General features: G+C 34.2%; 18 protein-coding genes, 2 non-coding genes and 1 pseudogene across 21 annotated transcripts; 13 read left to right on the top strand and 8 right to left on the bottom strand.

Annotated features, from left to right (window-relative positions):
* The first annotated feature begins 770 nt into the window (after nt 1-770).
* On the top strand, nt 771-8170 carry LOC106444821 (1-aminocyclopropane-1-carboxylate synthase 5-like). Its single transcript, XM_013886250.3, has 3 exons — nt 771-3658; nt 3746-3906; nt 4009-8170. The coding sequence occupies exons 1-3, from the start codon at nt 3380-3382 to the stop codon at nt 4979-4981; spliced, it is 1413 nt and encodes a 470-aa protein (XP_013741704.1). The 5' UTR covers nt 771-3379; the 3' UTR covers nt 4982-8170.
* Nucleotides 8171-12791: 4621 nt separating this feature from the next.
* LOC106444822 (transcription factor RAX3-like) lies at nt 12792-14819 on the bottom strand. Its single transcript, XM_013886251.3, has 3 exons — nt 14160-14819; nt 13833-13962; nt 12792-13743 (listed from the first exon to the last, which is right to left on the bottom strand). Exons 1-3 carry the CDS (start codon nt 14293-14295, stop codon nt 12921-12923), a joined length of 1089 nt encoding a protein of 362 aa, XP_013741705.1. The 5' UTR covers nt 14296-14819; the 3' UTR covers nt 12792-12920.
* A 7220-nt stretch (nt 14820-22039) lies between these two features.
* LOC106445935 (protein CROWDED NUCLEI 4) lies at nt 22040-26496 on the bottom strand. The gene is made up of 9 exons (XM_048739514.1): nt 26111-26496; nt 25550-25759; nt 25205-25458; nt 24857-25127; nt 24682-24765; nt 22904-24588; nt 22607-22835; nt 22345-22507; nt 22040-22257 (listed from the first exon to the last, which is right to left on the bottom strand). The coding sequence occupies exons 1-8, from the start codon at nt 26315-26317 to the stop codon at nt 22409-22411; spliced, it is 3039 nt and encodes a 1012-aa protein (XP_048595471.1). The 5' UTR covers nt 26318-26496; the 3' UTR covers nt 22040-22257; nt 22345-22408.
* A 691-nt stretch (nt 26497-27187) lies between these two features.
* Nucleotides 27188-28945, bottom strand: LOC106441242 (cysteine desulfurase, mitochondrial). Its single transcript, XM_048739516.1, has one exon. It carries the CDS (start codon nt 28826-28828, stop codon nt 27455-27457), a length of 1374 nt encoding a protein of 457 aa, XP_048595473.1. The 5' UTR covers nt 28829-28945; the 3' UTR covers nt 27188-27454.
* A 739-nt stretch (nt 28946-29684) lies between these two features.
* LOC106441244 (LRR receptor-like serine/threonine-protein kinase HSL2) lies at nt 29685-33244 on the bottom strand. Its single transcript, XM_013883074.3, has 2 exons — nt 30402-33244; nt 29685-30310 (listed from the first exon to the last, which is right to left on the bottom strand). Exons 1-2 carry the CDS (start codon nt 32989-32991, stop codon nt 29931-29933), a joined length of 2970 nt encoding a protein of 989 aa, XP_013738528.2. The 5' UTR covers nt 32992-33244; the 3' UTR covers nt 29685-29930.
* Nucleotides 33245-39486: 6242 nt separating this feature from the next.
* LOC106441245 (auxin-responsive protein IAA9) lies at nt 39487-41511 on the bottom strand. Its single transcript, XM_013883075.3, has 6 exons — nt 41277-41511; nt 40456-40947; nt 40155-40381; nt 39925-40066; nt 39800-39861; nt 39487-39703 (listed from the first exon to the last, which is right to left on the bottom strand). Exons 2-6 carry the CDS (start codon nt 40917-40919, stop codon nt 39660-39662), a joined length of 939 nt encoding a protein of 312 aa, XP_013738529.2. The 5' UTR covers nt 40920-40947; nt 41277-41511; the 3' UTR covers nt 39487-39659.
* A 9866-nt stretch (nt 41512-51377) lies between these two features.
* On the top strand, nt 51378-52523 carry BNAANNG38150D (uncharacterized protein At5g65660). Its single transcript, XM_013886252.3, has 2 exons — nt 51378-51792; nt 52245-52523. Exons 1-2 carry the CDS (start codon nt 51550-51552, stop codon nt 52425-52427), a joined length of 426 nt encoding a protein of 141 aa, XP_013741706.1. The 5' UTR covers nt 51378-51549; the 3' UTR covers nt 52428-52523.
* A 14946-nt stretch (nt 52524-67469) lies between these two features.
* LOC106444825 (dof zinc finger protein DOF5.7-like) lies at nt 67470-68732 on the top strand. The gene has a single exon (XM_013886253.3). The coding sequence runs from the start codon at nt 67745-67747 to the stop codon at nt 68597-68599; it is 855 nt and encodes a 284-aa protein (XP_013741707.1). The 5' UTR covers nt 67470-67744; the 3' UTR covers nt 68600-68732.
* Nucleotides 68733-78044: 9312 nt separating this feature from the next.
* Nucleotides 78045-86666, top strand: LOC106441246 (UDP-glycosyltransferase 91B1-like). The gene is made up of 2 exons (XM_048739513.1): nt 78045-80717; nt 86513-86666. The coding sequence occupies exon 1, from the start codon at nt 79258-79260 to the stop codon at nt 80704-80706; it is 1449 nt and encodes a 482-aa protein (XP_048595470.1). The 5' UTR covers nt 78045-79257; the 3' UTR covers nt 80707-80717; nt 86513-86666.
* Nucleotides 86515-87784, top strand: BNAA09G52440D. Its single transcript, XM_013883078.3, has one exon. It carries the CDS (start codon nt 86935-86937, stop codon nt 87526-87528), a length of 594 nt encoding a protein of 197 aa, XP_013738532.2. The 5' UTR covers nt 86515-86934; the 3' UTR covers nt 87529-87784.
* On the bottom strand, nt 86762-86834 carry TRNAR-CCU. The gene has a single exon. It is a non-coding gene; the product is annotated as a tRNA-Arg (tRNA).
* Nucleotides 87785-88029: 245 nt separating the features above from the next.
* Nucleotides 88030-91459, top strand: LOC106441248 (putative U-box domain-containing protein 50). The gene is made up of 6 exons (XM_048739512.1): nt 88030-88491; nt 88570-88682; nt 88784-89290; nt 89479-89619; nt 89694-90929; nt 91035-91459. Exons 1-6 carry the CDS (start codon nt 88293-88295, stop codon nt 91233-91235), a joined length of 2397 nt encoding a protein of 798 aa, XP_048595469.1. The 5' UTR covers nt 88030-88292; the 3' UTR covers nt 91236-91459.
* Nucleotides 91356-93063, bottom strand: LOC106441249 (annotated as a pseudogene).
* A 1870-nt stretch (nt 93064-94933) lies between these two features.
* Nucleotides 94934-95015, top strand: TRNAS-GCU. Its single transcript has one exon. It is a non-coding gene; the product is annotated as a tRNA-Ser (tRNA).
* Nucleotides 95016-95356: 341 nt separating this feature from the next.
* LOC106441250 (14-3-3-like protein GF14 kappa) lies at nt 95357-97090 on the top strand. 2 transcript variants are annotated; one of them, XM_013883080.3, is made up of 4 exons: nt 95357-95907; nt 95991-96113; nt 96528-96644; nt 96749-97090. In XM_013883080.3, exons 1-4 carry the CDS (start codon nt 95419-95421, stop codon nt 96761-96763), a joined length of 744 nt encoding a protein of 247 aa, XP_013738534.1. In that variant the 5' UTR covers nt 95357-95418; the 3' UTR covers nt 96764-97090. The 2 variants fall into 2 exon arrangements, with proteins under 2 accessions (XP_013738534.1, XP_013738533.1); XM_013883079.3 differs by having other exon boundaries at nt 96743-97090.
* Nucleotides 97091-101693: 4603 nt separating this feature from the next.
* LOC106444828 (cyclin-D4-1-like) lies at nt 101694-107813 on the top strand. Its single transcript, XM_013886255.3, has 6 exons — nt 101694-103137; nt 103372-103458; nt 103534-103635; nt 103716-103920; nt 104005-104123; nt 104640-107813. Exons 1-6 carry the CDS (start codon nt 102886-102888, stop codon nt 104790-104792), a joined length of 918 nt encoding a protein of 305 aa, XP_013741709.1. The 5' UTR covers nt 101694-102885; the 3' UTR covers nt 104793-107813.
* A 210-nt stretch (nt 107814-108023) lies between these two features.
* LOC106441251 (zinc-finger homeodomain protein 1-like) lies at nt 108024-109132 on the bottom strand. Its single transcript, XM_013883081.3, has one exon. It carries the CDS (start codon nt 109056-109058, stop codon nt 108291-108293), a length of 768 nt encoding a protein of 255 aa, XP_013738535.2. The 5' UTR covers nt 109059-109132; the 3' UTR covers nt 108024-108290.
* Nucleotides 109133-116006: 6874 nt separating this feature from the next.
* LOC106442930 lies at nt 116007-116474 on the top strand. The gene has a single exon (XM_013884552.1). The coding sequence runs from the start codon at nt 116007-116009 to the stop codon at nt 116472-116474; it is 468 nt and encodes a 155-aa protein (XP_013740006.1).
* A 1957-nt stretch (nt 116475-118431) lies between these two features.
* On the top strand, nt 118432-122289 carry LOC106441252 (protein DETOXIFICATION 27-like). The gene is made up of 9 exons (XM_013883082.3): nt 118432-118890; nt 118962-119249; nt 119781-120034; nt 120120-120206; nt 120469-120525; nt 121290-121528; nt 121603-121721; nt 121797-121886; nt 121994-122289. The coding sequence occupies exons 1-9, from the start codon at nt 118624-118626 to the stop codon at nt 122042-122044; spliced, it is 1452 nt and encodes a 483-aa protein (XP_013738536.2). The 5' UTR covers nt 118432-118623; the 3' UTR covers nt 122045-122289.
* A 984-nt stretch (nt 122290-123273) lies between these two features.
* Nucleotides 123274-123956, top strand: LOC106441254 (histone H3.2). The gene has a single exon (XM_013883083.3). The coding sequence runs from the start codon at nt 123444-123446 to the stop codon at nt 123852-123854; it is 411 nt and encodes a 136-aa protein (XP_013738537.1). The 5' UTR covers nt 123274-123443; the 3' UTR covers nt 123855-123956.
* A 13362-nt stretch (nt 123957-137318) lies between these two features.
* Nucleotides 137319-138383, top strand: LOC125577762 (protein MIZU-KUSSEI 1-like). Its single transcript, XM_048739510.1, has one exon. It carries the CDS (start codon nt 137361-137363, stop codon nt 138105-138107), a length of 747 nt encoding a protein of 248 aa, XP_048595467.1. The 5' UTR covers nt 137319-137360; the 3' UTR covers nt 138108-138383.
* Nucleotides 138384-140478: the final 2095 nt, after the last annotated feature.

Raw genomic sequence — 140478 nt, 5'->3', positions numbered from 1 at the left:
GACGACTGAAATATACGTCGTCCGGGTAAATTATTTAACAGACGACTGAAATATAAGTCGTCCACACCCTAAACATAACCCCTAAACTTAATTATCTAATTAAACACTTCATAAAACCAAATCAAACTTGAAAAGTGTTTACTATACACAGAAATAAACACATATAGGTGAAAACTAATTTTTGAAAAAAACATTTTAGTTTTCCAAAATCTAACCCTAACAATACATACAATACTACAACATATGTTTGCCAAACTCCTAAACCAAAGTATTTCATGATTCACTACTTCCACTCATATATCTTCAAAACAAATCAATTTTATCATATCTTAATTTATACCAGTTAAAACTGTTTATAATTACTTGATTTTTATTTTTTACGCATCTAAATATTTTTTTACAAGATTTATAAATTATTTTTAAAATAAACTGGTACCAGACGACTTACACTTCAGTCGTCCAGACGACTTACACTTCAGTCGTCCAGACGACTTACACTTCAGTCGTCCAGACGACTTACACTTCAGTCGTCCAGACGACTTCCAACATCTCAGACGACTCAGACGATTTACTGGGGCTATATTCGTAAAAATGGCTTCTGTTTTTTTGTTTGGTCACAAGGGGCTGAGCTGTAATTTCACTAGGCTTTTAGGTTAGTTTTGCATTTGATTCAAGTTTGGGTATAGGTTTGGAATTAAAATCAAGTTGTGGGTTAGTTTTGGCAAAAACCCCTATAAAGTAATGGTACCAAACTACAGTTGCTATTTGGATCCTTTTTATATTCATCTATTTCCTTTCTTCTAATAACGCATAAGATAGGGGATATAACAACTCTACTTTTTATGATAAAAAAAATACAAATGTGGTGTTCTATCTTGATCCTTCAAAATACAGAATCTAAAATTGTTAACTGTGGTATTAATTATGTGATTGCATTTATGAATTGATATGATATCTTTTGGTTGTTTCAGAAAAGGCAATCAAGATGATGAATGCCGAAATATATGGCTTCATCATCATCAGTATGATGATTTCACATGCTAATGAGTATTTTCAATGAGTCGTTTTGCATTTTATGTTTTATCATTATTAAGGGCTGTTATTTGAGGACCCATTTTGGACACCAATTAAATCAATTTGAGCTTTATAAAATCTTGAAAAATAATCTGAGAAAATCACAATGTCTAATTAATTATTTTAAAAATCAAAATGGGGTCCTCAAGAGGTCCTGAGTTTCAATTAATGCTTCTATACCTCTATACCAAGAGGTCTGAGTTTCAATTCTCGGAGAAAGCAGAATTATACAAATTAAAAGAGAAAATACAAAGAGTACCGTCAAGCATGAGTTCCATAGGGCGATTGAGGTGAAGCAGTCATACGTCAATTCTCATACGTCAGGTAGAACTGTCGGCTGTAGAATCGTCTGTAATATTTCGCTTAGTTGTAATATCATAATTATCCAGCATTAAAAAAAATGAGGTAAAAAATGAGGTGTGAAATAATATCATTTTTCTGACGTCAACTTTTGTTATTTTAGAGAAAAAGTTATACTACTAGACTATTATTACCTACCAAATAATATTCCAGTTAAGTTGGTTGGTAGTTGGAGGTCAAACTTAAATCGGAAAACGTCGCCTAAAAATCTGGGGGCATAAGCAACAACTTATAAACCAACGGCTACCACCACTGGCTTTGATTTTGTCCACTTGATTTTGCTGATTAATATAACTCAACTGGATTGATTAAATATTAAGTAAGTATACTAATCATTAATCTATGTCCGGATAAATAGATAACTCTTTTATTATCCCATGTTTAAAAAAATCATTCAAAATATACGATAAAAAAGTTTCCATCTATTTTTGTTCTTCATATTTTAAAATTTTATATATTCAGAATGAAAATAGTTTCAAAAAATCCACATAATAAATATTATATACATCTATATTCATCATTCAAGTTAGTAGAACTTTTATTCTGTAATAGTCGTCTACTCGTCTTATTTTCCCATGATTATCATCTGGAATCATCAAATTCATTGATTATCAAAGTATGAGAATATAACTGGCTCAACATGTACATAAAGCTCCAGGAATTTACTCCAACTGGGAATCATATTTATGATAAAACGTCATCATTTTTTTTTTGACAACATAAAACGTCATGATTTATTCTGTACCTCTATTGAAATTGAGATCGATGTACATTATAATTTATTACATATATCGATTATTGTTAGTCTCTTGGCGATATTACAAAACTGAAACCACATGGTAAGTAAAAACTTAAATTTGCATGAAAATGTTCCCATTGAATGAATATGTTGTCGTAAATGAGTGGAGAAAGAGACGAAAGAAAAATTAATGGCGGACCAACACATGGGACTACTAGAGTTTAGGGAGCATATACCACCTTTCGTATAAATAAAAGTATAAATGTATACATACGTATACAAGATCAATTTAGTGAGCCAATACAATTTCTTAAGCGATTTGATGTCGGTATGACATTACATTGGATCCCCACTTGTCTCTCTTCGTTTTTCTTTGTTCTTGAATTTCATTTTGCTTGTTTTCCAGTTTTACGTTTACCATTCTAATCTTATTTTATTAAATATTATTTAAGTCAAAGTTACAGGTTCTGATAAGATAATTTTGTATAATGTCACAGCTTTTGTATAAATAATGATTTCTAATTGCCATGTTTAGTCTCTAAACGGGATATGGTCATAACAAGGGACGGTCCGGCGGTGACGGAAACGCGTAAAGGCTAATCATTTAACGACACTAAAATACCATTATTTAATAAGTCCACAACGATATTTTTCCTTTCTTATCCCGATTAATTTATAAAATTGTTATTTAATATACTCAAATCCTAGGAAACGAACAAATAAGCTCAAAATTTGGTCAATTTGTATGTATACAGAATTGGAAGCTTTTGAAAGCATACAATACTAGATTAAACTTTTTCTTTAAAAAAAAATACTAAGATTTATTGATGTATGTGTGAATGCAATAATAAATGGAAGTTCAATGATGGATAACACAACACATAGTATAAAGCGCTATTTGCAATGTATTCAATAATTATTCTCATCAAATAATAGCTGACTGATTATTAGAGACGTATTAAAATACAATTAAAAAAAGTTGCTTCACATGTCTTAACGAACATTTACTAAAACTACGTAAAAAGTCTCACAGTTTCTGATTCTGTTGTCATCTATATATATCTCTTAACATACCCATTGCTTCTCAAAACATATCTCACTCTTAACCATCTTAAACCCTAAGTTCAAAATCTCTTTTTTCTCTCTACATTCTCTTCTGACATTATTCTCTCTTCGACCAAAATCTTGTGACCTAAAATCAGAAAAATGAAACAGCTTTCGACAAAAGTTACAAGCAATGGTCATGGACAAGACTCATCCTACTTCTTGGGATGGGAAGAGTACGAGAAGAATCCTTACGATGAGATGAAGAACCCTAATGGGATGATCCAGATGGGTCTTGCTGAAAACCAGCTATGTTTTGATCTCATCGAGTCATGGCTAGCTAAGAACCAGGACGCAGCTAGTCTCAAGAGGAACGGTCAGTCCATTTTCAGAGAGCTTGCTCTCTTTCAAGACTATTACGGCATGCCTGAATTCAAAAAAGTAAGCAAAAAAAATATTAACGTAATACTTGTATCACAAGTAACGAATAATTTTCTCAGTTCTCATGAACATATTCGTATTTTATAGGCTATGGCTGAGTTCATGGAAGAGATAAGAGGAAACAGAGTCACATTCGATCCCAAAAAGATTGTGTTAGCCGCTGGTTCGACCTCTGCGAACGAGACTCTCATGTTCTGTCTCGCTGAGCCTGGCGATGCTTTCCTTTTGCCTACTCCTTACTATCCTGGGTAAGTTACAATTATAATAACCCTAGTTTCACTTTACTTGGATCCCAAGCAAACTCATTAAAACTCTTTGCTTACGTTTTGGCTTTTTAATGAATATTACAGATTTGATAGAGATCTTAAATGGAGAACCGGAGCTGAGATTGTACCAATCCACTGCTCAAGCTCCAACGGCTTTCAGATCACTGAATCAGCTCTACAACAAGCTTACCAACAAGCCCTTAAACTTGATCTTAAAGTCAAAGGAGTTCTTGTCACAAACCCATCTAACCCACTTGGCACTGCGTTGACCAGACGTGAGCTTAATCTTCTCGTTGACTTCATCACTTCCAAGAACATTCATCTCATCAGCGACGAGATCTACTCAGGCACTATGTTCGGGTTTGAACAGTTCATAAGCGTAATGGATGTCTTGCAAGACAAGAAACTCGAAAACACCGAGGTTTCTAAAAGAGTCCACATCGTTTACAGCCTTTCCAAAGATCTAGGGCTTCCTGGTTTCCGCGTGGGAGCGATCTACTCCAACGACGAGATGATCGTCTCCGCAGCGACAAAAATGTCGAGTTTCGGTCTTGTCTCTTCTCAGACTCAGTACCTTCTCTCTGCATTGCTCTCGGACAAGAAGTTCACAAGCCAGTACCTCGAGGAGAACCAGAAACGGCTCAGGTCAAGACAGAAACGCCTAGTGTCTGGTCTTGAGTCCTCGGGGATTACTTCCCTGAGAAGCAACGCGGGTTTGTTCTGTTGGGTCGACATGAGACACCTCTTGGACACGAACACGTTCGAAGCAGAGCTCGACCTATGGAAAAAGATTGTTTACAACGTGAAACTAAACATCTCTCCCGGTTCGTCTTGCCACTGCACTGAACCGGGTTGGTTTAGGGTTTGTTTCGCTAATATGAGCGAGGAGACACTCGATTTGGCCTTGAAGAGGCTCAAAACGTTCGTGGAGTCTACAGACTGTGGACGGATGATATCAAGAAAAAGCCATGAGAGGCTCAAGAGCTTGAGGAAGAAGACAGTCTCTAACTGGGTTTTCCGGGTTTCATGGTCAGACCGTGTACCTGATGAGCGATGAAACTATTCATCTCCCTGAGTATGAGACTACAAATTAAACGAAAATAACTTCAAGGTTTTTTCTTCTTCTTTATTTCCTTCATTTTTTTTTTAATATTTTGGAAGTATTTTTATTTCCAAGGTATCTATAATATCATTATATATGTGTAATTTTCATAAATGTTTGGGTGAGTTTTAATGCATTTTTTCGGGTGTAACCTTGTTGCTCTAAGTGTTGTTTTTTTTTTTGAAACTTTACTATAAGTGTTGTTATACGTGTCTAAAATGCACTCAGTCCGAATGTGGACTTGCAGTGGCTATATATATTATTTCCCGTTGTAATTTTAATAAAATGTTTGCGTGTATTGTGTAATTCACTCTACTTAATATATATTATATTTGAATTTGTAAATATGTGTTTCTCCATCGTGAAGAGAAAAATGTGTTTCCTTAATTTGGGTTAATTTCTGAATCGGTTGACATGCAATCACCTTTGGCTATAAGTCATATGATGATCGTTAACGTTAGTTAAGGACGTTAGTAGACATATATCAAGGAGGCATATAATTTACAACGTTAGTTAACTGATTAATACAGCTTAATATTGCAATGGAGGGAATTGGTAAACTGAGGAAGCAAATTAGGAAAGTCAAAGGAGACGTCTTTTATGTAAATCGAGGAAGAGAGCATGATCTCTTTGTTCAAAATGTTCCATGAAGCCAAATTGATAAATGAATTAAACAAATTGACAAATAAATCTTCAATGATATAGCTATATATCAAAAAGATAGATGAACAATCGATTTTTACTGCATTTAAAACATATATTTGGATCGTTTTACAACTGTATAAAATGACGACTCTTACTAAAGGCTAAAGCGATGCTAACAAATACCATGGTCCAGTGATTACAAATTTACAATGATTAGAGATTTGAACATTACAAGTTTACAACACAGTTCCAATCATAGCTACTGAAATCAATAATTTCGCAAACTAAGAAAAGGCTCCAATCATTTAAAGAGAAAAAGCATTATAACCATTTTATTTATTTTCTGTAAATTATTTCGGAGGGATAAAGTCGGATAAAGTGTCATATAATAGCCTAATCATTATATAAGATACCGGTCAAAGGTTATATGATGCGAAAAGCCTATTATAGATAGAAATAGAATATATACATATCAAACAACTAATTTTTTTTTTTTTTTGAAAATGCCATGAGCCTTGTTGGTACTACGAACACTAGGAACTATATAAAATACAACTTTGCTAACCGAAACTTATTTAACTTGAGCATAATATGCGGCCACACAGGCCATAACGGCAAATGATCCTTACATGTGATGAGCATTAATCTGGTGGTTGAGTCCCCAAAGACCTGTCTGAAATAATTAATAATTCGATTAAAAATTGTACTAATAAAGATATGTATGTATTTTGAGAAATAAGAGATTGAGAATTTGGTTGGATTTGATAATCCGTGATTGAGTATTGTACTTGAAAGTCTTAATTGCATATGACCGACCATAACTATACAAACTGAGATTTGTGTAGTCGTTGTACCAGAAAATTTTCGTCGTTTATCATGGTCGTTAGTATTACTTCCAAATATATTAAACGACATATGGAATGATACTTATGATATTATAAGAAAAAAAAATCGGTACGTCAACTTAGTTATATACTAATCATATAGAATTTGTTTAATGGTATATATCCTTATGATATTAAATTTTGTGATTTATTTAAGTTGTGTGAATGTCAGTTCCAAGCTTAGTGTAAACCTAATGGAATTCCAAGTTACATTGCTAAGTACGTATATAAGCCATATGTCATGAAACTTAATTAGTAATTATGTAATTTAATTAGTAAAGAATCATAGTCAATATGTATTTTTATACAGAGTGAGTTTCTATGTATCAACGTATTGTAAAGTATGTTTAAAAAATGTACTGTAAAGTAGAAGAGAATAAAACTACATTGAAACCCCATTAACAAAAAAAGAAGAAGAAGTAGAAGACTATATAACATGTCAAGTTTGAACCAAGCTTTGAGTCACGTGGGCTTCACGAGTATGCCATATCACATGCCATAAGACATAAACATATAACATCTTCTCCATATACATATACAATGATCAGATTCATATACATAACAAACATGAATTGTGAAATTTGGTTTATCTCCATCACTGACTCCAACCAATAGGACAAATCACTTGGATAATTACATAAACTAAACGCATGGCCCGTTTGATGTCCTTCATATATGCATGAGGGGCCATCTACGCATGGCTTTGTTACTTACATGACACACCCTGTGCATCAGTACACAGTTTTTTAGAGGACAAACATGACGCCTAGTATAAAATACCGGAATCAAAATGCTAATATGACATGAGGGCCACGTTAGCTTTTTCTCGTACTTGATGCATAGCTTATGAGTCGGGAAGTCACTTAACCTTTTCTTATAGACGGGCATATTTCCACTTTTTATTATATTTAATTACCGTAGAACTTTAATCAATGTTGTGCTTTGTGTATACATCCACTTAATATGTGTGCAATTACGAAGATTCATCGCACATCTGTTACTTAGAAAACAAGAATCAAATCACTCAGAGATTTGTTTCTTTGGCTTAGATGCACCGGCGTGAATTATAATATAGAGTCGTCGGATTAATGCTCATGGAGTCTATCAATGTTCATCCTCTTCTTCCCACCTTTTTAAACATTGTTTACTCTCAAATTAATCTCTTTGTTTAATTGACTTTTTTGTTGATTTTTTCTCCAAAGAAGAAAGTTAGTGGCTCTTCCTCCCTTCAAACCTAAGTAATTTAGTGACATATGATGCTTAATCCTCAAATTTAAACCCACCACTTGAGTATTTGCTTTAACTTCTGCTCTTCTGGTCAAGTAACTAATGGGCTTTTATGAGCCTTAACGAAACATATTGATCATATCTAATAATGTACCATATGTTTTTCATTTATACGGGCTTTCATGGGCTTTACTAGCGTTTTAAAACGAAAAAAAAAGAGTTTGATTCGAAGGTCATTTGCGGGATGTTTTGATCTGGATTTTACTTAAAGTAGCTGAAATTTAAAGTAGTGGAAAGTAATATAAATAAATAATAGTAAATATATTATGAAAATAATTAGTGGAAAATATTTTATCAGTTTATTTAAAGTAGCTGAAATTTCCCCGTATCCCTTTCCTCCATAAGTAGATAACAAGAAATAGCCAAATCTCGTCTGCGTGATGGAAACAATATATTAACTAGATTTCCACCCGCACAACCGTGCGGGTATATATTTTCACATTTATATATGTAGACATTTATTTTACATAATTATTATATATTTTTAATGTTACTCACATATTTAAATGTTTGTATAATTATGCCAAATATAATAATTTTATAGTTTTCATGTTGTAAATTAAACTCATCACATATATATATATATATATATATGTTGCTTATTATATATTTGTCTTATTGAATTTGCGTTTGATTATTAAACTAAATTTTTTAATGCATGAAAAAACATATATGAAAACAATTTTGTATTTAATTTATTTATAATCATGATCCGTAATTAAAATCGCTAGATTTTTTTTAGTAATTTCTAATGTTTATTAACTTTATATAATAAATTACTGTATATTAAAAAGTTTAAGATAAGTTAAATTTTTATACATGTATTATATAGTTTACTAATATTAACCCGTTCTTCCAACATATTATATTTTTAGCATAAATATTTTATATTTATAAAAATAAAATATGTTAACTTATCAATTTAAAATAATTTTATCATATTTTGTTCAGTATAACATTTTCATTTTAAAATGATAGATATTATTATAAAATTGATAAAATAGGATATAATTTTATTCTTTTAGTAACATTTCATTACTAATTACAAAATTAGTTGAAAATATTTATATTCAATTTATGACAATTAAGATCTTATTATAATCTTTTTCATGAGATTTGTTAGAATTTTAATTTTTTTTTAAAAAAATAAAAGATATTATGATTAAAGTAGTTAAAAATATTATGTATATTAGCATTAGTGATATACATTTATTATAAAATTTAAATGATGGTCCAAATAAAAATATCACTCATCAAAAAATCATGATTTTTATTTTATTAGAAAACAAATTTGAAAAAATTAAAATAAATATAAATATTTATTTCTAACAAAATCTTTAAAAATTATTAGTAAATGTATTTGTGAAATTAATTAATTTTTTTTTATTTAAATTTTCGTTTATAAACCAAAACTATATTCAATTTTAATTTATAATTATATTTTATGATAATTTAAATTAAAACTAACTAATTTTTGAAAGTAAATTTAAGAAAGATTCTAAGAAGATTTTAAAAAGATTTTGTTAGAACATTTTAAATATATTCATTTGTATTTCAAATAAAAAGATAAATATATTAAAAGATATAATAATGAACTTATGTAAAATATGATATTTTCTAGAAATGGTCTAAATTTAAAAAATCACACATGAAAAGAAGTAATATATAAGATTAATTAAAAGTTAAAAGTACGTAGAAAACAATCAGAGGAGGCGACATCACTCCCATTAGCCATAACCATTTCCACAAAAAACGTTACACTATTTTATGTAAATAAAAACAAAATTCCTAACTTTTATATGGACAGAAAACAGAAACACAAAGTTGAAAAGATGATTATTATTATAAAAAGGCAAAAAAAATTAGTGAGTGTCAGCATCAGCTGCATTATATAAATTTATAAATTGTCAAGTACGTTGGTTACTTTTTGACAATGGTCCAACTTTAGTGGCTAAACAAAGAAAATAAAATTATAAAAATATACAACAGGTCGTCGTGGGGCGAATTGTCGCAAGGCTAATCAAGGTTTCATATGGTGTTGTTTTACTTATCGTCTAGAGGTTTGACAGAATGTACCATTAATCAATTAATTAAATTAATCATAAGTGAGTCCGTATATTCATGCATCTATGGTGTCTCTAGTTTTTTTTTTTTTTTGAACAGCAGTGTCTCTAGTTCTTATAACGTTTTGCTCCTTGAACTATTCTCAAAGATAATTATTCCATTTTCCTTCTTTTCGTGTATTGCTTTATCTAGACCCAAGAAGTGTATAATAAATATATTATTAATGTTTATATGATTATATCCAAATATAATTATTTATATGCATAGTTTAAATAAAATCCATTTGTCGGTTCAGTTATTCTTTAAAAAAGAAGAAGAGAATAGTTGGAGTATTTAGTTAAATGTATATAATCAAAAGAGAATAACACTAAAAATGTTATATGGCTAAGCTAAGTATAGCATACAGGTACATGGCCATGACACGTCTTGCCATCCACTAATGCAAGTGCTTACATACATAATCTTCATCACTATCTCTAGAGTTCCTGCCTAGGGTACGATTATTTAATTTAATTACTTTTTCGTAGTTGTGTATCATAATTTGGGATTTAATTTATGTATTAATTAGAGGCGGATAATTCCATATGATTTGTCGTTTTTCTGTTTGTAGAGAATGTTTGGAACATACCAAATGACTTGTCTTTCAGAGACTAGCTAGTTTTTCAACTATTCTTTGGGAGCATATATACTTCTGTTGTCCTTAAGTGTATGTATGTACAAAACTGAAATCAACAAAAAATTCCACTCTCTTAATTATTAAATATTGACGTATAGTTTATCAGTCAAGCACGGCGCAATAAACCATAAAAATGTCATTTTCTATAGCTAGAGAGGTTTTAAGTGTAGATGCTTGTTAGATATTGTTAGGTTAACTGGTCGTCATATCATTAGTTTCACTCAAAAAATGATTTTTTTTAGGTTTGAATGGGCAAAGATATGTGCAAAACTCAAACAGAGAGAGGTAATTTTGAGTGACATCATTTGATTCTGTGATCTTTGAGACCAAACTGTCTAGAGATGGTTTCAAAGCTGTGCGTACACTTTCGTTGAATTGGTAAGAGTAAGAATTTTTAGGATGGAATTTTTAGTGAAATATAAGAAATTATCTTTTAACTTTTAACTAAAAAAAAATTGGTTTTTAAATAAGATATTTAAGATCCGGTTCTTAGTTTTTTTTAGTTAAAAATTAATAGACGGTTTCTTGTATTCCGCTAAAAATCCTATCCTAAGAACTTTCCATTAATCATGCTCGAAAATAACTCTTCTTCATTTTGCTAAGCATTTGTTTATTTATCTATTTATTTATTCATTCATTTATTAACAGTCTATAAAAGTAAAAGAAGAACCATTCATTCGTTTTTGTGTTAGTCTTCGGAGAAAATGTAGGTTCTATCCGCGTTCGAAGTTTTAAGGGCGGCCTTGAGTGGTGATGCTCGTGGCAACGACGATGAGGACTCAAGATCTTAGGATCTGTGGCAACAAGACAAATGTCCGAGTTTTGAGTTTGGAATTGGTGTTTCTACATGTTGGATCTTCTAGGTTGCTTAGATTGTTCTTGTTGATTGTGAGCATCTTTTGGGTTCTATTGTTTCTTAGCCTTAGTTTTAGTTTAGATTTTAATTACTCTGATTTCTTGTTTCCTCTGTAATTGCTGTCAAAAAAATTTAAAATTGATATAAAATTTAATATTTTATCAAAAAAAAAAATTATAGTTTAACACATTAACGTTTTTTTTTAAGCAAAGATATTAATGATTGCTACTTGCAGGTACATTTTACATTACAAAACGGGGAGATCTGAGTAGCACAAGTCGCATTACACTAGAGGAAAGGATATTTTATATTAATTTATTAGACAATTAAAATACTAACTATGAAAGCAAAATAATTAAATAAATGACAGCTAACACATATAGTTGTGCATACACACACTTATGTATTAGAGTGTTTGTCGGAGTATCTCTGATCAGACAAAGCCATATAGATTCAACCATGCATGGTACGCTACCAACTATTTGTATAAATACGCACGCATTTATATGTGCACTACCACAAAAAGTTACACAAATTACTGAATAACATAGGTTACTTAATTTCTGACCAGATCATAGCATGAGGTAGCTGTAATTAGCCAAATGATAAAACATGCACCTAGTGGTGAATTTCTGAGGAATGAGTTATACAATATAGATTTTCTTTATTTCTTTTATGTAAATTTTTATGATTCGTAGCTCCTTCACAATATTCTAAATTTATCTTAGTAGTATTATTGAAAGCATCCAACGTCATTCGTGACTTAACTTATATACAAATAAAAAAGTGGTTGGTTATACATGACCTTATTGGGGAACCTTATTTGGTAAAATTTGACTGTCCAAAATGTATTCACTGTTATAAATGACATGTATTAAAATTTATGCATATACGTATACGTTATATATATACAGGCTCTTGTGGAGTTGAATAGAAAACATGGCAGAAAATCATCCTTGGATTCTCCATCACCATAGGCACCTAACATTACACTGTTTAGTATATAAAAGAACTATATAAATAGCACTGAAGTACATTAAAATATACATATGAACTTTAATTTTATTAAGATATTGAAGAACTATGTAGTCCTATAATGTGTAATTAGTGATCGATGATGGTGCGTCTAAAAGACAGTCCTCTTTTAGGCTCTCAGATTCATAGCTGTTTCCTTCTTTTATGTGTCAGAGGTAGTGTTATTTGCAAAGATTATAAAATATCTAAGCACAATTAGGGGAAAAGAAGAAGCTAAAAGGTAGAATCTCTTTCAAAATTATAAGATCACTAACCATAAAGAAAAACTCAAAATATCAATATATAATGTTCGTGAGTAAAGCTAAGTTGAAACTAAAATAAACAAATCTCTGCATGAACATTAATCTTAGTCCATATAATTAATCGGACGACCGCTAATGATACATATTTATACAAAATGAAACCTCTTTATATAAAAGTTAAATATTTATTAAAAAAAACACATAATTAATTTGGCCCATTGAAGTAACTTGCATCTTCGGAATTAACAAGAGAGGATATGTCCTCCCAACTTATTGTGCTTTGATCTGCCGATGTACTCCTCGTTCCTCCGGCCAAAGCCGCTCCAGCCCCGGCTAATGATGAGTAGAATCTTGTGTCCTCGTTGGTCTCAAGATTCCCTATGTTGTTTAAGAACATATCACTGCTTGCTTCTGTCTGAAGATTACTACTCCCAAACCATTGAAGAATCTCTTGCTGCTGATGTTCATTTTGATCACCACTTGTGTTTGGTAATGGAGAATTTGTGCTGCTACTCATGATAGCAAAATCCCCTTCTGTTCCTCCTCCTGATCCTAAGTAGTAATTAGGATCTAACAAGAGCTGGGAGAAGGAGACATCAAAAGGGTTTGTGATAGAATTTTGATGCTGAGGATGATCAGGGTTTGTTCTCTCCGGTTCTTCTTCAATCTTGACCATGTTCTTGAAAGTGATCAGTGGCTTTTGTTCTAGGTTACAAGAGGGTGACGTTTGGTAGTAGTTACAACTTGTTGGTTCCATCATCACAAGAGGTACTTGATGATGAGGAAGCTGTTGTAGTAATGGCCATGGTGATGATCCAAACATATTTTTCAGATAAAGATCCGTACTACCATTGATGTGGTCATGTCCTTCTTGTTGTCTCTTCATCATCACCATCTCTTGCTTCATCCGAGCTTCTTGAAACTCTTTCCTTTGTTTGTTTAGAAGCTTCTTCTTTAGCCTCGTGTTCCAATAGTTCTTGATATCGTTGTCCGTTCTTCCCGGCAGTTGTGCAGCAATTATAGACCATCTTAACGAAATTCATTAAACACATATTCAAGACCAGAGTCGTAATTTGATAATACTCACCATTTGATATACAATGTAAGTATAAAGTACCTGCTACCAATAGTAACATAGAGGTTACAAATGATGTTGTCTTCTTCCTCAGAGAAGCCACCATGTTTGATGTTTGGTCTCAAATAGTTGAGCCACCTTAGTCTGCAACTCTTCCCACATCTCCTTAGACCTAAACCATGTACATACATAGACATTTATATATCAATAAGCACATATATACAGAAAATATATGTGTTATTGTCTCAAATTATTTGAAAACTTAATGTTAATATTTGAATCAATAGTTACAATAAGACTATACAAAACGTCTCAAGTAATTTGAAAATTTAGTGCGAATTTTAAATAAAAATAGTTTTAAGTATATACCAATCTTTTGAGGCAAAGCGATCCAGTTGCCTCCTGTACCACTATTCTCGATGTAATCTTTGAGTTTGGCATCTTCCTCAGGAGACCAAGGCCCTTTCTTCACGTTGGCTTTGTCACAACACGGTGCCCTTCCCATCGTATTGATTCTTGACTCTTGATCTTATTCTTATTGTATCTCTTTCTCTCTTTCTCAATTATGTTGATGTTGAAGAGGAGGAGGATGATGGTGTGTGATGGTGCGTGTGTGAGGTTATATATACATCAATTGAAGTGTGTGTAATGGAGAAAAGTATATGTGAATGTAGAAAATGAAAAGGAGATCGAGTATATAATAGCTGGAGCCTGGAGGAGATTGTCCTTCATGTGATTGAAGATGTCAAAAAGTAAGGGATTAAAATAACAATGAATCAAAAAGTGACTTTATGGATTGAAATTTTCATGATATATATTGTGAGGTGATATTGTTAGAATTTATAGGTGGCACAGAAGGGGGAGACTAATGTTTTTCTCCTTTGTCTTTGCTCATATATCAGAATCTAGAGATTCAATATCTTACTAATTTAAAAAGAAAATGTTTTTTTTTTTGCTATAATGTTTTTAATCACAACCCCCATAAACCGATATTGTTTTCTTAGCTGCCCGGCGCCCGTTACCCTTTGACTCTTTTTATTGTCCTTCCTATTCTCGATTTTTATTAGGATGCGCCCATTTCACGTCAAACATGTTTCTCAATTCCATTATGGATGATCATTTAAAACAAAAATCAATTTAATAAACGTGAACAAATTCTAAGTTGAAAACAAGATGGACATGTATAAAATATTTTGTAATATGATTGCATGAGCTGCATCTAATTCTAAGTTTATATTTACTTTTGACTTTTGAAAACAATAAACATATATATATATATATATATATATATATATATATATATATATATATATATATAGACTCGGAATTCGGAAATGTATACTGTATAGGCTAGAGTCTAATGTTGAAAAGTAATCGCTATGTTATCATTTTTTATTTGCAGTCAATTATCTTTTTAATTTCCGTCATTCTATGTCTAGTAAATGTATACGTCTCTATGTATGATATTACACCGTTATAGGTTTCATCAGAGGTGTGCATATATTTTATTAAAAAAAAGCATTCGTCTTAAGTCTATAATTAATATTACTTTTTTAAGATTTCAAAATTTAAAATACTTTCTAATTTAGTGGTTTAGATTTATTAAAAAAAAAATATTTCTACCAGAGTCGACTAACTCACCTTCTAAATCTATGTAATAAACTTATTATTTTACGGTATTAAACTTGTGTATTTTGTAAAACTAATATATTGTATTAAAAATTATTTTTATTACAGTTGTAAATAAATTTATTTTTAAAATTTGTCTTACGCCCCTAAAACTTTTAGCACGGCATTGGATTTCATCATGATTCATGTTCTATATTGCAAGTAGAGAATTACTTTTTATATCATTTAGTTTTTGATCATATCTGATACGCCGTTAGGGTCGTGTGATTAACTAACACAGTATGTTTACCACACAAAACACTAACACAGTATAACATAAATAGTAAATGGCATGCAAAGATTGGAAATACGTCAAATTCATCTATATATTGTGGAACGAAATACGAATTAACTAATAATATGCATAACAGTCGGAAGTGTATATATATAGTTATTACGTAAGATTTTACTAAAGCTTGAAGCCCCACTTGCGTGGCAGCTTACGAAAAAGAAAGAAAGACCGATTACTTGTACTTTCATTGCATGTGATAGACTTGGTCATCAACAATAGCCAATAAGTGACTGGATTAGACATGTATGTATTACGTACACATGTACATATAGTACAAAGGAGTGTATTATATGTTGTAGAATGTAGACAGGTACTTCGAATGTTTGGTGATAGGAATGTGTTATACAAATAGAAAATTTATTGTTCATTTTATATACACAATCTCATATTGAGCAATATCTCACTGATCAATATATTAGTATGAGAACAACCGATGTTTTGTGTACTATCTAATCGAAGTCTTATTTAATGTACCATCATACGTCTTTGTCGTATCAATTTAAAAGAAAAAGTCTTTTCACATACATTTTCTTAACAAAAGAGTAGTATCGTATTCGAATACGTAACGTATTTCTTAGTCACTAATTGAACTAAATATTCCTGGATAATAAAAAGGAAAAATTACTGCGGAACAAAAATTCAGCATGGTTGTTTCTTTATTATAAAAAAAATTTGTCCACTTTTTTTTTAATCTTTTCCAATTCTAAAAATTAATAAAATAAATAGATTTATGAATTAATTTTTTTAAAAAAAAATAGAAACAATCGATAAAACACCCATATACACAAATTGATTTTTTTTGTTGAAAAACTTGATAAATTAAATTTTAAAATTCCGTTCTATTAAAAGTAAAATTCATCTTCTACAGAAAATGAGTTAGTAGAGAGTGATTAAACAAGTTCATCTATTTTTTTTAGAACGAACAATCTACTTTTACTTAAAATTCTAAATAGGGGGAATGTGAATTCTACTAATTGTAAAGATAACTACTTTTCTGTCGAATGCAGCTTCTACTTTTATTACGTAACTTTACAACTTCCGGAATATGAAATCTAGACATTACTCTGATGGCAACGTGAAGTAAAATCTGCTTCTGAAAAAAAATTTCTTCGTTATACGCAGTGTTGAAAGTGCCTTTCTACGGATAAGAAAATCTAATTTTTGCAAATATTTAAGAAATTTCAGTTAAGAAAATATTCTAAAAATATTTAAAATATTCTAACTTCCTAAAACATGTATATTTGGTCACAAAATATTCTAAAAATATTTGTAATCTCTGTGCGTGCCTAAAACTTTACAAACATATATTTTTGTTTTTTTGATATGTTTACCAATATATATATTCAATGTTTTTTATATATTTACAAACATATATCGACTAAAAATTAAATATGTATATTTGTTTTTATTAATATATTTATTTATAGAATTATTCGAAATTCAGTTGTGTATATCACGGGAATATATAAATGTTATTGCTCATTCTATGCATGAGAATATTTATTTTTAATTAACATTATATATTAAAATTAATAATTGAATTAATTAAGTATATAAGTATCGTAACAATATTAGTATATAAGTGTAACTTATTATAATTGTTTAAAGTATAAAATTATTTATCAAATATGATTAAACATTTAAAATATTTAATAAAAGTTTAAGATATTTAAATAATTTATAAATAGTTAACATACACTAAAAATTGTTGAATATCGACTAAAAACTTTTAGTCGATATTTTGAAAATATCTGTTTGTAAATTTAAATGTACAATTTATAATAAAAATAATATTAAAAACCTTTAGTGTGCTCTTTATGTTAAATGTTTATTAATATATTCATTTCTTTTTATTAATGTACTTATTTATATACTTATTTTGAATTTAATTGTTTATATCAAATTTTGTATATTAATATAAAAACGTTAAATATATTATTTTTATTAATTTTTATTAATATATTATAAAATGTTGACTTACAATTATATATAAATATATTTTTATTCAAAGTTTTATTTTTAAGTTGTTTTTTTAATATTTATATACTTTTAAAATGTATTTATTTGATTAATTTGATTAACCAAAGGTTAGTTTTGGGATTATGAGAAAAAAATACTAAAGAAACAACTTACTGATGAAAAGACAATTACGTTGAATTTTTGTTCGGTTTTGGCAAAATCAAAATTGTCAATAGTATATCAAAATATTCAAGATAATTTTTCAAATACGTCAATTAAGTTGTCCAGAAAATATCACCGATCATAGGATCACATTGGGTGGATGATGAATCACTTGTTATTTTATATGTATTATCTTCCTGAAAAGGATAGGAGTTAGTGATATGTACCAAAAGAGATGAAATGAAAGGTAGAGATTCCGTTATGGTTGGTGAACAAAATTTTACCAACCTTGGAATTTTTTTACCACTAACACTTGTATGGATATTCTGGTTCATACATGATAATCTATCGATCCCCTAACACAAAATATTTTTTCTGTAATATAAAAGGGAATCTAAGATGACAAGTTTTCAAACTCACGGTGAGATTTAATAATGACTTGATAGATGGGTCTGTTTCATTCATTTAAAATGCAGCCACTTAATAATCATGCAGTATTAAAATTTAACCTAACGACGCCTGTCCCGTGGACTCGAAATGAAATTTAATCAAAGATTAGATAGGGATGTAAATATGTAATCTAACAATTTTTGTTTTGTTTTGAAAAACTTGTAAACTAACAATTATAACTTGATAGTTGATAGAAAATTATTGATTACACTGGTTTTCCACGGCAGCTGAGATTAAGGAACAAGAAACCCCACTACCTTATAAAGTGGCGTCACAATCTATGGACCTTCTTGTATAAACGTATATGGTTAAAGATTTTTTTTTCTCTTTATCTTAGTTTCTTATGTTAAATAAATATTGGTCAATTTGGGTGTATTGTTTTATTATAATTTAATGTTTTTTTCAAAAACAAGTGAAATGCGATTGAATATATTATATACTTGCTTAACATCGTGATTAGCCTGTAAATAATACTATTCAACTAATCATTGGACTTGTAAATTTTTATTGGTTCATTTGCAAGTTTAAATGAGGCTTCTAGAGGAAACAAAAAGGTTGACTTGACTTGTCGATGGTTAAAGGGTTAAAAGTCAAAACACTTTGAAAAATGTAAGTCCTCAAATTATTGAGGTATTATTCACTGTGTTTATCATATGCTTTTGTGAATAAAATATATATCGTGAATGGTTAAAGTTATCATTATTCTAAAGATTTAAAAAGTGTGTTCTACTTCTATGATCCAACTTTCTTTTGTTACACAATATAAAAATAAGTCGATAGTACTACATAAAACATGTTACTTTCGTAATCATGAGATAATCATGACATCCCTTTTGCATGAGTTCGACGTCTCCTCTTGTCGCTAGAAGCTTAATGAGTTTTTTTTTTTTTGAAAAAGCTTAATGAGTTTATATAAGATCTTCCTCAAGAATATAGCACTTAAAAATTATACTCCAACTAAATTTCAGAAAGAAAAATACCACAACTGGATTATTTGGATTGACTTAAGGCATTAGGGATTTGAACCAGGATAAGAGGGAAATGTGTCTGTCAACGGACAAAAACAGTGGGGTTTAGATTATTTTTGGGTTAGCTAAATAGTGATTAATATATAATTAAATAAACAGACGTCAAGTTGGAAACAAATAATTAAGCTGTCACTCATTAAACTTAAAACCCCACAAATCAATGCCGATTTTTTCACCCATTTCACACGCAATTTGTTTCCAAATCTCCACCATAGCTTTCTGATGTTAGCACTTCCCATAGCCACATTATTGTTCATACATTTTATAGACAAAACCATCCAAAAAAACAAGAAAAGAGATCTAGTTTATTATTGCACTATATAGTCTAACAAGATTCAAGTTAAAAAAGACTAAACCTAATACTTATAGTTTCAAGAATCAAAGTTCTTGAATCCTTAGAAGCATGAAATTTGAACATCTTCTGCATTTACACAAAAACATCTTCTTTGTTTGGGTTTAGCTCAATTGAATGTTCGGACTTGGAAGTATTTTTTTTTGTCAACCGGACTTGGAAGTATCACTTACAGAACCCAAAGGTAAACTTTTTATAAAATACTAGGTCCTTGTCCGCGCTACGCGCGGATAATATTTTATTTTATTTTTCCATATTTTTGTACTATTATGTCAATTGTTTAGTTTTATAAAATATTATGTTTTTACTGTAAATTTGGAATTAAAAATCTAATTTTTTCTTACTGTAAAGTAAGTTAATTTTGTTTGAATCTTACCACAATACATTATACATGAAGAGAATATAGTTGGTCTTTATATTCTTATTTGGTGTAATATTGAAAATTTTGATGGTTTGTTTAAATGATTTTTTTTAATTATATATTTTAGGATTGATTTTCGTGACTATATTCTATAATTATCTCAAAACAATTGTTTGTCCCATATAGACATCCACATAAATATGGACTTATGATAAATTTGTTCATTGGAATATTTAGTTTCACTTTCAGCTTTATTTTCTTTTTTGGCACCCTCATGCTAGCTTGTGGGGTAGCCAACTTGGTGCAAAAGGATTTACAAAAGCTGATCGAGATGCGCGTGATCGGACACCTTTTGCTAGGCTATTCGTACGGAATTTTAAAGATCTAGGAATATAAGCAATAGAAAATTCAGAAAATTCTTTGGATACAGCCTGTATTTCGTCGAGCTCCGAGTCCAACGCAGGCCAATCTTCCTCCTTTTGAATGAGTATAACCAGTTGTTCACAGTCGATTGAAAGACCATCTCTCTGTGTCCAAACTTCAGTATCACTTGCATTGCCCATAGCAAACCTTCAGCTTCCGCTTGCAGTGGTGATTTGGTGCGTGTATATCGGCCCTTGCTCCAAACAGCATTGGAAAGTCACCATCCATTAACACAAAGCCAAGTCCAGAAATGTCTCTTTCATTTATCCAGGATGTCTAGCAGGAGCGTTTCTTTGCGGAGGAACAGTTGTGTCCGTTACCTCAACTCCCATATCAATTTCCATAATCTCGTCTACACGTTGAGCTATCCTCCAAAACTCTGCTTCAATTTTATTCGCTAATAGGAAAGACATAATTCCTACGATACTATTAATGATTTTTTTTTGAAACACCGATACGACAAACTTATGTTTTATTTAACAAAACTCTTATTTCAATTTTGTATTAAAGAATCAATCATATTTTATATTATCCATAATTTTAGTAAATTTGCTTGTTTGTCATGTTTTTATTAGGTTTTAGCTAAATTAATGATTTATTATTTATTTTTAGCTAAGTGGTTAATTTATTAATTTAAAAAGACCCTTAATGAATATTATATATATATTAAAAATGAATTTTATTTTAGTAATATTAAATTTCTATTTTATATTAAAACTTAGTTAGTTTTTCTTATTTTTCATATTTTATTAGGTTTTAGACTTTTAGATAGGTTATTGATTTATTATTAATTTCTAACTGATTCTCTAATGTGTTAATTAAAAAAATACCCTTAATGAATTTTATATATAATTAAAAATGAATTTTATTTTAATCATATAAAATTGATATGTTATATTAATATTAAATAATTGATTCTAAAATAATATAATAAAATTATCAAAAAAATTTAAAATAAAATAATTCTTATATATATTTTGTTGTTATCTGAAGACAATATTTTTATTATAAAAGTTAAAAAGAAACAAAAAATTATAATTAAATATTATTCAAGAAAAAATATTTATATAAAGATATTTTCTAAGATATGAGTGTTTAAAAAAATTTAACACGGGATGTTTAGAATACAGAATTATGCTTATGAGAGAGTGGCTCGGGAATGAGCTTCAAGATGGGTCGAATGGGCTCTGAAAATAGCTTTTTATTTTGACTCAAGCCCAGTCCGGATGACATGGCATCTTGGTTGGTTCATAATATTTTGTCCATGTGGCATGGCTTAGAAAGAAGGGATTTAGTCCAAAGAAGGGATTTAGTCCCTTTTATATAGTAGGATATTTCTCTTTTCGCCATTTAATTAAAGCTAATAACAATTAACTGCTAATTTATTTGTTGGGTATGTGTATGCCCATAAAATTCTGGGCTACGATAGAAAGAAACCCTATAATTTGGGCCGGGCCAGCCCACTTTCGTAGCTGGATATAGCGAATGTGACAGGCAGAGTAGAGACGTGCTGTGATGAGCTAAAAAGACATCATAAACACAAGACCAGACAAATAAAACCGAATTCAACTGGTCTTGAAACCGACAAGTGATGTTCTCAGACACACAATGCAGCACACGAAAAACCAACAAATCATACTCTCTTCTTCCTACCTACTTAACATACCACAACACTCTACTCGCTTGGAATCTCAGAGTTTTAAAAACCAATCAAATCCATTTACATACTCAAATCTTTATCTAAAGCAAACCCAAAAGGATCCATAGAGTTCCTGCATCAACAAACAAGAAGTTTTGTTAGCGAATTTGATGAGCTTTATCTCAAGTGTGGGGGTTGTTTGGTGAAGTCTGAGATGTACCTTATATGCATATATCTCCTGTCGCAGCTTTCTTCTTCCTAAAATTGTTATTCCTCAACCTGACTCATGTTACAATGCCACCATCCTCAGAATCCTTCTCCTCTCTGTTATCAGACTCAACTTCCTTCTGAGTCACTGTTTCTGGCACGTTTATCTCGGTGGTCTATAGCATAAGACAAGAGAGTATTCATTCGTTATGAAGTTTTCTGAAAATGTAATGAGAAACATTTTGCATTTGAGAGGGTGTGTGTCTGAAACATACCTGATTGCAATCACTATCTTGTTTCCTCTCCTCTACCATCTTTGTTCCTGCTTCAGAAGGATTTTCTGAGCAATCAATGTTTGTCACTTTGTTGATTACCTCTGTCTCACACGTTACTTTTGTGATCTTCACGGTTTCACTAATGACTACCATACCACTTGGTGTCTCGGCTTGGCTTGGTGGCAGTTCATGTTTGTCCTCAGGAACATTTCGAGGGCTTGAGATTACACTGAGAGAACAATGATTAAAGCTTTAATAATAAGAAAAATTGAATGTTATTAAGCAATCCGAATCTACCTCTCTGGATCAGCATCAGGAGATTTTTGGGTAACATCATGTTTCCTCTTTTTGTTACTGCTTGGCCCAGTAGAGTCATTTCCAGATGCGTTACCTCTTCTTTTCCTTCCGGCTTCAAGTCTTTCAACTGCAATGGACATCCCCTCGGTGTAAGCCTTCGATGAATCTAGCTTCATCTTTTCTGAAGGCAATCCTCTCTCTTCTTCATGATGATGCATTGGAGGTGATTTCTCTGGAGACTCTGGAGAAGTCTTGAATATCCGATTAGTGTATCGTTTAATCCATGATAATGGAGCGGCAGATGAAGGGCTTGAACCATGGTTTTGTCTTTCCATAGAAGAGTTGTTATAGCCATCTTCGCTATTACTCACAGTGCTGACTCCATTTTGCAACTCCACCTTCTGCTTCAGAGCAGAAACCTTTTCCCAGCTACGCTCCAAATTGGAGAGCTGCATTTTAGCCATGGACATGTCATCTAAAGCAACTTTCAGATTCTCCAACTTCTTCAGTTCTTCAATCTCATGTCGGATTTCTTCTCTTTCAGATCGAAGCATATGCCTTTGCTTCTCTAGTTTTTCTCTTTGAACCTTTAGCTCTTCAACCGAATCCTTCAGCTCAGCCCACTCTCTCTCCCTCCTCTCACGGTCCAGTTTGATCTCCAGCCTCTCGACATCCAACCTCTTTAGTTCCACTTGGACTTGTTCTAACTCTTTCTTCGCTGATTCCTTGAGGGACTGTATACGTTCCTCTTCCAACTTCTTCTCTTGCTCAAAAGCCTTTTCTCTCTCCCTCGAAGCATTCTCCAACTCTTCTCGTTTGTTCTCAATGCAATACTCCAGCTCTCGTTTCTGCGACTCAATACCCAACAAGAAGTCAGCACGTTCGCGCTGTATCTTGCTAAGCCACTCTGAATGCTCCTCCACCATTTTATTCATGAACTCTTCACGCTCTCGGTTAAGCGCCTCCACGTCGTTTTTGTGCTGATTCCTCAACGCATCCCTTTCCTCCCTGATGTTATCACGCTCGTCCTTGAGATACATTGAGAAAGCCTCCCTTTGACGAGTTATGTACTCGGCTTCTTTTCTCAACTCTTCCCTTTTCACATCAATGTGTTCCCACTCAGCTTCGAACTTAGCTTTCTCCACCTTCAATCTATCTGCTTCGACCAGCAGTTCATGCTTTTGACCCCTCAAATCATCTAACTCCTCCTTGAGGTTCAACTCCAGAATGGATAATTCACTTGTCTCGCTCTTCAATGCTTCAAGCTTTTCTGTTGCGGAGTCAACGCGTTTTCTCTTGTCTTCTAGTGATATCAAAGACTGCTGTAGATCTAAGTCTAATTTTCTAAGCCGATCCTTCTCATCCTCCAGCAGAGCTGTCTTACGGTTGATATCTTCCTCTAAAGCATTCAAATGCTTCTCTTTCTCGTTAAGATTATAAGACCTCTCCGTTATGTCCTTTTCTTTCTCTGCCAATGCCCTTGACTGAACTTCCAAGTCATGTTCCTTTTCACCAACAAGGTCTTCCCTCTGCCTGATATCAACCTCTCTTAGTTCCCAAGCCCGTCTCTTGCTCTCGATTTCATCTTCCACCGCTTTGTACTTGCTTTCCAACTCAGCTTCCACATCGGATTTTCTTTTCCTCAGGATAACCTCTTGATTTGCTAAGACCTTCTGAACCAGCTCCTGTGTATTGATAGTTTAAAAGCATTTTAACTCTTGCAAACTAAAGTATGAATGATAACTACAAAGTTCGTTAGAATGAACAAGTAAACTCACAGATTCTTTAGTGGCAATTTTTTCTTCAGCAACAAGCAGCTCTTGCTCTTTCTTACGTAGTGAAGATTCCCTTTCAGAGACAGCCTGTTATTGCAAGGGAACAAAACATAATGCTATAAGTTCTTTGGTTGACGTGTTAAGTAACAGTAGAAACAACAGATATGTGTATACAAACCTCTTCTCTTTTAGCAAGCGAAGCCAACTCGATCTCCAAATTGGATTTTCTGTCCTCAAAGGCTCTATGTTCCTCCTCAAATGTACTCTTTGCAGACTCTAACCCCTTTTGAAGTTCAGCTAGTTCTTGGGATCTGCTAAAAATGTGATCTTCTCGCTGGTTTAGTGAAGCTTGTGCATCCAATAATCTTTCATGCTCTTGCTGCAAGCTCTTTCGCCTCTCATTTAGAGTCTGTCGCTCAATAACGATCTCGCTCTCTCTTGTTTCAGACCTAAACCATAGAACGAATGAAAACAGCTTAATACCACAAATGCCCTATAGTCCAGTTAACAGAGACAGAAAACTTACTCAGACTTGAAAGATGCAAGACGGCGAGCAAGATCATCTTCACGGCTCTCAACTTCCTTCAATTTTCTCTCTGCAATCCGGTGATACCGGTTAGCTTCAGCCTGTAGAGCCTCAGCTGCGCGCATTTTTGCTTCAGCATCTGCAAATTTCTTGAGAGCATCCTCAATCATACTGTGACCTTCAGACAGTTTACTCTCCGCAGAAACTTTCGTCTCGGCACACTCTGCACGAATCTCATGCACAGTCTTCTCCAGCTGAGGACAAACAGAAGAAAACAAAATCAATTAAAAAAAATTGAAACAACCCTTTTTTGCTAGCTCTCAAAAGTTAAAAGGAAGGACTTACACTAGAGATACACTCTTTAGCAACCCCGACATCCTTCTTCAAGCTCTCTTCTCGTTTCTTGGCTTCAGCCAAGGCGGAGACATACGCAGACAGATCGCGCCTATGTGCAAGGTCGGCTTCATCAACAGAGGACTTAACCTCCTCATACTTGGACAGCAAATCGTCTTTCTCCATGATTAGAAGACCCATGTTGTGTTGGTAATCATACACCTAACATCCAAATCACGATCAACATAAATAAAAAACAATCTCAAAAAGAATCAAAGCTGAAAAGAGAAACAAAAATCGAGACTTTAAGACTTCCAAAAGCAAATCAATAACTCCAATAAACCAATTCTATACAATAAATATTCAACCTTGACCCACGAGCAACAAAACGAACGGTCCTGTAGTTACTTAGCCGGGAAAAATCAAATTCATATGAACTCAGAATTGAACTATTAGGCACAAGCTAATCCAGCCTTCCTTAATTTCTAGCCAAAAACACTCGCTAAAGCCTTAAACATTGTGTAATTCTACAAGAGATTAAATTAGGGAAGAATCGAAAATAAAAAAGTGAACCTCGGATTCGAGCTTGGCGATGTAAGCGATTAAGGCGGCTTTATCCCTCTTTTTGATGGATTGTTCATCGAATCCAGCTTCCTTGAGACGCTTCCACATGAATTCTTCGCTGATAGGGCTTTTCAAAACCCTAGAGCCAGGCGTAATCGCTAATCTGGTAGTTGCCGGTGTTCTCGGGACTCGCTCCGAGCTAGAAGAAGTCGCCATCGCCGTAACTAATCGAATCGATCTAGGATCAGAATCGCGACTGTAGTCTCTTCTCTCTCTCTCTCTATCTGAAGAAGAAGATACTCGGTCGCAGAGTAGTCTAGTCTCTCTCTCTCTCTCTCTCTCTTTCTTTTTTTTTTAGGTCAAAATGGTTTTATATTCAACTAGTCCAAAAAGTATCAGCGGAAGTAGCGTTTTAATTTAAAGGCTTTCACATATTCGTTTTAAGCGGCTAAATCCAACTTTTTTCAATAGGTGATTAAATATGGTAATTAAGATTATTCGACTCTTTCCACGACTATATATTAATTATAATTAAAATTTAGATTTTCGTAATTCACTCTAATCCATTGAATGTTTTCATACTATGCTGTCTTTCACTTTAGAAGATAAGTATAATGTATTTGAAATTAAAATATTGAGAGAATGATTCTTGAAGATCTCTTTTAGTAACTTGACAGATGTGTTTTTGAGTATAGCCAGCCCATATATCTTGTTCACTTTTTGTTTGGGAGTATTATTATAATATTGAGAGTTTACACGGTGGATCTATTCAAACCAGATGTTTTGCAATGGATCATCTAAGGGAGGACTGGGGTGATGGGGTCACGTTGAAGAGCTTTGTGAACAAGATCACTTTGCTCCTTAGAGACCAGGCGTGAGATCCTCTTGAATCTCTGTTTCCTCTAGACCCAAAGGTTCAAGCTTGGCCTTCATGTGCCCATTAACCAGTTAAGCAACAACAAACGCATGCTTTCTTGAATGGTTTACCCCGAGAATCCATCTAAGAAGCTATCAGTAAAGCTTAGCGAGTGGAACAGGACGTAGAACAGGTGCAGCATAGAAACTCAGAGTTTACTGCAGAGTATATACTTAGCACGAATAAGATATTAATAAATGGACCGTTACATTAAAGTTTTCGCCTTACTTATTCTGCAAGTCCAACATAGAAACTCAGAGTTTAGTTCGTGCTCTGGTTATTACAAAACCATATAACGACACTCTCTCACTTGGAATCTATCTAGAAAGCAAACATAGATAAATTACCAACATAACACAGTAACAACTCAGGATCAAATCATCCGGTACAACCGGAGACCCGAGCTTCCCTCTTGTACCGCACTGGTTTGAGCTGAATCAGTGCTGAGACCACTGTATGTTCTTGATATCGATACCTTCTTTAACCATCTCATAAAGCGGGCTCATCTCCCTCAACTTCTCAACTTGTTTAACCGTCAGCTCCACGGCTTTATCAATCTCTTCCTCCGTAGTAAACCTACCGATCCCAAACCTAATCGAAGTGTGAGCCATATCCTCATCCACACCCAAAGCTCTCAACACATAAGACGGCTCCAAACTCGCACTGGTACAAGCACTTCCACTAGACACCGCAACTTCCTTCAAACCCATCAACAAACTCTCTCCTTCAACATAAGCAAACGACAGATTCAAATTCCCAGCATACCGACTCTCCAACGAACCGTTCACCACAACACCATCAAGCTTCTCTCTAACCCCATTCAACAACCTCTCCTGCAACCTCTTAATCCACTTCTCATCATACTCCATCTCCTTCATCGCCAACTCACAAGCAACCCCAAACCCAACAACCTGCTGCGTAGCCAACGTCCCGCTCCTAAGCCCCCTCTCTTGCCCTCCACCGTTCATCAAAGGCTCGAGCCTCACCCTCGGCCTCCTTCTCACATACATAGCACCAACACCTTTCGGTCCATAGATCTTGTGCCCACTCATCGACATGAAACTAACGTTCCACTTCTCAACATCAACAGGTATCTTCCCTATAGCTTGAGCAGCATCGGTATGAAACGGAATCTTATGCTCCTTACAAATCCTACCAATCTCCTCCATAGGTTGCACCACGCCAATCTCATTGTTCACAGCCATAACCGAAACTAAACCGGTATCCGGTCTAATCGCCTCTCTCAACATCTCTAAATCAACTAAACCGTCGGTTTTAACCGGCAAGTACGTTACCTCGAACCCCTCCTGCTGCAAATGCCTGCACGAATCGAGAACGCACTTGTGCTCAGTCTGCGTGGTGATCACGTGCCTCTTCTTGTCCTTGTAGAAGTGCATCACGCCCTTCACCACCGTGTTGTTCGCCTCCGTGGCGCCGGATAAGAACACGATCTCCTTCGGCGAGGCGCCGATGAGCTTCGCGACCTGGATTCGAGCCACCTCGACGGCGTTCTCCGCCTCCCAGCCGTAGAGATGCGTGCGCGAGTGGGGGTTCCCGTAGTCGTAGATGGAGGAGGCGTTCATCGCGTCGAAGACTCTGGGGTCGAGCGGGGTCGTCGACTGCATATCGAGGTAGAGAGGCCTGCCTGAGATTCGAACTCCTTTCATCACGATCGCGTGTTCGTCGCCTGGGTAGGGTTCGGACGCCGTCGCGGCGGAGGTGGTGGACAAGTGGTGGCGTCGGGAGACTGCGCCGCCGAGTGGTTTCGTTAGAGATCGGCGGAGGGTGGAGAAGATAGCCTTAGACGCCATTTTTTTTTTCTCCAATTGTTGCGTTGTTTCTCTTCTCTTCGATTTGCTTCTTCAATGCTTATCGGATGTGAGCGTCACTGGCGGTTTCGTGACAGAGGCGACGTGGTCGTCTCTGGAGCCCTAAATTGAAAGAAGAAGGCTTGTGGATATCTAATGGGCCAAATGTTACTGACCAATACCATATTCTTTGGCCCAAGAGTTTTTTTAGTTTGTTTTTCATAATTAATTATTTGTTCTGAACTTTTGAAAATGACATAAATTTAATTGTTTATATTGAGACTTGTTATAGATTCATATGTTATTCAGCTTTGACATTGGTGTGTCTTGTTCAATGTGATTTGTATTCATTTATAAACTATGAGATTGTGTTTTTCTTTTATTGTACTTTTATTTAGTTTATTTGGTAAAGTAGACTGTAAAGTATTAAAGGTTTAAGTTTACCTGTGAGTTTTATTAAATTATTTTATGAATATTTTGTTATAAAGTTTATTTTAATGTTCAGATTTTTTATTGAAATTTTGAAAAACAAATACATTATTTACACAAACAAAAAAATGAAACCAAGTTGAAAAAATGAACTCAATTTTTACATGAATCTTTGATAAGATTATTGGACCAAAAGAAGCTTCCATATCTTTAGATTAAAATCATTGAAACTTTTGATTAATTTAGATAAAACGAGCAAGAGTAGAAGGTATTAACAATTCAAAGACATCAGACTTTGTCTTGAATGCAGGTCTTGGAATAAAGTTGAGCGTAGATCCCTCTTGAAGCAAAAGCAAAAGCAAAAACACTCTTGATGGTGATGCAAAATGTTTTTGGAGCATGAGTTACACCAATGTTTATCCGAAGAGGATTGGTACATAAATCTGCCTCATATATTGGTTTATCGAGAACATCAACAATGATATTGTCTTTTAGACTATTAAATTTTAAGTTTGCAAAATCTTATAGCTTAGTCCATGCTTCTTAATCTTTAAATTAACAAAAAAAAAAAAAGATAACTAGCTATTTAAGTTTTAAAAATTAGTTTTCCAATAGCCCACCTATGACTAAGTAACGATCTTAGTATTAAAACCAGATGAAGAAAACGAACACCGTCTCACTCAAGTGGCTTCTTCTCTTTGAGCAGCTCTACTACTTTCCTCATAGTCGGCCTACTTATCGGAAACGACGACGTGCAAAGCAGCGCAATCTCAAAAACTTTCTCTACCTCTCCATACTCCCCCCTAGAAAGTTCCATCTTTGGATCCACAAGCTTACTAAGATCTCGACAATTTCCAGGTGAATCTTGATTCATAGCTTTGTCTTCAGGTGATGGAGAAGAGTAAGACAAAGCTGACTCCATTGCAAACTTAACAATGTCTTTATTCTCCCCAAACGACGAATCATTTGGTCTTTTACTCGTAATCAACTCAAGTAACACGACACCAAAACTATACACATCGCTCTTCTCATTCACTCTCGACGTATAACCATATTCTGCATGTGCAATCACAACAACAGAATAAAAATAACATTAATAAATATTTGGTTTTCCGGTTTATTTCGGTTTAGCATTTAGAATTCGAACCTGGAGCAATGTAGCCGTAGGATCCAGCAACACAAGACATAGGAGAAACATCCGAGACACCATTATTGACTTCTCTTCTCAACGGTTTAGCTAAACCGAAATCAGCAACACGTGGCTTCATCTCATGGTCCAACAATATATTATTGCTTTTGACGTCACGGTGAACAATCGCCGGAACAGAGTCATGATGTAGATAAGCAAGTCCTTGAGCTGCACCAAGCGCGATCGAAAACCGTGTCGTCCAATCAAGCGGAGAAACGGCACGATGTTCTTTCTCTGAATGCAAAACGTCGCCCAAGCTGCCGTTTTCCATATACTCGTACACTAAAAACCGAAACTCCTCGCCGCTGCAACACATGAGAAGCTTCACTATGTTACCATGTCTGACCCGACCCAGAATCTCTACCTCGGATCTGAAAACCGATTCGGATTCGGGTTTTTGACCCGGTCCACCCCAAAGTTTCTTCACCGCGAGCGTTTGGCCTGACTTTAGTGTCACTCTGTAAACCAAACCCGACCCGCCCGACCCGATTATGTTATCTTCTGTTAATTGCGGGTATATGTCTTCCTCTGTGAACCCGATCCGCTGGAAAATGGTTACTTTATCGGTCCGGTTCGGTTTTCTCTGGAATAACGGTTTGGTTTTGATAAAAAGCCAAACCAAAGCTCCGATTAGTGCAACGATGCAAACGACGGAGATAACCAGGATAAACCGGGGCTCGGGTTTGGATCGGCAAGGTCGAATCGGATCCATATCCGGAGCACAGAGTCCCGGGTTACCCAAAAAACTCGGTAGAAAAACATCTTGTTGAAAACCAGAAGGTATCTTCCCGGAGAGTTTGTTATCGGAGACGTTGAACAGATTCAGCTTCAGCTTCAACAACTCCGCCGGGATCTCACCGGAGAGTTGGTTGTTGGAGAGATCCAGATAGTTCAAAACCGGTAACTCACCGAGCTCCGGTGGAATTTCGCCGCGGAGACGGTTATCGGAGAGATTCAACTCCGTTAACTTGGCGCATGAACTCACCGAACTCGGGATCTCGCCGTCGAGCATGTTCTCCTGCATCTCCACTCTCTCCAGATTCTTCAATCTGTTAATGCAAGAGGGAATAGATCCTGAGAAACGGTTACGGCTGAGATCGACGTCCCTGAGTCCTCCGAGATCACAGATTCTCGCCGGAATCGCACCGGAGAAGTTGTTTCCGGAGATCTCGAGCTGAGAGAGCCGACGAGCTTTGGATATCGACAGAGGAATCGAACCTTCTAATCGGTTGTTAGATAGCTCGAGACGAGTGAGAGGAAGCTCCCAAAACCTAACCGGAACTTCGCCGGAGAGTTTGTTATCCGCCATTCTAATATAATTAAGCGTGTCGCACTCACCGTACGTTTCCGGAATCTCCCCGCTTAACTGATTGCTGAAAATGATTAGCTTTTCAAGTTTCTTCCCGTAGCATAGATACGGAGGCAACTCACCGGAGAATCTGTTAGTCGAGACGTCGAACTCAGTTAAACCGGAGAATTTACCGAAACTCGTAGGTAAACTCCCGGTGAAACTGTTGTTAAAGATCTTGAAATCAACGAGATTAGGATTCAAAGCAATGCCACGTGGCAATTCACCGGTGAATAAATTATCATTCAGATGGAAAGAAACGACCTGGAGAGCGGCGATCGTCTCAGGCAACTCACCGGAGAGATTATTCTGCGAAACGTCGAAATTCCTCATAGCCGTTAAGTTTCCGATACTCTCCGGCAATTTTCCCGATAGCTGATTTATGTAGAGCACCATTTGATAAATCGATTTTAGCTTTCCGATGCTCTCCGGTATCTCTCCGGAGAGACCGTTCTGAGCTAAATCGAGATTCACCAGGGAAACCAGATTCCCGATCGAATCAGGAATCTCTCCGACGATGTTCGAGTTTGTTAGCCGGAGATAAGTCATCTTCGTCAAGTTCCCAAACGTCGACGGAATCGGACCAGGCTCGAACTGAACGTACGCGAGCTCGAGGCGAGTCAACTCGGTCAGGTTACCCAAGAACGCCGGAACGATTCCGGCGAGCGAGTTGCCGTTGAGATTCAAAGCTTGCAGAGATGTAAGCTTTCCGTAGCTTTCGGGGATCTCGCCGGAGAAAAAGTTGGACTCCAGTTCGAGAACGCGTAGGTTACGAAACTCCGGCGAAAACTCCGGTAAGTTCCCGGAGAAGCTGTTTTCTGTGAGGATCAGGACGTGGATTCGAGAGCATAGTGAGAGAGGAGATGAATCTATCGTACCGTTGAGATTGTTTTTAGAAAGAGTGATGTTGATGAGCGTACGTATACGGCAGAACCCGTACGGGAACCCACCGGAGATTCCGTAGTCGGAGAGATCTATTGCCGTGACGGCGCCGTTTTTGGAGTCGCATGTGATTCCAGTCCAGTTACAGGGATTCCGGTTATCTCCGGTTATGACCCAATCATTTAACTTTCCTTCCGGGTCAGAAAGTCTGCTGGTTTTGACTCTGCTCAGTATCTCAGCGTCTCCGTTGGAAGAAGCTTGGAGAACGCATGAAAGAACAAGTAACAAGAAGAGAGAAGTAGTAATGGTGGTGGTCATCGTTTTGGGGAAGAGAGAGTTAAGAATGTGAGAATATGTTCATGAAGTTTTCATGGGGTTTTTGATGGGGTAGAAAGTTAAGTAACGTTTAGAGATTTGTAATCTTCTATTTAAAGATGAAGGGACTTAAAGGTTTACTAATGGCATTTGTTTTGTTTTCTCTCTTTTGTTTCACATGGGAAGTAGGGCTAAGTCTAGTGACAGTTTTTTTGTTGGGCTTTCAAGTGGCTGGAGTCCAAACATATGTTGAAAAAGGAATCTACAATAACGCTATTTAAACAAAATTTGGTGGACCTAACATAAATTATGTATAGTAAAATTGACTAATGTAGAAAAAATGATTTGATCATACGTTTACTACAAAACTGGTATTTATATGGAGATTAAGCCAATGAAAAAAACTAGTTTTGTCGAAATTAATACTCTATGGAAACGAAACAAATCTGCAACAAAAAATTGCTTATATATGTATATTTTGATGGAAAATGAATTATTGTCATTATTTAAGAGATACTATGATTATTAGAAAATAGAAACATAACGGCAAATTTGTGAAGAAAGAGAAGTGTGAGCAACGCATGAGCTCAAATGTCAAAATCTCCTTTTGGGTAACGGACAAGAGAAGTGGAGGGAAAGAATGTGAGAGTGAGTTTTAAATCTACTTTATGTATTTCTGTTTCCCACAACAGAAACAGAAAGAATATAGCGACATATGAAGTAAAACCGAAAGTATGTATTATGTATAAAAGCACGTAAGTTCGCACCAAGAACCTAAAAATAGATCATACTGTAACGTGGACGTTAACTAACTATAACCAATTGGTTTTAGTCGTTGCGAATTTTCAACACCAGAGTTGGATATTACTACTAGATATGGATGTTTTGGCCTTCTTGTGTTTGTTTTAATGCTCTTAGATTTGCGTTTACGTATCAACAAAAATTATACTTCATAAGAATCCATAATGTTTACGTTTGGCATTTCCTTTTTTGTGTTCTAACTTTTCTTTGCGAGGTGCGTATAATACAATTATAAAATGGTCTCAGTGACTTAAAACATTTGTGGTTTATTCAAATGAAAAAAAATATTATATTAAGCCTAACTATATATTTTAAGAGAAACTTAAAACCAAATAGCCCAGTAGCATTGACTTAGGGATGGTAAGTGAATCTTAGATAGTTAGAAAGGTAAATGAATGCATGGAGAACAGGGATGTTAGGTGATGTGTGTAGACTTTGTAATCAACTCTTCTTTGGTGGTCTTCAGTTAGGCGCAGTTAATGTCTAATCTGAGATAAATAATTTAACAGTGTAACGAGACTTCTTTGCAATTTTGCTCCATCTCTCTCAACTACTCGAGGAGAAACTAGAACCAGATTGACATAGGATTCCTCGGAATCTGAGGCTTCTTCTTAATTAGCATTCAATTATGAATTCTAAACTACCACCAATTCATCTAATTATTTTCGCTTTGGAATATGCAATCGCCGTGAAGACTCTTCTGTCTGAATCTAGTGTTCTGCGTTTCTCTTTCCCAAAAACAAATTTAAAATTTATCACTGGTCATTACAAGAAGTACATTCACTGTCCACAAGAAAGAAACAAACAATTACCAATAGATGGTGCATTATTTAACGATAATCTTTTTATTATCATTCATATACTGGATTCTGTTGAATGAGCAAGAGTAAATTTAGTTAGGAAAAAAAGGTTGTGGTGCGAATTTTAAAATTTTGAAGAGAACATAATAAGAATGTATAGTTTGTGGGTTTCTAAGTATAAGACCATAACTTTAGATGGTTGTTGAACTGCTCGCTCCTGTCTCTTTTCTCACCTTCTTATCCACCACACTCTCCTCCCACTTGTGTGTTGTGTCGCTTTTTATGCAAGTTAAATTATTTTACGAGAAATGATGCGTGTATTCTCTCTAACAACGTTACTCTGTATAATAAGTATATTACTAACTGAAGTGGCAATGCTCAAGGTCGACCTCAAGAAAGCTTTCGATTCCGTCAGATGGGATTTTGTGCTGGCAGCCCTAAGGGCGTTGGATATCCCACTTCAGTTCATCGAATGGATATCGGAATGTATCTGCTCACCGTCTTTCACAATCTCAATCAATGGGAAGGCTGAGGGAAACTTCAGAAGTTCAAGGGGTCTGAGGCAGGGCGATCCATTGTCCCCTTATCTCTTCGTACTTGCCATGGAAGTCTTCTCAAACCTGCTCCTCTCAAGGTTTGAAGCAGGCTATATTCACTATCACCCAAGGACGGCTGAGCTGAAGGTAACACACCTAATGTTTGCAGATGATGTCATGATATTCTTTGATGGTGGGAGCTCCTCTTTACACGGGGTTAGTGAGGCCTTGGAAGACTTCGCTTCATGGTCAGGTCTGAGAATAAACGCGACAAAGACTCAGCTCTTTACTGCAGGAGTAAATCAAATTGAAGCTAGCGCTATGGAAAGCTTCGGGTTCACTGCTGGTTCCTTACCAATCCGTTATCTTGGTCTCCCTCTTATGTCCAGGAAGCTAAAGATATCAGAATATGAGCCTCTACTTGACAAATTAAACAGAAAATTCAGATCATGGACAGTGAGATCCCTATCTTTTGCAGGAAGAGCACAGCTATTGGCTTCAGTTATTATGGGAATAATTAATTTTTGGATCTCAACTTTTGTTCTTCCTAAGGGATGCATCCGTTTGATCGAATCTATGTGCGCAAGGTTTCTTTGGTCAGGAGATATGGATCGGAGAGGGCAAGCGAAAGTATCTTGGGCTACTGTATGCCTTCCAAAAGCAGAAGGAGGTCTAGGCTTAAGGAGCTTAACAGCTTGGAACACAACCCTGTGTCTGCGCTACATCTGGTTACTGTTCTCAGAAAAAGTTTCCCTATGGTCCTCTTGGCACAGATTTCACAGCCTGAGCCACAATTGTTTCTGGACTATTCAAGCTTCTGACGCTGATTCTTGGATGTGGAAATCTCTCCTGAAGCTGCGCCCTTTAGCTGAAAGATTCATTAAATGTGAAGTGGGCAATGGTCTAAAGGCTATTTTCTGGAATGATTGTTGGACTCCTCTAGGTTCATTAATAAAATGTTTGGGTGATGATGGTCCAAGAAGATTGCGTATACCTTTGCACTCCTCTGTGGCAGAAGCTTGTTCTGAAGATTCTTGGAACCTACCACACCCTAGATCAGAAAATGAGGTCATACTACATGCTCATCTTACCACGGTTGCTCCTCCGGTCCCTACAAGCAGCGCAGACAAGTTTTTCTGGACAGTCGATGGTATAAAGCTCAGCAAATTCTCAGCGCCGAAAACTTGGCAACAATGTAGGCCGCGTGAACCTCCTAAGGAATGGTCGAAACTGATATGGTTCTCAGGATGTGTTCCAAAGCATGCTTTCAACATGTGGATTGCTCAACTCGACAGGATGCCTGTGAGAACCCGTTTGGAACGATGGGGGGTCACCGACGCCACCAACTGTCCTGTCTGTTTGTTTGGAATAGAAACCCGTGATCACATCCTTCTCACCTGTGGCTACAGCTCTGAAATATGGAGGTATGTTCTCCCAAGATTGGAGTCCCCAAATGTGTGCTTTATGAACTGGACCGAACTTCTCTCATGGATAAAGGCACCATCCCGAGGAAATTTCTGCACTTTGAAGAAAATTGTTACCCAATCTACTCTCTACCACATCTGGCGTCAGAGAAATAATATCCTCCATAACCGAGTTCTTATCCCTCCGGACACGGTTTTCAGGATTATTGATCGAGAGGTGAGAAATATTCTCTTAGGAAGGAGGGGACGGAGAGCATACAACACTCTCTTGTCTTCTTGGCTTAAGTTTGAGTAAACTCTGTTCTAGAAATCTGTAAAACCCTCTGTAATACTTCCTTGTTTTTCCTTTTTTTGCCTTGGAAGTGTTGTCTTTAGGATTCTAACTTTGTAAGATCCTTTTTTCATTTTATATGATATTAACGTTTTAGCAAAAAAAAAAAAAAAAAAAGTATATTACTAATTAAGAATTTAATTATTATCACAAACAAATGAACCACAAAAAACTCGATTCTTTACCCCAGAAGAAAATATAATAATTCTAAATAATAGCCGAACAGAATACCTTTCTCATTTGTAGGACACTCAGTCACTCACATCACATTCCTAAGACTGACATGATGACACTGAGGGTGTTTTCACTATTTTACTTTCTCGTTTTATTGGGCTTTGTCTTTGAAAAGTATAGCCCAATAGTTATCTAGTGATATTTCTCTCAGAGGCCCAATCCAAGTGGTTCTTCCAAGTCCTAATAACACAAAACATTAACGCTACACTTCCAAACACCTTCAATGTTAAAATAAAAATACATTTCAACTGTACAAAGATAACTAGCTTAAGATTCGCGCAATTACTTGAAATGAATGTTATATATAAAAATAATTTTTATCTATTATTATTTATTTGTATTCATTTACGTAGAAATTGTTAGCCAAAAACTTCCGTCAATGAACATGAGAAAGAGGCAAACACATAAATAAAAACAATACATCTTGTTTATAACGATATTTTTTTAGTAATAAATCAAAACAATCATTTTATTTATTTTATATGATATATAACTAAATTTCAATGATATGGACATGGATATATAATATATTTTAGTATAAATATTTATTATTGAGAATTCATACTAATGTGATAAACACAAAATTTCTAATGTGCGATTTTTTAATGCAAATTTCAAAATTTAAATATTAAAGTTTCAATACTTTTCTAACATAAATTGAGAAATTATCATATTTAAGTAATTTTCTATGTTATATAGTTTAAAATTAAACTATATAAATATATAATATAAATGTCTAGTAAATGAGATTTCATATTCATATGATTTATTATAATTAGTATTATGTTATTACCAAAAAAAGTTAAACCATTGATCACAAAATTTTAGTGTGAGACATTTAACGATTTTTACTAATTTATAGTCGTTTTAGAAATTCAAAATGTTACATATAAGAAAAAAAATTATATGGTTAGTGTGGTTGTTAATATCTTTTAATAATATAAAATTAAACAAAAAGAGCTAAGATACAAAAATTATTATCAAATATTTATTATTCATAATCATTAATTGTTATATATACGCTAACCATATTAAACAATTCTGTAGATTTTATTTAAAGAAAGTGCGAGAATATCCTTTCGTACACTGTTTATCAAATTAATAGTTAATTTAATAAAAAATATAATACAAGTTAAGATGGAACAACCTATTTTTTAAAAAAAAATTAAATTCATTATCACACATGGCTACAAAACAATGTTATAATGTTTTTCAATTAATATATAAATGATTCCTCTTTTCTGATAGATTACATCTTACTAGCTCCTCCATCAGCTTTATTCGGCCCAGCATGTTGTTTCACTTCTTTTTGCATGAAGAATATGTATGCCTTCATCGGTCTCTATGGGGTTTTGGCAAGTACTTGAGATTCATTTTGTTATTCATCTCATGAACCTCTTTTTCTGCTGTGTATAAAACTTTCTAAGTGGATTATGTTTGTATGTTTGTTTGCAGGGATATTTATGAATAGTGTGGACTGGTATAATGAAGAGAGTGAAGATGATGAGGTTGACGAGGAAGAGAAACTGGAAACCAAAGCAGACAATTCTTCTGTTTGAAGGCATTATTTCTTCTACATAGGGCTGGACACGGATCAGATATCCGGGTTTTTGAAAGTATTTGTGATTTGCCTCGTATGTTACGGATATCTAATTTTTCGATTTGCTTTGATTTGAAAAAATACGGATATCCGGATAAATAGATATTTGCGGATATTTACGAATACTTACGAATATCTCATCCGCTTTGATTAATACAAATAATCTTAAAAATTAATACAAATTTATTTTTTAATATATTGTTTTGCATGATATACAAAATAAAAACTAAAAGAAATAGTAAAACTACATATTTTGTAAATTTTAAACTTAGTTAACAATTATAATAACACAAAACTTAAGAAAAAAGTTATAATTGTGTTATAATTTTTTTCTCTTTCTTTTTTATGTAATACTTTTATATAAGTAATAATGTGAATAGAATTTTTCAAATCATATGTTATAATAATAATTATACAAACTTATACATTTAAAACATTAAGTATAATCAAGATGTATATATATTTATATATTTCCGGATCAGAGCGGATATCCGCTTTCCAAAATTTTGTTATTTGTGATTTGCTTCGATTCTAACGGATATTGATTTTTAGTATTTGCTTTGCTTCGAAAGTTTACGGATATCCAGAAATTTCGGATCGAATCGAGACGAATAACGAATCGAATCAAATTTAACAGATAAAATATCCAACCCTACTTCTGCAATATCAAAACAAAACGATAACCGATCCAAAGGAAAGAAGGCGAAAAGCAAAACCAGACTCTAGAAGCAGAAATAACAACCAGTTACGTGTAGGTTCGAACAAACCAAACAGCCACAACATCAAAATAGATCATTTTCAATTCTTCTTCATTTCATTACAAACGTAGCCTTTTTATGTTTTCTTCATAATCTCAGAAACTAAAAACACCACCAAAAGGGATAATCTCAATTGCACATATTTTGTATAGTTAGAAAGCTATTTTGTCATTTTTTCCCCAGTCTTTTAAGCTCTCATCTTCGATTTCTCCATTGCTCTCGGAGCTGCAGCTGCAAAGATCACAACATCGAATACAATTAAAACATTTCAGAATCACACATAACCAAACTCATGAGACAGTTCTTCCTGCCGTTTGTGAAACTTACCTAACCCAATGGCATCAGCGCCTTTCATTATCTTCAGCTTCTTGCACACATCAATAAACATCCTGTGCATGATCATACGTTAGAATCTGACAAGAGTAAAGAGATCTTTAAAAAAGGAAATGTACTCCCATGGAACATCTCCAACAAGCATCCAGTCACCATCCTTGTCCTCATAGGTGAGTACATAGTCTTTTCCATTCAGAAAATCCTTGAGTTTGGTCTCTCTGAGCATATCCTTCCCTGCAGCTCCATTAGATCCGCATTGACCTACCATCAACTCAACCAAGATTGAAAGAGTTTTTCTAACAAGGAAGCTTGCAATAACACATCATTAGCAATCACAGAAACATCTCACCGAGAGTGAAAGTTGTGAACATTTTCTCCAAGGCTGAAGAAAGCTCCCCGTAGTTACCGTAGCTCCTCAGGTCAACTTTCCTCAGATAAGGAGCGCCATCCATACTGACCTTCACGAAGAGGGCCGCGGAACCTGGCTTCCCATCAACTTCATCACTGTTCTTACAAGTTGTGGCCAGTGTGTTCTTCCTGTAGGATCTCACTGGAGGCCAACCGACAATCTGTGCCCTGAAAATGTTAACAAAAAAAAAACCCATCAGCTCAAATTCAAGCAAATGATCCTACTACAATCTAATCATTACTTGGCTGCAGGTGGACTAGAGCTATTGTTTGTAGTGCTCAACTGTCCCTTGGGTATGTTTGTTGTCACTTCCTTCTTTACAACAGATTGGTTAGCTACAGCTTCAGGAAACATCCAGTTTTTCTCAGTATAGACTGTATCAGAGAACCCTCTTTTGTTCTTGTGTGAAGACGAGCAAATCTCATCTTTAGAAGGAAGCAAAGGAAAGAATGGCTTCTCATCAAGCTTTGTCTCTCTAGCATGAGACTGTGATCCAGGTAGACCAAGTGTCAGCTCCGTAGCCTTGAGGCTGATAGTGCCTTTGTCATCTTCACCACAAGATAGAGTTGAGCTCTCAACAGAGGAGGAATCAGAGAGACCAAAGTAGTTATGCACTTTCAGTCCTCCTCCTTTAGAGATGCAGTTGCTAGTAGGTGATGAACTAGCTAAAGAGACATTGCTCTGTAGCTCCTCTTCTGATAACATTTGGAGGATACTTAGTTTGTTATTTCAACTGCCAAAAAAAAAAACTCAGCCACGTCATCAAGAAGACAAAAAAAAAACTCTAAATCTCATAATATCAAAATTAGGTTTTGAGAATTAGATTGCGTTTTAAGCTGCACACGTGGCAACTAGATAGTTTGTTGAAGTCAACTCACAAAGTCAGTTACGTTCTTCTTCTAAAGCTGATCTTAGATTTCACCTTCTACGAATCTATAACAGTTACTAGTAGAGTCTATGTGTGACAAGCTATAACAGTAACTACCAACACACTAACATCAACGAAACGAAGCTCGATTTCCAGATTCTGAAACATCTAAGAAGAGATAAGAAATGATTTACCTACGAAACTCACGAAGAAGAAGACGATCGATTAGAGACATATACTAGTAGAGAAGACGAACAGCAACGAGAGAGAGAGAGAGGTGTGTGTCAAGGTCCTTCCATTAAAGCACAAAAGCTTTATTATCATTCATCACCCAAAAACTCGAAGCAGAGATGAATAATTAATTAAATAACTTAAAAGGAAGTGGCAGAATTGTAAATAAGTGGAGAAAGCTGAGTATTTTTGTTTACGGTTTTGGATTCTGATCCGACGGTTTAGATCTAATCTAGACGAGAAATCTAGATCGTTCGATCTGAGGTAATGTAATTTAAACCGTTGATAAAATTTGTCACTTTCTGGCTTCATCAGAAAAGGGATGGTTGTCTGCAAATATTAAATACCTATAATGTTATCTGCCTGTTATGACTAATATACCCTTTCTGTGAGGATTAAGAAATGAAGTTTGAAGGGTGGAGTGGTAATTAGATGGTGACGAAAAGAGGAGTGAGAGGGGACAGGAAAGGCGCATTTCAAGTCGGTTTGCCGGGTGCTGAACGGGACATATAACCTCCACTTTCTTCTCTCTCTCCCTCTACTTTAATCTAATTAATTAACTTTCTTAATCCTTTATGATTATCTTTCCTTCTTTTCATTTATGATTAATTTAATTCTTCTACCTTCCTAATTTCTTTAACTTTAATTATAGCACTTCCTTATCCTCTTTTATTTTTTGTACTTGTATTGGCCCAGCTAGATGGGATCCAATAGACAAAATGTTAGTCACCCAAACTTTGAAAATTTTCATTTTGCGTTTTGTATTTTCTTAACCTTTAATTCATTTTTAGTTTTTCTAGTGAATAGTGATCATGAAGAAGCTGGTCACTAACCAGACAGGAGAGAGCTCTCACTGCTTAATATACATATTTGATAATCAAATTATAACTAAAACAGTGAGAGCCGGACGAATCCCCCATGATAAAATAATATATATCAACTGGAATAAGTTATGGACTCTATCTAACCTTCAATATTTAATTTTAAAAATCAATCAAAATTCTACATAAATTTAGAAGTCTTGCAACATTTATACTCTTTGAAAGACGACCTGGTAAATATGGGAGATCCAAAATGCGTTAAAATTCAGTTTCAAAAAAAAAGTACGCTAAAATTTTCTCTTAAGTTCTAAAGTCAATCATCTTTCTTATTTACTAATGATTTTGTTGTTATTGTATACTCTTTCGTCCATATAAAGATTACTTCGATATTTGAATTTCTAAGGAGTTATAGCTTTTTGAAGTATTCTTATCTTAATACGAAATTATAAAAAATGAGAAATCTCTAAAATTACTTTTTTTTTTAAACAAATTTTTAACATTTCTCTATTGCTAACAAGGTAGTATAAAACAATGATTTAGTAGACGAGTTTGCTGAGAATACTCAAGCATTTCACTATCTTGTTATCATATTCATTATATTTTTCATTATCTACCGTTATAAGATTTGATGGTTAATGTAAACTATAGTATGATGTTTGCAAATAAATAATTTTGTTGTAGTTACCGACGGATTTTAAAGTAGATAAATGTGAAAAGGAAGGTAATGGATTGGGGAAGAGAGCATAATAATAACAGGTGGTAAAACACGCATGGGAAGCAAAAGATCTGGCCATTGGATTTGAATAGCAGGAGGCATGTATCCATCCATCATGAGTTTCTTTGACTGTCTCTAATCATCACTCTTCCGTACCACTCATATTTTATCTTATTTACCCTTCTAACTTTATTTTCTTTTACGAAAGATGCCAATTAAAAGACCATAAACATCTCAAAATTAAATATCCAAATCATTATGCACGAAGTGAATGTAAAAAGACTTTAGGCACTGTCAAAAAGTGTGAAAAATAGAGGAAGTAGATCATTTATTTCTTTACAATCCTCCATAAGAGCTCTACAAATTAAATAGTGATTAGTAAAAAAATCACAATAACAATACTGATAAATATTACAAAAATGAAAAAGTAAACATTACATCAGATTAGCAGTGTGAGTACCAATAATACGGTTTGAGACAAGACAATGAGACACACAGTTGCGTTTGTCCTTCCTTCACGCTTATTTTTATTAGTCTTTGATTAATGATGATGAAATACTTACAGTTAATTAAACTAATTTTCTATTTGTTGATCAATATTAGGAGGAGATATACGACAAGACACGTTAGACTGTTACTTGGGCCCAGACTTGTATACCACCACACAAGCATATAAAGTATAACTACCTTGAGGCCTTGTTTTCATTCTCACATATTAAAACATAGGCCCATAAACTATCTCCTTATTAATAGAGCAAGAGCACAAAGCCCATTTATTTAGTATACTTGGCTCTCTGTTCGCAATGCACGTAAGATATTCGCCTTCGTTAGCCAAGTCAATGTTGCTGTCAATGTTTATATTTTACATGACCCTTTGATTTGATAATTGTTTAACTATATAATCACTAAACGAGTATTTAATTATTTATCATATTGTTATATGTTTTGTCGTCTTATAATACGGTCAAACACTAAGCTATTTAAATCGGATATACACAATAAAATAAAAAAGTTTCTTTTTGGTTGATTTAATCCTCTGCTATGCCTTTCTGCTTTTGCATCTTCAAGGGACTCCATTATGCTGTTCATTCTACCAATTACCCTGTTTTTTACTTTCTTTTTGCCAGGGTGTTGTGTTGTATAGATTAGTCTCTTTTGTAAGAAACAATCTCTATCTTATATGATAATTATCATTCTTAGCAAAAAATAAAAAACAAAATAAAAAGTTAGTCTGGGAATTAGTAAGAAACAATGCAGGTATGTAACAGAGCGTGATCATGATGAATGTATGGGAGGACCATTAGAATAGTTTTGACCAATATCAGATACACCTTCGAGTCTTCACATATAAATCTCCCGCAAGATATTCCATCCCTCGTAATAAATAATAATATAACATTTAAATTATAGATATATATAGGCATATAGCTGTAAATGAATTGGACTTCAGAGAAAATAAATTTGTCTATCCTACTATATAAAAGGAACTAATTTTGTGGCTTCTAAGAATGTCCACTTTACCTAAAATATTCAGGACCAATCAATATGACATGTCATTTAACATATTTTTCAGCCCAAAAGTAAACTATTGCAACATATATCCGAGCCCAATTAATTTTGTGGATTGGTCTTCCAGAAACTCATGTGGCCAGAAAGTAAACTCAAGCCCTGAAGAAGTATGAAAAATTAAGGTTAACGAATAATAATTATAAAAGTCTCTGCACATATTAAAATTTAAGCATACAACACGTGTTTTGGTTGCTCAGTATTATATGCTTCATTTTACTTTAGACTTGATGTTTGTTTCGATCGACATACACTGGACATTACTCATCCAATAAGATTTTCTCTAACTGCTTATAACATATTGCGGTCCAAACTATTTTTTCACATCTCGCATCACAACCTGGGATATAATAATTGACAGCTTCATGCTCAATACTTGCAATCCACATGCACGTAATGTGGATTGAAGAACATGTTTCATTTCTAATAGGCTGAACAAATGTGATGTGACTCAAAATTCCTCTTTTATTTTAATCCTAAACTCTAAAAAAAGTTTTACTTTCATAATCCTAATCAGACTTTTTAATACTTAGCTTAAACCACCTATGCCAATTAAATGAACAGAGGCAACAGAATATAAAAATACAAACAACAGGGCCGACTAAAAATACAACTAAATCTAATAATGAAACTTATACTAGAGTCTAACAGAATATAGTAAAAAAATGTCTTCAACCAAATATTATTATAGCAATAATAAATTATTTTTTTATAACACAAGGCCCATTTCAAATCACAAAAAGAAGAAAAGAACAAAACGCAAAAGCTATACCATTAAGAGGGCGACTGGTTTTCCCGCTACCACCCGCAAACGCAGCTTTTGCGGTTGGTAGCGGTTGTTGGCGGTTTGCAACAATCACTCAAATCGCTCTAAACCGCTTCAAACCGCTCTGAATCTCATAAATTCAAAAGCTGGCTCCAGCTAGCGTTTGCGGTTGCGGACGGTTGCGGGAGGGTAAATTTTTTTTTTCTTTTAAAAAAATTATATATATACAAAAGTAAAAATATTTAATTAAAAATTTAAAATTGAAATTATGAAAATATTAAAAAATATCTATTATATTTTAATTAATATTATAAAATTTTATAATAAAAACAATTTCAATAAATTTTCAAAAATTAAAATTATAACTTTCTAAATATAAATTTTATATTTATTATAATTTTATGATTTTTGATATTTTTATAATTATATTAAATGTAAATATTGTTAATTTATTATTTGATTGTTACTGCATTTGGTAGTTAACCAGTCATAAGTCACCCGCAAACGCACCAATTTTTAACCGCAGTACCAGTCGTACAAATCTCTTAAAACCGCTAGAAACCGCAACCGTCCGCATCCACAAACTCCCGCAATCGCAACCGCAACCGCTGCGTTTGAACCAGTCATGCCCTTAACAAGATTTCAAACTCCCAACTAGGCATGGGCATTTCGGGCATCGGTTCGGTTCGGTTCAGGTATTTCGGGTTTCGGATAGTTTGGATAGGGGCTAGATGATCCATTTAGTACTTGACCTATTTTTGATTCGGTTCGGTTCGGGTAGTTTCGGGTTCGGTTCGGTTCGGATAGTAAATGCAGGAACCGGAAAATATCCAGAAAAAGTTCGGTTCTCATTTGGATCCGGTTCGGGTTCGGATAGTTTGGGTAGTTCGGATAATTTGGATAAAATATCGGTTATTTAAGGTAAAATATCAAATAATTAGGATGATTTAGATAAAAAATTTTGGATATCTTGGATTACTTTGGATATTTCGGATAAAACTATCCGGATACTTTCGGGTAGTTTGGATACTTTATAATAATTTAGTTATACTCAACTATTTTCAGATACTTTAATAGAATTTTAAATTAAAAATATATATTTAGTGATGTTATATGTATATATAATGAATATTTTTATATATTCGGGTACCCGTTCGGTTCTCGGTTCGGTTCCGGTTCGGTTTGGTTATTTCGGATATAAAAATATAGGAACCGTTCGGGTATTTGAAGATATTGATCCGGTTTTGGTTTCGGGTATTTCGGTTCGGTTCCGGTTCGGTTCTTCGGTTCCGGTTATTTTGGTTCGGAAGTCCCAACTATACATTATCCATACCACCCCCACAATTAACACAACCTTATACATCAATATACACGTAGTCGGAACAACCAGATCAAACATACACACAATAACTAACTAATAAATCCGCGCGAAGCGCGGACAACCCCCTAGTATATTGAATAACACCTGTATTAGCGTTAGTACCTATCGCACTGGGTCTTAGTCTACATCAACATGGTCCCATATGGCCATACAGCTTAGTTTTACTTGTGCAGTAGGCTTGGATTTTTCTATCAAATAAATTCCTACTAATTAAATCATTTTTATATAATCCAAATCTTTTTGCTTCTAGAATTGATGTCACCGAATCAAAAAATCGCTAAGTATCTTTGATTAGATTGGAGTAAAAAGGGATTAAACTGTCGTTACGCACATATTTATGGTTAAAGATTATGAAATTTTATCTTGATAGGTGAGTGTAAGTTGGGTTTGGTGGATACATACTCATTGACCTTAAGAGACACGGTGGTGACTAGTTCAAGACCCATTTAAAGTTCAGACACAAAGACATATACAAGTAGCAAGCCTGCTTCCAACTTTCAAGCATATCTGTAAAACTATATATATATACTTTATAGTTTATAGTATGGTTATAATATTATGATATTGGAACACAAATGAAAACGTAACATTGCCAATAGATGGATGTTATTTCCATTACAGCGCTATTTACAAAAAGAAAAAGTGGTGGCGTCATGGAATGCTTTAGTGAAACGTTTGAGCCTCTAAGAACTTTATGTAAGAAACGATCTCCCAAAGTTTTTTTGGGCGTGAATTCTGGGAGACCTAGCTCGAAAGACGCACACAAAAATTGTAGACAAGCTGATTTTTTTGGCGTTATTTGCGATTAATTAAAAAAATGCAAAACAAACAAAATACAGCTATGCAAAATAAAAATACAAGTCAGAATTAAAGTAAGAGTTTTGTCAAATTCGAGTTCCACACGGCAGCTACTATTTTGTTTTTCATTAGATTGTATAGCAGCCGTAATATCTAACTTAATTTTGACTTTAATAGTATGTAAGGTTTACTGATACTGTCCCATGTGACAACCGTTTAATTATTGTTATCTCATACTGTAGTATTTTTATATATCGTTACGTTAATATAAAGTTATAAACTACAGTACATACACGTCAAACATTATAAAAATAATACTGAAAACAAGCTATTCCATGACCATATCATATCTTATCATATGGATCTCTGTACTTTCAGTTGGTTTGGTGAGTCATTTTAAATCTAATCCTTGTCCCTTACGAACTCAAAAGGCCACACGACCAAATCTAGTAACGCTCAGGTCCTTTCTCGTAATTTCAAATATAGTGTGGTAGTTTTGTGACGTAAGTTCTTCGTTTTCTGCAATACTAATTTATTTTGTATAAAAATATCAAATTCATTCTCTAATCATTTTTAAAAAATCAAACTGATAAATTACATAAAAGGTGACACGCACTGCGTGCAAAAGTCCCAAACATTTGACGTACGTTTCATAGTCGGAAGTTTTTTTTTAGTTACTAGTTAGTTCAATATATTACAAGTTTTGGCCTTTTTGCTATTCAAAATATCTCTCACCTAATATTATGGGGTTTATTGTTGGATTGGAGAAATACTTATTTTTGATACACTTTTCTCCGGATTCTATGTTATAGATCCCTAATGGATAATCAATAAATAAACCACGTTAATACAATATCTTCATCCTTAAAATCTGATCACTAGATGTTTATCTCCTGATTATAAGCTACTCGTGCAAGCATATCTTGTCTTATCATAATCAATCAAAATATCGCGCCTTGTGTTATGGATATGAAAATCAAATTGTTTTGTTAAACTTACTCCGTCCGTTTTTTTATATAAGTCGTTTTACGGCTATGCACGTAGATTAAGAAAATCATTAATTTTTTATATTTTCTAAACAAAAACATCATTAATTATTTACCTAACCATAATTCAACCAATAGATAAATAAAAGATATATTACCATTGGTCATACAACATTAATTACTAATAAATTTTACATAGAAAATCGAAAACGACATATAATTTGGAACAAAAAAATTTCTCTACAACGACTTATATTAAAAACGGAGGGAGTATTATATAAAGAATTAGATTAAAATTAAATCCTTGATGAGAGACTTGAAGTTGAAAAATCAAGAGAGCGTATATTTCCGAAGGTGACATAGTTAGGTGTTATGTGGGGACTGGTTTGTCTTGGGAAGGTGTAGGAACCTAACACAATTCGTCGATTCCACAGTATCGGTTTATGATGTTCAACAACTTCTATTCTAAAAAGTTATTAGTACAATTTATTTTTCTTCTTGAAAATAAGAACACTTTTATATAGATTTTTTTCTTTTTCAAGCAACGAAGACAAAAGGACGTACGAACGAGCAAGGAGTACTCAACTTCTCTTCCAATCGTTACAATATGGGTATACATGCTAACACGCGCCCACACAAGATTAATGCACATGATCGACAGTATAAATGGTATCGTTTCGTTTTCACTGAGTGTGAAGTTTAGCTGCATCACACACACACATACAAGTCTTCATTGCAATATACGAATTTGAATCCAAGTAGTACCATCGTTACCGACAAAAATTGATTTATTACAAGTATTGGCCATATTGTTTATTTTATGTACATAATAACTACACATCAACAATCTACTATGATTTGCGTACAAAATATACATTATGAAATAAATTATTATTTTTGTCCAAACATTTCATTACTTAATTAAAGAGCATACAAGATACATGTTATACCTTGGGAAGTACGAATATCAGAATCATGGAAACCGTTAAACAAAACAAATCGATCTAATAGAGACAAATCATGTGATAATTGTTTTGATTGGTAGCATGATTCGTACCCAGCATATACTTTTCTCGCATTTGAAAACGCCAAAACTATATTGTAAATTATGATTTATGAAAGCTCATTGAATATTTTACCCAAAAAAACTCATTGAATAGTTTATAGCGTATCGACGATGGAGATCGACGAGCTAACATTATTCCTTACATGTAAATAAACCATATTGAGATATTTCGTTTGTCATTATTTGTTTAAATAATAATAGAATTATGTTATTTTTTTTTATTTTTTTAAGTATAGAATTATGTTATTCCCGACTTGATGTGTATCAGAAGTCAGAACCGCTAAACACAGGATGTGAAGAAATGTTTCAGTTTGGGTTTAACACAGACTCAGAGGAGAGTCTTTTTTTTTTTCTTTTTTGGTCTAAACACAAAGGAGAGTGAGAGTCTAAATTTGAGCTTTATTGAAGTGTATAAACAATAAATATTCGCATAAACACAAACAAAGCATAAGTTAGTATATATGGTAGGAGTAGCTAGTGGAGATAAGAATATGATTAGGGGTAATTAAGGAAGATTAGGTCACAACGGCGAAACAGTATAAAAAATGTTAACATGGTGGACCTTAGAGCCCACGTCTTCCCGTACAGACAGCCTCTCTTCATCTTTCCACGTACATTTTCCACTCTCTCTCCCCTTTTTCACGCTTCACTTATCTACATTGTTGACAAAAAAAAAAAAAAAAACTTATCTACACCGACTGGATTAAGCTAAATTTAATCATGAATTAATCGTGGAAAAAAATCAGTTGATTAATCTATAAGCTCGCATAAAAAACACAAGGAACATACTAGAGGGTTCGTCTTGTATATATAATAACATATACTCTTTCCGTTTCAAAAAATGCATATTATATAAAAAAAATACATATTTTATATTTCTGATGCAATTTTTGTCAATTAATAATGAAAAATTGTGAATTTTAAAAATATTAATTATATTTTTAAAATTTTATTGGTTTAAAAATATATAAAATATAAAATTACAAAAATTATGTATTTATAACTAAGTTTTAATATGTTTTATTAAAAAATATGAAAATTCTAAAACATGTATTATTTTGAATCGGAGAGAATAATATATCATAATAATCGAGTGTATATGTAATATATTTATTTATTTTTGTCATTTTACAGACTATGAGAGAAAACATAATTTTATTTGTAAAACATAAGTTGGTTATTAATTATGTTGTCCCAGCCTTCCATGCCACTACTATCAGGCTGTTCTATCTTCTTAAAAATGTTAATCAAAATATTTACTATTGTGAACATTATGAACTTCACTTTGTTTCGGTATTTTTAACTTCACAACAGATTCAAGAGTCTTTTTTTTTTTTGGACAAATCAGATTGTCTATGTCTTCGCTTTTGTGAAAGAATCTTGCATATTTTTCCTATCAACATCTCCAAGAAATAAAAATTTGCTAAATTATCATCGTGGGATAAGATATTTCGCTTCAAAATAGTTTTTTCCACTCGGTGAAACTTATTTCTGTACAAAAGTCAGTTTTAATTTCTAATTACTGCATAATTAAATGATAAAAAAGAAAAGGTTCAACAAAGTCAAGAAACATAATCCTTATATTTAGAAAAAATGAATCCACTCTTTGATGATATAATAATTAAGGGGAATAAGTTCATTAAGGACGAAAAGAAAAGGGACAACTTTATTGTACAGCATATTTGCTTTTTGTACTGAGAAAAGCTTTTTAACAGTTGTATAATAAATACATAAATTTCTAAGAGCATGATTAATAAATATTTAATATAAAAAATTGTCATTTAATTTTTAACTAAAAAAACTAAAAATCGTTCTTAAATATTATTTAAGAGTTTTTAGTTAAAAATTAAAAAACAGTTTTTATATTTAGTTAATAACCCCACTCTAGGAAATCTTTATTAATCATGCTTTTAGAAATTTATGTATTTATTATACAACATGTTAAACTGCTTTTCTCAGTACCCATTAAAAATAAAAGTTTTCCTTATAAATAAACGCTCCATATATCCTCTTGCTTCCCAGTACCCTGTCCTCTCCGTACTCACAAACTCTCTCTATTTCTTCTCTGTTTATCTCTCTAACACATGAGAGCAAAATCTTCTGACATTCTCAGCCGCTGATTATATCGCCACCGTAGATGGAGAACACTCAAGAATACTCGCCGCCGCACATGGACGCTTCTCGGCCGTCACTAGGATTCCCTCTAGGCACAGCTCTGCTTCTCATAATCATTTTCAGCCTCTCTGGAATATTCTCTTGTTGTTACCATTGGGACAAACATCGTTCTCTCCGCCGTTCTTTGGCCAATGCATCCGGTCATCCCTCCGCCGCCTCTGCTGACATAGAGTCCTCTCCGTTCAAACCTAGACTCCCTTTTCCGGTAAGCTCTCCTCTCCCAATTCTTGAATCTTTTATATTATCTGAAAAATATTATATTATACAGAGTATAAATTACGATTTTACCAGTAAAAAAAAACAATCTTACCAAGCTATATCCTTAGTATATTTATCAGTTGTCATGGAGGGATACAAAAAACAATTATGGTTAAATAGTTGTCTTTTTTATTAATTAGCAAAGAAAAATTAGCTCGCTTACAAGCTATATCCGCAGATTTGAGAAAATTATACGTACTAAGTAAATATAAAATATGAGCTTTTTATAAATACTTTAGAAACTAAAAAAGTAATTGAAATAACATTAAGATCTTGATGGAAATTCTAATTTATTTGGGATTGGAAGTTGGAAATTGGGAATTTTAGGCATTTTATAAAACCTTTAGGAACCTAGTACAATGCGTTGTTTTATTAGCTAAACATGACTACTATGAACAGGATTTGAAGAAAAACCAGAATCTGAGCGTTACGGTGTTGATGCCTGGAGATAATACGCCGAAGTTTATAGCATTGCCGTGTCCGTGTGCACCACCTCGTCCGGAGAAGCTTACCGTCAATGCTCAAAGTCCGCCGCACTCACCTCCCGTTAAGCCGCCGCGTTTTCCTGTTCCTCTGTATTAGATAATTTAGTTAAAAGATAACAAAAATCTTGGTTTGATGTACATATGGATCATAAATTTACATTTAAATTTTATTCACTGATTATTCATTTTTGTATTCAGTTGGTAGCATTATGGAGTGGTTTGATTGTGCAAAAATAAAATATATAGAGAATGACACTGTTATTAAACAAAATAGATAATGGAATCAGTTATTAACTTTTTTTTGGGCAAGTTGTTAACTTATTAAAGCGTAATTGCTTGATTCATAAAAAAAAACTACTATAAATTTGCATCTTATTTTGTTTTTTGTGTTTAACATTGTTCATCGATTTGAGCTATTACCTATGAATATATGCGTGATGTATGCAACAACAAAAACACATGGCACGTTGCGTCAGACGATACTTTCGATGTTGATGTCCTGATTCAAGTATGAATGATACGCGAAACTGAAAAAAAAATATACATTTACTTTACATATTATTTTTAGAAAATATTACACTAAAAGACAGTTTCCATCTTTCTATTAACATAATAAGTCACATTCTGCTACTAGGACAGTTTCTTCTAACATGTTTTCTTATTTCTAACTAAATAAGTACATTCGTAACTAGACTGGTGAATGACCCAAATAATTTTCATTTTATCGATTTTTTTTGTCATTCAATATCTTCTATTCTTCTTTTTCTTAATTCATAATTCCTTCTGAGTTCTAACAGATACACAACACCCACAACCACACACAGCCACACCACCACCACTACCAATGATGACTCCAGCACCAAAATCACCATCGGACCCAAAACCCAGCTTCACCACCGATCAAAACACCACCGTCACCTGGTCCGTATCCACCATATCCCGGACCACCTCCGCCATATCCACCAGCTGCTGTGTGACCCGCGTAACATTGAAAAGGGGGCGAGTCGATCCAATTCGGTTGATGCAATTAAACCTTAAAATTTTCAAATCTAATTTAGATCTGTAAAGTTTCATTTGAAATGACTAAATAGTGATGAAAACGAATGAAAAAACTAGAAAAATGTGGAGGCCGCCATTTTTGAGTTTGATAAATCGCAGATAGGTTACAGAAAAGGAGGAAATGACATAATTACAATTCTGCCCCTCACTGAAAAAACAGAAAAATAAAAAAAAAACAGTTTTTAAGTGAGATCGAACTCGGGTATGTTGATTAAAAACACATTCACTTACCAACTGAGCCGACAAGTCTTACAGACAATTATTGGTTGTTCTAATATTCAAACCACCAACATATGTTAAAACCAATTCAGTGTACAAATCTATTGGTGCATAGGTGAATTTTGTAAAATTGTGTACATGTGGACAGTGAAATATCTGCAAAGATATACACATGTACACATATGTAATTTGTGCATGTGTAACCATGTACACATGTACACGTGTACATGACATGAGCTGTACAAAATAAAATTGTACATAAAACAACTATCTTTCTACATTGAAGCATGATCCCATATTGAAACAAATTGATCGAACGAGATTTGCAAAAAATATTTCACAGGCACACATGCTTATGCATTGAAAGCTAGGTTTGGAAGGTTTTCTTTCTTTTTAAAACACATCTAAAGGTGTTCGCATGTTTAACATATATACTTTCAAAAGAAATTTACATGTACACATATATGTTTTTAACTATCGACAACGGCTAACTTGTATAATATACATATTATATTTTATCAGATATTTACATGTACACATATATTTGAGACTTATGTTAGATGTCTAATATGTTGTAAATTTGTGTGCATTTGCTAGACATGTGTACATTAAAGGTTGGTGGCGTACTATTTGTACAACAAATATGATCGTGTACATGTGTACAACACTAGAAACCTCTGTGTACATGTAGATGTTTTAGCAAGTGAGATGCATGAATACACAGAGATCAATAGCTGATTTAAAAATCATTGTCGTTAACAACTCTATTGGAACTTTAATGGAACATGTTTACTTTGTTACAATGATATATTTAAAGTGAATAATTGAAAGTTTAAGACTAAATTAAGAAGCTATTTATGCAATTTGCAAAGTTAAAAGTCCAATAGAAAACTTCCAGAAGTTCAAGGATTCGTTTGTGTAATCATGGAAGGTATGGTATGTACAATTAAAAAGTGAGGATTCAATTTGAAAAGGATATAATTGCATATCAGAAACTTTTGGGGCAGATATGAATATACTCAAAAGTCGAGGGACCAGATGTGAAATAAAGCCAAAAGTGGCCATTGTTGGTCCTCGAGCTTTTGCGACGAAGGAGATCCGTGTCGGAGAAGCTCGAACCGGTCATGGCTATTCTTACAGCTCCAAGAAGGCGATCTGATGGTGATGAATCGTGGTGGTATGAAGAGATCGTGGCTTGATTTCATGGGGAAGATAAAGGCTCAAAGCTCGCGGCTTCAGGTGATGACGGAGAATTGCAAAGAATGACGGAAAAGAAGTTTCACGGCCGGTCAACTTCTTAATTTTCATCATTTTTTTCATTAAAACCACTGTTTTCCAGAATTTTTTTTTGGAGTTTCTCAGCCATTAAAATTGTTTCTCTGTTAAAAAAAGAGAGAATAAAACTAAAATTAAAAATTGTAAGACCTATTTAGTTTCAAGAATAAATATAGTTAGCTTGTAGTTACAAAAAACTGCTTTAGTAGCAATAACTGCCTTATAATGTGATAAAAACTCATAAACTGACTTATAGTGTAAATAACTCTTATTTTTACCAAATTGATAGAGATTACTTCCTATTTAGGACGTCTCGATATCTGCTTGAAATGTGCCACAAATAGCTAACGCAGATTGCATTTTTCTTCACATTTCCAGTTTTATTAGTAATCCAATATGAACATGTGTTTTATGCAACCACATTTGATGCTTTAATTGAAAACCAAGCAAAACAATTTAATTTTATCTTGTGCGTTGCAACAAGAAGCTCATGATTAGATCATTGAACTTAATGAACATTTCGAAATATATATGACAATTATTATTTGAGTTTGACAAGAACAAAAATATGATATCATCATTAAATTTACATTAATTTTTTCTTCCACCAAATATATATCTAGCTCCTTGGATGGGTTAAAAAAGGATAATAAAGCCAAATGTTTTAAGACTCTTAAAAAACGAGACATGTTCGTTTTATGGAATTACTGAAACTGACGTCTAACCACCAAAAATGGTTTTAGTTTATTACTCCCTCCCTTTTTTATATAAGTCGTTTTACAGCTATGCACGTAGATTAAGAAAATCATTAATTTTTTATATTTTTTAAACAAAAACATCATTAATTATTTACCTAACCACAATTCAACCAATAGATAAATAAAAGATATATTATCATTGGTCATACAACATTAATTACTAATAAATTTTACATAGAAAATCGAAAACGACATATAATTTGGAACAAAAAAATTTCTCTACAACGACTTATATTAAAAAACGGAGGGAGTAAATACTAACTAGTAACTAGAGATGAAATAGCTCTTCGTTAATTAGGATTCCAATATATGTTCTAATAAAGTTTGGGACCCTCAAAATATAAAAGCTTTATAATTTGGGCACTAAAGTTTTCAATTAAGAATTGACGTCAGTAGCAAGTTCTAATACACATCCCCACCACTTGGACCCCTCCAGTCTAACAATCAACTTCATGACCTAATTTCACTGTTTATATATATTTTATTCTTATACTTTGCTTGTTTGTCGTTTTGAAAATTGATTTTTCAGTTTATGATAGTTCATTGGTTGATCCCAGTATACTAGTGCAAATAATCTCGAATCTGATCGAAAGAGATTTATCTTTTGCTCAAGTCCACTAATTATGAATTATGCACCAAAAGAGAATATCAAATTTTAATAAATTGTCGAGTTTCGAATCAAATCTTTTTCTTAATTAATGTTTCTAATTTCCAACCCATCACAACGACATGAAACAAGAGTATCAGAAAAAATGTCAGAAATAAACTAATTTCATTCGATCTATGGTTTGGAATGGTGAGGGATCGCACCGCCCACACCGCCGTTAATAGTAACAAAAATTATATATATATATATATCTATATATTTTTCTTTGGTTTGGAATGGTGAGGGATCGCACCGCCCACACCGCCGTTAATAGTAACAAAAATTATATATATATATATCTATATATTTTTCTTATTATTAGAACTGAATCCGCAATTGTCCTGTCTAGTACCATTCATATTTATAGTGTTTGATGGATATTAACAAAAAATGCAAGGTAAACAGTGTACAAGTGCGTCCTACATTGCAAAGTACAAATTGACTGTACATAATTTTTGATGACGATATCTATGTATGCTATGCTTCGTGGTTCCTTGAGCGACCGATTTTTTTGGTGGAACTTATTATGTTGCTATGTTTTTGGTCGGCATTTTGTTGGTATTTAAATAAAATAATAATTCATATAATACTTAAACTGCTTCAATATTAGCATTATGAAGACACCAGTTAACTGGAAGCACCTTACATCAGTTTATGAATCAAATTTTAATTGTTAAAGAATTTGTATAGAGCAAATGGTAACATAATGTATTTGAGACGCGTTTCAGGTTCGATTTATCTACTACGTAAAACTGACTTACATATTTCATTAACCTTACTAGGCAAAGAGCCCGTGCGATATCGCACGGGAACTCATTTTATAAAGAATATATTATAATCTATAATTTATAATTTTATATGCCTGATAAAAAAAATTAAATCATATAAATAATTAAATTTAATTTTGATGATTAAAATATGATTTACAAAGTATTCAAATATATATATATATATATATATGTTTTATAAACCTTAATGTTCCCTTTAATTTTTTATCAAAACACATATTACATACAATTATGTCTTCATCATTTTTAAGTTTTTTCATACATTTTTCACATGATAGTTATCTTCAACCACTTTTTGAACAAAATACAATTTTTTTTGCATGATATATAATTTTTTTTTCCTATTTAAGACATAATATTAAAATTATTAGTTTATAATTTTAAACAATTATAATTTATATGTTGGTAATTGTTATTTTGTATATTTATCTACCTGCTTTATTTATTGAAAATGAATATCCAGAAAATTGAATATTGTAATAAATATATGTTGATTTACGTTAATATAACCCGTCTCATTTATAATATTTTTTTTAATTTTTGGGAGAGTTCTTATAAAATACCAACACTTATTATATAAACTAACACATTACTTAAATAAAACCAATATTTTTTAAAGCAATCCCACTTTGAGATTAAAAGACACCTTGTTTAGATGAAAAGTTGCAACTTTGACATTATTTTTTTCACCATTTTATTATTAGTAGATTAGTAAAAATTTGATTTGAAAAATGCATGGGAGAGACTATTTATAGATTTTTTTAAAGCCTATTTGAATAGTCACAACCCTTCAATATGAATAGTCGCATTCTTCTAATACTCACAACTTCTCACTTTTTAAAAGATACTAGTGAATAGTCACAACTTTTAGACTATTTTTAGAAGGACACAACCTTACAACATATAACTTTTAGAAAAGACACAACTCTCTACACATATTTTTCAAAAGACACAACCTTTCAACATAATTGAAGTTCACAACCTTAGGAATTAATTGGAAAAGACACAACCTTACAACATAGAACTTTTAGAAAAGACACAACCCTTTACACTACTTTTTCAAAAGACACAACCTTTCAACATAAGTGGATTCACAACCTTAGAAATTAATTGGAAAAGACACAACCTTCCAACATAGAACTTTTAGAAAAGACACAACCCTTTACACTTCTTTTTCAAAAGACACAACCTTTCAACATAAGTGGACTCACAACCTTTGGAATTAATTGGGATTGCTATTATTAGTAGAAAAACAATCCCACTTTGAGATGAAAAGACACCTTATTTAGATGAAAAGTTGCAATTTTGACATTATTTTTTTCACCATTTTATTATTAGTAGATTAGTGAAATTTTGATTTGAAAAATGCATGGGAGAGACTATTTATAGATTTTTTAAAGCCTATTTGAATAGTCACAACCCTTCAATATGAATAGTTGCATTCTTCTAATACTCACAACTTCTCACTTTTTAAAAGATACTAGTGAATAGTCACAACTTTTAGACTATTTTTAGAAGGACACAACCTTACAACATATAACTTTTAGAAAAGACACAACTCTCTACACATATTTTTCAAAAGACACAACCTTTCAACATAATTGAAGTTCACAACCTTAAGAATTAATTGGAAAATACACAACCTTACAACATAGAACTTTTAGAAAAGACACAACCCTTTACACTACTTTTTCAAAAGACACAACCTTTCAACATAAGTGGATTCACAACCTTAGAAATTAATTGGAAAAGACACAACCTTCCAACATAGAACTTTTAGAAAAGACACAACTTTTTACACTTCTTTTTCAAAAGACACAACCTTTCAACATAAGTGGACTCACAACCTTTAGAATTAATTGGGATTGCTATTATTAGTAGATATAGATATGAATTTCTGTTTATAATTTATTTGCATCTCCTAAAACTCTATATAAGAACTACAATTTTCCTGAAAAATTAATCTGAACTCTTCCATATATCCAAATATTTTCAGATTAATGTAAAGAAACTATTATATAATTTATCTAGTGGTTGAGAAAACCGCATAACTGACTACACTTGCTGTCAGAAAAGGAGCAGATTTATTCTTAGGGTATGAATGGTGACCAGGGAACGGTGAGGAATAATGCATTCCCTAACGTTCCTAAAAAAATCACCATTCACAAGGAATAATAATTCCTTCTCATTCCCTTTCATTCCCTTTTTTGTAGAGAATTTAAGAACAAAATGATTCCTTGTTAAATTTGATAAGGAACAGCCATTCCTTTTCGTTCCTGATATTTTGTTCCCGTACATTCTTTTTTTATTCGTTCCTCTTGATTCCCGAATGGTCACCAGTCAGACCCTTATATTGTTTCGAAAAGATTGCAATACCATTTATTTAAATATTATAATTTTATTATTGTTGGTCATATATTATTGTTAAAATATATACTACCATGAAAAAACCATGTGAGGAAACCGCAATCACCGCTGAAACCTAGGGATCATGCCAGTTTATCTCTTTATATGTTTCTAGCTTCGAAATTATAAGATAAACATGCATCTTTACAACTCATCTTTATATAATACTCCCTCTGTTTTTTAAAATCCATTTTTTAGAAAAACATTATTTCAAAAATATATATTTTTTATATATTAATTAATGAAAATTATATTTTTCAAAAAAATACAATTGTGTTTAATAAAATTTTATTGGTTAAAAGTTATTGAGAATAGTTAATTAAAAAAACAATGTATTGGAAAATACAATTTTAAATATTTTCTTAATAAATGTAAAAAAACTATAACACAGATCTTTTAGAAACGGAAGAAGTATAATTACTAAATAAACATGAAAACCTATATGTTCTCAAATTTATTGCGGAAAAAGATTTTTAGAAAATTTCTCATGAAATCGGGATTTTGTCATATTTTCGAAAATACACACCTAAATAACTTATAAGCTCATTTTTCGTATATTTATTGAATTAAGAAAATATCCACAGTGTTTTATGATTATTGAAAGTTAACTGTTTAGAAAACATCCGAGATAATTTAGTAAAAAATCCGAGATCGCACTACGTACAGTCCTTGATTTTACTCAACAATAATAGTCAAATTAAAAATTAGAATATATATTAGGGGATTTGCACTAGATAGCAAAAATATAGGAGGTAATTAGGTAGATGGATAAGACACTGTACTTTTTTAGGTAATACCAAGACAGTCCTTGTTTCCATACGAAAAGCAAAGTACAGTACTTGTTACACGTTAGACGTGATTACTTAAAACAGACGGTTGCACACAAAAAGTGTCAATAATGCAAAGAATCAAGACTTTCTTTCTCTTTTATGCAAAAGAACCAAAGGGATCTGTAATAATATTATTCCCCGAATCGGTCTCAATTCTCAGTTCCTCCAAACAACCTACGGGAGTAGGTGAGTACGAGTACGGCAAGTAGCATCGGTCTCATCCTCAAATCATGTGGATTCCGAGTCACCGCCATTAAAATTGGTCTCTTTTCTCTCCTTATTACAACAACCTTTGTCGTTTCTTTCATGTGTGTAATAACGAACATGTGTTCTCTTTCTTATGTTTTCTTCAAGCAAAGTTTTTTTCTTTTCTTTCACTTTTGCTTTTGATTTTTTTTCTCCCAATGAAAAAAAAAGTTTCAGATTATTGCCGGTTGCAGGTTACTTGTATTATTCAATCACGTGTGGTCTCGAGGACAAAATCGGAAAGTGATGCATTAAATGACAAGGTTCTCAAATTATTAAAAAGTTTGCATAGATCTGCAATTACCACGCTGAATTTTGATATTGAGCTAAATAGGCCTATATATTATATCCTAAATCAATGTAAGAAAATGGATGGGGAATTTGATCGAAAAAAAAAGGAAAATGGATGGGGAATATAATGTTAAACGTACGGATGATAAGCAAGACAAGAGGGCGGGCCGGAGACTGAAGAAAGATCACATGGGGGAAACATTTCCAAGTGCTTCTCTTATCCCTTCCTTATTTCCTGACGTCACCTTTTCATTTTCTTTTATTTTCTTATTCTATTATCTTTAACATATTTCCAGCTAAAAAAAAACATATTTCCAGCTACAATGTAATAAAAGATCGTTAATTTCAATTTCGTATAAGAACAAAAAGATTTGTTTGATTTTTCTGATATCTATAGAGGTGTAGTGGAAATCCTTGTAAAATGTTAGGTACGTGTAGTTTTAATAATATTAAAATCCACCATGGATTAATAATTTAATACCCCAAACTCCCCCTAAAATTATATTTTCTTAAATACCCCAACCCCTACTGTTCTTTTGCTGTTAAGCACACAATTTGCTTATAAACCTGGGAGCAGCCAAACAATTAAAACATCCTTCATGATTTAGATAATTAATGCAAGTTAATGTAGTTTGTGGACTGTAACCTCTTGGAGGTTATTATCCATCATAGATTAATAATTATGGGTGACACTAATTAGATTATTCACGTGTTACTGATAGATTATTGTATAATGAACAATATTGTGTTATCTAAGATCAATCTAGTGTAAAATAATTTTAATTAATGTCCCATTAGATTCATGATTACAAAAATAAATTTCACCATCATCCTGTCCCATTATATTCTATTTTCGACTTTATTGGTTTGTAATATCTGTCAGGTATGAATGAGAAAGGGCTGCTACACAACTTGCTGGGGTAGATCACAATTCAAAAAGGATTCATCATTACTTTCGAAGATATAGATAATGTTAAAACAGGGATGTGGACAATATTATATAACACGCGCGTATATATATTGTATGCTTTTGCAAGTTGCATTACTAAGATTGTTGGTTAGACCTACTTGATGATGGTGGGAATCTGGCAATCTATCAACCTGATCTCCTGTCTTCTTGATGATGGTGGGAATCTGTTAGAATCCAAAGAGGATATTGAGAAGCACATTGTCGGTTACTATGAAACTTTGTTGGGCGGGAGTCAGACTTGTTCTACTGCTGTGGTTTCTGAGTTGTCAAACCTACTACCTACCACTCTCAACAGCTCGATTCTTGACATTATAAATGAACCAGTCACTGATACAGCTATCCAAGAGGTTTTCTTTGCTATGCCGAAGAATAAGTCACCCGGACCAGATGGATACCCGGCGGAATTCTTTACAGGGAATTGGAAATCTGTGGGCCGAGATGTAATGGATGCAGTCCACGAGTTCTTCTCGTCAGGATGTCTTCTTCAGCAATGGAATACCACAATCCTTTCCTTGATCCCGAAGAAGACTAATGCAAACCGTATAGCCGACTTTCGTCCGATCTCTTGCTGCAACACAGTCTATAAAGCTGTTTCTAAATTGCTTGCAGAACGTCTGAAACTTGCCCTGCCCTCGCTTATCTCCAATGCCCAGTCTGCATTTATTCCAGGGAGATTACTTCTTGAAAATGTCCTTATGGCTACAGAGCTAGTCCAAGGCTACAAATGGAAGAGCATTTCTAAGCGCTCAATGCTGAAGGTCGACTTAAAAAAGGCTTTTGACTCAATTAATTGGGAATTCATTATTCTGATCCTCCAAACGCTTGGCTTTCCCCCATTTTTTGTGAACCTGATCCACCAGTGCATCTCAACAACTCGCTTCTCGGTTTCTATCAATGGAGAACTCTGTGGTTACTTCAAAGGAGCAAGGGGTCTGCGGCAAGGCGATCCTCTGTCTCCATACCTTTTTGTTCTAGCCATGGAAGTATTCTCTCAAATGCTCAACAGGGAGTTTGCCTCTGGTCAGATAGGATATCACCCAGCCGCAACGAACCCCCTTGTTACTCACCTTGCTTTTGCTGATGATGTCATGATATTTTTTGATGGAGAATACGGTTCACTCCGCCACATATCAGCTACTCTCGAGAGATTTGCAACTTGGTCAGGCCTGTATATGAATCGCAATAAAACAGAACTTTACACTGCAAGTCTGAATAGTGCAGAATCTGTTGAAATGAACAGCATTGGTTTCACTGTTGGCTCGCTCCCAGTCAGGTATTTGGGTCTGCCTCTTATGCATAAGAAGCTCAGAATTTGTGACTACAGGCCATTGCTTGACCAATTAAGAGCTCGCTTTTCCTCCTGGTCCTCTAGAGCTTTATCTTTTGCGGGTAGAAGACAGTTAATATCCTCTGTGATCTATGGCATCCTTAACTTCTGGTTCTCCACTTTCCTCCTGCCCAAAGGATGTGTCAAACAAGTGGAATCCTTATGCTGTAGGTTTCTGTGGAATGGGAACATAACAGCTAGAGCCTCGGCAAGAGTCTCATGGGCGAACTGCTGTCTCCCAAAAGAAGAAGGAGGACTGGGATTAAGGGATTTTATTTTATGGAACAGAACTCTGAATCTGAAGCTTATTTGGCTTCTATATCAAGAAAATGAATCTCTATGGGCGGCTTGGTGCAAAGAACACCGCTTGAAAGCTATCAGTCTTTGGAGTCTAGATGAAGCAAAGCAAGGATCATGGATTTGGAAGTCAATTCTAAAGCTGCGACCTACGGCAGAACGTTTCCTAAGATGCCACGTTGGGAATGGACGAACGGCTAGTTTCTGGTATGATCAATGGACTCCATTGGGAACTCTCATCACATTCTTAGGACCCTCGGGTCCTCGAGCACTTGGTGTTCCACTTCACTCTACAGTTGCTGATGCTTGCACACCTGTTGGATGGAAACTCAGACACGCTAGATCGCCGGCTGCAGAGACTCTTCAGCTTCATCTGTGCACGGTGCCTATCCCCTCTATCTCTACTGTCTCGGATACTTATGTTTGGGAAGTGGAAAATGTGGCTCTGGAGGCTTTCTCTACAAAATTAACCTGGGAAGCTATACGTAACAGACGAGAGCGACAATCATGGGCTGAAAATGTTTGGTTCAAAGGAGCAATCCCAAGTCAAGCATTCATGATGTGGATGACTCATCTCGACCGCCTTCCCACAAGGGAACGCATTGCTATATGGGCTGTAAACACATTAGATTCTTGTTGTGTTTGCAATGTATACTTGGAGTCCAGAGACCATCTATTTCTGCGGTGTATATTCAGTGAGCATCTCTGGGTCCTGGTCCTTCAAAGATTGGGCTATAACCCGTTCCGGTTTCACACATGGACGGCATTTATGGACTGGCTTGGTTTGAGAGACAATGTATGTCCCCTTACGCTTCGTCGGTTAGCTGCCCAGGCGACGGTCTATTCACTCTGGTGGGAGCGTAATAACAGGTTGCATAACTCGATCTCAACTCCGGTGGCGCATACTTTTAAGAAGATTGATAGACTCGTTCGTAATTCCATCATTGCAAGGAAGAACCGCAAAAAATTCAGCAACCTGATGTCACTTTGGCTGAAGTATGAGTGATCAAACTAACCTACCAGTAGTTAGTACCTTGTAGTCTTTCTCTGTTTTTCCTTTTTTTGCCAGAGAGGGGCTAGCCCGCTTAAACTTTTTGTACAAACAAAACTTCTCATTTTCTAATGATATTCACATACTTAGCAAAAAAAAAAGATTGTTGGTTAGACGGAGATGACTAATATCTATCATTTACGAAATTTGCTATTTCAAGCTAGGTTTATGTTCAATAGGATATAATTCATGTTATTATTTTTGCCTTTTACAGAGATGTATTAAGTGTAACTGTATAAGTAAGTGAGAAAACGAGTTAAATCAATTTGAAGGCCTTTTTTCTGTCTCCCGAGCATGTATATCCTTCTTTTTCATTGTGCTACCGAGTCTTATTGTGGCAAGCTGTTTCATAGTGTCCAAGTGGAGTTCTTTCTTAATTTTAAAACTAATATTATTTGTGTGTACTTTCCTTTATTGAAAGTTTAACTTCATTCTATATATGTGATGACTGATGATCGTCGGTCCAGTAATTGTTATAGAACAACAATTCTGAGAGATTAAAACAACAATTGTCTTTTTTTTTTTTTTTAATATAGTAGCAGCGCTTCCTATTGCTATTCTATGGTCTTTTCTATCTTTTTCCCGGTCCTATCTCGAGCAGGACCACTCTGCTCTTTGATACTTGGGATTCCCAGTCAAGAACCAGTAACTCACCGTCTGGTTCACGCGGATCAGAGCCATCGAGTCCATAATAACTGTTACATCGGTATATGTAAGGGACATCTTATGAGTTCTTTCGACAGTTCCGGTTAAATTTAATTTAAGAACAGAAATCAAATTATTGAAATCTATATTTTTTTCTTTAAGAAATTGCAGGCCCGATTTTGTAGAAAGAAATATATGCTGTGTCCCGACTAAGCCTTAATGCCTAATGTAGGATACATCTCTATAGTATTTGGCCATGGATATTTGGTCGATTAAATATACTGTACGTTGATGAATATTGGAATAGCCATAGTCTTTAGGCTACGTCCAAAACAAAGCCCAACTAAAACACTAGTGGGCATCCACAGATCAGCTCTTCTCTCTTTTCTTTTATTTCTCGTGATTAGCTTCACATGTTCCCAATTCTAATTCTTGTTCTGTAATTCCTGTTTCAATACCTCCCGTATATAATTATGTTCTCGACCGAACTCATGCGAATAAATGTAGAGTCGTTACAGTAAGTAGGGTCAAATTACGGCTGCAGTACAACGTTTGATAACGATGTAACATTTGATAGATCTTTGATGAATCTGCGTCTTTTACCTTAAGTAATGTCTCTTTCTCGCTTTAACAGCTTCAAAAAATTGTATAAATTAATCAAAAACTTATTTAGTGGGGAGAGAATATTAATTTGTTATTAGTTTTTGTATCTATTTATTTAGTGGGGGAGAGAATATTATTTTGTTAATAGTTTTAACGTTTAACCGGGGGTGTACGAATATCATTTGCGGTTGCGGTAGATGGTTTTGGATTAACTATAAGTTAGAGAATGTATGTATCAGAGGATGATCGGTCACGTCTCACGAGAGATCCATTCTTGAAGCTCTCACATGTTTCCCATTTTATCTTCTCCGTTCTCTCGTGTTTCTTCACAGATGGAAATGTTTAATCAAATCATCTTTTAATTGAAAAAAATCAATCATCCAAACACAATCGTCTCTTATTCTATTTTTGGAGATTATTTTTCAATACATTTATATATCTTATATGTAGATTTGTACTATGTATTAAGTAACTGTACCCCCAAAATGATGTACCTGGAATTTAATACGTAAGTAAAAATCCAGTTCACTATGATCGATCACTTAAAAAAATGTTGAGAATTGTAAGGAATTAATTGTCAAATTTATATTAGAAAAGATAAACTTTACAAAGATGACAGAAAGTTAAACTAATGTTTTTTCCTCCTAAACCATACTTGATCCTCTCTTAATTTACCACAAACTATAAACTTTTTCAAGATGCTTAAATGTTTAAACTAGTTGAAAATTTCGTCAGAGCAACTATTTTTATTGATGTCTTGGACTAATATAATTTTTTTTTACAGATAGTACGTATACACATTGAATTATGTCTACACGTTAGATATTTCCTGGCGACAATAACCTAAAAGATATACTTGTTAAATATATTTTGATCCAATAGTTTTGGTTTCCTTAATAAATATGGTAAGTATAGCTGCGTGTATGTACGTATGTAAAGGAATAAAACAGTATATATTATATATAGGCCTACGTATAAAGATTGGTGCAGTGCACACTCCACACATATAAATAACGTTACCTCAACAATAGAAACAAGACACATAACAAATTCTATCCGATTCGTTCCGATCAAGAACACAGTTATATATGTTCTTCTGTCTTTTCTGCAACTTCTTGTCTCTCATCTTCTTCTTTTCTTGTCCCTATTATCTCGCTCATCCCTATCTATCTATACGGATACCAAAACATTAACTACAAATGACTCAAAAACTTTTATCTACAAAGATTTTTTGTCTATTAAGGAAATACAAATAAATTATGATGAATTAATCAAATGTTATGAAAGAACATAACAATTTTGACAAAGATGGCGGTTTACAATTGCCAACAACGTTAGTATATAACATGTTTTCCAACTCTTTGAGAACATTACTTTGTTGGTCATCTGGAGATAAAAGTACATGTTAAGATATTATATTATATCTGTATATTTTTACTATTAACTTTTGTGTGTGTGAATAGTTAATAGGATCAAATTTCATTAAATATCTTTTGAAATGAATAACAAAACGCTAAATAAGTGATTTAGATACACTATTTTAATAATTTTAATCATATATAGATATAAATACAATTGCAAACGCCAACACCATTCAAATAATTAAGTACTTCCAAACTCTTTGAGGTAAAAAACACTTTACTATTTAAAATGATTAAATCTCAGTAACAAGAAAGTAATAGTCTTCAATTGTTTGAAGACGATAACACTTTTTGTTTACTTCAACTAAATCAATATCTATAATAATTATATGCCAAACAAACTTTCTTAAAACATAAATTGGACCATGTGCATTTGCTCACATATACAAAAACATCTAAGATTTTTGTAGAAGTACAAAATTTAACATCTATATATAAATATACACCATATGAACCCCTTTTACCAACTGTTATTCCATCTCTCTCTTCTCCTGCTAGTTAACCTATTTCATTCAAACCAAAAAAAAAAACTGAAAAGGAACAAACTTTTCTTCTTCCCTTGTTCTCTCATCCCATCTCAACATGTCCTCCCATACCAATCTCCACTCTCCTAAACCGGATCACGGTATCTCCGGTACATCCCATACCAAAAAACTACCGTCTTCCTCCAGCTCTCAAGACCAACAAACCCTAAAGTGCCCTCGCTGCAACTCCTCAAACACAAAGTTCTGTTACTACAACAACTACAACCTCTCTCAACCTCGTCATTTCTGCAAATCTTGCCGCCGTTACTGGACACGTGGCGGTGCCTTAAGAAACGTCCCCATCGGTGGCGGTTGTCGGAAAACCAAAAAATCATTCAAACCTAACACATCAACTCCTTCGTGTCAGAGATTTTACTCTTCAGTCATGGAAGATTCCTCCAAGTTTTTCCCTCCTCCAACAACAATGGGTTTTCAACTTATGAATAATCAAGAAGTTCTTGGCCTTAGGCCCATGGAGCAGGCCGAAACAACACCCGTTGATGTCAGGTCGGGATTATCGTTAATGGGTTTCGGAGACTACAGCAACCATTCTCCGGCGACTTTCTCAACCGCAGGAACCCTAGCTACTTCTATAGAAACTTTGAGTTGTTTAAACCAAGATTTACACTGGAGGCTTCAGCAACAGAGGATGGCTATGCTTTTTGGTAACTCTAATGAAGAGACCGTCGTTGTCGAGAGGCCACAGCCGATTCTTAACCGGAATCTAGAGATCGTGAACTCGCCGCCGACGAAGAAAGGAGAGAATCAGACAGAATGGTATTTTGGTAATAATAATGATAACGAAGGGGTCGTTAGTAACAACGATAATAATAATAACACAGGAGGAAGTGATCAATGGAACAATGGAATTCAAGCTTGGACTGATCTTAATCATTATAATGCTTTGCCATGATTCTTGGTAAGTTAAAGAAACTATACCTATGTGATCAATAGTAAAATTATGTATCTTAGCATGTTTACCAAAAAGATATTTAAATGATGTGTGTTTGTGATGTAATGCCAAAATGTATTTTTGTTTGGAGTTAGCTTTTGTTGTTGTTGGTTATGGGGTGGGGTGAAAAATTCAAGAATGGAGACAGATACTACAATAGATTCTCTAGGTTTGTGATTTGTCTGTATTTTGAAGTATTTCAATGTTGGGAAAACTAGAAACATGATTTACTGTGCTTAAAGCTTAATTATTGGGAGACTCTTCTTGGTTTGGTGGTGAAATTCTCAATTAATGACTAAATGGGTGGTTGTTATCCCAAGGTTTAATTAATTCGAATTTTTCTTCAAACGTCATTTTCAATGAGCAGATAATTTTTCATTGGGATTGGTTTTATAGTAGTACTACCTTTTAAATAGTTGATCAAAAAGCAAAAAAAAAGTACTGCCTTTTAAATGATTTTTACTTTAGCTGAGCTTAATTATACACACGTTGAGCCAAGTACTATAACTGCCCCGCCCATCCATATCAATTGTAAGAGAACTAGTGAATATTAAAGTCTCACTAATTAGTGTGTAATCTTTTCTCCGTTCCTAAAATATTTATATTATAGAGAAAACTTTTGTTTCAAAAAGATACATATTTTATATTTACAATATAATTTTTGACAACTAATAATAAGAAATTGTATGAAGTTCAAAAACATTAATTGCATTTGTTAAAATCTTATTGGTTAAAAAATATAGAAAATATAAACTTACAAAAAACTATGCATTTATACCTAAGTTTTAATATGTTTTATTAAAAAGTATAAAAATTCTAAAACATGAATCTCTTAGGAACGAAGAAGTATTCGTTACAACATTGATAGTCGTGTTGTAAAATTATAGATTGATGTTACATTAGAAAAATTGTCAGTGAAGTCTGGTCTAACTAATGTAAATACAAGCATATAGCATCTTATTAGACACTTAACTATGTCGAGTCTACGTGAAACATAATGATCAGGCCTTAGTTCTTTTGCAGCCTCTTTTTAACCCCATATTTATATTCTCTCTTCATCAGAGCCGGTCCTTGTTAGAAGCGAATGAAACATCGCCTTGCAGCCGCTAATTAGTAAGTATATAACCGGTCACATGATTTCCAAAAATGTTATTGGTCTAGTAATTAGTTGTGCGATCTAGCAAGGGGAGAGGCTGGGTTCAAATCCCATAATGTTAATCATTTTTTTACAATTTTTTCAGCCATTTTTTTTTGTTTTGTGCTCGTGGCCTTGAAAAGTCTAGGATTGGCTATGCTCTACATACATATATTATACACATGAACACATACGTATATGCAAATTTGTATTAAACACAAAGTGTCTCACATCGGTAGTTGAAAGGGATTATAAACAATATATAAGATAGATGAGTCAGTCCACTTATTACCAATTAGTTTAAGTTGGAAATTCATCTAGCTTAACATAGTATCAAAACCCAATTTACGTAGTCAAACCCGATCCATCGATCTTGTCCAAAGTTGGCCCATCAATCTTTACTGAACATTCCGAAATTAACAATAGCCATCATCTCGAGAAGGTGTACTAAACACAAAGTGTTCTACATCGGTAGTTGAAAAAAAATTATAAGCAACATATAAAATAGATGAATCAATCTACTTTTTTTTTTTTTTGTTCAAACCTTCATTGCATTCCTTAAAACTTAAAGTACAATAGAGTTCTCACTCTCTAGGAGAGTTTTAGTGAAAAGAAACAGAGCATTCTTAGCCAGCCTATCAGCCGACTCATTACAGACTCTAGAAATAAACACAAAAGAGATAGAGGTGAAGGATGCACTCAACACGCCGATGTCATGGAGTATCCCTCTAAGAGCAACCACAGATTTGAGACCTGTGATCAAATCGATAAGGCATTTTGAGTCTGAGAAACAGACCACTTCCTTGATGCCAGTAGAGACAGCCTGCGAGAGGCCTGCACGCAAAGCCAAGGCTTCTGCTGCCAGAGCCGAGGCGATATAGCATCTGTTGTCATTTCCTTCGAAGCAGCATGTGCCTTTTGAGTCTGTACAGACCCATCCAAGCCCACCTGCAAGAGAAGAAGCATTCCAAGCAGCATCCGAGAATAACATGGACACATTATCTGGAACCAGCGGGAGCTTTTTCGAGACATGACAGTCTTTAGATGAAACAGAGCATTGTTTTCTTTGCGGCAGGGACGCCTGCCACTCTTTTGCCGTTTTTAAGGCTTTGTTCAACATCTCTGTTTCTGAGAAAGACTTATCCTCAAATCTCAGCTGATTTCTGCTTGTCCACAACACCCAGAAAATCCAAGGGTACAAGGGTTTTTCAAGCCCTGTCGGAGGGAGGTTAGTCAGTCGAGCACACGCTATTAAAAGGTCCTCCATTGAGTTACAGCTCTGAAGAGAAGGGACCGCCAAGGCAGGGACAAGGTCCCAAACTTTCCTAGCCACAGGACAAGTAAACATAACATGAAAAACGGTTTCACTTTCTCCACATCGCTTGCACCTGCCATCAACTTGCATTCCCCTCCTGATCAAAGTTTCTCCCACAGCCAGCGCCTCATTTTTCAGCTTCCATAGGAAGTGTTTTATCTTTGGAGAACACTCAACGTTCCATACAAAACGTTTCCAATTGAACGCATCATTCAGGTTTCCATTATGGAGTTTCGTCAAAGCGTACCCTGATTTCGTTGAGTAAGAGCCTGACTTTTCCAGTAACCAAACGAGCTCATCTTCTTGGTCAGTACACGGGATCAGTTTCCTGATCTGCTCCTCGTGATGAGGTAAGTGTCGTCTAATCTCATCAACATTCCATCCTGCTGCGGCTGGTAACAACAGGTCCTTGACTTTAAGGTCTTGGTTCTGAGCAGTAGGAGGACCTATGGGGGCTAGTTGCCGATCAGTGGATAGCCAGTTATCTCTCCATACCTTGATGTTGGCTCCGTTACCCACGCTCCAGCCCATACCCTTCCTGATAACATCTCGTCCCGCCAAAATTCCTCTCCACCCATGGGATGATGAATTTGGTGGTGAGCAGGTGAGTAAGTCTGTATCCTTACAGTACTTATTGAGCAGGGTTTGTCCTAGTAGGGAGGTGGGGTTTTTCAGTAATCGCCATGTATGCTTTGCTAGGAGAGCATCGTTAAAGACTTCGATTTCTCTGAAACCCAGGCCCCCTGCACTTTTCGGGAAGGTTAATCTATCCCAAGATATCCAGCTCATCTTTCTGAGCTCTGGTTTGACGTCCCACCAGAAACGGGTGAGAACTGATTGTATCTGCTTACACAAAGAGACCGGTAGTTTGAAGCACGACATAGCATATGTGGGCATAGCGGCCAGGACTGATTTCAGTAGCACCATTTTACCAGCTCCTGAAAGAAACCTGCTGGTCCAGCTCTGAGCTCTTTGCCTTATTCGGTCTACAATCGAAGCAAAAATGTCTCTTTTCCTTCTACCAAAATGTTCCGGGAGTCCCAAATACTTCCCTATTCCTCCTTCGTTGTTGATGTTCAGTTCCCGTTTCACACGGGTTCTACACTCCTGGTTGGTCTTTGAGGAAAAGGTTATAGCAGACTTTGCTCGGTTGATGCACTGTCCCGATGCCTTCTCGTATCTGTCTAGGATAGAGAGCAGTGTGGCGCAGCTTGCCGTGTTTGATTTACCAAAGAACATGGTATCATCTGCGAAGAGTAGATGGTTTATAGGCGGGCAGTTGCGGGCTACCTTTACCCCTGGTAGTGAACCATTCTCGAGAGCTTTGTTGCACAGCCCCGAAAGTACTTCCGTACACATAATGAACAGATATGGGGAGAGCGGGTCTCCCTGCCGGAGTCCTCGGGATGGACAGACTTTGCCTTGCGGTCCTCCATTTATGAGGAAGGAGTACGATACCGAAGATACACACTCCATAACCCATGAAGTCCAAGTACTGTGGAAACCCATACGGCTTAGTACATTCCTCAGAAAGCTCCACTCGATCCTGTCGTACGCTTTGCTCATGTCCGTTTTAACGGCCATAGAGACGTGCTTCTTTGCTCCCGACTGTCTCAAGTAGTGGAGGACCTCGTGTGTTATCAACACGTTATCCGCAATCGCTCTTCCCGGAACGAATGCTGACTGAGACGGTGATATCAGGTCGTTGAGCAGCGGCTGTAGTCTTTTTGACAGGATCTTGGCAATTATTTTGTAATGTGTGTTACACAAAGCGATGGGCCTGAAGTCAGAAACCTTCTTTGCACCCGTTATTTTTGGAATAAGTCTGAGGTGGGTTTCATTCTGTCGCGGGTGCAGATGGCTGGAGACAAAGAACTCCTTGATGTCCTTGACGACATCCTCGCCTATAACGTCCCAGAAGGTCTGGTAGAAACCTGCCGAAAATCCATCAGGTCCGGGGGCTTTGTCCGAGTGTATGGAGAAAACCGCTGCCTTAACTTCCACTGCATCCGGTAGCCTGACCAAGAGCTGATTCATCTCTTGCGTGACACAAGGTACAATCGCTTCTGACACTACATCTCCAGGGTCTGTATTCCCGGCCGTGAACAAATGTTGATAGAAGAGGGCAAATGAGTTCACTATCTGAGACTCTTCAAAGAAAGCTTGCCCTGCTTCATTTTCGATAATGGAGAATTTGTTACAGGCCCTACGCCCTCTTGTAACCGCGTGGAAGAAGCTTGAGTTTCGGTCTCCTCCGTTCAGCCACTGGATACGACTTCTCTGCCTCCAAAAGGCTTCCTCCTCCGCATATGCCACTTCCAAGATCTTTTTTAATTCCTCAATCCGCTCAGCGTTTGGATGATGATCTGAGAGGGCTTGTTCCAAGAGTTGCTGGTTGGTGATCATGTGCTCTTTAGCGGATGCTGATTGTATCTTAGACCAATCCACCAGCTTCCTCCTAACAAGGTTTATCTTCGTGAGCACTGAATCGGTAGGAGGAGAGGCTTTCCATGTAGTTTCCACCAGTTCCCGTATCTCCGGTTTTTCACTAAGTCTTCGATCGTACCTAAACATTCCCTTCTTTTTCTTCAAATGCTGGTCAAAGTGCGTGAGAAGGGGTCGGTGATCTGATCCTTCAAACCGGAGATATTCACACCTAGCTGCCGGGAACATCTCCATCCAATCCAGGTTTGCCATAGCCCGATCTAAACGTGATTGGATGAAGTGAGAGTATCTTGTGCCTCTCCAGGAGAGGGAGTTACCAGAAAACTGGAGATCCCATAATCCGTGTTGGGAGACAAAGTTTCGGAAAGACAGAAACGAGCCCTCCCATCTCAAAGGACCTCCCACTTTTTCCGAGTTGTCTAAGAGATCGTTGAAGTCTCCCGTTAGGAGCCACGGGCCTGTCCTGCCCAATCCTATGTCGGTCATAAGTTGCCAAAATGCTGGCCGGTCTTCCTTGTTTGGTGCACCATAGATGTATGATACAAAGAAAACCTTTTTATTGAATTCGATCCTTGTATCGATTACATTTGGAGAAGAGAACAAAATATCAAGGTGTACATTATCCTTCCAAGAAAGTGCCAGCCCCCCACTTAAACCTTGAGGCGGTACAGTGAAGTGATTTTTAAAGTCAGTGCCCTTGTACATCTTGAAGATCTCTTCATCCTGTCTTTTAGTCTCACTCAGGAACATTATGTCTGGGGAATTCTTCGATCTGAACTCCTTCAGACGTCGAACTGTCAAGTCGCTCCCGATACCTTGACAGTTCCAACTCATATTGACTAAGGAAGAGGTTTTGGACCGGACCGAAAATCCGTGCCCTTCTTCTTTATTGCTGGGATTAAAATACTTCGGGGTCTAGATGCACCCGCAGCCACCGCAGTACCCGCTTCGCTAGTTCCAGCTTCCTTAGTATTTCTTCTCCTTGGTGAGCTTTGAGTCTTAGTTACTCTTCTTTTTTTCACATTCAGCCCTTGCACCGGGCTTCTAAGGCCTCGCTTCCTCGTTGTCGGGGCTTTAACACCCTTCCCCCGAGCCGCTTGAGCTTCAGCGCTGATCGGTGCCTTTGATTTTAGAGTAGCTATCGGTAGATTCAAGCTTGCATCCTCCTCTGAGTCAAGGTCAAAGAGAGGTCCCAGTCTGAGGGAGACATGTACTCTATCTTCACTGAGCGTACGAATTGGAGATCGGCTTTGGGAAGCATCATAGGTGCCCATATTGCTCTGGCCCGGTTGCCTTGAGGTAGACGGTATACTAGTACCTCCCACCGCGCCCAAACTGCTTCTAGCAGGGAGACGTGAAGATGACGGCACACTGGTCTTCTCGACGCTCTGTATATTTTCTTCCAGGTATTGAATGTTGACTTCCTGCAATCTGCCAGATTCTGCATTTGCCACTCCATCCTGAAGTAGTGGAATTCTTTCTGTTGGGAGAGCAATGCGTTCCAGCGCCGACCTGCGTTCCTGTGACTGCAGACTTCCACCTCCCGAGTTTTGTTTTCTTGTCTGTGCTGTGGCCTGTAGGCTTGATCCCCCTTCTCTCTGGGGGCGGGGGGATGGTGTATGAGAAACTAAGGACTGCGATGGCTTTGAGCTAGCCCCTTGCTGAGAGCCACTTCCAACTGGTCTCCATTCAGTTCTCGGTGTCTGAGAGGCTCTTTTTGACAGCATGGAATTGCGATCTGAGTCTTCTTTCGAGAAGGAGAGTCTTTCTCGTGCAGAACGTCGCGTACCGCCATTAGAATTCTCAATGTTCACTGATCCCGTTCTGTGGTTTGGGTCTCTTCTAGCCCCATAGTTATAGCGAAAGCTCTTCTCTTTAGTCCAGTCGAACTCTCTGATCGAGTGGTATTTCTGTTGAGAGGGGTCTGCTCTGCTTTGTTTCCTTTCATAATTCCTCCTTCTATCTGCTTCCAATCTATCCAGTGTACGAGATTGGGAGATTCTGAACCTTTGTGGCTCCGACCCTCTGTTATTAACTAGGGCCCTCTGTGAAGGGCACTCTTCCTTCTCATGAGATAGAGAGTAGCATATGAAGCAGTGCTTCTCCAGGTTATCATATTCCAACTCCACTTGTTTGATCTCTCCTGAAGGTAAGCTGATATCTAAGACCATCTCTAGAGGTTTTAGGCCATTGATAAGAACTCTGATTCTTCCTTTTTCAACTTCATAACCTTCCACTGGCCCCAATTCGTCCCCAATGGTATCAAGAGCTGGCTTTGTCCAATAGTGTAGAGGGATCCCATGGATTGTTATCCAGAAAGGTATGAGAGCTGGGAAGAAGTCAGACACCACTGGTTCCCATCTCTGGAGAATCATCATCCACCTTTTGAAGTGAAAAGGGGCTTTAGCGAGGATAGATTGCAGGTCTTGTTCTGATTCGAACTTGAATTGGAACAGATGCGGTCCGAGATCTCTGCCCGTAATCTTCCCTGAGACTCGCCATTGGCTAAGAAAAAAATCCACCAGAGCTCTGGTTTTCTGAATCTTGGGGTTAGTAACCCGACCAATCAGCGTAAGCTTGTGTTCTTCGATGAGAGAAGTCGTATCTACTTGTGGTATTTTAATAGGAGGTCGACGAGCTTCTCTAGGAGGTTCTGGAATCCATTTTCCTTTATCCAATCGTGAACTTCGGTAGGCCATAGTAAGAGAAACAGTATTCAACTGTAGGTAAGCGCAGTAAAATCTAAAAGAGCGCTGAGACAAACTGCAGTGAGCAGTAAATTTCCAAAGGTATCTTGAAAGGAGTTTTAACCTTAGTGACAAGGTATAGAAACTGTACTTAGACAGTAATACATGACCAACTGGAGCTGAAACAGGTTATACTCGCTGACCATACAGATCCGAGCATTAAATCAAGATTCGCAACACAACATCTTCCCAACCAGATCTGCATTAAATGCCTCATTTGATAGCACTTTGAGACCGTGGGCAGTAATGTGTGTGCTCCAGGGGATCAGAAAAAGGTGGAGATCTACGTCATCGGAAAGTAGTTGCGGCGGTGCAAAGGAGGAGAGCGGCGGAGAACGGGTGGTTGCAGCGGTGCTGGAAACTTTTGAAACTCAAAAGGGTTGACTTAAACGAGTCTCGAAAAGAGTGCCTGAGAGCTTTTTCAAAACCTTGGGGGTATGATGATGTTGAGATATTCTCAAGGCAGTTTATGATTAGATGAATCAATCTACTTATTACCAATTGATTTTAGGTTAGAAACCCATCTAACTTAACAATTTATTAGTGTGTATATATGAACATCTTATTACTGATGCATGAAAGGTCTGCAAAGGGCTTGTGTCTTATGCAGAAGTAGGAGGCATGTGCAAAACGGACAAGTTCAACGAAATTCGAACGTGGATGTTTCAATTATTGCACCGTAGTGTTAAATTGTCAAAATTAATACACAACATTACATGTTCTGGAAAACTATATATAGCTTTTAAATACAAATGAAGATGATCGCGAGTTCACTTTTGTGGGTTCTGGAAGAATATTAACTTGTAAATAATAATTTACTTTAATGTTTTTATTAATCTTTTATTTTAGCCACGCATGCAACGTTCTTTACTCAAATTGCTTTTGACTACGAAGGAAACTGTCCCTCTATGTGAATAATCTTTCCCATACTTATTAAGTACTGTACCAACTACCAATAACATTTCATCAGTTTTTATTAAATCAAATTGTGTTTGTTTGTTAACTCAATATAATGTGGTAAAAATAGTAATTTATAAATAATCAAAACGATATAGTAATAAACGGTATAAACATTAACATTTAGTCAAATGCTAACATAACATATGAATGCTAAAATAACAGATAAGCTTACTCATTTTAGAGTTTAGTTCTATGACTTTTAAGTTTTAGAGACAAAGCTGAGTTCATCATACAGCAGAAAATATGAAAGATTCACAAGACTAATCAAATTTTGATCAATCTTTTTCTTTTATCTAAAAATCAGTATATTGTTGATCCATATATGTATATAACACACATCTACAAGCATTATTATTTTTAGGTTCCGATCACTTTTATAATGTTTAATTACTTAAAAGGCAATGTTAATTTCGCCCCAAGGAAAAGAGAAGCGATGTTGGCACTTTTGCATACTACTCCTTCCGTTTCTAAAAGATAGACTTTTTAGTATTTTCACACATATTAAAAAAACACATTAAACTATCATAATAAATGTATCGTTTTCTGTAATTTTCAATTTTCAATAACTTTTAACCAATAGTAATTCAATAAAGTCAATTAATTTTTTTGAAATTTATAATTTTTTCATAGAAAACACAAAAAATACATTTTTCTGAAACAAATGCTTTTTCTAGAAAGTCTATTATTAAGGAACAGAGAAAGAGTACGATTTACTTTAGAGCTTTTTATGATTGATCATTAGTAAAGTTCGCTTTACACGATTTTTCATCCTAAAGAACATTAATTGTCTTTCGGACAACCTTCAATGTTTGTTTCCTTCTCTTTATCATCTCTTTTTAATTATTCTTAAAGGCAGTGAACATTAAGAATCAACCTTTTTTGTCGCTTTAGGTCGAGACCACGTACATTAACTAGCCAAACAAAAAACTAAAATGTAGTGTTGTTTATAACAAATAAATGATTTAAAAACTGCAATATAATAAAACAAACGAGAAATATTTTAGATGAATTAATGAAACGGATAGATAGGGAAAGAGCATGATGAATGTGAATACAAGTGATGTAACAGCTTGTATATCATGCAATATGAAAAAAATTAATACGACTCTATTTCACGGCTTTGGTACAACTTACAATAACCTAAACCAATTGCCAGATAGCTCACGATTTACGACTCGTGAGAGGAGTTTGGTTAAATGCAACAACGTGCATGTTTATGCGTACAGATACGAAAAATGCGTTGCGTCTTTTGAAATGTTTGATTCTTATGTACATTCACATATAATTTTTTACAGTTTTGATGCTATTATATGAGGCATTTTTAAACATGCATGTATCTTAATTAGAGTAGTTGAAAGTAAACTACTAAATCACCCTACTAGGCAACTAAGGCAAGATAGTAAACAAAGTGGAAAAAGTGAAACGAGCAAACGAACCAGAAAAAAATACAAAAGATTCTACAAATTCTACTTTGATTTGGAACCAAAGTTTCTATACATGTGGCAGTCGAACCTATATCTAGCACACTCATACAAACTCTGTCATAACCTCATCCCAAAATTACGTCGTCTTTGGTAATGATGAGAAAAGATAAGATAAAAGCTTCCAACAGATCAAAGCTTACATGTTCTCTTTTTTTTTGTCACGTCATTACCTTTTTTTCTTCGTGGTACGTAGCCGAAATTTTATTGTTGACGATTAGTTTTTGGAGTTAGATTTATATATTCCAACCTAATTCCAATACAAAAACTCAAAAAATGTTATTACAATACGATTTTAGCTATAGCAATATATAGATATATATATATATATATAGAAGTATAGCTAACTAGGCAGTTCACAATTGACAATAGCTGGATATATTATTTATTCTTTTGGTTTTCTTTTTATATAAACTTCAATTTTATTTATATTTTCACTACATATTCACACTTTCCAAAGTAAAAACATACCCCCTCGTAACTCTATCATTTTGACGTGTCAAGAGTGTAACTCAGCCGCCATTTGTGATTGCCAGATGTTCAAACAGAAGAAGAAGAAGAGCTTTAAAGAAGTAGTCACGGCGTCGTTGGTTTCTCAAAGAAGAGACAGACAGAACATGGCCGAACCAAACCACAAGCTTCATGTAGCAGTCTTCCCATGGCTAGCTTTAGGTCACATGATTCCTTACTTACAACTCTCCAAGCTCATAGCAACAAAAGGCCACACCGTCTCCTTCATCTCCACGCCTCGTAACATCGCCCGTCTTCCCAAAACACCCTCCATAAACTTCGTTTCCTTACCGTTACCTCACGCCGTCGACAACAACCTCCCGGAGAACGCCGAGTCCACCACAGATGTCCCGGAGACTCACATCGCCTACCTCAAGAAAGCCTTCGACGGCCTCTCAGAACCTTTCTCCCAGTTCTTACAAGCTTCCAAACCGGACTGGATAGTGTACGACATCTTGCACTATTGGGTCCCTCCTATCGCCGAGAAGCTAGGCGTGAGACGCGCCCTCTTCTGCACGTTCAACGCAGCTTCCATCATCGTCATAGACGGACCATCATCGATCATGATCAACGGTCGTGATCCTCGCAAGACCGTGGAAGATCTCATGGACCCTCCACCGTGGGTCCCGTTTGAGACAAACATAGTTTACCGTGCCTTTGAGGCGAGGAGGATCTTGGAGTATCCCACGGCGGGTGTCACCGGTGCTGAGCTGAATGATAGCTATAGAACGGGTTTGGCTTCCGCTGGCTCTGAGGTTATTGCGATTAGAACATGTACGGAGCTCGAACCTGAGTGGATTCAGTTGCTCGGTGAGATCCAGGGAAAGCCTGTGATTCCAATAGGTTTACTTCCGGCTAAAGCAACTGATGATGACGTGGATGATGATATCATAGAATGGTTAGATAGACAGCGAGCCAAGTCTGTGGTTTATGTAGCTTTAGGAACCGAAGTGACGGTTAATGAGAAAGAGATACAAGGTTTAGCTCATGGGTTGGAGCTTAGCGGGTTACCTTTCTTTTGGACGATAAGGAAAGCTTCTGTGTTTCTTCCGGATGGGTTTGAAGAGAGAGTCAAAGGGCGTGGGGTTGTTAGAGCAGAGTGGGTACCTCAGGGTAGGATACTGAGTCACGGTTCGGTCGGTGGGTTTGTTACTCACTGTGGGTGGGGTTCAGTAGTTGAAGGGCTTAGCTTTGGTGTTCCTTTGATCATGTTTCCGTGTAATCTAGACCAGCCGCTTGTGGCTAGGATGCTCGCTGGGATGAATATAGGCCGAGAGATTCCAAGGAATGAGCGAGACGGGTCGTTCACTAGTGTTTCTGTGGTGGAGACAATAAGACTGGTTGTTGTGGAGGAAGAAGGGAAGATCTATAGAGACAATGCCGAGTCAATGCAAAAGAACGTATTTGGGAATAGGAGATTGCAAGATCAGTATGTGGATAGTTTTATCAAGTTTCTGGAGAATCATAGAGCCTAAATGTAGAGCAAATAATCCTACTATATAAAAGAGGCTAAATTAAAGCTTCCTAAACACTGCCACATAGGCAAAAAAAATCCCCACCAATCATTCAGCCATGTCACTATCGGACTGGGCCTCACCAAATAAATGGGAACAGAGTTTTGTCACGGGCTGGTCCAACTTCTGAGTATCACTAAAAACCTATAAATTCACTCAGCCCACAGTTTTGTCACGGGCTGGTCCAACTCCTAAGTGTCACTAAAGATCTAAAAACTCACTCAGCCCACATCCCGTAACCCTTTGCTATGTCTCAAGAATACACTCAGCCTCCACCTTAAAGAATACTACTACTGTGTATATTGAATACAATACATTATTAGACTAGACTGATTTTTTTTTTGAAAACAGTCTAGACTGATTTAGAAATAAGTTCTTATGCTTAAATAATATTAAAAAATCTAAATTATTACTTAGAAAAATATAGATGAATAAATAACTCATTTTACATAATGTTGACAAACATCATAAGTACTCTGTATACAAATCAGTTGGAAAACACACATGTGAATCACAAAAGTCCAGAATCAAAGGCAAATTCTCCAATCAATAACTCTCTCACAAAGGACGTATCTTCACTTTTACCTATTAAAATCTTTGAATTTTAATTCAAACCAAACATATTTATTAAAAATAACAATATAATCTCGGAATTATATTCATTATTTGTTTGTATGTAATACCATTTTCTATAATAATTTTAAATTGCTTCATAAATTTATATAAAACCATTAAAAAAATTTTGATACAAATTTTTCACCATAGGACGGGCCAACCACTCTGGAGATTATAATGGAGACGTTTCTATTGACGTTTTTAATAACTAATTGCAAACAATTATTAGTATTGATATATTAATTTAATGCTCTAATCCAAAACTCTAATAAAAAAAAAGAAATTACATGTTTATCATTTTCATGGTACCACTTTTCATTTTTATCACCACTAAATAGACATTTTCAAAAATACATTCTTCATTAAGTGGCAAAATACTCTTATGCCATTGTTATTTACATATATAATAAATCATTATTTAAATAAAAAAATTAAAAAATTAAAAATTAAAAATTAAAAAATTAAAAAAATTTAAAAAAATTTAAAAATTTAAAAACAATAGAAAAAAGTAAAAAAAAATTTATGTTTTCGAATTATACTTTTTCAAATTCGAACTTTTATATAATTTTTTTTTTTTTTAAAATTTCGAAATTTTTTTGAAATTTGTTTTTGAAATTTGTTTTTGAAAAAAGAAAATTATGTTTGAAACTATTTTTAAAAATATATTTTTTAAGTATTTATTTATATATTTACTATAATCCTAAATTTCAAATTCCAAAAACCATATCCCACCCCTCAACTCTAAACCCTAAGTCTAGATTAGTTAACTTTAAAGGTATAATTGTCTTTTATCCTTCATTAAAAGTGAGAGTAAAAGTGTGTAAACATGAAAAGTTGTACTATGAATGTGTTATTTGTGGTAATTTCCCATAAAACGAATATAAAAGCACATCATCTATCTTATTAAAACTCAAGTACAAAATTGGAGTGTTTGGAGACTTGAATAGGACTTTTAAAAATTTGGAGTGTTTGGAAACATGGATTGCAGTCTTTTAAAAAAAAATATTTTTGTTTGAAAACAAGGATAGTAGTATTAAGAAAAAAAGTAATGGGCTTATGTTTTTTTTTTAAATTGAAAGTTATCTAGACCACTTTTAAAATATACCAAAATGGGTCAATCTAATTCTCTAAAATTTTTTTTTCTAAACTAACCATAAAACAAAATTTAAACTTTATATACATATTTCAAATCAAAATAATAATTCAAATTAGATTTATATCAAAAATTGATTCAAAAATATATATATATTCAAAAATGGATTTTTACTAAACTATTTTTCAATAACCATTATAAAAAAATATTGTCAATATATATAAGAAAAATATAATACAAAGCCCAATTTGAAATACCAACTCAAATTATGGTTTTCATATTTCATATTAAGTTTTAAAAATATAATATATGTAATTATTTATATGATGGTATGTATAAAATACTATTAATTATATGATTACTTATATGATGGTACATATAAAATACGATTAATTATATGATGATAAAATACGATATATAATAATGACTAGGGATGGGCTTTTGGATACCCATACGGGTTTAGTTCTGATCGGTTTGTATTTTGGGTTTTCGGGGTCAAAGATTTCAGCCTTATTAGAATGTTTCTAAATTTTGGTTTGAGTTCGATTTGGATCTTTGCGGGTTTGGTTTGGGTTTGGATAACTAATTTAAATTATTTTTAAAGTCTTAAATCATTATATATTTTAAATTTCTCAAAATGTATAAATAAAATAATATATTACGTATAAATTTGAATAACATATGTCATAATACTTAAGCTTAACATATCAATTGGCTTGATTTAAAATTTTGGATACGAAATCAATAATTATTTTAAGTATTTTTGGTGATTTGAGTATACTTTAACTATTTCAGATATTTACTTTTGACTATCTATATATATTTTCAAGTATTTAAACCAATTTAAAAGTATCATTTTTGATGTTTTATATACGTTAAATCTAAAAATAATTAATATATATAAGTATATAAATCTATTTTTAGATAAATTCGGATACCCAAATACTTCGGTTCGGATCAGATTCGGTTCTCTAAATAACAAAATTTTGAATAATTAGAATATTTAATCAATTTATGGTTGGGTTTGGTACTATATCTTTGGATCGGTATCGGTTATGTTCCTCGGATTCATTTTTCCAAATCCTAATAATTACATGAAAAATAAATATCAACATATTTTTCAAAATATACACCCGCGCGCCTGCGCGGGTCAAAATCTAGTTATAATTGTTTGTAGAGATGGCAAAATTTGAACCTGCCCGCGGGCCTAGCCCGTTTGGACCTGTTGCGGGGCGGGATTGGTTACTAAGATCCAGGCTCGAATTTTTAGCGGGCTTCGCGGGATGAGCTTATGCGGGATCGGGCCAGAAGCGGGATGGGTTCGGTGTACCCCGCGGGACGCGCGGGTATCCGCAGCTTATTGTTCGTTTTTGTCCAGTGTTAATGGTAGTTGTAGTGCAGCGATATGTAAACTAAAATAGCCAGTTCATGACAAAATAGTTTTATGTATAATGCACTAATGCACTGGAAGAATAAGAAACATGAGGTAGCAAAAGAAAAGTTGAGAAATGGTTTATGATAAAAGGGCAACTGTAATATATGGAAGTTTGCACATAATCACCAATTCACAATTACACAAAAGCAGAAGTAGAAAAAAACAGAAGATTTATTTAAGTAGGGAAAGCTCAAAAGTTGAAGACACAAGTTCCATCAGTCACTTCAAGCCATTGGATCAAAGTTTTTGGCCGCAGGATCAGTAACATCCTTAAGGAACCGGCAAATTCACTTACTGTGCACTTTTACCTGCAACGCAAGTTACACAGTGAAGCTGGACTCTCTTGACGTTCTCTCCCAACGCAGCCTCGTTAAGGTATTGGTCAGCAAGCTGGACTCTCTTGACGTTCTCTTGCTCCATCACAAGCATGTTACCATACTCCATAAGCTTCTCAAGAGTCATCTAAGGCTGCTCGAACACTGGAGGACCTTCCCTCGAGTTCACCAGTTTCTTTCTTTCTATGTTTCTATGTTACATTGAGTTTCTATGTGCGCTTTCGATATGATTCTCAATCCTTTGGCTGAGCATCATTGTGTTCAACTGATTCATAGGACATGTTGTGTTCTCATCTCTATTGGTCTCTTTTTCTTGCAGGTGCTATGCTCAGGATAGAGATGGCGGGACGGGAAAGGCGGGTCAGTACATCCCAATTGCAATCAGTAGCGCATGTATTGATGAGGATCGGAGTCCCGCGGGCCTGTACCGCCAAGGCTTGTGCAAATCGCGGGTCGGGATTGGGCAGCTCTTCTAGGAACCGCATCCCGCGCGGGCCTGTACCGCGAAGACCCGCATTGACCGTGTACCGCGGCGGGGCGGGACAAGGCGGGTCGGTACAACCCAATTGCCATCTCTAATTGTTTGCAAATGTAGGTTTTCCTTTTATATAGTAGTGATGTTTTTAATTTAAAAATACAAATTATGGACCATTTTACACTGTCTATCATAAAATACTAATTCCACACACATACACTATAAAATTCGATGAAAATTGAAACCTACTAGCAAACCCACCAAAATAATAAAAAATTAACACTTCCAAATACTCATGCTTCGTCCTTTTTTTTTTAAAAAGAAAAGGAAGTTGAGCAATAAAAAATAAAAAATAAACAAACAAACTATCTTCACTTCAAAAATCCAATTTTTTATAATTAAATTAAATTCTGTTCACTTCAAATACATATTCTTTAATTAAATTAAATTAAAGGAAAGAAATCCAATTCTTTTTTAAAACAAACAAACTATAAGTTTATAACTACGCTCACTTCAAAAAAATATAAAAAATATAAAAAAATTAATCCCATTGTTATGTGTGCAGATCATGCAGCCGAATATCACAATAACCGGAGCGACAACCTCGGACCGCAACCAATAATCATTAGGATCATTAGGATGTGGCCCATCACAAATCACAAAAACAAAAATGCTTTCTTAGGAACACCTTTCATTTATCTTGACATCCAGGTTTGTCTAAAAAATACTATGTTTTTATTATTCCAACTACATTTGAAATGATAACTTTAAACCACTCAACAGGAACAAAAAATGTACCAACGGTTCGAAGAAGGGAAAATTTATCACATTAGATATTTTAATCTCCTTTCCAATAACCAACGGTACATGCTTACAGTTCAACCATACATAATCAATATCAATGAGACAACAATTATTACACAGATTGAAGAAAACATTCCACCAATACCTTCATGCATATTCCGGCCCCAAAGCTACCCCAGTTGATTAGCTTAGCAAGTGCAACCAATTTTCTCCCAGGTAAAAAAAAACCATTGCCGGTCTCGCAAACAAATAAATTCTCTTTTTTTCACTAAAAACAAATTATTATCACAGATGTTGTTGGCCGAATATGCCTCATCCAAGGAAGTGATATATATATAACAAGAACACAGATACAAAGATCATCATTGCATTGCGTTTACGTAGGTACTAACACTTTATTAAATAATATTTATTTTAAGCAATAAATATATAATACAATCATTATTTGTAAATCCAAAATGGTACGTCTAACTATCTGGAACAACAAGGCAGAAAATTTCAGGGAGCTAAATCGCATATCTACCAGGAAAAACTAAATTGTAATCATCACAAGTATCATTCCACGGTTACATGAAGGTAATAAACTAAACATAAAGTTTATGTCAAAATAAATGCTTACAAATAATTTACTTTTTCAGAGAAATTATCACTTACAACCACACCTGGATCGGGCTTTTACTTCGACACCGACATTGATATCATACAACGCTTCCAAAAGAGGAATAAACTGTTATCTTAAGCCTGATAACTAACGATACCATTAAATACTCAAAATTACTATTTTCTCTTACGAAAATTGATTGCTCAACACAATATATTATTCAAACTTACTGTTATTTAAAAAAGAGAAATCACCGCATCACATTCAAACCAAAATTCTATGGTTAAATCTACAACACACAAAATTAACAAACAACTTCTTAAACTAAAAAACTACCAATCAAAAGTATAAATTTACTTAATTTGAACATGTTATCCGCGCGTAGCGCGGACACCGGATCTAGTAATAAATAATAATAAGTTACTGTACACTCTATCAACGAGATGTAGTTGGGAATAAGGCACAATCTATGTAAATAACTCTGCACATGTTAATAATGTTCTTCAGACATTGTGAAAAAACTTGGTGTGGGTGCATTATGAGATTGTTGCTGAACATGTACATGTTGCTGATTTTGGATTAAAAAAAAAATTATTTTGTTAACCGGTAAATGGGCTCCTTTCCGCCCATCGAATAACCCAGTAAAACAAAAGACTAACGCGCCAGGAAGGGGTCGAACCTTCGGCCTTCTGCTTAGGAAACAGACGCTCTATCCACTGAGCTACAGGCGCCTCTTGTTCATTAGTTAAGCTAAAGATCTCTGAATCTCATACAGCTTTCTCTTTCAATATAAAGTCTTCTTGGGAGATCGAGAGGAAGCAAAAGGAAGCCATGGCCACAGAACCACTCATCCAAGGAGCAATCATGCTGCTAGCCTTCGTCATGTTCTGGGCCCTCAAGTACCTCTCTCAACAAGGCCTAACCAAGTTCCGATCCAAACACCGAGCCACACTCCAAACCCAGCGTCAGCTCATCCAAGCCTCTCGCCTCCTCGCTCGAGCCCGAGCCACCACTAAAAAATCTCAATCACAATCCCTCGCCAAGACCGCCCTCACCGAAGCCGACGACGTGATCGCTCTCTCCCCAGACGATGCCGCCGGCCACATAGTCCGCGCCTTGTCTCTAGATCTGCTCGGCCACCACACCGCCGCTCTCAAATCGTTCGATACGGCGCTGACTTATCCGCGGCTGAAGTCGCTGTCCGCGGGGGAACGCGCCGATGCGCTTGTGAAGAGAGCTGAGATGAAGGTCGCTGTGAATCGGCGGCGGAGGAATGATTCGGCGATCGAAGATCTGGAAGAGGCGGTTAGGCTCGCCGCCGGGACGGATACGGCGAGGATATTCCGTCTTTTGGGGGAGTGTTATGAGTACAAGGGCTTGGGAGAGAAGGCCCAGTGGGCTTTTAGCGAAGCCTTGAAAGCTTAATAGAGTTATGTAACGCGGTTCGTGATGGATGAGAAAGACGAAGACTAGTTCGTAGCTTTATATCTTGCCACTTCTTTTTTGTACCCCGCTATTTTGTATTCTTTTAGATTTGTGACGATTGATTTAGTTATGAAAACTTCAGAAGCCAATTTATCTTAGGTAACTGATAAGGAATGAATTGTGTATTTTGTGCAATTATGCTTTGTTGTAGTTATAAAAACTATATAAGTCAATTTAAAACTTGAATTATTATTTATCTTAGATAGCTGATGAGGAAAACAAAGTGAATTTCTTTTTAAACAAAATGAATATCTTAAAATTTGTTAGTATTAATTTAAAAGAAAATAAAACTGGTCATTAGTCAAACTCGACCCTAAAATTCAAACCTGTTGTTCTAAAAATATATCGTCCTTTTGCATGCCTAATTAATGGCTCTATACATCATTTTCAGATTTACGCTATTATCACTTCACCATGTATTTAATAATTAAAGACATTTGGAAAATAATATTCAAACGAAGACATTTCTTATGTCATGTTTGTAATTAGTTGTAAATTTGTAATCTCATGTTTCTGTATTTGTTTTTGTTTCTTTGTATGTGTGTTTCAGGCTGTTTCCATAGTCAACTAATAAGATACAAAAAGTCAATAATCTTTATCTCTCAATATACAATTACATAGAAACCAGATCAAAACTCTTGTCTTCGAAAGCCATACATCTAGAACAACAGTTTCATCATCATCATCATCATCATCGTAAGAAGATGGAGGAAGTCCAGAACCATGTATTCGAAGAAGCAGCAGAAGGATCGACAACGGAGAAAGTCTACATAGCTGTAGGAAGCGATATACAAGAAGGTTTCAAAACAATCGATTGGGCATTAAAGAAATGGCACAACACACCAATCTCCATTGTTCTTCTCCATTTCTGCAACATTTTACAAGATTTCGTCTACACCCCTTGTACAATCTCTTTCTTCTCAATTCACACCTCTTTCTTTCTTTTTAATCATTTTAAACCCAAATTTTACATATCAATAGTTGGAAAGCTTCCAGCGAGTTCTGTCAGCGAGGAGAAGCTTGAAGTACTCAGGAAATACGAGGACCAAAAGATCAACAAGTTGTTGTCCAAATACGTTACTTTTTGTGGAAAGGTTTGATATTTCAATTTTTTTCAGGGTACAATTTGAAGTAAGTTTTTCATTGGGGTCTAATAATGTAATTAAAATTTTGGGAAAATACCGTTAAATTACAGTTACAGGTGAAAGCAGAGTTACTCAAGGTTGAGAATCAAGATGATTTTATACCAACGCTAATCTTAGATTTGATCTCAAAGCTCAAGATCACAAAACTAGTCATGGGAATCACTTTCATGAGATCTTCATCATCTTCTTCATCATGGAAATCAAAGAGTGCTATAAGCGGATCGTTCTATGTATACCAAAACAAACCAGATTTTTGCGAATTTTACATAATCTGTGGAGGCAAGATGGTTATGCTAAAGAGGGAGAACGATGTGAACAACAATATGAGAAGCTGGATTGGTAAGATGTTTCATGATCCTGGAAGGAGTCTAGACCGTTCATCTAGCAGCAATGATGATTCAACGGGTAGTGGAAGTCCATGGGATAAGAATTTGCAGGAGATGGAGAGTTATTTCCAGCAGTTATTGAGTTTGAATCTTGAAGAAGATGATGTGGAAGAAACAGAAGAAGATGATGATGAGGAGGAGGGGGTGGCACTAAACGTGCTGCAACATATGGTAAGAGCATATAGAAATGTTCGGCAGTAATTAGGCGCTTTATAGGGGATTATTGATTAGGCGTGACGCCTAGACTGATTTAAAAAAAATCGTTACAAAAAATGTTTCATTTAGGTTGAATTGTTTTTTTGCCTGAATTGTTTTTTTTAATGATATTGATTGACATTTTCATGTGTTGAAAATGTCAGAATGTAGCAGAGAAGCTGGAGTATGTGAGAAGAAAAGTAAATGAAGCTAAGCTGATGATAGAGGAGAACATGAGAGAAGTCAAAGTCAACTCTGAGAGATCAGACAAAGCTGAATGGGCAATCTCTTTATGTACTTGCAGAGTAAGTACAAAAACTTAAAACAAGAACTTAAAGATTCAGTGTGTCCTAAAACTTTTTGTTGGTTTTGAAATCAGATTGAAGAGCTTGAAGCTGGGATAAAACAAGAAAGCGAGAGACGAAAGAATCTTCAAGTGACGTTAGATTCAGATAAAGAATGCATCCAAGAAGCAAAGAACGACGTTGAAAAAGGCAAAACAAAGCTAGTTTCCCTTGGTGGGCTTAAAGAAGAGCTCTCAAGCAAGGCTCAGACAATGATGGAGGCTAAATCACAGGCAGAAGCTGAGCTAGAGAGCGTCGTGTTAAAGAAAGGAGAGATGGTAATGGAGATTGAGAAACTTAGGAACCAAAGAGATATCTTCAACCTTAGGATTGAGTTTTGCAAAGAGAAAGAGGCCACAGGGTTGGACGCAAAGGAAGAAGTGAAGTGTGGGTATAGAGAGTATGTTGCAGATGATGTCAAGTTAGCCACAGAGAGTTACTCTGATCGTTTGAGGTTAAAATCTGGAGGTAACTGGACCAATGTGTACAGAGGGAGGATCAAACACACAACAATGGCTGTGAAAGTGATTGGTGACACTTTATCAGATGAAGTTTTTAAAGCAAAAGTTAAGCTTTTGAATGAGATTAGACATCCTAACTTGGTAGCCATTGCTGGGTTCTGTCCAGAGAAGCCTAAATGCATACTCTTTGAGTATATGCACAATGGAAACTTGAGGGACAATCTATTCACATCACTGAGGAAATCAAGAAGAAGCAAGATACTAACATGGCATGATAGGATACGTATAGCTCACCAGGTTTGCTCCGGACTCGGTTTTCTCCACTCGGTTAAGCCTAAACCGATCGTCCACGGTCGTCTTACGCCTTCCAAGATCCTCTTGGACCGGAACCTAGTACCGAAAATAACCGGGTTTGGAGTTTTAATGCATCAGACTGATACAAAACCTGATGTGTTGGCTTTTGGTGTTTTGCTTCTGCATCTTTTAACCGGGAGGAACTGGCCCGGTTTGCTTAAGGCGATGTCGATGAACCAGGCGAGTATTCTAAGAGATTTGGACCAAACAGCTGGTAAGTGGCCGTTGGAGTTGGCTAAGGAGTTTGGTGGACTTGCGGTGAAGTGTGCTTCAGTTAACAGAGGAGTGAACATTGATTTTACAACTAAAGAGATAATGCAAGAGCTTGGTAAGATCATGGAGAAAGCTAATGAGTTTAGAATCACAGGAGGGTATGAGGAAGCAACTAACTCAAACATCAATGAAGCAGATCCAAATGACATCATACCAAGTGTTTTCATCTGTCCTATACTTCAGGTTCAATTCGATTTTTTTCGGTTTATAAAAATTAGCTATCATATTAAAACCGTATCTAGCTAAGGAGCTCGCAGTCTAACTTGTGTTATTGTGTGTGTTTTGTAGGAAGTGATGAAGAACCCACATGTAGCAGCAGATGGGTTTTCGTATGAGCTTGAGGCTATAGAGGAGTGGCTAAGCATGGGACATGACACATCTCCTATGACGAATCTTAGCCTGGATCATCAAGTTCTAACACCGAACCATACTCTTCGTGCTCTCATTCAAGACTGGCATAGTAAAAAAGCAGCACAAGCTTCCTCCTAAGTTTCTCTTGTATATACACACGTAACTCAAAAAAGGCTTCTATGATTCTGCCAAGTTCTCAGAGTGTAACGTGTGCAACGTTGAGAGTTCTTGTGTTGTCGAAAGTAAGCACATGACATGTGATTCAAAGAAAGAAACCGAAGCTTATGTACATGTACACTATTATTATTACACATCACCAACCACAAAAGAACAAAACAAAACAAAAAAGGATTTGTTTTTTTCTTTGTCCGAACCAAATAATCACGACCGCAGAAGTGAAGAAGCAGAAAACACTTTCACTTCAAACACCCAACATGAAAAATATCAAAATACTCAAAATCATATATATATCATATTCATAGCATATCAATTCTTCATTCATTTTATGTTGCCAAGTCCCCATCACCATATCATCTTTGTCCATTTGTAGATTCTTGAGGGAATGACTTGGATGTTTTGTTGTCACTCACTTGAAACAGAGAACACCAGAAGAAGTCTCCAGAAGCTATCCACGATTCTTTTTTTTTTTTTTTGATTATTTGATTCTTAATTATGGTACTGAGAAAAAAAAACATGTGAGAACTAGTCTTGATCTTTCCCAATCCTCCAGCTTACAGCTTCCTTATAGACGACAGCCACTGTTCCATATTCTTCCCATCTACAGATTTAACTTCATCAGAACCACACAGGCAAAAAAACATGCACATATAAGTTACTATTAATGGTGAAAACGGAAACAAAGATTTACCAGGAGCAGGAGAGAAGAAACCATTCAGAATCTGATTCCCTGAACCATCCATAACTTTCTTGTAACAAGGAACGAGAACCACAAACCCACCACCACCAGTATCATCCTCACTTTTAAACCCTGGTCCATGTGGCTCAACCCAACCAATAGACCACTCTGGATCATCCGGTTCAGGAAACACCACATTCCCCATCTTCTCCTCCTCGGCTCCTCTCCTCCTCTCCCAATCCATCCTCTCTTAACCTTCTTCACCGTAGTAGAACAAGAAGACTCAGACTTAATAGTCTTCTTCAGTGAAGGAGGAGATCCTTTTGACTCTTTCTTAGTGTTACCACCACCACCACATAACCACCTCGGAAGACGAGGAAAAGAGACTGCCATCTTCTTATCCGAACCTCCGGAGATAAACTCTGATCAATCAGCCATGGATCGATCTACCTTAGCTTCTTCCCCCGACCTGTTGGTGAATAAAAATTAACACTTTTAATCATCCCCATCTTCATTACATAATAATAACCTAACACCGACCAGACACAAACACAGAACAGTACACTGCAAAGCAAATTCAAAAAACATTTACAATCCATTAAATACTGTTTATGATGTGATCAGATCATATAGATCAAACATAAAAAAAAACATTTTTTTTTAATTATTCTTAATTATTATTTTCTTCTGGCGGAGTCTTCATGAATGGAAAATAATTAATGCTTCTTCATTTCAATGGTCCAATTAAAATAAATCGCTAAAAATAGAAAAAGCAAAAGTAAATCAATAAATGAAGAAAAAGGCGGAAGGAGGATCAAAGACTCCGACTCTATTTCCGTCAAACCACGGCAAGCACTCGCCGGAAAAATCGCCGGAAAGAAATGCGAAAAAGTCGGAAGAAGATGAGAGAAATATCTCCGGTAATTACGTAAAATTACCGAGAAAAATGAGATCTTTTGATCGAAGAAACCCCTAAAATCACGTCGTCTCTGAGTCGCTGATCTTTCTCTGTTCTCTGTTCTCTTTCCCTCGACTTTTTTACTCTGACTTGTACAGAACTACAGAAGAAGAAGCTCATCTGCTGTTCTACTTCATTTATAATAACTCTCTTTTCTGTATTTTTCATTTTTTTTTAATTGGGCCTTTGCTTCAGTGAACCGAAATAAAAGTTTGATCCGACGGTTGGTAGCGGTTTACTTTGTTTAATGGCAACTTTTGGTGTACGCTTCTATTATAGACTTCACAACACCTGATTGCTACAAATAACCAAAAAGTGGGAATATTACGGTTTTATTTTTAAATTATAAAACATACCCATTTTGATTATCTTATTAATTAAAATAATTTGTAAAATGATGATAGAGTTAAAGGAGTATTACAAATCTTGGAACTTTCAATTTGAGATTATGTTGCAAGTTCATGTATTTTCCATGATTCAATCATCTAGTTTCTGAATGGATTTTTTGTGTAAATTAGTGATGCTTAATGATGATAATAATAGCGTTTACCAAACCCTTAATTATATATCTCAATTAATGGACCTTTTAATCAATGAAGTCTATAGGTGTCTTTTAACTTTAGTTAGTGAATACACAAACGGACTAGTATTGATTTCAAGTTATCAGAATACTGTGCTAATTATCAGCACAAATATAGTAGATAATAATTAGTACATTGATCAGAATCTTAATATGTTACAAGTAGCATATGCTATACACTTGTTGGTGTCGTCGGTTGATTTATTTATAATTTATAGCTTCTTTTTTTTGTCAACTTATAATTTATAGCTTATCTACTTGATATTAAAACAAAAAGTGGGAATATTACGGTTTATTTTTTTGATTATCTTGTTAATTAAAATAATTTGTATAATGATGATAGAGTTAAAGGAGTATTAAAAAATCTTGGAACTTTCAATTTGAAATTATGTTGCAAGTTCATGTATTTTCCATGATTCAATCATCTAGTTTCTGAATGAATTTTTGTGTAATTAGTGATGCTTAATGATGATAATAATAGCGTTTACCAAACCCTTAGTTATATCTCAATTAATGGACCTTTTAATCAATGAAGTCTGTCTTTTAACTTTAGTTAGTGAATACACAAAGGGGCTAGTATTGATTTCAAGTTATCAGAATACAGTGCTAATTATCAGCACAAATATAGTAGATAATTAGTACATTGATCAGAATCTTAATATGTTACAAGTAGCATATGCTATACACTTCTTGGTGTCGTCGGTTGATATATTATAATTTATAGCTTCTTTTTTTTGTCAACTTATAATTTATAGCTTATCTACTTGATATTAAAACAAATCAGATTCTCACATAACTCAAATTTCTAATCAAATGTGTAATTAATTTTATCAAGCCTCGTCTAAAGGATATAATAATACTTTTTATAATTAGACAGCCATAGACAATCAGGACCCGGATAAGTATAAATCGACTGTTTTTAAGTTTTCTTAACCGAACCTGATTTATTTTGTTTCATGTCCTTCACCATGCCTTCTGTTGAAGGAAGAGTTGTCCGAATAACGCCATGTTCAGTCTAATAATCATGAGACTTTCAAATGTTCAGTGACCAACAATAGCATTATGCATGTTTCCAGGTGACGCAGAGATGAAAACGTCGCTGTGCTATGCTTGCGTAGTAATCATAGTGAAGCTAATACAGAAGCATTGCTTTCGATCCGAGCTCGTTATTCAGAAGAAGCAAGCCTTGTTTTGTATTCCATTCTTGGGAAAACTTGTCTTAATCTAGTGATTTTAGTTTCTCCTCCATGTAACTGAAATCTACATGAAAAAAAAGAGGATTTGACTAATCAATTGGGTATTGATCAAAAAAAAGAAAAAAAAAACTAATCAATTGGGCCTGACCCAACCAAAAACCTAAATAAGCAATAGCCCTATATATATATGATCAATTAGAGAAACATATATGTCCTAGAATCAACTAGAGACATGCTAATCAAGAAGTCGCTTTGGCCGAGTGGTTAAGGCGTGTGCCTGCTAAGTACATGGGGTTTCCCCGCGAGAGTTCGAATCTCTCAGGCGACGTGTTCTTATATTTTTTCAACCTTTTTACTACTGTAACTGCTGCTTTTGTTAAATACATTTCGCTTGGTGAAAAGTGAAAACGCATAGGCTTAGCCAGCAAGGTAAACAGTTTTGGGCTTCGTGTAGCCCATATATAAGCCATATCCTAAACAGTGTCAACTGGGCTGGAAGCTGACGCACTCGCTCTTATCGCTACCTTCCCACGCGCCTTAAGTCCTTCCCGTGAAGGTTACGCTCTTTAAACGTATCTCAACCAACGACGCCGTTTCACTACGGAGTTCGATTCACGCGCGAGTGGAGAGAATCCTTTTTACAGCTAACTACGACTCGGCTTTCAGACAAAGCTTTATTTTCTTCTTCTCTTCCAAAAATTTTCCAAAGATTTCAAACCTCTCTCTCTCTAATGGCGGCGGCGACGATGAGCAGAGACCAATACGTCTACATGGCGAAACTCGCCGAGCAAGCGGAGCGTTACGAAGAGATGGTCCAGTTCATGGAAAGCCTCGTAACCTCCGCCACACCTGCCGGCGAGCTCACTGTAGAGGAGAGGAACCTCCTCTCGGTCGCGTACAAGAACGTGATCGGATCTCTTCGAGCCGCGTGGAGGATCGTGTCTTCGATCGAGCAGAAGGAAGAGAGCAGGAAGAACGAGGAACACGTGTCCCTCGTCAAAGACTACAGATCTAAGGTCGAGAGTGAACTCTCCACGATCTGCTCGGGGATCCTCAAGCTGCTCGACACGCATCTGATACCTTCCGCTAGTGCTAGCGAGTCCAAAGTGTTTTACTTGAAGATGAAAGGTGATTACCATCGGTACATGGCTGAGTTCAAATCCGGTGATGAGAGGAAGACCGCTGCTGAAGATACTATGGTCGCTTACAAGGCTGCTCAGGTCGGTATAACTATTTGATTTTGAAAGTATTTAAGGAGCCTCTCTTTTACACAAAAGGTTTTGTTCTTTATTTTCCTTTGAAGGATGTTGCGGTTGCTGATCTAGCGCCTACGCATCCGATCAGGCTGGGTCTGGCTCTTAATTTCTCGGTGTTTTACTACGAGATTCTTAACTCTTCGGAGAAGGCTTGTAGTATGGCCAAACAGGTACTGTTTCTTCCTTCTCTAACCATCTGCATGTTCGTTACAGACATGAATCATTGTTTTTAGTTTGGTTGTGAATAGTGTTTTTGAGTGGCTTTAGTTGATTACTTGTGTACTAGTGTCTCCATCTTTCATTCGGTGTGTTGGATTGATTTTAATGAATTTTGAAACTTTACTAGAAGTTGTTCAATAAAGTAACGTTTTCTTCTTTCTGAACGGACCCACTTCTTTTTTAATTACAGAGATTCTAAAGAAAAAGACATCCTCTCCTTCTTTGTTACTTTTCTGACCTACGCCTCACATGATCCAAATTATTCCTTTTGTCAGTACTAGTATCTCTTTTAGAGTGACAGGGTTAGATTGAGTCATTGCAAGAGAGTTTGATCATTGTGCTTTTGTTGGATTTATAACATGTAGGCTTTCGAGGAAGCAATTGCGGAGCTGGACACGTTGGGAGAGGAGTCGTACAAAGACAGTACTCTCATCATGCAGTTGCTAAGGGATAATCTAACCCTCTGGACCTCCGATATGCAGGTTAGCTCTCTCATTTTCGATTACATCACTAGAAATCGCTTAGTGTTGTGATCATGCTTTTACCATTAAAAACTCAATGGTTGACTGTTTTTATATAGGAGCAGATGGATGAGGCCTGAAGGTCTTGTGGAAGAACATACTCTAATGTAATGTCCCGACAACCATGACCGAGTTCAAACCCCGAACCCTCCCTTCTCTAGAACTTGTCGAAACAAAAAAAAGTGTGTTTTTATGACAGATCATGTGCACAGCTTTGGTGTTATATGCTGCTCTGTTACAACTTTGTTTTTTTTTTCTTAATTTATCCTCTTTGGTTATTCCTCTGCAAAATTTCATATTTTGAAAACAATTATTCAGTGTCCCAATCTTAGCTGGGAGAGTGTTGTAACTGAAATCTTCCGGTCTTCTAAATTTCGGTTTGGTTGAAGTATAAATCTATTATGATATCGGTTCCTGTTCAGCTCTATAAACGCAAATTGTGGTTATGTCTTGGCTATATTGGTTAAATTTTGTGGTAGACGTCAAAGGTTACGAGTGTTTGCGTTCTTCTCCGATCAATAACCTTTAAGCTAGCATTGTTTTTGGAAAAGGCCTATTCGAACCATACGGCCATGTGATTGGGGGTAAAGTCTCCGTGAAGATCGCAAGCATGCATAGACATACTGTACATAATTATATATTCACCATAAAGAAAGTTATAGACTCAGGGTCTAACTCTAAAGGTTCGAATCTAAGAGCACACAAAGGTAACCAAAACATCAAAAAGTGTACTTGGACCACCTTTGTCTGGTATTTGCATGCACGAGAAAGAAGAAAAAAAATCATAAAGAGACGAGTCTTTTTTTTTTGGTCTGATTGGTCTAATTCGAAATACATCTTTACTTAAACCTTTGTTTATTCTTACCCATCTTTTCAAAAAAGATAAAGACTGTAAAAACACCAAAGTCCATTAGCTTGCACGTGATTCCAGTTCACCGTTTTAGTTACTACTTACTACCAACAAAAGAAAAGGAAAACGAATGTTCATTGGAGGCCTTAGAGCATTAACTAATAACTAACTACTCGTGTCGTGGGTTAGAACATTTGACCACCACTTCAGGACATATAAATAGATTGTATATAAAACAAAGACCTTGTGGTTAATCTTATATGTTGGGTAAGAAGACAGTATATTTGGGTAAGATCAAACCATTATTATAGAAATACCATATTGTGTAAAAAAAAAAGACCATACCAAGTTAGCATATGACATGGTTCTTACTAGTTCATTGCAATGATATAGTAGTGGAAATGATTTGAATCTGAAAGTGACACCTTAGTCAAAAAAACAATGGTCAAAGATTAACCATAGCAAGTGTTTCAAACATCATCATTGATGGATTTTGAGAAAAAGATACTTAAACCATCTTTTATTTATGGCATGTTAATTTGAATTTACATTAATATGTTTGAATCATTTTTTTCAGTTTGTATATACTCCAATTATGATTTCTATTATTTTATATTTGTAGAATACCATAAAATATTGTTCTAATTATATAAAAAATCATAAAAAACTAACAATTTATTTTTTTATTAGAATTGATACTATTTTAGACTATTGAACAAAGTATATATATTGTAATTAGAATTAAAATCATGAAAAATATTAATGCATATTATGATCAAAATCCTCAACATTGTCTATCTTCACATTTATTTGAATACTAGGTGACCGGCCCGCACACTGTGCGGACATAACAAAATTCAAAATATAGAATAAATAGTGTATAGTTTTAGAAGTAACGGATTTTACATTTTAATACCACCATATTTGCGAGAAAGCATCAGTCATGGAGAAAAACTGGTACTCAATATTTGACATGGACGAGAGGAAACAAAGTAACTTCAGTATCAAGAGGCAGTTATTGTGTATATGTATAATTGCAACGTCCCAAAATAATTTGTGTGTTTAAGAAAAAAAATTCAAGAGAGATTTTATATTGTAATAGGGTAAGTCATTACAAACGAATTAAGAATTTAGAAACATTAAGGTAAATTGGCATTTAAAATTTCAATAAATGTGATAATAACTTGGGCAAGAAATGTTTAAAATGAATAAAGTAACTTAAATTTAAACTATTCATAAGTTACTTTGCAACTTGCACATGTCAAATCAGAAAACGACATGTGCAATAGGAAAAGAGCTAAAGAAAAAAAAATGATGATATATCTCACATTCCCAAAAAACATATAGAACCTCTTATTATAATTTAAAACATATGATAATCCAATATAAATAATTTTATAAATTTATTTATAATTTAATAAATGATTTATAAAGCATGCATGGAATTTATTAGACATTAATAGTTATTATGATACTTTATATACAAATATAAGGCTTTCTATACGTATATAAAATCATTATATCAATTCAAATAATCATTTTTGTTTCTTATTTTATGTAATTTATAAATATATAAAAAATTTGATCACATTATTACTCTTTCTAGTTTCAACAATTAGTTACCATAAATAATTATTTCTAAAATTATGTAGATTATTTGGAAAGTGGTAATTGAATTGTCCTTTCCTTTTAGATATAATTATAATAAATAAAATCCTCAAATCATCGGCCAATCAAATTATAACAATTTGAAGAGTTCATTTATGATCGACGCGTAATTAAAAAATCACTTATATGACTTCTCAATTAATATGTAATAGGTTTATATTTTTATAAATAATTCATAACATTTTATAAATTATTTTAAAATTCTGATAAATTTATTCTTTAAACAACGATAAATAATTTAAAAATAATATTAATAAAAATGTTTGGATTTTGTTATATTTAAAATAGTTATTATATAACTATATTCAAATACAATTCATCAAGTAGAGTATAAAACTATTATAATTATCTTATATAAAATTTCGTTCATTATATTTTATAGTTTATAAATATTGAAAGTAATAAATAAAACATTATTAATCTTTCTATAATTTAGAGAATTAGTTTCCATAAATTGTTATTTGTAATATTCTTTAGATTATATGGCACGTGATGTTAAATGATTTTAGACTTACCTTAAATTTGTAGATCTAAATTAAATAAATAAAAATTAAGAACAATCGACCAATCAAATTATAACAATTTCTTGAAATTTCACCTATGAGCGACACGTCACCAGAAATCATTAAAGTGACTTCTCTTTCAAAATATGGAAAAAATAGTGCATAGTTTTAGAAGTAACAAATTTTATATTATCATTAATTAGAATTGTATTGTATATGTGTTGTAATTCTTTATTTTAGGTGAATAATATCATTTTTACATAAATAATATCGAAAAATTTATGTAGACATATTAAAAGAAAATATAATAAAATTGAAAATATTATCCATAAATAATATAAATTATGAAGTACAATTCGCGATAAAGAAAACAAAATCCATTAGAAACCTGCAAAAAATTTCTTAAATGTAGTAAGCAATTGGACGGATTAACATTATTTGATAGATCTATAAGTTTCTAAATTTTATTGAACAGAAAATAATATTAAATTGACATACCGTCATCGAAATAGTCGAAATACTTGATTCGTAAGCTGTGAAGGTATACCGCGCATCCGCAAAATAGTCGAAATATTAAATTTAAATAGTCGAAATATTAAATTGACATACCGCGCATCCGCAAAATACTTCTCCGGAACTTCACTCGGAAATTCATCAGCTGTTCCAACAAAATTTGTTTGAAAGAAGCCAATTTTGTACGGATGCGCGGTTGTCCGATAATCACCAATAACATCGTACAATTTGAATAACTGGACGACCTTCGCATCGCCCTCAGTTAGTTTCCCTTCAAATTGTTTGATGAGATGTTCACCAACTGAAGCATGAATTCTTGTCCCCTACACGAAGATGAGATAAATTTATATGAGTTGGATTGAGAACAAAAGACTAAAGACGATTATGAGTTGTAAAAAATGTAGTAGTCTACTTACTTCTTTATCAACGAAAACCATTTCGATGGTGTTTCCGAAATCTTTGTTGTAATTTCTCCACAAGTGAAGAATCCGAATCTCAATATGTCATGTATCTTTACATGGTTTTAATTACCTGATAAAAGACACTCGGTTTTTGGGAGCTTGAACTATTGTTATACTGTTTTAAAAATTTTGATATCTTCACAAAACTGTATTGTATTGTATGTAAGACCTTGGGAATATCTTTATATATAGTCGACTTTTCATAATAAATGACGTTTGAATATTTATTTTCCGTAATAAATATTGAAATAGATTAAAGAAAGATATTTACTCTACATTGTCATAAGCTGGTTTGCATTTAATAATATATATAAGAACTTGCGCAAGTAATTCATATTTAAAACAAAGTAAGTCATTAAAAATGAATTAACAATTTAGAAAGATTTAAAAATCGAATTAATGTGATACTAACTTGCGCAAGAAATGCTTATTCTGAATAAGACAACTTTATATTGTCGACCTTTTAAAAATAAATGACGTTGCTATATATATTTTTCACAATAAATATTGAAATAGATTAAAGAAAGTTATCCCCCTATTAACTATTTCACCGGGAATTTTATATTGTAATAAGGTAAGTCATTACAAACAAATTAAGAATTTAGGAACATTATGGTAAATTGGCATTTAAAATTTTAATAAATGTGATAATAACTTGGGCAAGAAATGTTTAAAATAAATAAGGTAACTTATATTTAAACTATTCATAAGTTACTTTGCAACTTGCGCAAGAAAAAAAAAATTATTCATAAGTTACTTTGCAAAATAAATAAGGTAACTTACATTTAAACTATTCATAAGTTATTTTAAAATTCTGGTAAATTTATTCTTTAAACAACGATAAATAATTTAAAAATAATATTAATAAACATGTTTGGATTTTTTTATATTTAAAATAATTATTATATAATTATATTCGAATACAATTCATCAAGTAGAGTATAAAACTATTATAATTATCTTATATAAAATTTCGTTCATTATATTTTATAGTTTATAAATATTGAAAGTGATAAATAAAACATTATTAATCTTTCTATAATTTCGAGAATTAGTTTCCATAAATTGTTATTTGTAATATTCTTTTAATTATATGGCAAGTGGTGTTAAATGATTTTAGACTTACCTTAAATTTTTAGATCTAAATTAAATAAATAAAAATTAAGAACAATCGACCAATCAAATTATAACAATTAAATTGAAACTTCACCTATGAGCGACACGTCACCAGAAAACACTAAAGTGACTTCTCTTTTAATATATAGGGGATATACAAAAATATAATAAAACCTAAATTTCAAATTCCTACAAAAATCATACCGCTAATGTGATACTAAACCATCAGACAAGCATTCAGTTGATTCATCATCCAAAAACTAAAATACAACAATAGAATCCAACCAACTATATTGCTTACAACAAATTTCAAACACATTCTCATTAATTTTCTAATGAGGGAATATTTATTACAATGATAGTCAATTCACTTTCTATCTTTTTTATCAAATTTTCTATTCTCTCATCCTCTTCTTCCTCAAGTCTATCATCCCACATTACCGGAAAGAAGGTTCGAATTTCTCAGGACAAGGTTGGCTCAGTACTTTGGTAGGGTTTGATGGATTGATGGGGGCAAGGAATGTTCGGGCTAGTCTCTCGCCTCTTCATGCGGAGATGGAGGCATTATTATGGGCAATGGAATGTATGAGGAATTTACGTCAATTTCAGATTACGTTTGCAATGGATTGTTCTCAATTGGTGAAGATGGTTTCGGAACCAGAGGAGTGGCCAGCTTTTGCAAGTTATTTGGAATACATCAAGACCCTGAAAGAGTTTTTCATCCGATCAGAGCTTATCTATGTACCACGGACGCAAAACTCAAAGGCGGATAGTCTAGCACGCAGTGCTAGGAAGCAACCGTCTTTTGTCGTTCACATGGATGCAGATCACCCGGTTTGGTTTACAGAGTCAATATGAGTCTGTATAGTTGACGACAAAAAAAAAAAAAAATCATCCCACATTACCTACTTACCAAAAAATACATATTCTTCACTTCCTCGATAAAAAAAGCTCCTCCCTTTACTTTGTACACATCAACCCCAAAAAAAACAAAAATCAAAGACCCAATCTCTAGATGACAATCCTTCTCCAAACTTCTTATTATTTTTAGACCAACAAGTACACTTTACTTTTTGAACACTTCTGTTATAATGGCAGAACATCTAGAACAGAGTCTTTTGTGTACAGAGACCACCAACGTTGGCGATGAAGACAACGGCATGATTGTTGACAAAGTTCTGATTTCTCAGATGGGTTTTCCATTAGAGAGCCAAGAGATTATCAGAGAGATGATGGAGAAGGAGAAGCAGCATTTGCCAAGTGATGATTACATCAAGAGACTCAGAAGTGGAGATTTGGATTTGAATGCCAGAAGAACAGAAGCTCTGAACTGGATTTGGAAGGTCTGTATTTTTAATATATTTCTTCCCATTTTTTATATTAATTTGTCATCTCTATGAGCTCAAATTCTGAAAATCACATTCCCTTTGATGTATGATCTGGGACATAAAGAGTGTGTTGATATGTATATGATCCTCATTTGACAATAGATTGACTTCAATCTCTAAGCTTGAGATCTTTGTAAGCTAGAGAAAGAGAAAAACTTTTAATGCATTTTTTTGTTCTAATTACAACAGGCTTGTGAAGAGCACCAGTTTGGACCATTGTGTGTTTGCTTATCAGTGAACTACTTGGACCGGTTCTTGTCGGTCCATGATCACCCTGTAAGTTCACATATTGATTCAACTAAAAAGGATTGAAAATGTGTTAGCCCTTGACCATGGTTTTTTGTCTTATAGAATATTGACAAAGCTTGGACAATGCAGTTGCTGGCTGTGGCTTGTTTATCCTTGGCAGCCAAAATTGAAGAAACTGAAGTCCCATTGTTAATAGATCTTCAGGTGCTTACTGATCTCTCTCCCAAAACTAAGTCCTAATGCTCTTTTTATCGGTTGCGGTTTTTGATCACATTCCTGAACAGGTTGGAGATCCTCAGTTTATGTTTGAGCCTAAATCAATCCAAAGAATGGAGCTTTTGGTGTTGAACAGATTGGAATGGAGATTGAGAGCGATAACTCCATGCTCATACATAAGATATTTCCTGAGAAAGATGAGTAAATGTGATCAAGAGCCATCCAACACATTGATATCCAGATCACTACAAGTGATAGCCAGCAAAACCAAAGGTGGAAAGTACTTATTTTTCTTCATCACTTTGTTTTTTTGTGCCATTTTGGAGTATAATGGTGTGGTTGTGTGTGAGTGAGCAGGTATTGGCTTTTTGGATTTTAGACCTTCTGAAGTTGCTGCTGCAGTGGCACTTTCTGTTTCTGGAGAAATGCACACAGTTCACTTTGACAACTCTCCTCTTTTCTCACTACTTCAAAAGGTAAAAGTTTCTCCACCAAAATCATATATCTTTTTTTAGTATCAATCTAAAGCAGCAATTGGGTGTTCAGTTTCAAGGAAATGCCAGTTATGGAGAAGATTGAAATCATTAAAAATGACACATATATATATATATATATATATATATATGTGTGTGTGTGTGTGTGTGCACTAACTGATGCCTAATTATAGTTTATGAAAAGCAGAAGAAAGAAAAAAAACAAAGAGAAAGTGGTTTATGTGTCTTGAGACATTTGACTTCCAATACTAATGGAAGACCACTTTAAAGTTTATTATTCTATAGCTGTGTGTCTTGTGACTCATTCTCTCTCACACACTCTAGTCACATCTATTACCAAATTTTGCCTCCACAGTGCATGTTGTGGTTTGGTTGATTATGGTTTCCAATAAGGTCATCCTTTTATACACAGAATTGCTGTTGAGCTCTATATGTTTGTGTTTTGTGTTCAGGAGACGAAACAAAGTGTCAAGCTTTTAAAAACTTTGTTGGTTGCAGGAGAGAGTGAAGAAAATTGGGGATATGATAGGGAGTGATGGCTCAGGCTTATGTTCACAAACACCAAATGGGGTTTTAGAAGTATCAGCTTCTTGTTTCAGCTTTAAGACTCATGATTCTTCTTCTTCCTCCCATACAACACATCTTTCCTAAATTTCTCTGTTCTTATAATCGAATTTGTTATTATTATTATTATTATTATTATTATTATTATTATTATTATTATGTGTGATAAGAGGTTGAAAAAGAAAAATAATCATAGCATAATTTCAAATAAAAGAACAGTATTTATATTCCAATATTTTAATTTATGATATGAAGACTTTCTGTTGGTAAGTAAGATAGAAAAACAGGAAATATATTTTTTTTCCTGTTCCCGCCAAATAAAATAACGGGAAAAACGTTTCGCTTTCCGTTGATCGCTCGGACTCTCGTAGTATACTTTCTGTTCAAGACGGTGTCGTTTAAGTGATTAAGGCAAGGCGCGCATAGCACGTATGGGCTGAGTATTGGGCTTTTAAGTCTTTGACTTAACGTAAGAAACCACATCTATTGCTAATGGGCCAATATTACATTTGTTTAGCTTTGCCACAAAAAATATATTTGCTGTTTAAGGGGTCGTTTTCGGTATCCGCATGAAACGTATATGTACGTACTAATGTACTATACACATTCGGAATTCGTAATCGGGGAGTATACATAGTTACATACACTCAAGATGTGTGTGTGTCAGTGGGTGTGCATGTGCGAAATTCGAAATGAAAAATTATTTGGACATTGGACTTACTTAAGTAAAGACAACAATACAAAACAAATAAACTTTTATAAATCTTCTTTCCCTGGGCTTCATCATCATGAGTCGTCGTAGTCATTCAACTGTCTAAAACATGTTTTATTTATTATTTTTTCCTTCAAAAAGTTTCCAAAGGCTATAGTTTTTTAAAAAAATTGTGAAAATTCCAAATCTTCAACTACGATTTCATCGAATACTACACATAATAAAATTTCCGAAATTCTAATTAAAAATAAACTTCAAATACTAAAGAAATTTGAATGCAGGGATCAGAACTTAAGAGAATCCTTCATTCAGTACCATTGCATGCTTAAAACACTTTTCGTTTTGCATCAAATTGTATTTTTAAGTACATAGATCGAACAATCATTTGAATTATGGTTACTAAGTGACTAATTAACTACATTGTGAAAAAGTTACTGAGTAATATACTTAATTTGAGTAAAATGGAAAAGTGATTCCTTGCACGTGAATCACCATCAGTGTCCCTAATTAGGGAAATACATTTGAAGCTAATATCATGGAATAGTATGTAATTCAAAGGGGGGAAAACGCTAGCTGGTACTTTTCAATACGCAATCAAATCGAGTTTGCTTTTTTTTCTTCACTTTGCAATATAATAATATTATTTGTTTTCAAACCTAGCTTGAAAGGGTGGTAATAATACCCTGCTTGTGGGTCTCATTTAGATTCCCTAAATGAACCAGAACGACAGTAACTATTCCACAGTGAAGACACTGAGAATGATGATGATCATCATCATCATGAATTGATGATATACACGCATGTATATATGTTTGGTACACGATATTCACATTTTGATGAGTCGTTGCCCTATGGGTTTATGCGTATTGACTGAAAGATTCCGTGAAGAGGACCACAGTCATGTTACTGTCATCTGATCAAAACATTTTACACCAATAATTCAATTTGAGATCACAACAGAAAAGTGTTTCACTACTTCCTATGAACATTTATTGCATATCTCCAGACTCCCACGTCTGGTACGAACAGTTCTCATTACTTCAGCAGCGATTTAACATTTTTACTTCTAAATAAATAAATAAACTGAAAGCGCATAAGTATGTTTATATATGTCACCTATCATTAAATTTTCTTATACTAGTTGATTGTGGTTATGGGATCAATGGATAATTGGAGATTACCAAAATCAAGCTTTGTGGTGAATTAGCTAGGATCTTTTGGTAATATCTATAATAAATAATTGTATTCGAATTCTGTATCAATTTAAAAACATGGGCTAAAAAACAAAGACTTGGTCTTTTTAACTAATTAACCACACTCTTCGGATATTCTTAGATGTTTTTTTCATGTTTCCCTTCAAAAAGTAAATAGAGAGAACGACGACAAAAGATAGGAGAAACAGTTTAGTTAGGTTTTGAAGTAATTAGCTAACTATCACGCTAAAATTTGTAGATTAACAAACGTTAATTACTCTTTATTCTCAAACATGAACTGATCAAAGGCGACAAAGTACAGCTGCACGCGTTTGAACTTTATGAAAATAAAATGTTAGACCCAACAAGAAAAGAGAAAATTGTTTAGAGGACCACAAAGTCATCTTCACTCTTGGAGTGTGCAGCTTTAGCTTTGACAAGAGGGCGTAGAGATTGCCTTATCAAGCAAAAGCATCTCTCTCTCTCAGGATATCTTTTGTGTATATTTGTCTATTTCTCTCTCTATTTTCATTGGAGATAGAGAGAGAAGATGAAGATCGTTGAGACAAGAAAAACTGAATATGGAAGTGGCCGTGAGATGGGGACTCGAATCTTATCTCCCTCTTCTTTCCTTTTTCAATCATTTTGGTTCCCTCTTTCCTCTGCATAGAATTACAGCATAACTAGAAACCCTAATTCATTCATTTGAATTTAGTTTCTTTTCCATTTGGTATCTGGAGTTTTTCACAGCCCGTTAATTTGAATAAAACTACGAGGCTCAATCACTTGTACATTTACTATAACTTCTTACATTTGACGTTGTTACTACTAAATGATTTGTTTAAGAGGATATTAAACATACGTATCAAATGGAAAAAGGTCATTTATCTATGAAAATAAATGTAAAATGAGCCAAATTAACTTTTGAGTAGTATATATGTAGAAATTAAACATACAAAAAGTGAAATAAAGAATGATTACTGTTCTTTAACTAGAAAACAAACAAAATTGATTCCAGGTGAGAGTGTAGGGATTTGGTAGAACATCGTCATTGATATAATGTAGTTATGTATCTGTGCCCATATGTTTTTATCTCTTCTCAGTTCTGCTTCCAAAGAGCCCACATGTCACCTTCCCCAGATATACATTTTCTAATTTGTGTGTAAATAATGATCAAGAAAATATATTAACTCTTACAAATGTAGAACTTCAGAGACAAGAACATGATCAGATTTATAAATGCGTACGTGCGTAAGTGGAATATTAATGGTGAAGCAAGTAAATATAATAACTCTGCAGACACCAAGAACTTAAGAAATAAGAACAATGTCAACCAGTGCTTATTAAGGAAGCACTAACTGAGAAGATTACACACAAAAACAGTAATTATGCACTAACAAATACACATAAATATAAATAAACGAGTTTATATGTATATAAATTCATAGACAAACATGCTAAAGTTAAAGTTTAAACACTGACACATGTGATGTTACTAAAGACCTCACTAGCTTAGACAACTCAAGGATTTGCTAAGAAGAGACTATGGCTGTTAATAACGAAAAACGCAATTAATTAACCAGAAAGATAATCAACAACATCGTTATCAAACGAAAATGGGTACAAACTAAACAATAGTAGTGATCAAGAAATTCAAGAATCATGCATGGTTGCTCTTCTTCACGATGGAGGAGGAAGAGTGTGATTCTCATGTTGATCAAGTGGTGATGAAGACGACATACCACGAGTGTGTTTGTTGTTATGTAACCAAACCTTAAGAACTTGTCTCGGAACTCCAGTCTCTTGGCAAAACCTTTGAATCACTTCGTCATCTTGTATCTGAATTCTCCAACCAATCCTCTCAGCTAAACCTAACATCCTCTCCTTCTGCTCCGCCGTGAACTTTGTCCTAAACCTCTTCCTGATCCCTCCTGCCTCCGCAGAAGAAGTCTCCATTCGATCTTCTGCTGGTGGAGGAAGAGCCAGCTGGACAGGAGAAGCTTGTGACGGTGATGGTCTGTAACTCACCGGAGCTGGAAGGCGGTAGAATCCCCGCGGCGGCGGCGGCGCGTGGTGGTGGAAGTAAGGTAATTCCTTGCGGTGGAAGTTACGGTGACAGCCACAAGCGGCGCATTTTAGGGCGTCGATGGTACCTTCGGTTCCAGCTGGCATAAACTCACGACAACCATCCACCGCGTGTCCTCCTATGTTCACCGCTTGATTCTTGAGACACTCACGGAACCTGAACCTAGAACCGCCGTGAACCACCATGAAACCTCCACCCCCCGTTAAGTTTGTTCCGGCGGTGTCAGGACTTTCAGTAGAGGCCTTGAGGACGCGAGACGATGGAGGAAGAGGAGGAGAGTCGTAAACGGCGTTGTCTTCTTCTTCCTCGTGAAGATTCATTTCTTCTTCTTCCTCGTCGTTGCTGTTGTCTTCAAAGTTCATCGAGTCAAGTGGAGATGGTGAACTAGAGGTTATCTCTTTCTCTTTTATCTCTTTAGCTTTTGAGAAAGGGTTTATGTTCAATATTTAAATATTTAAAGATGTTTTTTTTGAAAATTTTTTTTAAAGATGTTTTTAAATATTTAAAGATGTTTTAGAAAATTTTTGTTGTTAATTCATACATGTTTAAATATATTTAAATAAGAGTTTAATTTTATCAAAATTATGGTAAATTATACTTCACTATTTTATTTATAATTACATAAATTAATTTTATATTTTATTTTAATGATATTTTCTAGAAAAGATAAAAGAAAAAATATATGCGTATTGAGTCAAAACTATCATGTCTCATAAAAATGAAGGATATATTTTGCTATTGGAGATCGTAATCATAAATAAGTCCTCGACTACACTTTGTTAGACTTTCTTTTATCTTTACATTGTTTTACCTTTCTAGTTTTAAATATAACTTCAACAGTAATACTATAATTAAAACAATGTAGCCTTGTTTTTGTCAACTAAGCAGTAGAGCCAATATAATTAATTAGTTAGTATCACTATTTCAGTCAATTTGGTGTTAGGATAGCTTTTTGGGAAATAAGAAAGTGAATAAAATTTAAATAAACGTGATAATTATTTTTGTCCATATGCCAATGGTATAATATAAATGCATTAATATTTCTGCAATAAAGTGATGGGCAGTCTAATCACATCGAAATCAGTAATGCCCTTAATAATTTCAAGGTCTGAATTTTTGTTGGCGACTTTTCAAAAAAAAATATAATTCATTATAAATAAAACAAAATATTGTATTATTTTGGGTGATGAAATAAAACAAAGTTTAATACATCGACTGTAGATAATATGCGAAGGTTGAAGAAAAAACGTAAGAAGTGGATCATTATTAACCGCCTGATTAATTAACACATGCTGACGTTAATCTGTGGCACCAGATTTTTCGTTTGTCTTTTTTTCTTTGTATCAAACGATATGAGCCCGTAATATGACCAAGTACTAATACTCATACAAGTTATCTCTAATGAGTAGTCTCTTCATAAATTCAGGCGTGTCATTCGTGTTCCTATCAGAAAAACAGTATTATACGATTGAACCAGGATGTTTTGCATATATAGTAGTAAATGCTAAAGTTCTGTAGAACCTCAAATTACCAAAGTAAAGATTAAGTCTTGAGAGTGATCAAAATAACTCATAGACGCGAGAGCTAAGTAAAATTCTGATGTTACGAACAAAAATGTACTCTCAAAGGAAGAAATAGGAAAATGGATACTGAAAGACGTTTGAGATGACGTGCGCTTACCTGTACTTGTCAGCTGTCAGGAAACCGCTTTCCTGCGTGGAGACACACAGATGATTGGTTTCCGTTCATTATTCATGCACGGAATTATTTTTACATTTTTACAAACAAATACAAAAAAAAATTCAGATTTATAACACGATAGATGGAATGACTTCCTCTTCAGAATATGTAAAACGTAATTTCGGAATGCTAATAATTTCAAAAGATAGTTTAAGTAGAGACTATATGTATATATAAGTCGCACTGAAATTATAAAACTAAAAGAGACGGGAGCAGCTTTATACCAAAACAGAATTTTAGAGCACTTTTAATGGGGTTTCTATCCATTGAAGTTCTAAAAATAAATATGTGTATATATATATATATATATTGTATATGTTTATGTAGTTGTGGAGTCCACTAAATAGTGTAGAATCCGTATCCAAATGTTTTAAAAACAAAATTTTTAGAACCTTTAAAAAATAGTTCTATATTATTTAGAACCTTTAATTATATATATACATCTTCATTTTTAGAGCTCCAATGGATAGAACCCTCGTTGGAGATGCTCTTGAATAATATTTTCATACGTTTACCTCTTGAAAGCGAGCGTGAGGATACAACTTTATGATGATTTACAATTCTGAATTGTCACAGCCCATATCGACCTCTATCACCTATCTAGCTGGAAATATATTTTGAAATGGGTATAATAATAGGACTAGTAATTAGAAGTTTATATACAATCAATTATATATCATACGAATAAATTGTGAAGTTTTGCACTAAAAAGCCCTTTCTCAAAAAAAGTTTACACTAAAACAAAAAGCCAAAGAGGCACAGGCATGGCTAAGTTACTAGGGCATCAGGGTAGTTTGAAAAAAAAAAGGGGTTTTAGTAATTAAACCCCTCAACTAAAGATGAATCGTAAAAAAAACTCTCAACTAAAAATTTTGTGAAATAAACCCTCAACTTTAGTTCCGTTAACATATGTTACCCTGACATATTTTAATGTTTTATAAGTTGAGGGTTTATTTCACTGGATTTTTAGTTGAGGTTTTTTTTTACGATTCATCTTTAGTTGAGGGGTTTTATCACTAAAAATCATTAAATATTAAATTATTTATTATCATTTATACATTGTTTTAAGATTTATAAGCCTTTAAAACTAATTTATAAATTTTAATACATTAATATATTATAAAATTAATTTATACATCTTAAATTAATAATTTTCAACACTACTTACAACTTATTATAACTTTGAAATATTAAATTATTTGATATTTGGCAATAGTGATATAAAAATTTTTGTGTGTTTATATCATCATTGTCAAATATGAAATAATTTATAGTTTCTAAGTTATATTAAGTCTTAAGCAGTGTCGAGATAATTCATCCATGAAGTCAATCTTTCTATTTAGAGTATGACGCACTTTTTCCTATTTTCATGATTTCTGTCATCCGGCTCATACTTCTCTCCCCTCCAAAATAATGAATGATTATTTTTATTCTCATTAATTTATAAATAACTACGTTATAATTTTATTTTCTTGATCAATAATATATTTGAAACATAAAGTAATACAATAAATCAAGGACAATATAGAAAAATAGGAAAGTATGAGTCTGATGAGTTTGAAGTTATAATAAGTTGTGAATCGTGTTGAAAATTATTAATTTAAGATGTATAAATTATTTTATAATAGATTAATGTATTAAAAATATAAATTAGTTTTAAAGGCTTACAAATCAATCTAAAACAATGTATAAATGGATAATAAATAACTTAAAAACGCTTTAATAACTTTTAGTGATAAAACCCCTCAACTATTTTTGAATCGTAAAAAAAACCCTCAACTAAGTTTTTAACATTATAAACTCTCAACTTATAAACCGTTAACATATGTCACCCTCCGTCACGGTTTTTTAGACGGAGAGTAACATATGTTAACGAAACTAAAGTTGAGGGTTTATTTCACAGAATTTTTAGTTGAGGGTTTTTTTTACGATTCATCTTTAGTTGAGGGGTTTAATTACTAAAAACCCAAAAAAAAAAGTAAAACTCTGATACAAGTGGAACTTGTAGATTATCATGAGAATCCATTCGACCATAATTACATCAAAAGGACATTAATGTAACTCCTCTTCTTTAGTGCACATCCATATTTTTTTCTCACATCATTTTTCTTGAATGAAAAGGGAGTATGAAAATTACCATTCTTTTTCTCGAAAGAGAAATAAAGAACAAAAGTATTTTTTGTTAAATTTGAGAAGGAACATCCATCCATTTTTTTTTCATTTCTGCAATTTTATTTCTTTACGTTTTTTTTCTATTCATTCCTCTTATTTTTAAAATTGTCACCAGTCGAACCCTAAGTAATATATATACAGTGGAAAATATTCTATTAATAAAAAATATTTTCACCAACTACCTATAAAAAAGGCTTCAATAAAGAATTTGGTAAAAAAAAGTTTCATAAAATGGGTGTTTCAAAGAGAGAAAAAAAGCTTCGATAAAGAATTTTGGTTCTAAAAAAAATAACAAGTAACATGATTTTTTAATAAATCTAAACTATTAAAATTGAAGTACATTTAGTACTTAACCTTAATTGATTTTAGTAATTATTCTTTATGCCACTGACCTTATCTTAAACTATTACTAGTAATCATTAATAGGTTTTCACCAGAATGCTTAACAAGTCCATTACGATGAATTAAAATACCAAATAATTACACTATTTATGTCAAACAAATAAAGCTTGGTTTAATAACAAATACAACTCGACCTTCTGTTGCGACCATTGACAAGACCACATTAATGAATCTCTACACAAGTTTTAAACACAAGTCTTAGCAAAAAGAAAAAAACCAAGTGCATTCATACTATTAAAAGGGAAAGAATCTAAAAAAATCTATTTATAAAAGTTGTTTGGACTATTTCATTTAATTTATTATTTTTTTGTCTTACCTTAAATTTATACTAACAATATGTTACCATATATTTCTCTAACAATAATTTAGTCAATTCTTTTATTTATTTAAATCTCACTCCTAAATCCTAATCATTACTATTACTATATTTATCATTTTGATTTTTAATCGTAAAAGTATTGAAACTAATGTTTTATATTATCACTTTTATCATATAATATATGATTTAAAGCAAGATAAATTACAAGACATATATATGTACATTCTAACTTCATCTTTCGTTTATAATAAAGTAATCATATCATATATAAACTTTTTCACTAAAATCTCATATCATATACTAAACTTTCAACCGTCTATAGTTTGATAATATTTTCATATTTAAAAATGATTTTTCTGAATATTCATGTTACCTTTACAAAAATGAAGAAATTCATTGGTTCTATTAAAGCTAACCTGACTTCACGATATCAGTATTGATTATTCAAGATTTTGAAAATTATTTGTTTAGATATTATACTTTTATATATTTTTCACTTCAAACGAATCAATATTATTAAAAAGGAAAGAGTTTTAAAAAATCTAATATAAAAAAGTTGTTGGAGTTGTGTATAACTATTTATTATTTTTCTGATAATACATTAATCATTCTAAACATACAATATTTTAAATATTTTTAACAGATCTTAATATTATTTCTTATGATACCTTTACTCAGAAAAATATTTCATCAACCATGTTTTTGTACAATAACATTAAAAATCTATATTAAAAGGTTGTTGGACCTGATATGGACGTAATGGATCCACATCTGTTCGGGTATTTAAGATCCTAAAAGAATTTGAAATATATGAAAAATCTGAAAAATATCCGAAACACGAAAAGTATTTGAAACTCCAAAAAAATACCAAAAAAGTTCAAATACCTAAAAATTTAAAATCTTATTCAAAATCTGACACGATGAACTGAAAAATACCCAAAATTTTATCCAAATACCCAATTTTTTTTTTTAATTTGAAAAATTTACCTGAAATCAAAACTCTTATAGTAAACCAAAAACTTAAAAACAATATTCACAATACCGGAAACATATTCGGAATATCCAAATATACCTAATAAACACATATTTACGATCGGGTCTAGGGTAGGACCCGGACTCAAACAAAGACATGCGGGTCAAAAAAAACCCAATAGGTTATCTTCTCTAGACCTGAACTAAACCTATAATTTTGGGTCGGTTCGGTTTGTTTTTTGATCTGGATATAATTCTCATGTCGAAAAGAAACTTACGTAAAAATGTACATATAAAATCTCAAATAAACTAATTTGTAGATTATATAGCTGTTAAAAATTATGTTTTTCGATATAATAAAACTTTGTATTATAATATAATCCAACAACTCCGCGCTTTCCAAGCGCGAGTCAAATCTGGTAAGTTATTACTTCTAAGTTACAACTATTAAAATTAAAAATTGCTACCAAATTATTGTAGTTATGTAATAATCGAAAGCATCACTCCACCTTATATGTGTAACATGAAAATAAAATTGTGAAATTATCCGGTTTAGTATGGAGTAAGTGTATATAAGATATAATTTGACTTATTCAGCTATTTGAAATTTCATATATAAAATTGAATATACAGTACATTAATTACCTCCGAAAATATTCTAAATCGTCAGAAATTTATTATTAATTTCTAAAAAGTATTTGGTTTCGGAAAAGACATGTTAATATACATACTAACTGATTATAAATGCAAACAAGAAATAACGTATGCAATATATCATTTTGATTTGTATGAACAATGTCACACAAATAAAAATATTAAAATTGTTTAAAAAATTATAAATGTATAACATTATAAATTGAAAAACCACCTGCACTAGCATGCATGTCAAGGTCTAGTAAGTGTTAAAAAAATAACGGAAATAAGAAAAAAAAATATTTTGTAAAAGTTAAGAACAAACATTGGCTGCTTAAAGATCCACATTTGTACCAAAACATTATAAAAATATATAATGGCAAATCTAACAGTTTAAATTTATTGGAATCATCTTGTGAATGTATCAGAACGAAAGACTAATCTATCATTTTTCTATCCTTTACATCCAACCATATTAGACGGGAGAGGAGGACTCTCTCATCTGGAGACCATTGGAGTCCAGGAATATTCAACAAGATCAGGGTACAACCCTGCCTTATCACCAAGACCAATGCCAGCTACTGGCAACCCTGCAACACATACAGTTTTCAAGTGGGTTAGAGACTTTTGGGTAATCAAATGCGCACCAAAGTTAAAGGTTTTCCTCTGGTTGAGTATTCAAGGAGCATTACCAGTGGGCGAGGCCCTGAAGACAAGAGGAATAACAGACATCAAATGTCCACGTTGTGGCCTAGATGAATCTCCCTCCCATGTCTTCTTCTCGTGTAGCTTTGCACAACAAGTGTGGAAACTAATCCCCCTATCCGCTACAATCTCCACAGCTGCGATGGATGATATAAAACTGGCTCTGAAACGCTTCCAAAGCATCTTCTGTCTTCTGCCCTCGGGTTTATCTGGCAATATCTTACCAATGGTCGCTTGGGCCCTATGGGTATCAAGGAATCAATTGGTGTTTGAGAACAGAGTAATGAATCGGGAGGATACGGAAGCTCTAGCGCAAGGAAAATAATGGTTATAAGCGCATGAGAAAGAAGAAATCTCACCAAAGACGATGGCAAGCTCAGTACTAAAGAACCCCCAGGTTCAACCATCAGAGAACACTACCAGATGTAATACCGATACCGCGTGGAATAAAGCATCCAAAGCTGCTGGCTTGGCTTGTATCTTCAAAAACAACACGGGAATTGAGGTTCACAGAGCCTCCTGGAACCAAGATTTCGTCACTTCACCGCTAATGGCTGAGGCGATGGCGGTTCGATTGGCCCTTCTCACGGCAGCATCTCTGGATATCTTCGATCTTCAGGTCCGCTCCGATAACCAAACGGTCCTTAGAGCTATCACTCGTAAACAACAGATCAAAGAGATCTACGACATCTTAGCTGATATCAACCGTCTTTCTCTTTCGTTTGCTTCTCTTTCTTTTGTGTTTACCCCCTGTTCTGAGAATGCGGAAGCTGATGGGCTTGCCAAAAGCTCCCTCAGATTATTTCTTTCTATAAGTGGGCCTCCTATAGGCTGAAATTGGGTCCCGGCCCACCTTATCTTTTATCCTTAATATATGCATTTTCGATCAAAATTTTTTTTATCATTTTTCTCAATTAAGATTCCTGATATTACAAACAAGTATATCCAGTGTCATATCAGGTCCATTGTAGAAACAAGCAACAAAAGCAAATCAAGATATTGTAGCAGAGAAGCCTTAATGAAGATTTTAAACTATCAACTTGTAGACTACACTTTAAACACCTCCATTGCAATAGTCTCTCATAAGAAACTGAAACATTAAATTAATAAATAATTCAAAAAGGATGAAAGATAGTGAAAAAGAGAAGAATCCGTTTTTCTTTGAGATATTATACAAAACTGTAAAATATTAAATAGCCAAATGTCATTTTGTAAGTGGGTTTACTTTTAAAATACAAATTTTAGTTACATAATAATTTATAAGTATTAATATTTAATATATGAGATATGCATTATATATATTATGTCACTATTGATGCTCTTAGAACATTCTCATTGATTCAAATATTAAAAGTAAGTGAAAAGTAAAGAATATGAATTAAAAAATAAACGAGAGAAATTATTTTCGGAGGCACTCTCTCTTTAGATCCCAAAAGATTCACTTGCAATGTACCGCATTATTAATGATTACAGATTTTACAGAAATAAATAAAAATAATTATATATTTAGTTTTTGAGGAATTTATGTGGGTATCTAAACTAAAGATGTTTTTAGGTTCTATTTTTTTTAACTACCTCGTTTAGGTTCTATCTAAACAAGCATACGTTGATCTTGGATACACTATAAAAAAACCCTTTTACAGATGGGCAGCCTTCCCCTGTTTGGGCTATTGCTGGTCCAGCGTATATATTGTTTTATATGATGGACCTATTATTAATTGCGATAATTTAAATCAGCATATGACTATTGGCATCCACACATTTATTAGGAAACATATGACAGATGGGCAGCCTTCCCCTTTTACAGATGGGCCGCTACATCTTCGGCGAGCGATAGGAAACGAAACTGGTAAGCCAACAAATCACGACGACAAAAATTTCGGACTATTGCATCCACAAATTTATTAGTTGATTTATTTTTCACTCACACAGTTATGAAGATGTCTTATAAAACTAGTCGAGTTGTTGTTCTCACACACTCATCAGTGATTCCACGTACGGAAAATAATTGAACACTAGGAGGGGAATGGTTTTATTTTATTTTAGGTATTTGACAACCAGACACATAACCATCGATCATTGGGTAAGCGGTGGGATATCACTTGTTGCAAACCATATAGTGTTACCACGTGACTCGGACTTCTGATCTCTGTACCTTTTTATCCAATGTTTATTCAGCTTATTATAATTCATTAGAGCACCCCCATTAGTGAACCCCATGAAAGGGGTTCACAAAGTATTTTTTTATTTTTTTTTTCTTGGTTTGATTTTTGTTTTTAAAAAAAAAAATTATTTTTTTCGGACCAATCGCGGGCCACCACGTGCCGTGGGGCCCGCGCTACAGTGATGAACCAGGTTTATTGGGAAGAGATAGAGAGAGACAAATTCATCACTATTCTTTATTTTAATATATTTTTTTTTTTTGAATCTGTGTGAACCCCCATAAATTTATTAATGGGGGTGCTCTTAGATCGCAAATCTGACCAAATCCAATTATTAAGACTACTGCAGAATTTTTCATTAATTAAATTATCTGACCAAATCCAATTCTTAAGACTACTGCAGAATTTTCATTAATTAAATTTAACTTTTTCTTTTGAATTCATTGTGTTTTTTGGCGTATCTAGCGTGGTCAAACCTTGGAAACTCTTATTTTTTTGGTTTAAGGAAACTCTTATTTTTTTGGTTTAAGGAAACTCTTATTTTTGCCAAAATAATCTAAAATTTTATTATGATGCTATATTTTAAAATGCTATAAATTTCAGATATCTACTAGTATTATATACTGGACAGTAGAAGTAGACACATCGTTTTATAACGTATATGCATTGGAAAAGCCAATTCAGACACTACTTATCTCTAGTAGTCACCTTTCTTTTCACTTCCATTTTTTCTGTTAAATATAAATCCAAAACCAAAAGATAAGAAGAGAGAGAAAGAGGAAGAGAAAGAGTTAAAAAAAAAAACGAAAAAGAGGATTAACGATGGGAGGAAGAGGTGGAGGAGAGGAATTAGAGTCACTGTTGAAAAGCCATAACCCGGCGGAGGAAGATGGTCGAGGGTTGAAGAAGAGAGTTTGGGTTGAGACAAAGAAGCTATGGCAAATCGTTGGTCCTGCGATGTTCAGTAGATTAACGTCATATTCGATGCTTGTAATAACCCAAGCTTTTGCTGGTCACCTCGGAGATCTTGAACTAGCCGCAATATCCATCGTTAACAACGTTATTATCGGCTTCAACCTTGGCCTCTTGGTAAGTTTTCATTTTTTTCGTGTTTGATTAACTTAATACGAGAATACCTAATTAATATAAACGCCGTGCAGCTTGGAATGGCGAGTGCGTTGGAAACGTTGTGTGGGCAGGCATTTGGAGCAAAGAAGTATCATATGTTGGGAGTTTATATGCAGCGTTCTTGGATTGTTCTCTTCTTTTGTTGTCTTTTATTATTACCGACATATCTTTTCACAACTCCGGTTCTCAAATTTCTTGGCCAACCAGACGATATCGCTGAGCTTTCTGGTGTTGTCTCCCTTTGGGCCATCCCTCTCCATTTCTCTTTCGCTTTGTCTTTCCCGCTTCAACGTTTCCTCCAGTGCCAAGTCAAAAACCACGTACGTAATTCGATCTAATCTTCTTTTTTTTGATAATAATGAGTATTCCAACCTCGAGTTTTCTAAATGAGATCTAGATCATGGTTCCATATCGCATGGCTAAGCAAATGATAACTTAATTCGTGATAGAAATCGAACATGCTAGTATTAAAATATTACGTTTTGACCCAACATTTTTTTATCACTGGACTACCACCCGTTTGGTTTGATTTAATTGCTTTCTTTTTGACTAAAAGTTTGATTTAATTGTTATAAATGCGAATATTTATTTTGTTGCTTTGCTGTTTTGTTTGCAAACAATTTTTTTTTCACATGTTTGTTTCTATGCAGTGATTAAACTAAATTGAAAATATTCAACTTAAAAAAATATCAACTTAGTATTATAATAACTATGTCTAAAATCATAAAAAGACATACACAACGAATGAACGAAAAATACCTATGAATGCTTTTAGGAGTCTAGATTTGTTTATAATAAATCTTTATTTGATGACAAATTTTGTGACTAATCGTTTCTTTGGGGTTATTTAGGTGACTGCCTATTCGGCTGCGGTTTCATTGGTGGTTCACTTTTTGGTTTGTTGGTTGTTTGTTAATGGGCTTAAACTCGGAGTCGTGGGAACTATGGCTACGATTAGCATATCTTGGTGGGTCAACGTTTTTATTACACTGGCTTACTCTGTTTGCGGCGGCTGTCCACTCACTTGGACTGGCTTATCATCCGAAGCCTTCACCGGGCTTTGGGAGTTTCTCAAACTCTCTGCTTCTTCCGGCGTCATGCTTTGGTACCATATGAATATACATGCTTTTGTGACATTGTCTAATGAGCCAGTCACAGTCTTTAACGGTAGATGTTTTGTTTTTGGACAGTTTGGAAAACTGGTATTATCGGATTTTGATTATAGTGACTGGAAATCTTCAAAATGCTCAAATAGCCGTTGACTCATTGTCTATATGGTAAGTCATTTTGTTTTTTTTTTTAACACAGGTAAGTCATTTTGTTTATGCTAGTTTATTCATTTATACTATCATGATGACTGATGAAGAAAAAGTCATCAATCATATAATCTTATCGCATGGTTACGTCTACTTTTTGGGTTGTTGCGGAAAGGTCATAATAGGCTTGGTTTTTTTACTATCTTTCTTTTGTTTCTAAACAGTATTATATTATACCTTCAAGTATGATTAACTAGTGCAAAAAAAAAAAAACTGTTGGCAGCATGGCAATAAATGGATGGGAGATGATGATTCCTCTCGCTTTCTTCGCCGGAACCGGGTAAAATAAAAGTTCATCTTCTCTATTTACTGATATCTAGATCGGTTTAATCCACTTTGATACTACCATATAAAGTGCTACTTGGAATAACATACTTTTAAAGGAACGTTATTTTCTGGAAGATGTAGGAAACAAAAACATAACATTTCGTATATGGGTTAGATCCGTCTAACTTCTTATATCTTCTTCCGTGTTTGTTTTGTATGCATGCTTCTTGTTTTTTCCCAACATGTCGTGTTGGCTGAATAAGACTTTACGAGGACACAAATTAGAGATGATTCCTCCTTTCTATTCTGGCTTTTTGTTGTCCATTTATTTTTATTGTTATCATGGTGCTTTTGTGTGGAGTATATAGATAACATTTTGAGGCCATAAAATTAGCCGCCTGATTTATGTGATAGGAAATAATTGATCTATATAGTTTAATTATACTTAATTAAGGATTAGGTTGTTAACCAACTATTTGTGTGTATGTTAATCTTAATCTAAAACCTTATTAAATTCCTTTATCACAGAAAGAAAAAAATAATTAGATGAAATATAGAAGAACAGTCAAGATGCTAAAAAATCAATACTTTGATAGCATGCCCTGACGGGCTTCCTTCGCAGCTGGTTAGACCGTGAATAGATGGACGCTTCTGATTAATTATATATTTAGATTTTAGAATGAAACCCTTCACAGTCTACTTATTAGCTAAACTTATACAAAATGTTAATCGTCTTTTGACTGATTATACACTAAGATTATACACTAATCATTGCAGTGTACGTGTGGCAAACGAGTTAGGAGCAGGTAACGGGAAAGGAGCAAGATTTGCGACGATTGTATCAGTAACACAATCGTTAATAATCGGATTATTTTTCGGGGTGATAATAATGCTTTTCCATAACCAAATCGCTTGGATATTTTCTTCAAGTGAAGCTGTCTTAGTTGCCGTTAATAAACTCTCTATCCTGTTAGCTTTCACCGTACTTCTTAACAGCATTCAGCCGGTTCTTTCGGGTACGTTACAATTTGATTATTTAACTTATATATCAAGGCAACGCTTTTTCTGTTAACTTTTCATTTGTGAGCAGGTGTTGCGGTTGGATCAGGCTGGCAATCATACGTGGCATATATAAACTTGGGATGTTATTATTGCATCGGTCTTCCATTTGGATTTCTAATGGGATGGGTTTTTAAATTTGGTGTTATGGTAATGTCAATTTTCATTAATCTATTGTAATTTATTTTTTTGATATATGTAACTATATATTTTGTGATTTTACAGGGTATTTGGGCTGGTATGATCTTTGGAGGCACTGCAGTTCAGACACTGATCTTATGTTTTATCACATTGCGATGTGATTGGGAAAAAGAGGTAAAATTAATATATTGCATATTTATCTTTGATTCGTTATGAGAATTCAAAAGAAAAAATAATAATTCAAAATTAGATTATAAAATTTTTAAAACTAAAATTTGCAGGCGCAAAAGGCAAATGCTCGTGTTAACAAATGGTCCAGCACTATAAAATGAGGATTAGAATTGGTAGTGAAAATGTTCCGAGGAGTACATGTAACTCATGCTATACTTAAAGGGTCGAACAACACTCAACAAAAAAATTCTTGTCGTATTTAATGAATAATTTGTAGTTTGATCTTTGTGTTTAAGATGGTATATCTTGTAATCAAAATGTGATACTTAATGTATACTGCTTCAAATATTACAGATGTTATCTGTAAATTTCAGTAAACGCAGTAATACAAAAATGCCTTTGTACATTTCATTCTAAAAACCTGTATTGTGTGCCAATATCAGAAAATGGTTACATATTAAACTGGCTATAAACTAGTTTTTCATAGTTACATATATATTGCTTTTACCACTACTAGTATGTTATCACTTATCACCAATTCACAACTTAACTCCATTTCACTATAATTGTTTGAACATGTTACCATAATCAAATACGGTTTATGTCTTTTTGCAATGGGTCTTTCTTTCTTTCTTTTCCATCTCCATGTCAATACGTCATTATTCTGAGATCAACAGTAGATAGTTAACATAAAGCTAAGAACACCCCCATTAGTGAACTTACGGGGGGTTCACACAGATTCCAAAAAAAAAAAAGTATTAAAATAAGGAATAGTGATGAACTTGTCTCTCTCCACCTCTTTCTAGTGAATCTGATTCATCACTGTAGCGCGGGCCCCACGGCACGTGGTGGCCCGCAATTGGTCCGAAAAAATAATTTTTTTTTTTAAAAAAAAAACAAAAATTAAACCAACAAAAAAAATATAATAAAAAAATACTTTGTGAACCCTTTTCATGGGGTTTACTGATGGGGGTGCTCTAACATATCATATCCAACGGATGATTGATAAAAAGCAAAAAATCAACATATCAATCAAACTCAGTTGTCCATTCTTCAAAATCTAATCCCCCTTGGGCCATGGTAGTTGCATGGCTTATTGAACTCTTGACTATGTAAAACTCTTTTATTCCTATAAATAAAAACAAATCGGTTTGCTAGAGATTTTTATGTGTTACTAATAACATTTGAGAAAAGTTAAAAAATATTTCTCGACGGTTTTACTGTGGGCCTAACCCGAACTAGTTGCTCCAAAGGCTTTTCTTTGAAGGGCCCAAAAGCTTGCATTAAAAGTTTTGAAAAAACGCGCCTAAATCGAAAATTCGCAACAGAAAAAAAAAAAGAGCGCTAAAGAAAACTAATATGATTCGTTGGTTCACATACGACGCGGATCGCTAGACTTAAAACAATCACAGCCGTTGATAATACGAAAGATCTAACGAACGAAAACAATCTACGCTTCTTTTATATATAAACCAATCTCAGTCTCCAAGAAACTCATCAGCAACAACCAAACCTCTCAGATTCAAAATCTCATCTCTTTGCTAATCTTCTCTCAACCACATGGCTCGTACCAAGCAAACGGCGAGAAAATCCACCGGAGGAAAGGCACCAAGGAAGCAGCTCGCGACCAAGGCGGCGAGGAAATCAGCTCCGGCCACCGGAGGAGTGAAGAAGCCCCACAGATTCCGTCCCGGGACGGTGGCGCTAAGGGAGATCAGGAAGTACCAGAAGAGCACCGAGCTCCTGATCCGCAAGCTCCCGTTCCAGCGTCTGGTCCGCGAGATCGCGCAGGATTTCAAGACGGATCTGCGTTTCCAGAGCAGCGCCGTCGCGGCGCTCCAGGAGGCGGCGGAAGCGTACCTCGTCGGGCTCTTCGAGGACACGAACCTTTGCGCGATTCACGCGAAGAGGGTCACGATCATGCCTAAGGATATCCAGCTCGCGAGGAGGATCAGAGGCGAGAGAGCTTAAGGAAGATCGAAGCGTTTTTGATTTTGCTTTTGTAGTCAAGTTTGTTGATTAGGTTTGCGTGTATGTTGTTCGATGAATTGCCTCAATGAATCAGTTTTATCATATCCCCTATATATTATTTGAGAAGCATTACAACTTCTTTTTGTAGCCACATGTCATCACTAGGTTGATTCTTAGAATCATTAGAGAAATATGTTGGTCCATCTAATTATATAATAAACTTTTTATTAAACTAACAATAAATTCATCATTAATGTACTTTATTATTTCCTTTAATAAAATTTACGGAATTACCTAATGTGGCTAAAATATATATGACAATTAATGATTTTGAATAATAAAGATTTGATAAAAAAAATTAGTGTATCTTCTATCATATTTGTTTAATTTAAAACTATTAAATAAATTAAACAACCACAATAACCATATAATAAAAATTTAGATTTTTCTGTATATGTTATATTTTGAATTTTTAAAAACGACTATAAATTACTAAAACTGTTAAAAACCTCACATTCAAATTTTGTGATCCATTGTTTAAAATTTCTGTTATGAAGAAATACAAATGATTACAAAATTATATAAGTAAAAATCTAATTTAACTAATTATTTTAATATATATATATATATCGTTTTAAATTAAACTATAAACCATATAAAATACATAAATAATTTAGTTTCAAAATTTACTTTGAAGAATTTTTTTGATAAAAGTTTTGAACGAACATTGACAACTTATTTTTAAAAAATATAAATTACTAAAACTATTAATCCCACAATAAAAATTTTGTTATCAGTAATTTAATATATGAGTAGAAATCATCATTTAATAGACATTAATATTAAAAATATATTAAAATATACTATGTATGTTAGTATCATTTAAATTTAATTACATATCCTATCAAATATAAAAAAATATTTTTTGGATTAATAAAATTGATTTATATGTTCACACCAATTTAATTATATATCTAATAGTTAGTGACTTTTAATTATTCAATATATATTTATTATTTCATAATATGTAAAAATATTTAATACATAAAATAATTTTTATATATAATGTTCATCCCGCGCAATGCGCGGGTCTTAACCTAGTTCTATCTTAATACTCAAATTCACATTCAACTGTTGATGTGAGATAGATATTTAATAGTAAAAACATAAAAAACACAAAGTAAGGTCTCTGATAATTACCGAGGAGATTAACCATATTAAAATTTTGAAAAACACAAAGATAACAAAAAATCAAAAATTATTTTAGACTACCATAGATATCAAAAAATCTATATGGCTTCAACATCCGTTTGCAAAGGTCGCTTCAACTATTGAATTTTTTTTTGTGGGCCGTCATATCGCATTGTGGGTGGACATATTTGTTGTATATATTGCTTTTGATTTTATCTCATCCAATAATTCAAACTCATATTTTATATAATAATTTTTTTAAGAATAATTAAAATTATATCAAAATTAAAGATTTTTTTATCTATAAATAAAAACTACTCACATTTCATTTGGATACAGAAAAAATGTCATTTTTTTATAATCAAATATTGCTTTTGATATTATTTAAAAATAAGCTTAGTATAATAATTTAAATAAATATTATTAAAATTTAATTTATTTCAGTTTCTAAATTGATTATTACTCATTCCGTTTCAAAATAGATGATGTTTTAGAGAGTTTTTGATGTTTCAAAATAGATGATGTTTTCATATTTCAACGTACTTTTTAACTTTATCAAAACTGTGTAATCAATTATATTTTGTAGTATGTTTTGTGATTAGTTGAATAATTTTTAATTTATATTTTAATGATGATTTTTAGACAAAAAACAAGTTTCTTAATATTTGCGTCCTAACCCTAAAACTTTGTGTATTTTGAAACAGAGGGAGTAATATGTAATTGTTATGTTTTAAAAAACAAAATTATGAAGTAAAAATTGTGGGGTAGAGTGTTGAATTTTTTAAAACAAAACTATTATAGATGTTTAGAGTGAAATGAATGTTGAATAAATGAAATGGAAAAAAGAAAATATGATGTGAAATGTTAAAAAGGAAAAATGAGAATGTTGATGTAAGACAAGAGAAACTATGAGAAGATAACTTGTTATTCATATGTTGTTACGTACAAGGTTATATACACAAGTTACAGACACAAGATAACTATCAATCTCCTCGTCCTTATCTCTAACTATAACCACAATATTCTCTCCAATATACTCTCCTACGGATATATCGGTTCTAGACCTCTAGAACCTTAACACTCCCCCTCAAGTTGGAGCGTGTGGATTGCACACTCCTAACTTGGACAACAAGTAATGAAATGCAGAGCTCCCCAATGCTTTTGTTAGAATATCCGCCAGCTGCTCGTTGGTCCTTACGTGCCTCGTTGCTATCAGCTTAGCTTTTACTGCATCTCTCACACTATGACAATCCTTCTCTACATGTTTCGTACGCTCGTGGAACACCGGGTTCGCAGCAATGTAGATAGCTGACTTGCTATCACAGTACAAGTCCATTGGACTATCATGTTTTACTCCAAGATCAGCAAGCAACCTCTTCAACCACTTCAACTCCTTCAACGCATCAGACATTGCTCTATATTCGGACTCAGCTGAAGAGTGAGAAACCGTATCCTGTTTCTTGGTTCTCCACGCCACCGGCGAGTTTCCCAACAACACTACGTAAGCTGAGAGTGATCTCCTCGTTAACGAACATCCGCACCAATCAGAATCACAAAACGCGCGTATTTGCAAGTCACTATCAGCTCTAAGCATAATGCCCTGACCTGGACTTCCCTTCAAGTAGCGTATGACTCTCATCGCAGCATTCCAATGCTCCTCCCGTGGCTGATGCATCACTTGCGACAGTACGTGCACACAATAACTCAAGTCCGGTCGAGTAATAGTCAAATACACCAGTCTACCTACTATCCGACGGAACCGCACGGGATCTTTACAGAGTGGACTTCTCTGCTCTCCTTGTTCTTCTCGCAGAAGCTTGTGGTTCACTTCCATCGGAGTAGACACAGGTTTACTCGCAAGCAAACCAACCTCATTTATAATATCCAGTGCATACTTCCTCTGAGACAAAAACATCCCCTCGGGTCCTCTCGCAATTTCTATGCCCAGAAAATACTTTGCTCTTCCAAGATCTTTCATGAGAAAACACTTACTCATATACTTCTTGAATCTCTCCAACATTTCAAGATCATTTCCTGCTACAATCAGGTCGTCCACATAAATAAGAACACGCACACAGCTTCCATCTTTCTCATAACAAAACAGAGAGTAATCTTCGTAGGATTGTACGAAACCAAAGCTCTTTAAAGCCTCCGTCAACTTCTCAAACCAGCACCTTGGAGCCTGTTTTAGTCCATACAAAGATTTTCTCAATCTACATACCTTTCCTGGTTCATCAGAATGAAACCCTGGTGGCAATCTCATGTATACTTCTTCCTCCAAATCTCCATGAAGAAACGCATTACTCACATCCATCTGGTGCACCTCCCAGTTCTTTGCCACTGCAACCTCCAGTAGTGTGCGTACCGTATCCATCTTCGCAACAGGCGCAAAGGTTTCCTCATAGTCCACACCTTCCACCTGATGATTACCACAACACACCAGCCTCGCCTTGTTTCTCTCTAATGTTCCATCTGCGTTGTACTTGATTGTAAACACCCATTTACTTCCAATTGCTTTTTTTCCTGCAGGAAGATCCACCACATCCCATGTACGATTCAACTCAAGAGCATGAACTTCCCCTTTCACGGCCTTGTTCCATCTCTTATCTGCAAAGGCCTCTTTGTAATTTTTAGGTATCACCCCAGCACTAACGGCTGCGAGAAAGGCCTTGTGGTAATCTGAGAATTGATCATCAGATACAAAATCAGTAATGGGATAAAGTACTTGTGTCTTACCTGGCACCGCCGAGGAGACATCTGATCGCAGGCCGGTGATGGTGTCATGTTTATCAGAACCGACTTGTGCATTGTAGACTACATAATCTTGTAGTTTAACTGATGGAACTGTCTTTCTATGTCCACGTCCAAGAGCCTCTTCTGTCGCAGTCTGATCACTAACTTGCGGTGTTACTTCCTGCACTTGTATGTGCGGCTCAGCTTCTGTTCTCTGAGCCACCTCCGTATCAGCAGTAGCTACTTCACCAGCAGTATCGGCCGTGACTACCTCTCCAACAGTATCAGCAGTGATTACTTCACTGCTCCCCCTTACGGAGTAAATTTCATCATCACACACAGACATCATCTGCGGCACCATATCAGTCTCAGCTACTTCCTTTTCTGCATAAGGATAACACTCCTCATCAAATACCACATCCCTAGAGACAAAGAACTCATTCTTCTCCATGTCATACACCTTCCATCCCTTCTTTCCAAAAGGGTAACCAACAAAAACACATCTCTTACTCCGTATTCCAAACTTGTCTTTGTCTCTTCTTGCTTGATGCACAAAGCACAAGCACCCGAATGTCTTCACCTCTCCATACGATGGTGGCTTCCCGTACAAGCATTCATACGGCGTCTTTCCATTCAGTACTTTCGTCGGCGTCCTGTTTATGAGATAAGCTGCTGTTAGAACACTCTCTCCCCAAAACCGAACAGGAAGACTAGCCTGAAAGAGTAGCGAGCGCGCGACATTGAGTATATGCCTATGCTTTCTCTCTACGCGCCCGTTCTGCTGAGGAGTGCTCACACAAGATGTCTGATGAACTATTCCTTTCTCTGCAAAGTAGTTCGACAAGCACATAAACTCTGTCCCATTATCACTCCTTACCGTCTTGACCAGTTTACCAAACTGTCGATGTGTAAGACTGAGGAAATTCGGCAACACTTTCTTTACCTCACTTTTTTCAAGCAGTAGATGGATCCATACAGCTCTTGAAAAATCATCTACAATTGTGAGAAAGTATACTGCCCCACACGAAGAAGATACACGATAGGGTCCCCAAAGATCAACATGAATCAAATCAAATGGAGCTAAACTTTTATTAAGACTTTCTGAAAACACTTCTCTTGTTTGTTTAGACTGAAAACAAACATCGCATCCACCAAACTTGTTTGGGACGTCTTTAACACCAGATACAAAAGGTAAAAAACTCAAAACACCATAAGCAGGATGTCCTAGACGACGATGCCACACAGCCTGATCCTCTGAAGCTTTAACTCTGTGACCCCTCGCCACTGTTACATCCCGATAAACATAGACACCATCTTTAACTTCACCGGCTCCAATCAGAGTCCTCGTAAAACGGTCCTGCAAAATACACAAAGTATCTGTGAATACAGCCAAGCAACCAGTTTGTCTCAGTAACTTCGCAACAGATAACAAGGTACAATTCAAATTTGGAACAAATAAGACATGATCCAATTTCAACTTTGCGGACAAACGCAGACAACCACTTTTAGTAGCCATAACCTGGCTTCCATCCGCAAAGCTCACTGGACAAGGGACTATATGTTGAACATCAACTAACAACATCAAGTCCCCTGTCATGTGATGCGACGCGCCAGTATCAATGATAACCTCACCAGTTTGTACCATACCATTCAACCGATCCGGGATTGGAGACGGCTTCTGACGTTCAAGCAATGATGTGAGAGACGCCCATTGTTCAGGAGTCAACTGTGGAACTGATGATCCTTGACTACCGGCAGAGTTTCCAGCTTGAACCGCATTAGCTCGTGTGGAGTTTGATCTTCCTCTGCCACCTCTTCCTCTGCCACCTCTTCCATTTGCTTGATTTCTTTCTGTAAACCACTCAGGGAATCCAATGAGCTGCCAACATTCCTTCTTCTCGTGTCCAGCTCTGCCACAGTTGCTACACACAGTCAAGAAACGACTCTTTGCAACCGCAGCCATCGCCGCACTCACTGTTTGATCATCATCTCCTTCTCGCTGAACACTTTTCATCGTAAAACCTACTGACGCCTCCTTCGACTCAAGGCGTGTGCTCCCCAATCTCTTTTCTTCTCGGATCACTCTTTGATAAGCAGAGTTAAGGTCTGGCAATGGTTCCATTTGAATGATATTTGTTACAACATTGCTGAACCGTGAATCATCCAAACCCATTAGGAACTGGTGAACCTTCTCTGCTTCATACTCCTTTGCATAGATCTCTCCTGCTGCACACGTACAAGTCGGAATAGGCTTGCAGTTCAACAACTCTTCCCATTTTTCGACAATTTTCCAAAGTAATCCATCACACCAGAACCGTCTTGTTTACACGAAGCAAGCTCGGCTTTGAGTTGATGAACACGTACGACACTCCCCACAGAGAAGCGCTTCTTAAGATCTGACCACATCTTGCAGGCATCCGGAGAGAAAGGCACGGTTGACCTGATCACCGGAGAAATAGAAGCCCTGATCCAACCCACTATCATTGAGTTAGCCGTCCTCCACATCTCAGCTTCCGTCGGCTTCTCCTTCTCATCTGGAATCTTCAAACTTCCATTCACAAAACCAATCTTACGTTTAGCACACAGTGCATTCTCCAGCTCCAGCGCCCACTCGGAATAATTCTCTCCGTTCAAGATCACAGACGTGATCGACGTACCAGGATTGTCCGAGGGCGCCAGATAATATGGAGACATCCTACTCTCGAGCGTAACCCCTGATGAACTCACCAGTTCTTTACTGTCACCCATATTTCTTCTTGTCTATGAACGAAACAAATTTCAAGCCTTGTGTGGCTCTGATACCACGTAAGACAAGAGAAACTATGAGAAGATAACTTGTTATTCATATGTTGTTACGTACAAGGTTATATACACAAGTTACAGACACAAGATAACTATCAATCTCCTCGTCCTTATCTCTAACTATAACCACAATATTCTCTCCAATATACAGGAGATATATCGGTTCTAGACCTCTAGAACCTTAACAAAAATGGAGAAGGTGTTAAATCCATTGTAGATGGTCTTAACTTCAAGAATCATATGATCATGTATAAACGTCGATGATCCTACGACCATGCATAATAGCCGATTTGACTCTACGATCGATTATAAACAGCGTTTTTATTACCTCACAGCAGGGTATATTGCTGATATTTTGAAAACCTGTCTAATCTTACACATTTTACGAAGTATCAATTTGCAGGAGGGTATTGAGCGATCGAAAAGATTAGTTATATCAAAATTAGGGAAAACACAAAGATAAAAAAAAGAACAAAATTATAGTACACTTTCAGAGATAATCAATTATAATATGCAGACTTATATAGAGATGAATAAATCTAATTTCATAAACTAATATAGAAATGTATAATAAGCGATCTCGTAATCCCCAAAATCTCCTAATAGTATGTACGAATAGCTGGGTGTTCAGTTATGCACAACCGACTAAAAGTGAGAAAGTTACCACCTACAAATCATAAACAAGAAAAAAATATAAAAACTCACTAATCTCTCGGTGGAATGTCAAGGGATTTCGTATGATGCAAGGAAGCAATCAAGTTGAAAAAGCCTAATATATTTGAGAAAGTTATCAACTTCACCGATCACAACGCACGATAACTATGACAATTTTTTTGGTATCACCAATCACCATAACAGTGAGTCAGTGAACAAGTGTCAAACATATAAAATGTCCCACCACGTTTGAACTTTGGGACATTCAGTAAAAAATTTCTGTAGTGACTGTAAGTGAAGGGGAACAATAAACTCAAGAAAACGACGGACATGTGAGAGGGATCAGCTACAACAAGAAAAAGATAATTTGTTTGTTTTAGTCCAAACAAAAAGTATGAATTCACAAACACAAAAACATGGCTTATATATGAAAGCTTCAGTTGTTGCAGACAATGTCAAAAGTGAAAGATAATATTTCAAAGGTTGATGATATTATGTGTTGCTAACTTTCTATCAATAGTCATTCTAGTGGCACGTTTGGAACAACTAACTTCTGTGAGATTCACACAAAGAGGTTACTATTTTGCAAGGAGGATCAGAGGTGAAAGAGTCTGAGGAGGGAGTGATGATTTGGTGTCTAGTGTTTTTGGGTTTGATGATTTTCAATTTGCGTTCTTTTTTTTGGGGTTTATGTAATTTATATCTTTGCATTATTTAGAATTGGTTTGTTGGCGGGATTGTCTATGGCTCCATGTAATATGTTTGTCGAAATTCTCCAAATAATATTCTCATGTTCAGTATATAACGTAGTACTTATCCTAATCATTTATATTTCTGCGCATTCGACGGGATTTGCTATTTGCCCTATTCTTCTTTCTAGTTGAATCATTTATACTTCAAAACATTGGAGACGCCATTATTAAGAAAATTACAATGCTTAGTTAATATATAACATTTTCCTGAAATAGCCCCCTAGATATTATTTTGAGTATGACAAAAGCACTTTCTTATCTTCATGGGGTCATGCATGTGCATTTCAATTGTAGCAAAGGTATAACTTTCCATAAATAGTCGGCCTAGACTTGATCAAAGATATTCCTCTTTTATAATCTCTATACTATGTATTGTAAATGTCGTTGGAGATTGGTGAAAAAGGGTCTTAAACGTGGCCCCTTAATCCTAACATTGGTCACTTAATGCGTGCTTATTTGATTTAATTGCGTTGTTGTTTCCTACTTGTTTGATGGCGTCGGTCAAGATGAAAAGAACAAACGATAAATTACCAAAATAAATTGAAAATCCAAAATAGGTTGTTGGACAGCCGAATAAACTGGGACAATGATATATTGTGTTGTCATTTCTTTTGTATAAATCCAAATATTATAAAGTTTACTGCTTTTGAGTGGAAAGAACCAAGCTAGCAAAATTTTATGAAAAAGCGCAAAAAGACAACGTTTCTCCAACATCCGTCGTTGTGCAAAAGCAAAAATATATGCAAATGCTCCAACGCGGAGATAAATTATTGAAACGAAAAGGTCCAACAAATTAATAATGATGATAAATTTTCCAAAATGTTAATAGAAAATAAACGTGTCAAGTGTCAACTATCCGGTGATATTTTCCTGATTGACCTACGAGGCCACGACTAGGACTCGATCGACCAGAACCATTCATTGTGTGTTACTATCACCGGAGAATTTGATATTCTTACTGGATACGTACCACAGAATAAAATGGTTCGAATGTTGTCCAAATTTAGTGGGAATCATGACGATAAATATTGAGCCAATAATGGTAACAAGGTCAGCCCCTATGGATCAATCCTTGTCGATGGTCGAATAGACGGCTAATTTGGCTTTGTCGTTTATTTATAAGTTTTTGTTTGTCGTATTAAAATTGTGTTAAATTAACCGCAAATATATAACAGAATAACATATCACAAATTTCACATTTAGAAAATATGTAGTTAGGGATTGGTCAATGTATATTTCATTTATTCATGTGTAGTTATGGTTGATGTTGCATACCCTTGACCCTTGTTGTAAATTTGTTGTAGCAATTCTTGTATCCTACTAAATAGTAATAGAATAAAGATGTTTATAGTAGTCTCATGTTATAATAGGTCTTGGATACTTAACACAAACGAATACATGTGGATTATATTTACCCATCTAAGCATTGCATATATATATATGTGCCACAAATATGATTATCCACAAATTAATCAATAATTTCTTTACGGACCAATTTGCCAGCTAAAACGCAAGAAACTAAAACAAAAGAACTACACGAAGAGGGATATGAGAGACGTGTGGATCCATGAACTTGCTGATTATCGCTTACTAAAATTATTAGCAATATTTTTAGTCAAAAAAAAATTTACGAGCAATATTATTGTTTAAATATGCACGAGCATAATCATTAGATAGATAAAAACTATATAGATTACTACAAATTTCTTAATACGTAACATAAGGTAAAATGACGAATAATGATACAAATGATTGGTCATGTCAACTGTGGCTGTACGGAAAGGGGAAATTGGAGCGTATGGCTAAGAAAAAAATAATATTTAGCTCCATAGCCAAATGCCCTACCATACATCCATATAGAGTGTATTTTCTATAATATTACCCTGCTAGCCTTCAACGCAACCTGCAGTTCAAAAAAAAAAAATTAATTATCCAACCAAGCAAAAATTACGCGTGGTCATCAGAAAGTCACACATCTCCCAAAAGTAATTTTTTCTTCTTCGTCACTTTCTAAAAAGGTGAAAAGTTTCTGGCCGATATTTGTTGAATCGCAGAATCAAGCAGCAGATTCCACCGTATATTGCTCTTCCATCCACCGCGGAGGCATCGTCTTCCATTCAAACTCGTCACTCGTCATAGGTTCGTCAAGCGAACGCGCCGATTCGAAATTCAAAGGAGATTCATTAGAGTTCGTAAGTGTAATCGGCATGAACGACCACCATAGCCTCATCTCCTTCATATTGGCGATTAGGTTGAGATCTGTTGCAATATTGTAAGTTCTCTGTTTTGTGCCACAGATTATATTATTTCCATGCTTTTTCCCCTTATGTGGAATAGATTCGGCCCTAGTCTATTCTAAGTTGATAAATCTAACCCATCGTTTATGTTGCCTGTCCGATCTAGTAAGCTGAGGCAAACAAATTGATTTAGGGTTGAACTTTTTTTGGTTTGTCGTACTCATTTGTTTACTGCGAAGGGGATAATCATTTTAGAATGAAAAGTCCTTTTACGATAAAACAAATTTAGTTCTCTGTGAAATGGAATATCTTATGGAACATGTGCTATTTGAAATGGAAAATCTTAGTTTTAGACTACTTACGTGCCATTCCATTCTCTGCTATTTCTGAAGAATCGTATCAAAACTAATATATTATTCGTTTTCCATTCCATCTGACCTTCAGTTCCTTTCCATATATATATTCTATATTATTTCAGATGGTATAATTCTAATTGCATGTGTTATTTTTTTACTCGCATAGGCTATTTTCGATTGACACAACTAAACATTTAGCCTAAGCAGAGAGTAATTCATATACTAGTAGCCTATCTCATATGTTGCCATTTCCTTTCAACTTGTATACTAATGTGTGCTTATTTTTCATTGTGTTTTTCAGGTTTGTCAAGAATGAGTTGGAAGGATAATAGTATTTCTATACTATTTTAAGAAATGGAACAGGTATTCTCTTATTTGTCACGTTTATTAATATATAATGTACTATTTAGTAAGTTATATTTCATTCGATGTCTGAAAGAAATGGTTCAATCTTGTTCTTTGTTGTTTCATGTTCCATTGATATGAGTTTTGTATCGATGTATACATGTGTTTTATATTAGTCTTTATATGATTTTGTAAAGAAAAAATAATATATCTGAATGTAAATAGAACATAATTTATTATGACATCAAATAAAACAGAATACAGTGTGATGTTGAATGGAAATGATATTCATATTATCTTGTCTCTTCCACCTCTTTTAATGCCATTAATCTTTATTTCTTTTCGCTACAATCAACCTGAATTTGGTGTAAGCATTACATCATTCCATGTAATCATAGACACTTCAAAATTTTGGACAATATATATGTATTTTGCTATATCGTTTGTTACATTTTCTATTCTATATGCTCATGTAGAATGAAAATGCATGTTACATACATTTTGAAATTTGGGTTTAATTTATGAAAGATTGAGTTTGAGGTTGGATAAAAGTTTATATTCCATATAGGGTTTAGTGATTAGTGGCTAGGGTTTAGTTTATGAAAGATTGGGGTTGATATTGGATTAGGGTTTATATTTCCGTGTAGGGTTTAGTTTATGTATGGTTGGGGTTGATATTGTGACAAGAATTACCATCTTCCATGAAGGCATAACCATATCAATATTTGAAAAATATGTTAAGATGAGTTTTAGATTGTAACTACATTTTCAGATTTTCTATTCTATATGCCTAATGTAGAATGATAATGTTTATATACTTTTAATATTTGGGTTTATGGTTTATATTTGGGTTTAGGGTTTAGGGATTAAAGTTTAGGGTATAGTATTTTGTAGGTGAAGGAGGTAAAGATGGAATTAGCATTAACTTCTTCGATAATATCATAGACATTTAATATTTTCACCAATATATATTATGCTATTTATTTAGTTCCATTCTATTTAGGTCGAGAGTTTATATTTGAATTTAGGGTTTATATTTGAGTTTAGGGTATAATGATTATGGTTTAAGGTTAAGTATTTAAGGGTTTATGGTAGGGTTGTTATATGGTTTATTATTGAGGGGTTGGGATGGGATTGGTGTTATATACTATTTTGGTTGGAGGTGGGTTAAGGTTGAACACAAATGCATTAGTTCTGAAGAATAGTCTCCACTCTATTTTAGATAGTATAGAACAATAGTTCAAATTTTATATATCTTTATTTTATTTTATTTTTTAAAATTATTATAATTAGAAATTAGATTTAATATTTGAGTTTTAGTTTAGAGATTCGAGTTTAGGGCGTAGTATTTAGGTGTGGAATTGAGTTTAAGGTTTCTAGTTCTGTTTCATATGAAGGTGTTCTGTTTGTTTCTATCAAACATAGTACTTTTATAAATGGAATAAAACATTTATATAGCACAGTTAACATATACGTGGTAAGAAAGCATGTGACGTGGATATATTTGCTTGATTTGTTAGTTAACAGTACACAGTGAATGTGATCCATCTATTAAGTCATCGATGTCATCTCTCCTTTTGTTTTGACCGGTAACTTGTTTTCAGTAGGGGTATAACCGGCTTGGGAGAAGGCAAAATATTATTCACTCAATAATGTCAAAATCATAGTCATTTGCCTAATTATACTCTAGATTTTGGCTATCTCGCAAATTCACCCTTTCTTAAGCCACCGTGTCATTCTTTTCTAGCCATCAAAATGATTCATACGAATTGAAAAAATCAATACTATAACATTAAATTCATTAATCATGTATTTTTTTCTTACTTCATTAATCAATGTAACAGAAAACATCAATGTTCATATATCATGTTATGCTATTGAACATAGATAAATTAGAGCCATTATTTCTGAAGCTTTCCTTTATAATTAACAGTCACATTCTTTCTTTTGAAAATAAAATTAACAAGCGCATTCTTTAATCAAACATATATTACATTATTACTGTAAAATATTAATATTACGTCTATATATATTTAATTTTTAAATCTCAAATATCTATATATATATATATATATATATGTGTGTGTGTGTGTGTGTTTGGGCGTGTACGTAGGCATGCAGTTGTTCGTTTTATAATACGATAATAATTTTAAGTGATATGTTACAAAAAAAAGTGATAACGACAATAATCTTAGACTAATATATACCATTTAGGCAATTTTAAACACATAAAAGAATTTATTTTTGCTTTGCATAATATTTCTAAAGCAAAAGTACATACTATCATTTTCAATTTAGGACCATTTATCTTCTTTTTTAATGGAAATTTGGGCCTCACCACATAACCATTTCTCTATATATACATCCACCCTACTTAAACCCTAACACACATATGCACTTAAATTCTCATCATTTTCCCATAAATAAAAAAACACCATGTCCTTCACCACAAACCCTCACCGTCGCCGCCTCTCAGCAACCACCACAACTACAGCCGTAGACTGCCATAAACAAGTCCGTTCATGGCGCCTCCTCCGCACCATCGTCCAACTTCTCATCCCATCTTGCTACTGCACACTCGTAAATCCAAATGACAATCAAGAAGACAAATCTCACCGCCAAATCAAACCAAGAACCTCCTCAGTGACCACAAACTCCTCATCTTTCACTGGAACAATCTTTGGTTTCCGACGTGGCAAAGTAAACTTCTGCATCCAAGCAACAAATACCAAAACCCTAAATCCAATCATTGTCCTCTTAGAACTCACCGTCCCTACCGAAGTCTTAGCTCGCGAAATGCAAGGAGGCGTGCTAAGAATCGCTCTTGAATCAAACAATAGTGACAGATATGATTCACATCAAGATTATTCTTCTTTTTCTCTTCTTACAACACCTTTATGGAACATGTACTGCAACGGTCGGAAAGTTGGTTTCGCCATCAAAAGAGAGCCTTCAAAAGCCGAGCTAGCCGCTTTGAAGGTGCTTACTCCGGTGACCGAAGGAGCTGGAGTTGTTAATGGAGAAGAGATTAACCGAGCGAAGAGTGATCATATGATGTACTTAAGAGCGAGTTTTAAACGAGTTTTTGGATCGTTTGATTCAGAATCTTTTCATCTCATCGATCCACATGGGATTATCGGACAAGAACTAAGTATCTTCTTTTTTAGATCGTCACGGAAATGATCTTTGGATCGTTTTGTTTTCGAGCATATGGAAATCAATCGGTGCACTATACGTTGGGATGATATCGAGACTCATTGGTGTTTTTTACTGTTTCGTTTAGGCAAACTAAACCGATTGATGTGAATCTCGTAATGTTCTTTTTTAGCTATGCTTGATTAGATGAAAATGTAATAAGCATAGTTTTTTTAATGATCTCAACTTTTGTATGCAGTAGTGGTGACCATGTGTGTTCATGTGTTTCTTGTAGTGCACAGGCTTTTAATCATCTATATGATATATCTATGTGTATATCATTACATTTGCTTTCTATTATTATCAATAATTTGGGGAATAAAGTTAATATTTATAGTCGGCCATCTTCGTTACTAGAATGTGCATGCATACAAGCAAACATGATAATTATTATATAACTAATAGCAAAAGCAAATTATACATAGTTACATGTCTTAGATCATTATAATAGTTATAATAGTATAATTTACAAACCAATACACATATATAAATATTTGTATATCATTAGTTATTTCTATCTAAGATGCTAAATTCACATCGTACATATATTCAAACAGTATATATGAAAAATAAGGCATCACTTGTTTAGCTGACTCTCCCATATAATAACACACGATTGAATGCAGTGCTAAATCATCATCCAAGCAACTATAAGCAGACAGTCTTTGAGACTTTGACCATAAACTAAGTAACTAGATTTCCACCCGCACGGTTGTGCGGGTATATATTTTCACATTTATATATGTAGACATTTGTTTTACATAATTATTATATATTTTTAATGTTACTCACATATTTAAATGTTTGTATAATTATGCCAAATATAATAATTTTATAGTTTTCATGCTATAAATTAAACTCATCACATATATATATATATATATATATATGTTGCTTATTATATATTTGTCTTATTGAATTTGCGTTTGATTACTAAACTAAATTTTTTAATGCATGAAACAACATATATGAAAATAATTTTGTATTTAATTTATTTATAATCATGATCCGTAATTAAAATCGCTAGATTTTTTTAGTAATTTCTAATGTTTATTAACTTTATATAATAAATTACTGTATATTAAAAAGTTTAAGATAAGTTAAATTTTTATACATGTATTATATAGTTTACTAATATTAATACGTTCTTCCAACATATTATATTTTTAGCATAAATATTTTATATTTATGAAAATAAAATATGTTAACTTATCAATTTAAAATAATTTTATCATATTTTGTTCAGTGTAACATTTTTATTTTAAAATGATAGATATTATTATAAAATTGGTAAAATAGGATATAATTTTATTCTTTTAGTAACATTTCATTACTAATTACAAAATTAGTTAAAAATATTTATATTCAATTTATGACAATTAAGATCTTATTATAATCCTTTTCATGAGATTTGTTAGAATTTTATTTTTTTATTTTTAAAATAAAAGATATTATGATTAAAGTAGTTAAAAATATTATGTATATTAGCATTAGTGATATACATTTATTATAAAATTTAAATGATGGTCCAAATAAAAATATCACTCATCAAAAAATCATGATTTTTATTTTATTAGAAAACAAATTTGAAAAAATTAAAATAAATATAAATATTTATTTCTAACAAAATCTTTAAAAATTATTAGTAAATGTATTTGTGAAATTAATTAATTTTATTTTATTTAAATTTTCGTTTATAAACCAAAACTATATTCAATTTTAATTTCTAATTATATTTTATGATAATTTAAATTAAAACTAACTAATTTTTGAAAGTAAATTTAAGAAAGATTCTAAGAAGATTTTAAAAAGATTTTGTTAGAACATTTTAAATATATTTATTTGTATTTCAAATAAAAAGATAAATATATTAAAAGATATAATAATGAACTTATGTAAAATATGATATTTTCTAGAAATGGTCCAAACTTAAAAAATCACACATGAAAATAAAAACTTAAGTTATGAAAGCAAATCGGAAATTATTTGTGAAAACTACACTATTCAACTCGAATACTTTTTGGCTTCCCACGACGAGGCTGAGAAGTAGTCATGAAATTTTAAATATCATTTTTTTCACTCAAAACAATTGTGATACAACTCATATTCATGTTCATAAATAAAACTCATATTCATGTTCACAAATATTCTATACTTGTAGTTTCAAAAAAAAAAAATTCTATACTTGCAACAATTTTGTAAACCAAGTCTATAGTCTTAACTAAAACATCTTTTATTGGGATAATCTTTGTTCTCTTAAATAAAGAAAAACACGTACGTGTGTTGAGGAGGTCAACGAGAGCCGAGACTTATCATGGGAGAATAGTAAGTGTCCACGCGGCGAATCCATCACTACAAG

Source organism: Brassica napus, chromosome A9, assembly GCF_020379485.1.
Source record: "Brassica napus cultivar Da-Ae chromosome A9, Da-Ae, whole genome shotgun sequence".
Classification (NCBI taxonomy): Eukaryota; Viridiplantae; Streptophyta; class Magnoliopsida; order Brassicales; family Brassicaceae; genus Brassica; species Brassica napus.
Note: the sequence above shows the minus strand (reverse complement) of the source record. Positions and strands in the feature narration are given on the sequence as shown.

Excerpts from the sequence above, each read along its gene's own strand:
- LOC106444821 (XM_013886250.3), top strand. The coding sequence starts at position 3,380 with ATGAAACAGCTTTCGACAAAAGTTACAAGCAATGGTCATGGACAAGAC. Across the intron at positions 3,659-3,745 it reads GCATGCCTGAATTCAAAAAA|GCTATGGCTGAGTTCATGGA; the intron begins GTAAGCAAAAAA and ends CGTATTTTATAG. Across the intron at positions 3,907-4,008 it reads CCTACTCCTTACTATCCTGG|ATTTGATAGAGATCTTAAAT; the intron begins GTAAGTTACAAT and ends TGAATATTACAG.
- LOC106444822 (XM_013886251.3), bottom strand. The coding sequence starts at position 14,295 with ATGGGAAGGGCACCGTGTTGTGACAAAGCCAACGTGAAGAAAGGGCCT. Across the intron at positions 13,963-14,159 it reads CGCTTTGCCTCAAAAGATTG|GTCTAAGGAGATGTGGGAAG; the intron begins GTATATACTTAA and ends TACATGGTTTAG. Across the intron at positions 13,744-13,832 it reads TATGTTACTATTGGTAGCAG|ATGGTCTATAATTGCTGCAC; the intron begins GTACTTTATACT and ends AATTTCGTTAAG.
- LOC106445935 (XM_048739514.1), bottom strand. The coding sequence starts at position 26,317 with ATGGCGACTTCTTCTAGCTCGGAGCGAGTCCCGAGAACACCGGCAACT. Across the intron at positions 25,128-25,204 it reads CTTGCATCTTTCAAGTCTGA|GTCTGAAACAAGAGAGAGCG; the intron begins GTAAGTTTTCTG and ends TCTATGGTTTAG. Across the intron at positions 22,836-22,903 it reads CCTGATGCTGATCCAGAGAG|TGTAATCTCAAGCCCTCGAA; the intron begins GTAGATTCGGAT and ends TTGTTCTCTCAG.
- LOC106441242 (XM_048739516.1), bottom strand. The coding sequence starts at position 28,828 with ATGGCGTCTAAGGCTATCTTCTCCACCCTCCGCCGATCTCTAACGAAA.
- LOC106441244 (XM_013883074.3), bottom strand. The coding sequence starts at position 32,991 with ATGACCACCACCATTACTACTTCTCTCTTCTTGTTACTTGTTCTTTCA. Across the intron at positions 30,311-30,401 it reads CTACGGCTACATTGCTCCAG|AATATGGTTATACGTCGAGA; the intron begins GTTCGAATTCTA and ends TTGCACATGCAG.
- LOC106441245 (XM_013883075.3), bottom strand. The coding sequence starts at position 40,919 with ATGTTATCAGAAGAGGAGCTACAGAGCAATGTCTCTTTAGCTAGTTCA. Across the intron at positions 40,382-40,455 it reads TCTAGTCCACCTGCAGCCAA|GGCACAGATTGTCGGTTGGC; the intron begins GTAATGATTAGA and ends TAACATTTTCAG. Across the intron at positions 39,704-39,799 it reads CGCTGATGCCATTGGGTTAG|CTGCAGCTCCGAGAGCAATG; the intron begins GTAAGTTTCACA and ends TGATCTTTGCAG.
- BNAANNG38150D (XM_013886252.3), top strand. The coding sequence starts at position 51,550 with ATGGAGAACACTCAAGAATACTCGCCGCCGCACATGGACGCTTCTCGG. Across the intron at positions 51,793-52,244 it reads AACCTAGACTCCCTTTTCCG|GATTTGAAGAAAAACCAGAA; the intron begins GTAAGCTCTCCT and ends TACTATGAACAG.
- LOC106444825 (XM_013886253.3), top strand. The coding sequence starts at position 67,745 with ATGTCCTCCCATACCAATCTCCACTCTCCTAAACCGGATCACGGTATC.
- LOC106441246 (XM_048739513.1), top strand. The coding sequence starts at position 79,258 with ATGTTCAAACAGAAGAAGAAGAAGAGCTTTAAAGAAGTAGTCACGGCG.
- BNAA09G52440D (XM_013883078.3), top strand. The coding sequence starts at position 86,935 with ATGGCCACAGAACCACTCATCCAAGGAGCAATCATGCTGCTAGCCTTC.
- LOC106441248 (XM_048739512.1), top strand. The coding sequence starts at position 88,293 with ATGGAGGAAGTCCAGAACCATGTATTCGAAGAAGCAGCAGAAGGATCG. Across the intron at positions 88,492-88,569 it reads AGATTTCGTCTACACCCCTT|TTGGAAAGCTTCCAGCGAGT; the intron begins GTACAATCTCTT and ends ACATATCAATAG. Across the intron at positions 89,291-89,478 it reads TAAACGTGCTGCAACATATG|AATGTAGCAGAGAAGCTGGA; the intron begins GTAAGAGCATAT and ends TGAAAATGTCAG.
- LOC106441250 (XM_013883079.3), top strand. The coding sequence starts at position 95,419 with ATGGCGGCGGCGACGATGAGCAGAGACCAATACGTCTACATGGCGAAA. Across the intron at positions 96,114-96,527 it reads CTTGTAGTATGGCCAAACAG|GCTTTCGAGGAAGCAATTGC; the intron begins GTACTGTTTCTT and ends TATAACATGTAG. Across the intron at positions 96,645-96,742 it reads TCTGGACCTCCGATATGCAG|GAGCAGATGGATGAGGCCTG; the intron begins GTTAGCTCTCTC and ends GTTTTTATATAG.
- LOC106444828 (XM_013886255.3), top strand. The coding sequence starts at position 102,886 with ATGGCAGAACATCTAGAACAGAGTCTTTTGTGTACAGAGACCACCAAC. Across the intron at positions 103,636-103,715 it reads CATTGTTAATAGATCTTCAG|GTTGGAGATCCTCAGTTTAT; the intron begins GTGCTTACTGAT and ends ATTCCTGAACAG. Across the intron at positions 103,921-104,004 it reads GATAGCCAGCAAAACCAAAG|GTATTGGCTTTTTGGATTTT; the intron begins GTGGAAAGTACT and ends GTGAGTGAGCAG.
- LOC106441251 (XM_013883081.3), bottom strand. The coding sequence starts at position 109,058 with ATGAACTTTGAAGACAACAGCAACGACGAGGAAGAAGAAGAAATGAAT.
- LOC106442930 (XM_013884552.1), top strand. The coding sequence starts at position 116,007 with ATGGCAAGCTCAGTACTAAAGAACCCCCAGGTTCAACCATCAGAGAAC.
- LOC106441252 (XM_013883082.3), top strand. The coding sequence starts at position 118,624 with ATGGGAGGAAGAGGTGGAGGAGAGGAATTAGAGTCACTGTTGAAAAGC. Across the intron at positions 118,891-118,961 it reads GCTTCAACCTTGGCCTCTTG|CTTGGAATGGCGAGTGCGTT; the intron begins GTAAGTTTTCAT and ends AACGCCGTGCAG. Across the intron at positions 120,207-120,468 it reads GTTGACTCATTGTCTATATG|CATGGCAATAAATGGATGGG; the intron begins GTAAGTCATTTT and ends AACTGTTGGCAG.
- LOC106441254 (XM_013883083.3), top strand. The coding sequence starts at position 123,444 with ATGGCTCGTACCAAGCAAACGGCGAGAAAATCCACCGGAGGAAAGGCA.
- LOC125577762 (XM_048739510.1), top strand. The coding sequence starts at position 137,361 with ATGTCCTTCACCACAAACCCTCACCGTCGCCGCCTCTCAGCAACCACC.